This window comes from Lonchura striata, chromosome 2 (assembly GCF_050655825.1).
Source record: "Lonchura striata isolate lonStrDom1 chromosome 2, ASM5065582v1, whole genome shotgun sequence".
NCBI classification, from domain to species: Eukaryota; Metazoa; Chordata; class Aves; order Passeriformes; family Estrildidae; genus Lonchura; species Lonchura striata.
In genome coordinates, this window is record NC_140704.1 from 71,139,094 (window position 1) to 71,283,272 (window position 144,179).

The following is a 144,179-nucleotide window of genomic DNA, read 5'->3' on the forward strand; positions in this document are numbered from 1 at the left end:
CTCCCATTCCTTGTCTTCAATTGGTTTCAGAACAGAGGAGGCCCACAATTGTCTTATGTTCCTAAAAGCTATTTGTCAGTTTCTATATTCTTCATTATAAACCCAGCTAACTAAACATTGTGCTGACAAGCAATCAATTATTAGTTAACTACTAACTCTTTAACTTCATCAAAGCCTACTCCTTTATTTTAATTAACTCTAGTAAGGCTTATCTCTAACTAAAACCTTAGCTCCTCTAAAACCTCTAAATTCCTTAAAATGTACGTTTCGCTCCCAGCCCGCCCGCACGCCGCTGCGGCCCCGTCATCCCGCCCGGGCTCCTCCTCCCCGATCTCCTCCCGGGCTCCTCCTCCCCGGTCTCCTCCCGAGCTCCTCCTCCCCGGTCTCTTCCCGGGCTCCTCCTCCCCGGTCTCCGCCCGGGCTCCTCCTCCCCGATCTCTTCCAGGGCTCCTCCTCCCCGGTCTCCTCCCGAGCTCCTCCTCCCCGGTCTCCTCCCGGGCTCCTCCTCGGCTCCTCCTCCCCGGGCTCCGCCCGGGCTCCTCCTCCCCGGTCTCCTCCCGGGCTCCTCCTCCCCGGTCTCTTCCAGGGCTCCTCCTCCCCGGTCTCCTCCCGGGCTCCTCCTCCCCGATCTCCGCCCGGGCTCCTCCTCCCCGGTCTCCTCCCGAGCTCCTCCTCCCCGGTCTCTCTCCTCCCGGGCTCCTCCTCCCCGATCTCTTCCAGGGCTCCTCCTCCCCGGTCTCCTCCCGGGCTCCTCCTCCCCGCCGCCTCGGAGGGCCGGGCGCGGTGCGGGCCGGGGGCCGAGCGGGGCCGATGCTGCGGGGTGCCGCGCTGCTGCGCCGCGCCCTGGGCGGCGGCGGGTGCCGCCGCTGCAGCGCGGCCCGCGGCCGGGCGGGCGCGGCGGGCGGCGGCTCCGGCCCGCGGGCCGCCCCGGGGCTGCCGCCGGGCCGCGCCTGGCGCCGGCCCGCGGCCGTGGCGGTGCCGCCGGGAGCCCGCGGGCTGCGCTGGGCCGGTGAGCGCCGGGGACAGCCGGGGACAGCCGGGCGGGGGAAGCTGCGCTGGGAGCGGCCGGGCCGGGCCGGGCGGAGCGGGTCCGGGTCCGGGTTCGGGTTCGTCGGGGCCTTGTGAGCAGCGCTTCCTGTGCCGCAGCCCGAGAGCGGAGCGCCGCGCAGCTCCCAAGGGCGCTGTGCCGGGAGTAGAGCTGTGTGTTCTCCCCGCAGGGAGATTTTACCAGCATGCCCCCACTGAGACCTCCCAAGCCACCCTCGCCAGCGTGTCTCCTGTTTTTGCAGTGGTAAGTACCTGCAGGCATTTCCACCAGCGAGGGCAGCCGGTGCGAGATGATGGTTGCTTTCCCCCTCTTTGTTTGGTTCCCTTTTGGTTGTTTTTTAATCTTAAGGCGTCAGAAGAACAGATGAATTTGTGTCTGGGACAACATCCCTAAGTGCTAAATTGTTGCTTCGAGCTACTCTGATTTGAGGCCCGGTTAGAGTACATAGTGTTGATGAAAATGCTTTTCTAAGGCCCGGCATCTCTGGGAAGTTCTCTGGCTTCTCTTGGGAGAGTTCTTTCAACTCTTGGAAGTGCTGTAGTCAGACGTTTCTTTTTAAATTTTTCAAGGCTTGCTAATGCCTTTTAGAAATATTAGTCTTGTGTCTTGATAGCTGCAATTCTAAGCAAACATAGAATCTGGTGAAAAACAAGCTCACTCTATGCTGTCTTTTTAAAGGATGCTGAAGGTTGTTTGCAGGCTGCTTGGTTTACACATATGCTTAAAAAAAAAAAAATATATATATATATATATAGTGAAAAATCACATTATTAGTGCCAGTGAAGGAAGATGTGGTATCCTTGTTGATAATGAAAAGCAGTCATTCTGCTTTTCAACAAAGTGCCACATAAACTCCACTGCAGCTCTACTGGAATGGATGCTTAGGTAGGCTTAATTCACTGAAAGTCAGTTTAAAAGTAATTTTAAAAGTCAGTAACGCTGGGTTAAGCCACACTGTTTATGAGGAAAAACAATAAACTTCATTATTAATCCCGACATGGCAGTCATTCCAAGAAAGTTATTTTACTAGGAAATACAAGAGTTAAGTGAATAATATGAATAACAGATACTAAGGCAAGAAGTATTTAGTTGCAGGCTGCAAGCTAAATAGTGTGTCTTTGCAGTACTTGATGTGGGCACAAAGGCTAACCATACAATTGGTGGTACTCCTTGCTTTTAAAGTTTTATTTGTAAATTTTTCAGAGTGTTACAGAGCAAATAGCTGAATTTTCGATCCCAGATGTAAGATGCCTTGCTGGTCTCCTCTCCATGAGATCCAGTCATAGGATGCATGGGAATAGCTCTAAGCTGTGCCAGGGGAGGTTTAGACTGGACATTAGGAATCAATACTTTACCAAGAAAGTGGTCAGACTCTGGAACAGGCTTCCTGGAGAGGTGGACAATATCCCAAGCCTGTCAGAATTTGAGGCATTTCGACAGCATTCTTAATATGAGGCTTTAACTTCTGGTTAGCCCTGAACTGGACTCTGATCATTGTAGCTCTCTTCAAACAGAAATAATCTGTTCTGATTCTCTATAGATCACCTTAACAAGGCTTGTGCAGAAACATGGTCACGCAGATGACACTGGTCACAAACACAGCGAAATGTGGCCTTTTCATGTAATTATTTTGCTTAATTGTGAATAGAGAGTGTAAAAGTTGTTTTCTCTTCATAATGTGTTTTCCATTTGGCTTGTAGGGAAGTGCAAATAATTTTAGGAATTGATTTCTTGTTTTATAGTGGTTCTGAGAAAAAAATATTTTTTTTCCCATTCCTCCAGATGAAGTTTGACAAAGAGGGAAATACTACCTATTTTGGTAAGTTTTTACTGTAGTTTTGTTTGGGTTTGTTTGAGCTTTTTCCTTGTCCAGTACAGAAAAACCCAATTGAAATCTACTTGGTTAAAAAAATTATGTTTTGGACACTTCACTGTGTTTGAGGTGTTGTGGCAATGCTTCTCTTTTGCAACCTTCCATTGGGCCTTCATAGCATCTCTGCTGTTACAGCTTTTGTACACTAAGTAATATTTTGAAAATAATATATTGCCATTTCTCACAGGAAGGTAATTTTTGCTTTGCTTTTTTTTTTTCTGACCACCATGCTACTTTTGCTGCCTTGTCTTTCCGTGTAGGATTACATGTGCTTTCTCAAAGGAGTCACTTGTTTCTGATGTGAAATTAATTGTCGTCAACTTTTTCACTTATATCTAGAACTTTTCTATTCAAGATACAGTCTTAAATTTTTTGGAAAATAACTTAGATCGAGGAGTCAATAGGAGGAAAACCTTTACTAATAGCTGGGCTGTTTTGTTGTGGGACTTGGTAACACACTAGGATGTAATTTGGAACATACCTGCTTGTCCTCTAAATGTCTTAATCTAAAAATATTTTCATGATAGAAAAGAAGAAAACAGAATTGTACCAGGAGCTGGGTCTTCAAGCTCGAGATCTGAGATTCCAACATGTGATGAGCATTGCAACCAGGAACAACAGGATCATTATGAGAATGGAGGTGATGGTTTCCCTATAGCTGAGTAAACCCTGTTTCATCCTTGCCTTCTGATTTTCTTGCACAGCAAGAAAACAGCAGCTTTCTGTGATATGCAGTCCAGCAGTAAATGTTTATTTGGAGCTCTGCCTAGCAATCAGAGTGTGAGTTCACCAACTGTATGTATTAGTGACCTTTTTCCTTGTTGAGCAGGAATTTTTCCTTGAGAAATATTACTAACATCGTCAGAGAAGTAAAGGCTGGTGCGGAGCCTCTTCTCAATCCCTGTCTCAGTTGGCACAGTGTTGTATCTGAGCCGCTTTACAGTTAGCATGAAATGTTGTTATTATCTGCCTGAAATGACATTTGAAGATTGGTTTTATCAAAGCCCAAATCATCAAATGTGCTACAGTGTTACGAGAAATCTTCAGGAAGTTTTTTTCAGACTCCTTACATGTACTATCTTTTTCAGTTCTTGAAGGCTGTCATAACACCAGAGTTTCTTCTGATACTAGATTATCGTAATTTAAGTCTGGAACACTGGCTCCTCAATGAACTAGCATCTCAGCTGGCTGGGGAAGGTCAACTAGTCACATATTCCCTGCCCTTTGAATTCCGAGCCATAGAAGCAATTCTGCAGTACTGGGTGAGTTATATTTTTTTTTGTTTGTTTGTTTGTTTGTTTGATTGTTTGGGAAGTTCTTGCTACACAGAAAGGGCAGTATGATTTTAGTCTTGTGTTAACATTTACACGTACATAATTTTAAATGTATTCTGCACTTTTCTGTTTTTTTGTTTTGACCCCTTAGTTCTTACGGTTTTGTGTGTATGTGTGTTTTCATCCCCTTTCAACAAAGTGCTGTTTGGATATAATGGCTTCAGTACCATTTAGATAATTGGAAAACAAGTCAGAATTCCTTTTTAGAGACATGTTGTAGCTGGATTGAAGATCACACAAAAGTGCTGAGGTTTTGGCCTCTTGAGCAGGAGTCGGATGAGATTTCTAGCTATCATTAGAAATCTGTGCTTGCTAATTCTAATGTGACAATTACAGATAATAGTGGTTTACCTTTATCAGCCTTATTGGTGTGGTTGTCACTGGGTTTCACTTCACTTTTTATAAAATACAGTATTGTTCACTGGCTTTGTGTTTATGGGGTATCCATATAGCAAGTGTTTCCCAGGCATTGGAAAGCAGGTTGTATTAAATACCTAATACTGTGAATTCTGTGTTGAGAGACAGGAGTCAGTTGCCCAAATCATTCTAAATGAATTATTTTAATTCTTATGAAGGATCATCTTGTTATCTAGATCAGCAAACTGCAGGGAAGACTTAACACTTTGCAGCCTCAGATCCTTGAGACGCTGGAAGCGCTAGTGGACCCCAAGCTTTTATCTGTGGATAGGAGTAAACTACACATTCTTCTGCAAAATGGCAAGAGGTAACTAAGAATAAGCTGTGAAAACACAGGGAAGATGACATAGAAAATTGCATGCATTAAAGTGTTAGAAAAATGGTATCTGATATTAATTTCTTAATTACCTTAATGCTGGGTAGTGCATCTTATTTGGAAATGTAAAAGTCAGTATATGAATTACCGAGTGATAAGGGACAAAAAGGAAAGAAATTCTGAATGGCCAGAAATACTGTTCATGCTTCTTAAATAGCATATGACAAAACAAAATAATACCTAAGAGAATGAAACAGTGTGAAAATATTCCCTTTAATGTAAACCTGTGTAAATCTATGTACATCTGTGCTTTGAGGTTACCATACAGTGCTACCTTCATGTATTGGCCTCTCTCATATGACAGCGTGTGCTTGCTACGTGCTCAGAGAGTGCTTGTTTTTTTTTTTTTTTTTGCTTACAAATACATCCAGAAACACATGTGGATGCCTTTTAGTGTGTGTCTGTACCTCGCTGGTCCCCAGGCAGATCACTGCCATAGCTAAGTGTGTGGCTTGTAGAGCACGTTTTGAAGGAGCTCTTGCAACCCTGCAAGGAAGGCTTTCCTGGCCATTCTGTCTGGCGAGGGTGCTGGCTGGCAAACTCATGTAGAGGTTACCTTTGGGCACTGGTGCCACTTCACCTTTAGCCTGTTCTTCTTTCAGCTTGTCAGAACTGGAAACAGATGTTAAAGTTTTCAAAGAAACGATTCTGGAGATCTTGGATGAAGAAGAAGTAATAGAAGAACTCTGTCTGTCTAAATGGACTGATCCACAAGTATTGTATGTACAGTTTGAAACCACATACAATTTTTTAACATTTTGATTTAGTGTATTTTGTTTGAGGAGAACTTGAACACTAAACTGGATGTTTACTGCTAAAAACCAGAAAGAAAAATTGTTTCTAATTTTTTTTAATCCTAATGCTTACTACTTCAGAAACCATTGTAGTTGCCATTTTGGAGAGGAACTCCATTGTTACACAGTTACAAATAGTTCTTGACATTACAGGCCAGCTCATCTAGTATGTAATGGGATGGGAACAGGATGACAGAAAAAGCAAATGTTATTTTTCAATATAAATTAACATATTATGGGAGCATTTTCTTCAGTTTCACCAAAATATGGCAGGTTTTAAAGCTTGTTTTGAATAGGTCAGACTCTACACTTCCTTTCCTAGAAGTGTTCTGAATACCTTGGTGAGCTTTTTGCTCACCAGCAGAGCCTGAAGGTGAGACACCTTGGAGCAATCTTGGGCACCTGAAGAACAGCATTCCAGGAGATGTATGTGCAGAAACAATCCTATTGCACTTTGGAGTTCTGGTGAAGGACAGCACACAGCAACAGAAGCACTGGTCATTTTAATAAAAATAGAAAGATGATGTATACAATTTCCAAATATGTTTTGGGCTGAATTGTATTTAAATCTTAGGCATAGAGATGTGTTTTATATATAAGCAGATAACAGAAGTTATCTTCTAGGGTACTTTTTGAAGTTGATGAATGATACTTTTGCCTAACTGCATTGCATGTACATATTAATCCTGTTCACACAGTGTGGGGGTTTGAAGTCTTGCCCTGCAGAGATTAATCTAAATGTGCAGCAGAAATGCAGTGTTCCAGAAGTGGGACACGGTTTGCATTTCTAAGACATCTTCTGGAACAGTATTAGAGGTAACTCTAAATTCTAGCTGTTCCTGAGTCAGCAGGTGGTCTTTTTCCTGGTTTTGCTCACAACCTTCCTTTAGATTTAATACAGTCTGCTGGCAAAGCCTTTGCTCACAGTATACCATGTGTAGGGGATCTAGGAAAGATCCCAATGGCACCTTATGCCTGTGTCAAGAAAAACCCACAGGCATCCCTTCTTTCAGACACCATTGCCCAAAGGTAGGAGAGGTAGTAGGAGATTGTGTGAAGAGCTGCAGGACGCACACCAGGAAACACAAGCCATGACAACACATTTGGAGGCACATTGGCCATGTGTGAACAGCTCTTTTTTGATCCAGGATTGATACAAGTGCTAGGTGGTATTTGAGGAACTTGGGAAGCCTGAAAGGATATGGAGGAGCCCAGTTTGGCAGATAGGTGCTGTCAGAGATCTTTTGCAACAGAATGGCGAGCTTAGCTCAGAGAGATGAGGCAGACCTCTTAACTCTGTGTGAAGGAGCGTGAGGATGTGGAGGAGTCATGAGACAGATGGAGGCTAGTTAATGAAAGCACATCCAATGGCAGTTACTCTCATGTCTTTATGGTTGTCTTTATTTTGTATATCCCTAGAGGAGCTGATATAAATAAGATGTTCATCAAGTATGACCTTGAGCTGAATTTGTAATACTGCAGATAGTGCTCTAAGACTTTCAAGTCTGCAGCTTCTCTCATCTCCATGCAGTGAAAACCTAAAGGTCTAGAGGACTTTCATCAGTTTCTGCCAGAAACAGAGAAACTCATGTAAGGGAGCTTACATGAGTTGATTTGTAAGACATAGCACTTATTTTCATGGAAAACCATTACAGAGATGTTCCTTTAGCAGTCAATAATGCCAGGAGGAGATTAATTAAAAACTCAAGACTCTCTAGAGTAATGAGATCATATCACAAAACAAAAAAATATGAACAATCTTCCTGGCTTTGCTGATTAGTTTCTAAGCTCTTGTGGACCTCAGCTGCCTCAGTTTAATCTATGCAATGCCAGAAACTTGTATTGCAGAGGAAGGCTGCTGCTCTAGCAGTAGCACTGTGAAGTAAGATTAAAGTCTTTCAGACTTCACTTAAGAGAGGAGCATCTTTCATTAAGGTGGTCACTCTTCAGCTGCTTTGGGATTGAAGAATGTTTTTCAGCAATTGCTGTGTATTTCTCAAATGCCTTACTAGTAAACCATTTTAATATTACATAAACCATCTCCATCACTGTGTAATCGTTTGTGTATTGACTTTTGGTTGTTTTCTTGTTGGGAGTTTTTGAGTGCACTGTTACCAGCTCTCACCACTTGAGGGCACCAAAAAGTTAATCTCAAAATAGTTAGCATTCTATAATAATCTGATAATATATAATATTTTTATAACTTTTTAACTTCATAATAATATCTGAAATAATTAGAATTTGTGGTGGTGTGCATACTTTGACCACATCAAATGTTAACTTCTCTACTTAAAATAATTGACTGCCTCTGCTGAGCTGCTGATAAATATAAAAGTATTTATTTTATTTTATGCTGTTGGAACTGATGGACATTCCTTACCAGAAGGTTGGATTTTGTACTGTAGTGTCTAACAGCATTCTAGTTCCCCACAACTCTTATGTGCCTTAACACATTAGTAATACACTTCTATACAATATGTATATATATATACATATATGTATATATAACCAGGAAAATACAAATTTTTGCTCACAGTGAGGAGAGTACATCTGGAATTGACCATGCAGAGGAAATGGAGCTGCTGTTGGAGAATTATTACAGACAAGCAGAAGATCTTTTAAATGAAGCTCGTGAACTCAGAGTACTAATTGACGACTCAGAAAGCATCATCTTTATCAACCTGGACAGGTTAGCTACCATCTGTTAGATTACCAAAATCTGAAATTTAGGCTTTCTTGGCCTAGACTTTCTCAAATATTACTACAAGGAAAGTTGGAGAATTCTGACTTAGTGAGGGTTGAATGGACTTGTAGTCACAGCAGCTGTATTACACTTTTCTAGTCATGAACTGAATAAAGCAAAGCAAGAAGATAGCCTAATTAGTGTGTGTAATTCGCATGTACCACTGTAGCTAGGCACCAGTCTTCCCTAGCAGTGAAACCCAGGTTCTCCTAGACCCTTCAAGGGAGCTGTCCAATACAGGAAATGTCTGCAAATTGAGAGGCATATTAAAATTCTGTTCAGAAAAGATTACTAGCCAGAGTTTGGCGAGGCTACTCAGGTTTCCAGTACAAGTTAAATTATTACTCTGTAGAGTGATACAAAAGTTAATAACTTGAGAGCAAGTTTTCTCTTTCTCTCTGTATGCTACATTTTCTCTTTTAGTCAGATTTCTTACAAAAAGAGTTGTAGCTTGCATTTGCAAGAACATGGCACTCTGAGGTCAATGTTTAGTATTCTTTCTCCTCTAAACTGAGGAGTTATCTGTAGAAGCACTTTGTGGATGATATATCAGGAAACCACAAAATCTTTTTGTGGAAGACTTGAATATGGAATTCACCCAAAAGGACTGAAGTTTGTAGCCTGCAGCATTTAGCAATTCCATTTTTTTTTTTTTTTAATGTATTAATTTGCAAGGTAACAAAAATTTTTTGTCCGTTATGAATAAAGACCTAGAAATTGCAGCCAGTTGGTGGTGAGAGGTTACAAATTTCAGTAGAAACTTACTGTTACTCTGTATATGCACCTCTAGAAGTGAGCAATATTGGAAAGCCTGATGATGGTTAAGGAGAGAACCTGCTGCCTTTTAGAGGTGTCCAGATGTAGCAATGTCAAAACAAGAGTTTCTTTGTACTTTGTTTCATGATCTTTGCCACTGAGTTACATAATTTCAGCATGACTTCCTCTCTTTCACTATTTGTTTTTAGTGCATTTTACATGGAATTTAAGAATTTAGGCAGCAAATAAATTTTTGGGTTCCCCTTACAGATGTTTCTCCCCTCTTTAGCCACCGTAATGTGATGATGAGGCTGAACTTGCAGCTGACCATGGGGACTTTCTCTGTCTCTCTCTTTGGACTCATAGGAGTTGCATTTGGTATGAACTTGGAGTCATCCCTTGAAGAGGTAAGGAACACGTCCTGCATTTATGATAAAATGTGGCCCCTGCTCTTACAGTTTATTTCATATTTGGTACAACTTCTTTCTTTCCATGGAGAGTACTCCAGTGATTCTTGTGTTGATACAGTCACTTCTTTTGTAAGCAAATTACTGCATGTATTGTATTGTAGCCTTTTTTCTGTGCCATGTCCATGGAAAAGAAATGGGAAGGCAAGTTTTCAGTTGTATAAGTAGATGATTATAAAGTAGCATTAAATGATCATTCTGACAACAATAGCTTTATCTTCTAGATACAAGGGTCTCTGTCAAGCAGCCAAGACATTTCCAGCACATCAGAGGAAGTACTCTACTGTCAGTAATTGTTTATACCTAAACTGGGAAGGAAGGGATACAGGTTGGGGCAGTGCAACTTTAAAACTGCACATGCCACCTTTAAAACAAACAAACAAAGCAAAGACTACTTCTTTTCAAATCAGTTAAATATAAGGGTTGAATTTTCAAACTTCCCCGTGAAGGAAGGAAAACTACGTGTAACAGTAACAGATTGCAGTACAGTTATCCTAAATAAAATGTTTTGCTGTGAAACAGCCCTTTTCTCAAGGGAGGGCTTGGCTGTTGATAGTGAAGAGTTTGCTGCTTCTTCTCATAAAGGAAGAAAACACTGGTGGGGAGTGAGAGCTTATCTTTGGGTTGTCTCTTTCCTGGAGAGATAATTGGATGACTAATGGGAGTATTCTGTCAGTAGGACCCCAGGATATTTTGGTTGGTGACAGGGATTATGTTCCTGGGAAGTGGTCTGATCTGGCGGCGCTTACTTTCCTTCCTTGGGCGGCACCTGGATCCTCCGCTACCTCCTCACGTACGTATGGCTGGCTGAGACTCCTGCCTCACACTCTGCATGTACAGTCCATTCCTAAGGCAGAAAATAGAGGGGCAGGCCACAAAGCATGGCAAAATGCAGCTCAGAGTATGCTTCATGACAGAGAAGGTGCTCCCTAGCTGGACTGAAGGAGGTGGGGAGCCCCAGCACTGGGCAGAAGTGAAGCTGCTGGCAGGCTGTTCCATGGGAAGTGCTGTATTTACTTTCACCTGGAAGCCCAAGGAGAGCTTCGGCTAATGGTAGAAGTAGTCTTCATCCTCCTACCCACAACTTTGGATCCACAGTACCTGACTTGTAAAAGAGCAGAGCTAAAAGGATGATGAGTATGAGCACTAGCTATAACATCTCTCTGGAGAATGATGCCATGGTTGCAATGTCCTGACTCTCAGTCTGAAGTTTGTAATAGTTTCTCATATGCGTACCAGTTATCTTTGTCATTGATGGTACTGAACTGTAGGAAGATTTCCAGAGACCCTGTTCAGATTAGCATGTCATTTTCCCTATTGACTACACTTTCCAGGATTTGTGGAACTGTGTTGTCTACCTCATCTCTGCGCTGTAGTATTTCTAGCAGACGTATCAGTAAGTCAAAAGTTAAGTTGCTACAAGTGACAAGGGGAGGCTCAGATAAACTCCCGTTCCTCCCTCTCCTCTTTTGCTACTAAGAATCAGCTGGCAGTAGTGTGGATTGTTGACTATGGCTACAATTTACTAGAGTATCCTGAAGTTTAGTTCAGAAGGAAGTCCAGCACATACTGACTTGGAGAAAGATACTGGGAATTATTAGAGACGGAGAAGCCAAAGACACTGTTCTGAAAATAAGGGGAGCAAAATCAGCATTCATGCTTCTGTGGAGCCTTACTTCCTTCTGCCACATGTAGAGCAGCTTCTCATGTAATCAGGCTATTTTGTTTCTTGCCTAGGTTCCTGCCGTTTTGAAAAAATCCCAACCAGCAGCTGGAAGAGTTGAGATAAAGAGCAACCTTAAAGGAGAAACGTTTGGGCTGAGCAGAAGCACATTAACAAACCAATAGGAACAGCAGGAATTAAAGAGACTTTAGTTGTTACAGGGTGGACTTTGGACACTTTCCTTGTATTCTTCCTTACTGAAAACTGCAAGAATTTCTAAACTTGCTAATTTAATATATATTTTGTGCCAAAAACCTACAATGAAATTTTTAATGTTCACGCATATAAGGAGAGAAACATGAGGGCAAATAGCAAAATACTTTCTATAGTAGTTTCACCTCCACCCCATGTGTGTGCCTTTAGTTTTCTGTATCACATACATGTACTTACTTTTTGGGCATTCTCATTTTTAGTGATTCTGTCAAATACTGCTTTGCTTAATGGCCTTTCTAACAGAGAACAGAATTTTAGGATTAAAGAAGGAAACAGTCAGGATTGATCAATAATTCTGGTTCTGAACTGCAGATGTAGGAATCTGGCTTAAAAAAAAAAATCCAAGAATGACTTCTTGAATGGATATTTAAGGCCCTATTTAATTGCAGAGAAGAGGTTTTCCAAAGCAAAGAAGCGTACCTGCATCTCTCGTGAACCATGACTTCTATATTGGCAGCAATGAGAGAAAAGGAGCAATAAAAGGCTTTGAAATGTAGCTGCTGATCTTGTATAGTTCTTAACAATTAGTTTAGGGCCCAAACAGCAATTCTAGGAACAGGGCAAACGGGCCTATGGATAGTTCCCACTTGCATTTTCCATCTGACTCTTTCAAGACACATTCATAAAGCTGCAGTTTAACACCTCTTTGTATTGCCAAATTCAAATTCTGGTAAAAATCATCATGTGAGTTGTTAGTTTTTCTAAAGGTGGGCTCTGCTTTCTCCCTTCCCTCCAAGACAAAGCATGGACTAGCCTGCACCACAGTAACTAACTTGGTTAGTTAAAGGTGTGGAAGTGTCATGTCCTGTGCTAGGCTGAAGGAAGGAGTAAAAGCCTTATGGCAACTATTTCTGTTTGTTCTTAGGGTTTCTCTTTAGTTCTCCACTGGTTTCTCTCAGGTTGTAGAGGGAGCATGAAATGTATCTAAATCATGCCGCATTCTGTCCATTTCTTCTTTGGGATTTTTTTCATCTATCTGTAATAATACAGTGAGCAGCTCCTCGGGTGCTACCACATAAATCATTTTACTGGCAGGGGTTGAAAAGACAGTAGCTGTAGCTGTGAACATTCTTCTCAGGACTAATGAGTCAAAGATGGAAATAAAAAGTTCATAAATTAAAGGTGTCCAGGCCTGTGATTCTGGTTTGGTTAAAGTCTGTTGTATGTAGTTACTTTCCAACAGTTCTTCTGTATGTGACTTTAAGTACACATACTAATGGCATGAGAAGATGAGAAGGATAATGGGGCTTGTAATGCTTTTGAGTTTTTAGCTGATTTTTTTTTGCAGCCTTTAAGTTTAGCAGGTAAAGTAATAAAAAATCTCCCAACTGAGCAATCCAATGGAAAAAAAACAATGATTCACATACTTTGGCTGATAAACCTGAGGAATCTCAGTGTGTGAAGGGAGATAGATGCTGATTTTTCAAATGAGCTGTAGTTTCTTTAGGCCAGAACTGCTATGTGTTGGTGCAGCTGTTAGGGAAGCTTTCTCCTAGGTTTTTTTGCAGGGAGACTTCTGTGAACTCGTTTTGACTCTTCACCTGTACATAACTGACTCAAAGCACAATAAAAGCATGGAGTGAAAGATGTGTCTTTTACAACATTACTTTTTATCTCTACACATATGCAAATGTTTAAAGTTTTTCTTAAAATTCAAGTAATCAAAATGCAGTCAAGTGCAATAAAATTACCTGGAGGTCATACATAGAAAAAAGCCAGTGGAGAGTTGTTTGTTCAGAATGGAATTGCTACAGAACATACATTGTCAATTTTGATTTGAAGAGAAAATCTTTATACAGCCCTTAAAAGCACACTGCTTGTTTTGCCTCATATCATGGTTAACAGATTTGTAACGTAAGTAGTGTAGTCCTAGTTGTAGCCAGTTAGTTCTTTCATGAAGTTCAGATTTAACTTCTTTTTTAAAGTGTTCTGCTATTTGGGCAAGTCCTCAAAATAGATACCAGAATGCATTATACATCAAGCTAATGTTCACCTTGCCTTTTTTGATTTGTTTAGAACAACATCCTTGAGACAGAATTCGTAGAAAGGTAAGTTGAGGTGTTTAGTTTTGGAGTATGACCTTTAGAATTCTGTGCAATTGTATTTAAAATAAAAATAATGCCTTGCCTTTGTGAAGGAGGCAAGAGAGAGAAAACACACATATGTGTCTACAGAGTAGCATTGGTAATAATAGTATCAACACATTCTGCTGCTCAAGTTGTTTAATAGATAATTGATGCACACTGTTAAACCTGCATCATACAGAATTAGTGTTAATTAGTTAAAGACAATACTGTTAACAGTAAAAGCCATTAACAACTCTATGTTACCGTGGTCATGGAATTTTACAGAAAAGCAGAAAGGATGTCAAGATTAATCAGCCAAATTGCATTTCCTCAAACTTTAATAGTCTTGCTTGTTCTTTTTTCCCTGGGAGATCTCAGCTGCACTACACCCTCAATGCACACCTCAAGACTTGAGAGAAGAGAGAGACAGTCCTATTGATCAGCACCCACCTTTCTGTCAGTCTTAAAGCTGCCCCTGATCCATGCTTATTATTTTGACAGTAACTTTCCATAACTTAGAATCCTTATCACAATATGTAGGGAATTGTAAATGCTGTGCTGAAGTTTCCCAGTTTTGTCAAGATACTATAATCTGGCCAGTAAAGAAGGTGGCCACTGAACATTTCTTACACAGCCAAATACTACTACTAAAAATGTAGCTGTCCGCTCATTTCAACCTCTAAAAGCTTTCTTGTTCTAGATATGTGATGCTGTTGCACACTACAGACTTCAGCAAAAGCTTGCTGACACGGTATGTTGGTTTTTGTGGGTTCAGGAAAGTAGAACAAATATTACAGAGATACTTCACTAGAAGACCAGGTGTGCCCTGGTCTTTAAGGCTACTGTGAACTTCTAGAGCGAGTAGACAAAAAGCCTTCCACCAAGTCGAGCTTTTGCAGAACTTCTCTCTGCTGCCACTACAACTTCTTTCTGCAGGGACAAAGAGCAAAGGTGAGCAAAATGCAACTGCAGGTGTATGGCTGCTGTAAGCTTCCCTTGTGGATTTTGACCATCTCATTAGTGTCATCTAGAAATGTGATGGGAAATGAGAGAGCAGCCCACCTCATAACCCATCTCATTAGTGTCATCTAGAAATGCGATGGGAAATGAGAGAGCAGCCCACCTCATCAGAGTAGCAGTTAAGAAAATAGTTTGGCAAAACAGACTTTCATTTGGGGAACTGGAGCAAGCTGGAACCAAATGACATGAGTCTCTTGCCAACATAAACTGCTTCTCAGGGCTAAGATCAATAGGGATGAAGGGGGAGTGTGGACTAGATGGTGCAACAGAAAGCAAATGCTAGGAGAATGGCCTCACTTGCACTTAGCAGTGCCTGTGTTTCAGGTATTGTTGGATATGCTCCCTAATCTAGCTGAGAAGAATTTCCAGGTGTTTCTCCATTGCATGTTTTAACACAAGAACTCAAACGTAATTTGTTGAAGACCTCTTCAGCCTGGTAATGAGGCTTCTTCTGTACTCACATGGAGAACCCCACTCCTCATGGAGGTGATGTTAGAGTGAGCAGAACATTTGGAACTCAGCTGAACAAGCACTAAGTAACCTACCAGCTGAAAAAAAGGCTCCTTAGTGCATCATACAAAGGTAGCAATTGGTATTTGGTAAAAAAATGGGCATCTGAGGGAGGTAAAGAGAAACAGGTACACAAATGCATCCTAAATCAGTCAAGTAGGAATTGGACCTCTATGCTTAGAAACACGTGACATACGAGTGATGTTCACTGCAGGTGAGAGCTAGGACAGCAAGCCTGTAAAGACTAAATGAGAGGGATGGTTTTGGGTGCCTGGTTTGCTCCACAGCTAAGCATCCACTTTGCGTACAGGTTGGTGTGAAGCCTGGAGGCACCTATGTTGCATTTCCCATGAAACTTTTCAGCATACTCCTAAGCAGTTTAGAATTCAGGCTGCTTTAAAGTGATTCAAATTTTTTAATTTAGGTGCCAAAATTTTGGCAACTCTGTAGCTCATCAATCTATAAAATGGGTTTAATTATTGGTTCAAAGAGTAATTTAACTATGTAAAGAACTTAAGATTTGAAAATGTGTAAGATACATGTGAGGTGTTAGCTAGTATATGCAAGTGTGGTAGAAGGATGGTATGAATCAATCAACAGTAAATTTTCTCACCCTTCTTTCAGATTTCACAGTGGTAACAGAACTCCCAAATCTTGATAGTTTCTGTAAAATAACACTGCTGGTTATAATGCTGCTAGATTTTTTTTAAGTAGGACTTCTTAGTTTCTCTCAGTAGTTTGTTTTCTGGTTACTTACCTCAGGAGAAATTAGGACATACAGTGCCTAAAGAAGAAAAAAAAGAAAAAGAGGAAATAAAAAGTCAGTGAAAGAGAGTAGAAGACCAATGATTACCCTGGATTACCCTGGCTCCTATATAGCAAAGTAATTTAGGAACAAACAGGAGGAGCCTGAGAGTTTTGCAGAGATTCAGAAACCTGAGAAAACCTTTTATTTTCTGGAATGAAGGCAGAACACACTTGGTATTTGTAGAGGATGTAATTAATTAGTTGTCATTCTAAACTTATGTCCAGAATTCACTTTCATGTATTCTTACCCAGTCCTCAGGACAAGGAGATGTCCATGATGTGCAGTGGTCTGTCACATTCCCTGAAGATGCCTGTCTTCCACTGAAAATATAAACACGGCCAGCAGCCCCACCAGACAGGATTGAGGTGACACCATTAGTTCGCAGTGGGGATGCCACAATCATTTCATCTGCATATATTACAAAGAGGATGTAACACAGCAGAAGTGAATTAATGGTAGACCAAAACACAGGAGAGCTGGCATTTACATGCCTCTAGATGCCATAATTCCTATAAATGATGACAACTAAAATGTTTCAATTTCTGATTGAGTTGCTTGGGATTTTAGAGAGGCTTCCTTGTAAGGCACAATGGAATACTGGTACAATTCAATTGAGAAAGCAGACTGTGTTTAGCACTTGTATGAATATGTAGGAGGAAATTTCCTGTTGCCAGAAGTCAAACACTTCAGTTCTGGTCTAGATTCATCAAGCTTTACCTAGCCCATCACTATCCAGATCACTTAGGTGTATGTCTCCTCCAAAATGAGAAAACCTCCTGTCCCCACTGAATGCACTGAGCAGAGAAGGCTTGGTGCTGTTTGACAGGTCATATACCAGAGCTAGTCCAGCTTGATGCAGCACTGAGGACATAAATAAAATCCTAGATGGGCTGTCTGGAAAAAAAAAAACCCAAAAACAGATGTTGAGCATCAGACATAGGAACTCAGGTTAAATACTTACAATTATAGATAATACTGGCATTACATAAAATGGACAAAATTAATATAGTGTATCAAATAACTTCAACAATTATATGGGATTAACATTAATTAGCACAGGAAAAAGTAATATTTTAGTCATAGTACCAGGGGAGAAATGCATTCAAGTCTGACTTCTGTAGTTTGGCATCCTCAATTCCTTACTGTCTACTGCCACAGTGAGGACAAAATACTGTGTTGTTTCAATTCTGAGAAATGTGCAGTCTACTAGAACATCACTGTTACATAAATAATGCAAAGTGGTAATGCTGTGAAGCCCATGTTAAGGAAGGAAGACCCACTGAAGTCGAGGCACAGTAAAGAGGACTCTACATACAAGGCATATACAGGTAATTACAGTGATTTCTATTTTTTTTTTAAATTATGTGGAAATTTAAAGGTCCCTTTTCCCTTAAACATTGTATCCCTACTCAAGTCATGCAGAAACAAAATTGCAGAAATGGTCTGCAATTTTCAGGACATACCTGCAGTAGGTGCACCCACCACCAAAACTTTCTTTGTGTTCCCGGCCACAGACAGCACACCACTGGCCAGAGACAAACCCATTCTGCCCATCTCCTGTTAGATTTTTAAAACACCTATGTAATTTCTACGGAATGTCACTTCAAATTATTCACAAATTCCCATACTAAAGAAGCAGCCCTACCTTGTCTCCAGTTATCTCAAACCAGCACTCTGTACTTGGTGGGTTATATCCGTACACCTTCCCAACACTCTGTCTGACATCCAGCAAGAGGGGATTGCAGCTTGAATTACAATGCAAAACAAATTTGTATGTAACAACATATCATTGTACATGTTCCCTCCTTTACTTTGGAATAATAGTGCCTGACAAGTTCTAGAAATCTACTTTAGTAATTCCTATAATTGTTCTAACTAATTACACAATTGTAATGAGTGCAGACTTAGTCTGTCTACCCACTTTTTTATCATCCAATACATCTTCATGTTTAATTTGCTTTTAAAAATGCTATCTCAAAGTAAGAGCTATCCATATGGTTATTTAAGGCACACTTACCCATCAGGATTTTTGTGACCTCTCTCCTCCCTCCCCACAGAAATTCTTATGTGTCTTTAAATAACAAAGACCTGCCCTAGAGAGGGTCTAAAAGTCCTTGTCTTCATAAGGAGGGGTAAAGATATAAAAATATTAATTTAATAAAAATATTCTAAGCAGAACAAAAATGAAGCTTCCAAAAAAGCTAGAATTTTAATCTAGTGCAAATCTTAAACCTTGCAGAAGTAGAGCAGAGGGGAGAAGACAGCAAGCTATCACATGCAACACACCTAGAACAAGTCTTCCATGTAGGGCTACCAATCAGCAGTAATGTCACATTCTCCAGCTGGCAGCTGGCAAGTGAAAATCCAAACCAAGCATAGTTTTCCTCCCCCTGCACCATCCAGTTAGCATCCTGTACTGACAGAAGTCCTGAGAGACCAGAAAAAAGTATGAGTTAAATCTTGGTATGCCCTGGCATTGAAAAACCCATTTGCAATCCTCCACTGATTCATCCTATAACAACAAGTTTCTCTGTGCAAAGTTACACTGTCCATGACATGGCATCAGTAGTTGTTGACTTTGCTGGCCCACCTTGCAGCTCTACTGGCTGGTGAAAGCTTTCATTAGACACAGCCTGTTTCTCTTCCAATAGCTACATGAAGTACATGAAAGTTACCACTCGAGCCTGTCCTAAACTACTTACTGTTTATCAGAACTTGTAATTCTTTAAGGGTGCTGGGTGGGAGAGCTTCAGATCATTCTGGTTATAATTTAAATAACTCATTCTGTGCTTTGGTTTTACGAAAATGTCAGTTAGAAGTGTTTTGAAACTTATGTTCTTGTGTTTCTAATTTTATATGAATTAGAATAATCTGCAACAATTAAGCTTTATTGTAAATCTCAATTACATGATTCTCACAAAGCTGCCCAAGCTTTATTATTTAGTTCCATATATGACATTTATGACATTTCTTCCCTCATTTACTAGAAACCTTATCACCTGTACTCATTCAGTTGTAGCATTCCTCTGTAGTCACATGAAAGAACGTACAGAATCTGATAAAGTTTCATTTGTTGAGGTTCATTTGCAATTTTCCAAGAAAGAGCAGTGAGTCTACCCTGAACTCACAATAGATAGTTGAATCCATTGCTTTAGCAAGGTTTCCAACCCAGTTTCCTTGCATCCAAGCTGGGACATTGCAGTCTGAATGGACAGAAAACCAGTCAACTGGTAGAGATTTTCCCTCTGACAAGAGCAGAGAACCATGTGCTGTTCGCTGAATGTCTGCAACACATGGAGTGCTTTCAGGCATCAATTTTTTGACTCATCCTGTTGGACACTTTATTATAAATTATTTAGACAAGGCAAAAAGACGCCCTTTTGTGAAGCTGGCAGAAACGGGAGATTGCAGGTCTCATTCAGAGGCACCCAGGCAGGTTGGAGTAACAGGCTAACAGGAACCCCACAAAATGCAGTGAGGACAAATGCAAAGCCTGACCCTGGGAAAGGAGATGCCCCAGCACTGATACAACTGGAGACAGACTGGCTGAGGAGCTGCTGTGAGGAAAAGGCCTTGGACATCCTGGTGGGCAGAGAGTTGAGTGTGAGGCTCTGCCAGCAGACAGCCAACAGTGCCTCAGACTATGTAAGCAGGAGTATGGCAAAGAGACTGAGAGAAGTGATTGCTCCCTAGATCACACCTATAATATGGCATTCCATAATAGGAAAGATGTTGACAAACTAAAGCAAGTTTAGTAGGGATGGTCCATGCTTCCTGTGCCTATAAGGTCACTATGTATGGTGGGAGGACAATAGACAATGAACATAAACAGAAACAAGAAAGGTTCATACTGGCTGTAACAAGAGTCTTTTCCCTATGAGGACTGCCAAGAAGTAGAACAATTGCCCAGAACGTCTCTGCAATTTCTACCACTGGAGGTTTTAAATGCAGCTGGACAAAGCCCTGAGCAATTTGGTCTGGCTTTACAGCTTGAGTAGGAGGGACACCCTCTTGAGATTGCTTCAAACCTGAATTATGCCATGATTAATAAGGAACAAATAACCAGTCACATGAAGTATGGGAGGGTTAATTTATTCAGCAAATATTACCTTGGTGATTCCTGTTGAAATGAGAGTGAAATGCAACCACAAATCCTCTCTGCTTCCCACCACCAGGTGCATATGGAGAGCCCACAACCAGATCAGCACTTCCATTCCCATCAACATCAGCTGCCAGGAGGGACCAACCAAGATTACAGTAGGAATACTGCAATAAACAGTTAGTTTAAGCCCGAAATAGAACTGAAACCATCAATTCTGTAGCAAAATAGAGCAACTTAATTCTAAAGAGCTAAATTTGCTTTTGACCAAATTACCCTCCCACTCCCTGGCTTCAATTTTGTTTTCTTAGTGTTTTTGTTTGGCTTGGGTTGGGGTTTTTGGTGTTTTTTTTTTTTTTTTTGTTTTGAGGGCTATGCACCCTTCTAGTCACCTTGCTGCCTTCTTACACTGGGGTATAAATGTCTTTCCCAAATACAACCTATCTAACCAAGCACCTGCTTGCTCCATCCCCATCAGTCTAAATTTCCTTGCAATGGTAAGTTGAATTTTAACATTCTTTTTTAAGCCCATAAGCTCTTCCCCCCTTTACCTCACCTCCTGCCTGTGTAGCCCTGTGTTAGCCTGGCTAACAGGGTAGTATAAACAGGACATTACATTATCAATATACCTGACAAGTTATGGTAACATTTGGCTGAGGTGCCAAGCCTCTTCCCTTAGTTCCAAAGTAGACATACACAGCACCCTAAACAGCAAAAAAAGAAAATAAGGCATGAAAGCATGTCAGTATCAAGTATTAAATGCAAGGTCAATCACAAGGAGTGGAACAAATAGTTCTGAAAGGGCTAGTCATACAACTTCATTTTCCCTCTCAGAGCTTTCCTATAATACTTTCTTTCCCACCCCAAATCTAAGAATATCCATGGGTAATGGGTACTGCTGTAACCAAGCAACAAAGTAGAGAAGTACATTTTCATTTTACTGTGTGTAAGGAACAAGGGCAGTATAGTGTATATTTATACTCGTAATACACATCTTCAGATAGCTCAAATTTTGACAATTATTATTTAATGCAATGGCAAACAGTACCAGGCACAACAGATGCACACAATTTTCCAAGTAGTGTGTCTAAATAAAAGCAATTTCAATTCTTATTCAGACAGTTAAATTAGTATCTAAAATTCTGAAGAGTTTTAAGCTTAATGGATATAGTTTAAATTGAAACATTTTGTCTCTCAGTTTGCATGGCCTAAAAATACTCAGGGACCATTATACAGGCTCATCTGGTAAGCTGCAAGTCATTAAGCCTCTGTAATTTGTTTATTTTAGCAAGTCGGTCTGTGTTTATATCACATTTTAGATATCATTTGTTGGCCTTGTGACAGCATATGACAAAATTCACTGGCCCATGAGGTCCATTCCAGACTCTCTGTTCCTAAACAAAAAGGGTACATTTGTATTTCATGAACGGCCCCTTATATTTCCAGCATGCCAGTGCTGCATAGTTGCAGTCTGGTTTGGATTTCTAATGTGCAAAAAGGCCACTAAAAGAGAAATACAGGTAGCTGTCATTGCTCTAGTCAAAGTGCCCACAAAGGTTATAAACTTCTGTTTAAATTACGTCACCTTGAACAACAACAGAATTTCTCTTTTTCACTTAAATGTTTAAAAAAATATGTATCAATAAAAACATTCCATTTGGAGAGTTTAAAAATCAATAAAGCCATGTTTGTAGCTTACTTTGTAAGTAAGAAACTGAGATCCCACAGAAGGTGCTCCAATTGCCAGATCTGGCACTCCATCCTCATTGAAGTCCAGGACTGCCAAGGCAGAACCAAATCTTCCTGAAGGCTAAAAGAAAAGGGATTGCTCTCATGTTTTCCAGTCAAAACCATGAAAACCAAATGTACATTTGCAGAACTGGAAACAGATGACAGAAGTCTATCCCAATAATTCTTTATCTTCTAAGTAATAACCCCCATGGCAACACACTAATTCAAAGTCATCTGTGTTGAAATTAAGGACAAATTAATATAATATGGTGCTGCTTTGCTATTTCCTCTTCTGATTCCAGTGCACCATTGGTGTCAAGTTTATGGTCTTTCCTGTTGACAGCATTATGACTGGGAACTAATAAAACAAAGTGACCACTAAAGACAGAAGCTGTTACCCCACAGTTTATAACCACAGAAACAAATTAAAAGGAAATGTATCTTATTATTTTGTATCTTATTATTTTTATTGTCTTTATTATCTTCTTTATGAATAAAGGTATTTTCTACAGAGTATCAGATTTAACACCCAGAAGGGTCATTTGCTCTTACTTCAGCCACCATCATGTCTAATCAGAGTTTTCTCCTTTTTTTTCAATACTCTTACTACAGACAAAATTATCTGGGGCAAAGTTAACAATTAATGAAGAAATGTAGTGTCAAAGGAATTAAAACATATAAAATCAAAAATTTTAGATTAAAAATTATAGGAAACAGAATATTTTCTTAAATGCAGGGACCACAATTAACTATACTGTGACTTACAGAGACATAACCTGACATACTCACTTATCTGGCACAGTAATGGAAGTGAACCTGCAGATCACCATCACTTCAATTGGGACTTTAATTCACTTCAATTGGGACTTTAATAATGATTATTTTTCTTGAAAAGCATATGACATCATATGACATCAGGAGGAGTGTTTCAGGAACAATACTCATAAACATTAATGATAACATTGCTCATTCAGAATTCACCATTTTCCAGGGAAAAAAAAAAAAAAAAAAAAGGGCCAAATTTTTGCCTTGACCCCTTACCTGAAGACCCTGTAGTACTTGGTCAGCTTTTCCATCCAGATCCATGTCCTCTGATGGCAAACCTGACTGGTTGCCATAGACCACATATACCCTTCCTATCTGAACATGGCCCATGGTGCTGTACCCTGGTGCTCCAGCCACCAGATCATCATATCCATCCTGGTTTAGGTCAGCTGAGATCAGTGCCCTGTCAGCAAGGAAGTCAACAAAATCAGCATTAATTTCCAGACTACAAAACATTAGTGGAAAAAACCCCCATAATTCAGATAATCAGGACCTGTGTTTTCCCATATTGTTTTGTAAAGATTGATACAGCATTTTTTGTATTATATATTTATTTGTGTTTTCTTGAATTAAGCAAAACCAGAAGAATCATCTTCTATCAATGCACCTGAGATCTGTAGGAGCTGCTTTTTACTGACATTAACGACCTGAGAGCAATCAGAGCAAGGAGCAAGAAAAAAGGGCTGCTTACATATGACAAAGAATAGCAAAAAAAGAAGAGATTAAATATCTTTTAAACTGAACATCTGATTTAATAGATGGACTTAACAGGAGATAAGCAAAAGGATCTCAGGTCTCAGTAACATGCTGGAGTTTAGAGAAGGAACATGGAAAGAACTAACTACTGTTAATTTAGCCAGTGTGAAGTAAACTCAAACATGAAATCATAATTTTGAGACAGAATAAGGGAAGTTAGATAAGTAGCAACGCAAATTTGTTTTATTTCTCTTCCTTGTTGCAGGTCAAAGTAGAACCTCATTGGCAAGGAGAGAGAATATGCCTCATTCTGTCCTGAATCTATCTTTGATCTCCCTCTTAGTCTAGAGTATTTCCAAGAAGTCTTGCTAGACATCATCGGACAGATGATTAATTTTGCACAAACATAATTCAACAACCAAAAAAGGATAACAATGATTCTTTACTGTTCAGAACAAGAGACAATGTTAGTTCTAATATTGATTCCTTCCATTCTGTGCTTGATCAACATCTGAAAGAAAAATCTTATGCATTAACTTGCTGTTTTGGACATACAAAATAAGCCATTCCATCAGATTTGTACCACTAATTGAGTTTCACTGTCACCTTTGAAGAGTATCCAAAGGAACAACAATAATATTTTGGTAGATACTCAAAATTTTCAGAAATTAAGAGGAAAGTGGGAAGAAAAAAGTTACCAACCATCCAAGCCTTGCATAGGGTGAAGTCAGAAAATACGAAGCTGCTGGCTTGGACACGTGCTTAGAAGATTTCTGATGTGTAGCTCCTAATGCTCTCCAGACATTGGTTTTTAAAGCATGGTTTATCAAGTGGAGGGATTTCTGAAGTAAAAATAATAAATGGACACAACAGTGGTTTAAACACAGGTTGAAACTCTAGAAATATTGGGAGACCTCAATAATCAAGTCACCCATAGTGGAAATCACCACATGGCTTTAAGAGGAGTCTGACTCAGATCATAAGCACCATTTTAGAAAGATAAAATCTGTAAGCTCTAAAGGGAGCACTACTAATCGTTCACTGGTAAGCTTTGCTGGGAGTTCTTAACCCATCATGTGTCTGTAAAATGTAAATAATAAATATATAATTTGTCATTTTTGGCATTGCAGGATGTATTCTAACTTCACTATGCAGTGAGCAAAGTTGAAAAATTGAGTATTTATGATGTACATATATAGATTAACAATGGTACTGGAATGTCCATGAAGTCAGAGACCATCCAGAGACCATCTGAAATCATGCAGCATTTCAGATAGAAACAAAAACAATATAGAGATGAATTTTACCTGACACATCTGTTACTTCTCACTTACTGTTGCCCAAGGCTGTATGTCAAATTGAACTCCTCTCTCTGTATAGTTTATATTCTTCTCAAGTGTTTCTGTAAGCAACAAAGTTGTATTCTTGTGATGTTCATGTTTTGATTGTTTGTTTCTGCTGAAATAAAGAAGGCAGTGGTAAGAATTAATATAACTGAAATAATGACTTGAGATAAAAGCCACTCTTAAGTTCTGCACAGTGCCTTTATACAAAACTTAGTTATTCATGCTAAAAGAATCTCAAATTCATACACAAAAAGATTACCCAAAATAACTCTAATTTTCAGTGGCTGACTGTCCACATCAGCAGAAGACCCTCCTTTCATCACTGAAGCTTTAAATCATCAAAGCTATACTTACACAGGGTTGTCCTTGTGCACCTTTGTGCAGTTTATGAACAGAGGGTTCTCAGGCAAGTAGCAGTCACTAAAGAAAAATACAGAGAATGCGTTTTAAAGATTTTACCGCAATGGAAATAAAACTAAAAATACAACTTTTATCCTTACTGATTACTCTGCTGAAAGTCATCAGTTTCTCAAGAAAATCAAAATCAGAGCATCATCATAACCCTTAGAAACCCCTATGATGTTTATTTGATGACCTTGAGCCAATTCTGTATGAATATCATGTCTTTATATAGCTCTTGAAGGAAACATTGTAGCATGCATATATATGAATCTAAAGCACTTTTAATCAAAGTGTTACAAAGAACATAGCAGATTGTGCCATTTGGTATTTCAAGCAAAATTTCCCAAAATAGCAACAGTGGTATTTTCCATGTAAATGGATGGATTAATTACCACTGTTGGTCTTCTAAAGAATAAAGGTTGCATTTGTAAGAGAGCTATACAAGGTTAAACTTCTATAATGATAGAAGAAATTGTGAGCTTAAACACTAGAATATATATTCCTACTCTTTCTAATCCAATTTGCCTTCAGAGTGTGAAGGTAATACCTGACCTTTTCTCAAAAGGGACATCTTTGTTGAGTGATGGCAGCAGCCAAAATGTGCAGACTCAGATTGCCAGTCCAGGTAGAACCTCAGGGCATGCCTTTGCAACATGTAAGCAAACCCTTGAGTATGTCTTAAAGAATGCCCCAAATTTTCCCTGGTGTCACCTAGGCATGCCAGAGGCACACTAGGGCAAAGGAGCAAGAACACATAAAAAATACAAATGCAAGGCCTGCATAATCCTTTGCACCTAGGTAAAAGGCATGGAAAGACATGGAAATCCCCTTGTCCAAGTGAGGATCTAAAGCTCAGCACCTATTCTAGGAAATCTCATGCCTTAAGAAGAACACTTAAGTGGGTGTCAGCACTTGACTACTGCATTTCATAGTTCAGGACACACACTATACCTGGTTCCATTCTCTAGCATATGGCTCGTCAGCTCAAAAATGTTGTTGGTCCAGAATGCCATGTCATCCACTCCCCCAAGGAAATATTCGTGGAACTTCTCCACCAGAAATGGAGATTTACTAGCAAATGTTGGAAAAAGCTAAGGGACAGGCAACATATTCAGTAAGAAGGATCACATCATCTCCATGATCATTTTTATAAAGAAAGCAGAAAACCAACCTTGCCAACAAGAAGCCTTTCTCCATGCCTGAAAAAAAAAAAATCAGAAATAAAACTTGCTTAATTTAATATTTAATAGTTTAAATAGTTATTTTCAAAAGTCCTATATGGTAAATATTATGCAAGGCATTACATTTCCATGTTGATTATTAACATATTTTTAAAGTTGTAATGTAAAACAATATAAACTTTTTTGCCCTTAATTTTGAAGGATTCACAGTTTTTGTAAACGTTGCGTGACTATTGGTAATTAACTGAAATACAGGATACAGCTAAGTTGTTCAGGATATTCAAAAGCAGACACTGCCAGTTATCCAAAGTCTTCTATGAATTATTCTTGGACTTTAAGGGATCTACATAAAGTGTAGATAAGGCATGTATCTAGAGACTCCTTCAGTGTATGATAATTATACTACTAACTCACCACAGTGCAATAGTACTTGAAGACACAGCTGTTCTCAAATAAATAGGCATAAATATGTTAAATGTATAAATGCATTAAATAGCCAAGATTCACCATCCGTGATGCAATAATTTAGCAGTCATTATGTAGTCTAAATTTGAATCCTAGTAATTAAAAAATTCAGATGTTCTGTGATTTTGGAGTCTAGGAGGTAGTCTTCATTGCGTAAGGTGTTTCAAATATGATTATCATATTTCTCCTACATATGTTTCACTTACAAAAGCTTGGGCAGAGATATTCAACTTACAGTTCAAAAAACAACAGATGAGTACATTCAGCAATTGTGCTTTCAGTTATGATCTCTTTTCCATAAAATTCCTTATAGATAGCAGCTAGGTCTTTGACAGGTACATACCTAAAAACAAAAAGAATGTATTACGACAATAGATGGTTCACATCGCAGGATAAAATATTGCAGTTCTTGTAATAACAACAGCCTATAAAACATTCCAAATTTCAAAAGACTACATAAGGTCATGAAAATCTACAAATACCAGGATTGCACATGCAAATGTGAGGGAAAAAAAAAGTGGATATCTAAGTCTTCTGACCATTCTTATACTTTTAAAACTGAATTCAACATCCTCAACTTCCCAAACATTAAATATAGCTCACTGAGATTGCCACTTAACTGAGTTATTTAATTAGCTGCTAGGACATTCCAGCAAAAGGTTTTCACTAGTTATTTTACATAACTACTTATAACTTAAGACGTAAACAATTTAATATATTTTGCTGTGTTCCTATACATAAAACTCTTTTCTGTCCTTCCAGTTTTTATGTCAGGGAACAGTACGTATGCATATAAGGAATACCAAACTCATTAGATTTAAAAGAGTTACAAGGGGTTTCTTTGAAAGAAAAATAAAGGACAGCATTTTTAAAAAACAGATTAATACAGAATTACATGATATTATATGTAATTTTCTTAAATATGATTATACAAAAAAAACCCCTATTAAATATGAAAGAAAGCAACCTCATTATCTTACCAACTTGATGCCAGGTAACTGAAGTCCAGCTCAAACTGACTCACTACATCTCCTCCTGAGGATGAAAGAATGAAAAAAAAACCCATACAGCCCAAACAACAAAACCTGTTAAGTATATGTCATGGGTAACAGTGTGCATGAAGCTATGTATGGCTCTTCTATATGCATTTATATGGCAGATCTTCCAGCTATATATTTAGAATACACAAATGGTTCACCTGAAAGTATGCTGCACATTTTATACCTCTGGAGAATAATGTACAATTTAAAATCACAGTAATGACTCCATCGATATCTTAGCATCCATCCTTTGGTCTGCATTTTGGCTTTAATCCAAATGTCCATATGCCTTATGACATCTCCTGAAACCTGAGGACAGGTACAGCAGGGATTTGCAAGCCATGGAGGAGGGCAAGAATACAGTGTCCATATGCCATCCTTAACTCCTGCATTGTGCAGGACAAGAGCCGGAATTAACCACCATGGTTTTGAGGAGGACTTATTCTAATACAAGGATCTATGACTGGCAAACAGAAACATTACCAAAATCTCCAACACTGTGAGCTTCTGCATATGAACCATGAAAATCGATCTGGTGAAAGAGAAAAACAAGAGAACTGCCTGTTTCTTTTCATATGAGCAGAAACAAACTCTTCAAGCAACACTAATGTTTACAGGTTCCAAACCTGACCAACTTCACTCTTATGAAGTTTGTGACACTGTGTCTCTTCAAAAATCTTCCAGAAACAGGGCTCCAGCTTTTCTCTTTCCTCCCCACCACAGTCCAAAGCAAAACTATACATTCTAATAAATCCAGATGTATGAATAAATAAAATAATACAGGCTTACTTCTCCCATGGCCTTTAGAAATCCTTGGTCGATGCCCAGGCTATGCCAGCTAACATCTGCCACCATATGTGAAGCAATTCCAAACAGGAAAGCCACCAGCTTCTCTGTAGCCTACACAACAACAATCCACCTGTCTATCAATTTACTCCTGTCTTTAAGAAAATGTTAGCATGTTCTATATATGCATTAAAGAAGGATACAGTTGAGAAGCTCTTATAGTCCAAGAGTTTATCAAGACAAAGTGCTGACTGCTCATTACTTGATGCTGTGGTCAACTTTTGTAACTTGAGAAGCTTTAAGCAGTTTATACAGTCAAAGGCCATAGAATTGCATGGTTGATGTGAGGGTAATTTGCATACTTCAAGTTAAATGTGTACCAAACTGTTTTTCTGGACCAAGGATAAAGAGTTCCACTTCCAAGGACTGAACTCCCTCTGCCACCATGGTTGTTGTGTAGGCAGAAGAGGAGAGAAATACATTCCCCTGCATGCTCACTTTTGACAAATTGTTTTTCATTTCCTCCTACATAACTTACAGACGATTAACAAGAGCAAATCCAAACTTGTGAAATTCAAGATTTCACAAGTAAGAAATCTAAAAGGTGTCTGATTTTCAAATGGCAAACCCTGAACCAGATCTCACAGGAATGCAAGACCACCAATGATATTTAAAAGTTTGGACCTCTGAAATGTATCACAAGAACCAGACCACAGTGGAAACAACTGACAGACTTTATATGGAAACTCTTAAGTTTTTTGTATGGTAAAGATTAAAACAAGATTTCAAGTGTTACTATATAAGCAGAAACTTTAATATAAAAATGTTGGGCTTTTTCTACACTTCACAAATGATGAAATTACAGCTAGTGAAGGTGAAGAAAACAGTTGAAAACAAAGTCAACCAAACAAAAGTTAATCAATTTTCTTACTTCTTCCCAAGGCTGAGGATAATTCCTTCTAATGTAGTCAATACTTGCTTTGAGAAATGGTGACCAGTGAGTGTCTTCAGACACATCATGGAACATTCCTATTGCAATAAAATTATATCAATACTTGATTTATTCTTTGGGAAAAAATGAAATAGAAAAAAAAAAAAAGAAAAAGAAAGGGTTTTTTTCCATTAAAAAACCCACAGACTTTTGTTCAATTTTATGTCAGACAGATGATACATTTTGCACTCCAGCTCATGAAAAGAGCCAAAAGATACTTACCTTTATCTGATTTATACGAACAAAACAGATACTAGATTTACCTTCTATGATTTTAGTTTGAAGCATCTGAATATTTTGTGCTTGCTCCTTTTCTCTGTGACTGTGAGTAGGTACACTACAATGAAAAGCTACCTCCTAAGCAGAGAGTACAAAGAGAGCTGACAGAAAACTAGTTGACTAAATTAATGCATCCACTTCTATGGCAGAAAAGCTGCAGAGAATGGCAGCCAGCTCAAAATGTCATGGTTTTTGGCAGGTATAAGTTTCCACAGGGCAGAGGTGAGCTATGTCCTCATTATCACCCCAATCATTTTCAACAGAAAGGCAAAGTAGCCAAGATACAGTCAGTGTAGGAGGGGAAAAAGGGAGGGAAGCAGGAAAAAATAGGTTTCATTTAGAAGAATCAATTACTACTCTCACCTGAATTTAGGCAGAAAGATTGTGTAGGATCTAACAGTGACCTTGCCTAAAAATTTCTTTGTACCTACATAAAGCTAAGTGCAAAGGGATGTTGACATAAAGAGATCAAGCAGCACACAATGTCAAATTCTCTAAGGGGGAAGAAGGTAGGCGGGAGATTGTTCAAACCATCAGTACTCTTGGAGGAAGAATATGTGTATGTTGACACAACAATGTGAAACTGCACAATGTTAGGGGAGATTAAACATTGAGAGAGCAGACCTTGGGGGATAACTCAATTACCTTTTGGCCTCATGACATTTTACGGTGCATCTAAACTAGATAAAAGAAGGATGGTACTTGCTTAGCAAAATCACAGTAGCCTTCTACATACAAGTTTGTCTCCTGCCCAAAGAGGCAGCCTGAATGACTTTGTTCTTGATCTTGTCACACTCAGTTAAAATTGCTCAGGTCTGAAGAGGTACCTATTTCTTCCATATTGACTAAGGAAACTGCTGACAAGAGGTCCAACTCTACAAAGGCAAGATGTACTCCAACGCTAGGGAAGGAATGAGGATTGGATACTGCAGATAGAGAAGATCTGACCTGGTATAAGACAGGACAAAACAGTTAGAAGGGAAAAACAAGATAGATAGATATAACCAAGCTGAAGTAGAAACTGAAAAAAATCCCAGGGAAACATCAGTCATGAAAACTAGGAAAGCAAGACTGAGGTTTGGGACAAGAAGTTGGCAGAGCCAGGCAGAAAACCGGAACAACTGACCTGATAAGTGACAGAAGAAAAAAATCAGTATTAAATGCCAGAACAGAGAGGTGGTTTGGATGTGAGCTGAGCATATCAGGATATGAACCAAGCAGCCTGGAGTTGGCATAACCAACAGGCAGCATCAACAACCTCTGAGAAAAATAAGAACTTTGGCTGCAACTGTGTGATTTGGCTCTAAACCAAACAAAGATCCTAACTACCCCTCAAATTTCATGGAATTTGCATAAGCTGCTTCCAATATTTTAAACTTCCACTAATATCTCAACAATATTGAAGCCAATAAGGCCACATATCCTCACACAAAATACTTACCACTGCCGTGTCTCTGGTATCTGCCTAAACACCCTAATAGCTTGTAGCTGGAGGGTAGGAACTTTATCCCATTTGCTAACTGCTCACTATCCAGATTTACCCTTTCAGTAGCAAATATCCTACAGCAGGGCCTAGCTGGCTGTTTTATAGCTCTAATGTTGCTGAAAAAGCTGATTGTGATCAAGAGCTGACCTTTCAAAGCTGAAAAATCAGGGGACCACTTGCAAGTCAAGATATATTTTTTACAGCTATTGCAAGAGGGTGCTAATTTTGTACTGCAGTCTTTTGATCTACAAGCAGCAAAATTAAGACTAACATTAATTTACAACAAGAAGAGCAAAAGGCAAAAGACTGCACTCTGGGGAAAAAAAGGCTTTAAACTGGGATCTTATTAACACTTGCCCATTCATCCCCAGCAAGTCCTACACTATTTCATTGCTGTCTGATTTTTAGATTGTCCTATCCTATTTTTGATTGATCTGATAGAAACTAATAATATTTAACACAGAAATAGCTTTAGGGCTTCCCTAAGATTTATAAAAAAACCCACAATTTTGTCCTTTCTGTACTCAGTAATCTGACCTGATTTACTCAAACAGAATCCTTCTAGCAAATTGTCCTACCCATTAAATAGTTAAATTTACCCAAGAGTTATTTTCTAAAACATTTTCAAATGTGTTATTTAATTATAAAGTTCTACGAAAAGGCTCTAAAGAAATGGTGGATAGTTTTTGCAGGAAAATATTTTTGGCTACACTTAATTTCTTACAACGTAACCATTTTCAACCCACTAAATTCTGTAAGATTTCCACAGAAAAATGTAATTGTTATAACATTGGACTTATAAAGCTTCTCTTACCACGTTTGCAGATTGGAGGATAAAAGGCATCAGGATAAATGCTTCCAGCTTGAAAAGCATCTTGGTGATTTAATAATAACTGGGGAAAGGATTGGGGGAGAAAGGAGTCAGAATTCTATTGCACAGAACAAACTACATTTTACTGTCAACATCAAAGATACATTCTAAACAGCCAGCAATATACAATTAGTTTCTTGGTATACCACGTGGTGCGTAAAACCTTGGTGTCATTTTGCTGTTATTAGTTTTATTAAATCTGCTTTCCCAAAGTCCTCTACTGATTCTTCTAATACAACTGCTCACATAGAATATGACTAAAGAAAATAGGAAAACATGCAAGAAGCCACACAAAGAATATATATGCACACATTGGTATAATTGCTATATTTCTGTAATAATATTCCAAATGAGTCAAATTATTTTGAATTACAAAAACGGTAAAAATACATTCTAGGCCCAATATTGACACACACATTACTGAGAATAATAAAGAAAGGCAAGAAGACAAAAATAAAAACATTCAGAAGAAAGGTGTAAAAAATTAAGAAATAATATGCTTCCTACCTGTCTATAATTAATACTCCCTTCATGCTTAATGAAAAATTCCAGAGCTCTATGTGCTGAAAAACAATATATTGAAGTGTTGATTTATAGGAACTGTGTCCAGGCCCACATTTTGTTAGAATCACTACCAGAACCAGAAGACACCACATTTTCATACATAAGCTAAGCACCATGTGCATGAAACACCATTTCTCACAGAACTGTGTACCTGTTTTCTCACCTAGAGAGTTAATAAGGAAGTGCTCTTTCCGTGGCACATCTTCAGTCTCTCTCTAATCCCTAGCTCCCAAGTTGGCTAACCAAGCTGAAATCACAGGGAAATGAACTCCCCATGTCCAAAAATGAGCCACACCAGTGAACTGACAGGACCAGACCCACTACATATAAAGCATGGACCATAAAGTTTTAGCTGTACTGTACTCAAGCTTCATTGTTGCCCTTAATAATGAAAAAGGTATGTTGGGAATCAATGTGGGTGTTTAACAGTTTGATTAATTTTTAGCATATGTGAAAAGTAACAAAAATCTAAAGATAAATCAGCAAGGTAAATAACACTACTTATTAACTGAATTGGCAGATATTCTTACTGCCAAAATCTTTATTTAGCTGGCATAACAAGTGAATGAAATGAAATTACATCCTTTTCTTTAATGAGGTTTCCTAATTAATATTAGATCCCAGGAATAATCTATCAACATTATTCTAAAAATACTCAATATTTCCTCTAAAGCTATTTTCAAAGATTAATTTGTTCCTTACCAAATAAATGGCATCACAAAAAAGCCCCAAAAAACAAACAACAAAACAAACAAACAAAAAACTCCCCCCACCAAATCCAAAATAATCCATTACTAATTTGGAATAAGATCTAGACAAAACTGTGGGGATTTGAATGATCTTTCACTTTGAATTTTACCCAAAAATCTAAATCATCCTTATACAAGTAAGGTACCTTAAAGACCAGCCTTGCACCAGAAGAGAAACAGCAACAAAATAGTAAGTAATACTCTAAAATTTTAAGGCTCAGACATTTCTACACACATCTCTGATTCCAGTGTGGGAGATCCTCAGTTTGGCAGTTTGCTTTTTCTGCCTCACACCTCCCCTGCATTTCTCTCACTACTCAAGTGGGCCCAGGCTCTACAATTCCACCTTCATAAGGAATTTTATGCCAGATCTCCATGGTCCCTCAGAGCCTCACAAGTCTGACAGGAACCCCCAGGGTGAAGAGCTTCCCCACTTGGACCTGCCCCCAGGCACAGCCATGCAAGTAGGACACAGCACAGGACACTGCCTATTCAGAATGCTGATTGTGTTCAGTGTGCTTGGCAGAGCTTTTCACCATTTTAAAAGTACATTCAAAACTCTGTCCAGGATTTCTTTGGTACTGGCTTTGAGTGACAGGAATTCCTTTCCATGGTTTGTTGTCTGGGATTTTGTTCAGTTCTTTCTGTTTTGTTTTTTGTTTGGTTGGTTTTGTTTGCCTGGAGTACTCAGCATTTGAATTTTGGAAATATTTTCATCTTATCATCATAGACTTTTATGTGAACAACAATAATAGCACTTATTTTAGCAGCATCAGAGCTGATCACAGTTTAATGTAATTTTCCAACACATGAACGAAATTTCTTGTAAACTATAACTCAGTAGTTCAGTGTATGCACAACTCCTCATACAACCAAGATCTTTATATTACATAAACACAAGTTTTCTGCAACATCTTCTCTTGATTAGAAAATGAAAAAAACCGACTGCTTCGGGACAGATCTGCAAGCATCTCTTAGCAGATTTTTTTTTTCTAACACACTATTCTGGCAAATCTGTTATTTCAAGTTCTCAGAAGCTCATACTCGGTAATTAGAGTCCTGAGCTTGCAGAGTTGTGTGCACTTGCCTAACCTCAGGCAGTGTGACTTCTCCTACAGATTATTATGGGTTTCTCAACACATTGTTAGGAAAAGCAAATTGTTCCAGGCTGCTGACAGTGGGTACAGTCAGTAAGGGAATACACTCCAGTCTCCAACATCAGGAATAATCACTTTACACTGTTCAAAGTTGCATATATTGTATGCAGTACTTAAAGTCTGGGAAAATTACCTGGATAAAGGCAACATCCTACATTTTACCATCTGTTTGAGCAATAGATTTAGAAACAAAACCAGAAGAAAAAGCAACTTAAACTGTCAGTTATTATGAGTAACTCAGAACAACCTCACATTGCTCATGTTTGTGCTCAGAAAACAGCGGAAAAAACCAGATTTTAAAAATAGCACAGGCAAACAAGAAATTCAAAACAGAAATATTTCTCCATTTTGATGTTAACTCAGTTCTCTCCTTCATTCTCTACAAATCTAGGCTATTCTGGCTACAGAGAGCAACCTACCAGAAAGAGACACAGAACAAAATTTTTATTATGTTAGTTACAGACAGAAACACATTACAGATTTTACCTACTTGTGCAGGTATGGCATAATGAATACAGAATTATTTAGAAACAGAATTTCCACAAAGGACTTATGCTATTCTTTAATTTAATTATAGCAATCTCACAAATTGTCTAAAGTATTCCTTTTCTTTCTCCAAACCAAACTCTGTCTGCGTACGAATCACAGACAAAAACATTCCAGTTACATAATGCCTGTGCCTTAGGAAATGGAAAAATATACAACCCAAGTCAATTCAAGCATTTTACTTACAAAAACAGTAAAATTTCATACTCCAAAATCAAACTGCTCATCTATCCCGTTATTCATATTTTTAAAATTATGTTGACTGCTCATTACTTTAACATAATTTCTTCCCTTTGCTTTCCAGCTGAATCTGAATTTACTTCGCTTCACAAGAAATTCAAAACACAAGAAAATCTATTTTGAACTTGTCTTACCTATTTCAACATGTGTTGAAATTCCACACGAGATACATCTTTGACAGAAATGGTAGAGTATAATCACCAAGACAGACCAAATCTTCAGACCAACCATGATGCTGGCTCCAACTGTGGTTTTCAGAAGCTTGAAGCAGTAGCACTGTGACCTTTGAAATGTAGGTTACGGAGCATGCCTTTTCTTTCACACATATTGCTGACACAGCAAGCAAACAACTGCCAAATTTGAAAGGCTATTTTATACCAATGCTTTCTTTTACTGCAAATAAAGTGATGTATATTAAAAAAGAAATAAACTGTGGGTATTCTCCCCACATGAGTTCTGTAATATCTCTGGGATTTGAGCAGTGCAATCAATGCATCACTGCACAGCAGCAGTGAGACTTCTGTTAAATCCAACAACATGGCAAAGAGTATCCTCTCAGAGTGTGTCCAGCTCATGGTATTCTTTACTTACAGCAACTACATCCCATTTCACAAAATAAATTAACTCCAATTGCCAAAGAACTATCAATAGAAAAACATTACCTCCTGATTGCAGGTGATACAAATTCATAACTTTGGTGTGCTGATAGGATATTGTGCACTTAAGTCTGGGTCTTATGGTCAGTATTGAAAGCCCAGCTGATATGTGGGAGACTCATGGAAGTACTCCTGCCAAGCGTACTGCTACGAGGCTGCAGAGGCTGGGCACCCTGCGTTTCCCAGCCACCCTTCATGCGTGTGGCACAGCCACACCAGTCCCCAGCGAGATGGTGGCACTGGGCAGGGCTTTGCATGGCCCTGGTGCCAGAGACTCACCAGTAGCCCACGGTCTCCCGTGGGGCGGTGCTCCTGTAGTTAAGCACAAGTTAGCCTGGAGAAGACAAGACTGAGAGCCCTGAGACCTTATCACAGTCTGCAATTTCCTCAGGAAGGGAAGAGGCGGGGCAATCACTGATCTCTGTGGTGATCGGTGACAGTACCCGAGGGAACGGCATGAAGCTGTGTCACCAGTGGTTTGGGTTGGGTATTAGGTGTTCTTCACCCAGAGGGTACTTTGGCACTGGAACAGGCTCCCCAAGGAAGCGGTCAGACCACCAAGCCTGACAGACTTCAAGAAACATTTGGACAACGCCCTCGGGTACATGGTGTGACGCCTGGCGTGTGCTGTGCAGGGCCAGGAGTTGGACTTGGATGATCCCTGCGCGTTCCTTCCTACACAGGATACCCTGTGACTCTAGGCTCCCGTGACCCTGGGCCTCCCCTCTCCCCACGAAGCGGGGTTCTCCATGGGGCTCCGGGAAGCAGAAGCCCTTCCTGCCCCCAGCCCTCCCCGGGCAAACCGGGCTGCCCGTGTCGCCGTGCCGCGGCGAGACGCCGCTTCTGGCCCGGCCCCCCGGCAGCTCCTCCTCCGCGGCGGGCCGTGCCGTGCCGTGCCGGGCCGTGCCGGGCCGTGCCGGGCCGGGCCGTGCCGTGCCGTGCCGTGCCGGGCCGTGCCGTGCCGGGCCGTGCCGTGCCGTGCCGGGCCGCCTGTGTCGGGAGTGCGGCCATGGCCGCCCTGCTGCCGCGGGGCGCCGCCGCCGCCCGCCGCCGCCTGCTGCTGCGCGCCGCGCCGCTCGCCCCGGGGCCGGCGCGGGGCGCCGGGCGGGCCCTGTCCGCCGCCCTGGTGCGCCGGGGCGGCCTGGTGGGCGGCCGATGGGTGGAGACGGCCGCCGCTTTCCCCGTGCAGGACCCGGCCAGCGGCGAGGAGCTGGGCCGGGTGTCCGACTGCGGGGCGGCCGAGGCGCGGGCGGCCGTGCGGGCCGCGCACGAAGCCGGCGCCGCCTGGGGCCGCCTCCCCGCCAAGGTGAGCGGCCGCGAGCGGTGGCGGCGAGGGGGCTCCGGGGCGGTCCGGGGCGGTCCGGCCGGCTCTGCCGGCTCTGCCGGCTCTGCCGGGGCCGCGCTTCCCCGGGGCTGCGTGCGGCGGCCACGGCAGCCTTGTCTCTCCATCCTCCCAGGAGAGGAGCGCGCACCTCCGCCGATGGTACGAGCTGATGATGGAGAACAAGGAGGAGCTGGCGCGGATCATCACAGCCGAGAACGTGAGTGGGGCGGCGAGGGTGGGCGCGGGCACTGCCCCGTGCTGGCACTCGCGCCGGGAAACACAACACAGGCCAACAGGGACAACAAGAAAAAGTGACAGCTATCAAGCCTCCCCCTGCGTGCTTCACCAGTTAGCCATCATGTCCTTTTAAATAACTTTAGGCATACTGTGCACTCACATTTGTCTGCTAGGTCAGTTCGCGACGTTTCAAACATTCCTTCTCCGGACATAGATAAAATGCATTGGTTTGATAACGGTAGTGCCTAATCAGAAGAAACCAGACCCATGTTGTGCTTCATGGCTTGCAAAAGCGTACATCCACCTAAACCGTGGTCCCTGTGTTAGAAATGCAGAAATGTGACTGGGAAAAATCATGCAAGTCTCCAAGCTGGATTCACACAGTCTTTATCACTGAGTAGTCTGGGAGCTCACAAACTGGTGTTCTTTTGGACAAAACCTTGCTGGAAGATAGTTCAGCAGCTCCACTGTTTTGTCACAGCTGCTAATGGTCATTCAGTCCATGGGATCAGACCTGGGAGTAGTCCAAAGCAATACTCCCAAAACAAATAACCCTGGCATAAACTTGTAACTGTTTTGCTATGATGTCTGTCTTTCTTCAGAGTGGTAATAGCAGATAACTTAGAGTTTATAAAAAAATGCATACTACGTTTGCTATTTCTCTTCCTTGTCCTGGCCAGGTATGAATCCAGACACAGTATACACATTATTGACTATACAGTGATGATACATTGAATCCACACAACTATTGCTGCTACAATCATATAATCCTTGCTGGAGATCACAGTGTATGTCAGAGGGAGGGGATCATAAAGTACTCTGAAAAGAAGAGAAACTTCAAAATTACTTGAATTTGTTTGTATTGCTTCTGTTTGCTGCTTACAATGTATCTTCAATCTGATTTAATTAAAGGGGAAGCCTCTGAAAGAAGCACAGGGTGAAATTGCGTATTCAGCCTCGTTTCTGGAATGGTTTGCAGAGGAAGCTCGACGGATTTATGGTGATGTTATTCCAGCATCTGCAAAGGACAGAAGAGTCCTGGTGCTGAAGCAGCCAGTAGGAGTGGCAGCCATTATAACCCCAGTAAGCATAGCTGAGCTCTTTTGAGTCACATGAAGATTTTCAGTTCGAAATGTCACTAACTTCTGCAAAAACAGGAGGCAAAATTTTCCCAACTTTGATTTTACTATTTTCTTCTTCCTAGTGGAATTTTCCAAGCGCTATGATTACCCGTAAGGTTGGTGCAGCTCTGGCAGCTGGCTGTACAGTAGTGGTGAAACCTGCAGAGGACACACCTTTATCAGCATTAGCTCTTGGGGAGGTGAGCTTTCAGTGCTAAACTTTTCCTCAACAATGGACTGATACTGTAAAGAGGGAATCAGATGGACTTGGAAGTTAGCTCTGGCCAGTTTCATATGTGAAGAAAGGACAAACTGACTTGATGCAGTAGTGTATTGAGAATTTTTGCAAATAATGTCTATTATGGTCTAGACCCTCAAAGTGGATCAGGCCATTTTGATACTCAAAATATCTTTATATCTTTAATTTGGTTCTTTTGAACACAGCTTAAACCAGAGCAAAGCTGCTCTCTCAAGCACCTGTGGCACCTGTTCCTGGTTTTGCTGAGTCTTTTTGGTTTCTGTTGACTTACAGACTGTTTTCTTCAAAACAATGAACAATCATCACTCTGACAAAATGCACTAATAATGCAAATTCTGTTTTTTTTTTTTTTTGTTGCAGCTTGCAAACCAGGCTGGAATCCCAGCAGGAGTGTATAATGTTGTCCCTTGTTCCAGACAACAGACAGCAGCTGTAGGGGAAGTTATATGCACTGATCCATTGGTATCCAAAATATCTTTTACTGGCTCTACAGCAACAGGAAAGGTACATATGTGGACAGAATATCCTTGAAGATTATTACCGTGGTTATACTAGAAAGGTAGGGGGAAAGCGTGTGCCTTTATACAGAGCCTTCCTTTCTGGCTACTGTACACAGATTGTCCAATTAATTGTGTACCTCTTGAGATACTGCTTATATGTTTTAGTGTCAGTACTTCACAGAAGGATGCCTGTCTGCAATTCTTAAGAACTGCCCTTTATTAAATAAACTATGATGTGAACAGTCCCATACAAGATATTCTTGGTTTATCTCATAAGGTGAAAACACACTAGTAAGAACACTGAAACTGAGTGTTAAAGGTGCCATTCAAGAATGGCTTCAGCAGTTGAGACAAAGTATTAGAGTGAGGCCCTGGAATCTCTGCTATCAATGGTAGTCAGTGAGCAATCTTGTGATCATCTCTACTTGAATCCCTAAAACTGCAGAGTGTGGCTACAAAATGACAATTCTCTAGGATGACTGTATGCAGAATGAAGAAAAAGTCTGGTATCAAGGCAAATCATAATACCAAAGTCTGTCAGATCTTGGAAAACTTTTGTAAGAGTAGTCAAAATTTTATTATCAAAAAAGAATAGAACAAACAAAAAAAGTTGACAGTATATAAAAATTTGACCTGACCTGAAGTTGATAAAAATCTTTCTCTGCATTAGTCCTTGGCCAAATTTCATCTTTAAGGATTTTAATGGATGAAAGTTGCTTTTTTCATAGGAGATGGTCTAGCATTGTAGAGAAGATGCAGATTATTTCCTTGCCAGAGTTAATTTTTCACTGCCTTTCATCCATGATTCCACTGTTCACATCTGTTAGAGGTACAGATGCATGTCTTCTGTTGCCTACAGATCTTGCTGAAACACGCAGCTGGCACTGTGAAGAGAGTTTCCATGGAGCTTGGAGGACATGCTCCTTTTATTGTGTTTGACAGTGCCAATGTGGACCGGGCTGTCGCAGGAGCCCTTGCTTCTAAGTATAGAAACTCAGGACAGGTGAGAATTTTTGTCCATGTTTCTAGACAATGAAGAGCTGTACACATAAATAAGCTATTTTATGTAAAAGGAAAGCATAGAACACTTCATGGTGAAGAGAAAGGTGCTGCACTCACGAATGGCTCTGGGTACTAAAGCTAGTTACCAGCAAGTCTAAATAGCAACACTGAAATCCCATATATTTTTGTCAGAGCAAAGGGGTAGCACAAATAGATCATTGAAAGCACAATGAAACAACTTTCAGGAAGAAAGCAAACTCAAACTCGGATAATAAAGGAGTTATTAAAAAGACCCCTGACCACTAAGTGAGATTTGAGTTTTTGCTGCTCAGTCCGGTATTCTGTAGTCTAATTAGAAGGTATTTCATGCAGGTTCTGGACCTTGGTTGATCCATGTATCTGAGTCCACAAAACATTTCCCCAGTGTAAGCAATTTAGCAGTGTGACGTATTTCACACACCCCCTGGCAGCTTATTGAAGTTGTATTTCTAAAGTGAAATGGGTGGTAAAAGATATGGCATAGCTGGGTAACAGCTTAGCGTGAGGGAGGACAGGCAGGGGATATCAGTGTAGTAACCTGATTCTGTGGCGTGAAGGCCAGAATGAATTAATAGATGGATTAAATAAAATGGAAACTAATGGGGTTTTGTCCTATCTTGTTTGTTTTCAGACTTGTGTTTGCACAAACCGTTTCCTAGTGCAAAAGGGAATTCATGATGAATTTGTGGAAAAGTTTGCTAAATCTATAGTCAAAGAACTACATGTTGGAAATGGATTTGATGCAAAAACTACCCAAGGACCACTAATAAATGAAAAAGCAGTGGAAAAGGTATAAGTAAATACTTATTTTTTAATGTCCTAATTTTCTTTTTGTGATCCGTGTAATAACTTTACATTTATGTTTCACCTTTTTTCCCTTGTTTTATTAGAACATATTTGCAGTGTGGCTGGAAGTCTGTTCTGTTCCCCAAGTCCATATGTATAGACAAAACAGCTGTGGACAGCTCATGTATCATCCCCGTTTCCATTAAGGGAAAGAGTGCTTGATCCTGCAGTTCTCAATTGACAATTGACAATTGTCAATGTGATTGACAATTTCTGTTGAGGAAAAGCTAGGCACAATAATTTATTTGGGTTAAAAATACCGGAACTCTGGATGTTGTAATCACTTGAAACTTCATGTGCATGATTTGGGTCTTCTGTTTTGGGTGACCAGCAACTCCAGGAATATTTATTTTTTAGAAAGCCTAATAAGCCATATCTTCCATAATATTTCACTTTTCCTAAAGTTAAAGATTCTTGTGTCATGTGGCACATGCTTTGTAAGATATTGCAGCTCAGTTGCATGCAGCCTTGGTTTGAATCCATTAATGCTGCCAGATTCTCTTTATATAAGAATGAGAAAATATTCAGTTATTTGGGAAGCAAAGGATACAGTCCTTGAATTTCTTTCCTTCATGCCTTCCCTTCTTGTGTCACAAAAGTGTAGTATGTGTATCAGGTATAACTATATATACAAATAAACAAACACTGTATATAGTTGCTTCCTGTAATTTCAAAGGACAGTATTCTAGGTGGGGATTGCTACTTTACTTTCCTTATTGCTTTGTTGTCTTTAGATGAATTGTAAACACAGGGAATAGGTAGAATCATAGATGTAGGAAAATGTTCTTGCCAGTTCTGTCTTGAGAGTTGTTTCTCTTTCCATGGCAGTCGTACACTTCATTTCTATAGTGCTTTATCACTGATAAAAGATTCAGTTTTTAGTCCTGCAAAGACTTTTTCTCACATTAGGTGTAGAAGAAAAGTGGGCTGGGTACCATGTTCATAATTTATCCCTCTGAAATTATGTCAGACTGAGAAAAACAAGAACTAAAGAGAAATTACATAATATTGCAAACGATCCTCTTCAAAGTATAAACCTCTCTTCAAATTTTTCTCTTAAATATTGGGAGAGTATTATTTCTTCAGTGAGAAAAGTATTATTGCTCATTCTTAAATGCTGACTTTAAGATTTTTGTTACGCATACCTCAGGTAGAGAAACACATTAAGGATGCAGTTTCTCAAGGAGCATCTGTTGTGACTGGAGGGAAACGACACAGCTTGGGGAAGAATTTTTTTGAGCCAACATTACTTACTAATGTTACAACAAAAATGCTTTGTACCCAAGAGGAGACATTTGGCCCTTTAGCACCAGTTATCAGGTAAGATTATTAATTCCACAGATTAAAATGAACAATTAAAAAATCAATGAAAGATTATTTTGAATAAAAAAAATTTGAAAGACAAAAAAATACTTTTGTATGATCACACAAGTCTTGTAAAAAGGCTGGGGTACACATCTGAAAACATACTTTATTAGCAGCAAAACCTTCATCGGCTTCATGATCTGTGGTATGAAATAGAAGACTTTTGTCATGTGATTTGCTAGTCTTAAGCTTTTCTGACAGAGGATGAATTGGAGCTGTCTGTTCCTCTTAAAGCCTTCCCTGCCTTTGTGAAGAGCAATTGGTTGTGATGTAAGATCATACAGTTATCTCTGAGACTTGAGAGTGCTGTGTATTTGGGGAAATATGTAGGCTAACCCATATGAAGTAAATGTCTCGGTACCATCCAGCTACCTCAGGGGGATACAAGCAATCTTAACTACTTTAGCTGCAGTTTAAATTAAGAGAAGAGGTAGACACTTCAGTGTTTCAAAATGAAAGTTAAATTCTCTTTTTAATGTACACTTGGGATGACTAAATTGACATTTTAATTCCTAATAAGATGCTTCTTGTCAGTAAGTCAGCAAGATAGCAGGAGAACTGTGGGCCTCATTTTTTTTTTTCTGTTTCTATCGACAGATTTGAGACTGAAGCAGAAGCTGTTGCTATAGCAAATGCAGCTAATGTGGGTTTAGCAGGTATGTTTTTCTGTCAAATAAGTCTATTTCTGTGGTTTTGTGAGCTTTAGTGTTATGGGATAATGATTTTGAATGTCATTAAGTCTCTTTTTCACAATTTTCTGCAATTTTTCTTACTGATTTTCACTCCTGTATCTCTGTGTCTGCACGACAGGATATTTCTACTCCCAAGATCCAGCTCAGATCTGGAGAGTTGCAGAACAGCTGGAAGTTGGAATGGTTGGTGTTAATGAAGGCATAATCTCGTCAGCGGAGTGTCCTTTTGGTGGGGTAAAGGAGTCTGGCTTGGGACGAGAAGGTTCAAAATATGGCATTGATGAATACTTAGAAATAAAATATGTCTGCTTTGGAGGATTATAAAAGCCTTCAAACACCACAATCCCCGCAACTTGGGAAAGAGTGCTGTTGTTTTTATAAGCTTCTTGAGCCAGAAATATGTATGACTGCAACTTCTACCTTCATTAGAACTAATCAGCCGTCGTGTGTGTGTATACAGTATTCTGTGCTGCCAAATGTTTTTACATAGTCTTTGTTTATACATCCAGTTTTTCAGCAATGTGATCACAATGTCCATTATTTTTAGTAAAGAGTAGGGATGTGCATTTATTGTTCTTGGATTATCCCTGTGTAACTGGGAGAACTTTGAGACCTGTGCATAATGAAAACAGATTTTAACCTATAGCCAGGGAAACCAGACCACCATTTTTTACTACCTTTAGTACTTCAGTGTGGATAAGATCCTTTGGGATGGCAGTCTCCCTTTAGAATTTTGTGTAAATACTCACTTTCTAATGTGGCCTCCTATAGAAGCAAGTGTGTGAGGTCTTTCTCTTTTTTTTTTTTTTTCTTAAATTGTGGGAGAAATCTGCTGCTTACAGAAGGTAAAGAATAGTTTTGAGCTGTATCTAGACATCCACAGATAGCTTTTTCAGCACTGTTAATGCTGACTGCAGGGCTGCTACCTGTTCAGCTTTAGATTTTTGAGCAAAGAGTTGTACTTCAGGCCTAACAGCTTGCATATCTAGGATGAAATATAGCTCTTGTTTGATGCCTGTTAGCCCCAGCAGTCCTGGAAACAGGACAGTCCAGAACAAAGAATTGCTGGCTTAGTGAGAAGCAGGAGGAAAATAAGACACTCACAGGAACAACTTGCAGAATTTTAAGGGGAGAATAAAGTTAGGCTGTGTGAAGAAAGCACAAGTGGTGACATGATGATACAGATCATGTCACCTTCTCTTCCATGAAAAGACCATAACTTTCCTTGGGTAGAAGTACGGTCCCTGATGTAAATATTGCTCAGTGTCTAAAGGAACATAACTTACCCCCTTCGAAGAATAGAAGCAGATATCCATCCCTGTGGGCTTTGTCTTGAACTGGATTTGTGGTTACACAGGTGAAGGTCCATTAGGGAGGAAGGCTTAAAAACCTTTGAACATGGCTTAATAAAGATTTAAATAGTGGTGGTTAGAGCTGAGGCTTTGACCTTTGGCTTGACCTCACTACTCTTGTCATCTTCAAAAGATGATGTAAGGCTTCCTTATTATGAAATAAACAATGTTGTTAAAAATATTTTAATGGCAGTCACAAAGCACTTTAAAGATGCAATGTTAATTTGGCGAATAAATCAGCACGGCAGAAGTTAAGGGAAATAAATTTTGTTTATTGTGTTCATTATTAAAAATAAAGAAGGCAATGGAATCCTTCTACCTATAAAGTAATGAATGTACCTATGAAATGAAATATTTTAAAATATTTTATCCCATCAGACAAAGAGGTACCAGGTAATACAAGACTTGGAGAGGGAAGGAAAGCAAGCTGGAACAGAGTTTCACAGGGTTTTTGTTTAAAGCGCACATAAAGTAGCATTGACTGCTACTCCTTATTTTTAAATATTTTTTACGGTTGTATTTGTGTAGCAGTTGAGACCTGGTGGGTCTGGAGCACATTATCTGTCAGTACTGTGTGCATCATGCCAACTGAAGGGCAGTTAAATGGCATTTACTGCCCTTCCAGTAATTCCCAATGCACCAAACCTGCGTAGTTGTGTAGTGAGGACTTCAGTACTGTTATCTGTGCTTGTCAAAAACTCAAAAAGGATGGCCTCTTTCTACACTAGTTGCAAGAAACTTTCCCATACCCAACTTCTAAGATAACACTATGGAGCACACAGGCTGCCTGAGTTTTGGGAATACAGTGTGTGGGAGAAAGCTGTTTGCCAGCTTTGGCTACTGATGTGTTTAGTGTTAATTGGAAAAAACAACTGGGTAAAAGAAGGTCATGCCTAGGAACATGACCCATGCTTAACATAAATGTATTATGTATACTACATATATGTAGTAATTTCAGCTCAGAAATTATTCTAGTTACAATACAATAGCATTCCCAGCTTCCACAACAAAGTGATGCAGGCATAGTTACAGGTATTGTACATAGGTAGAATATCTGCCACTGAAATTCAATTGTATCTGCCTGTGAACTGTATAAGGTCAAAAATAAAATCATATTACATCTGTATGACAGCGTACTATCTAATGTGAGTGTCCTTCTTGGGACAGTGCAGTTGGAGGATAAATTATTTAACCCTTGCTCTCTTCACTACAAGTTACTGATGATGCATGGGTACATTTAAAATCTTAATGTCTTTTTAATGTGCTTTTCTTATAATAGCACTTCTAATGAGTATTTGCTTTTTTTTTTAGCAAATAATACCTTTTACAATGCCTGATAACAAGCACAAACAATAATTAAAGATAATGTTTGTAAGAAACTTAAATACTTTTGTCTAGACAGGATTGTGGTTGGATTCCAGCATAATATCCTCATATCAGTAAAGTCTACATCATTCAAGCACAGAATAATCACAGTTGTCTTCATAGCAAAAGCTGAGATTCTTCAACAAAACACTTGAATTCTCACACCTCAGTTGTGTTGATTGCACTTGTGATAGTTTAGCAATTCCTGGATATTAAAACTGTAATTTAAAAAATGTTTTCCGTTAATAAATGACTTCTGTGAAAGCATCAGATTTTGTGGTTTATTACATTATTCAGTGCTGAATTGACAAATTGACAGCAGCTACATTAAGTTCAATCTCTCAGATTTGCATAGAAGATTTTCTTCTGACAGCTCTATCACTGGAAAAGACACTTCTTTGCATCCACATGTTCATATAGTGTAAGATTTTGGTACCCCCAATTACAATCCCTTGAATCTAAATCAGATAGATGAGACTACTTAGGCATAGTAATAGGCCATCAGTCATTTTGTATGCCAGTCTTTTATGCTGAGTCAAATATCTTATCACAAAACAGATCAGAGTGTCTTCCCTGGTTTTGTTATGTGATTACTTGCATAATTCTTTATTTCATTCATTAAGATTTAAAATAGAGTTTGGGGAGCTCTTTTACTTCTATTTATTTAATACAGTTTTGAAGCCTGAAAAACTGTCCTTATTTCCAACTTGACACAGTCATGGCCAAGTGCCATTTTATTTTCTTAAGTTGCTCCTTAAAGAGCTGTTTCACAAACATACACACACACCCACTGCCTATCTTCTCTGTGTAATAAGCTTTCAAGAAATTATGTTTATCTTTTCTACTAGGTATTAACAAGTTAGCTATCTTAAAGATTTAAGTGTGGTTTTCAGAAGCTCTAAGTTACATTTTAGCGCTTTAAAGGGTTTCCATGTCAAAACTTCCTGTTTAGGTCCTTCCAAGAAGAGAACCATGAAAAGTTGGTGGCTTAGTCACGTAATTGAGTGCCAAAGCTGCTAAGCACAACTGGCTGAAGTTGTTTTGGAATCATGCCAGTTGTCTTCTGTTGCACCACTTAATCACGGGGATGGGGGAAGGCTACTGCTATTACCAAATGTTCAGTACCATAACAAAGGGGCAGATTCCATTCTTCAACAAAGGACACATGTATCTCATCAGCTCATTCAGCTGCCAGTATTCCCTTGCAGTCCAGTGGCAGTGTTTTGAGGTACCACCTAGACTGTGGTACTACTGTATATCTAAACAGACTTAAAAAGTTGCTTTTCATGGTGATTTTTTTTCCTTGCAGAAGCACTTGTATCTCATAGCACCTTTTATTATCACTATTCAGCACAAACTTAATACACAATTGTCGTGGTTTGACACGGAAAGAGAATTTTTTCCGGAAGGAAGAGGTCAATTTGGATATTGACCAATTGAAAGTAGACACGCCTCTGAGAACACAGAGGGGTTGAAAGCAGAATTCCCAGGGGAACTCGCTCTCTTTGGTTCCGGTCAGTGTGCAGTGTAAACCTCCCCTGCCCAGCAACGAGCTGGGTGGGGCAGGGGAAGCCCCATGGCCTGATGGAGGTAACTCCGAAGGGTGGAGGGACTGGAACCGGGCTGGTCCCTGCAGATGGAAGGGTGGAGAAATTTGGGATGTCTCCGTTCCCCCCCCCAGAGTTTCTCTCCCGAGAGGGAGAGAGAAAGAGACAGTGGCAGTTTTGTCAGCAATTCTACCGCGAGGAAGGAGGAGCGGGGGGAGCTGCAAGGTGCCCAGTGCGTGGGAGTTGCTGGATGTCCAGGCATCGAGCCATCCTGGGAGTTCGGACTTTTAGCCCTTCCTTGAGAAATGAAAGCTTTGTGAATTTTCCTTTTCCCTCCTGTGTTTGGGAGGATGCCAGTGAGTCAAGAGACCTGCTTCAGCTGGGAAAAAGACAAAAGTGGAGTGAACAGATGTGGGAACCCCAGCCTTGTTTTGGGGCCACATGTGGTGGTGAAATTCCTCCTCCAACCCGTGCTTCCAAAGAAAAACTCCGCAGGCTTAGCTGTTCGGTCTCAAGGCAGTTTATTGCTAGTTATCTAACAGATTATGTTCTTGGACTGCAGCTATTTGATCAGTGGCCTGGGTAGAGGCACACACACACCCTGACATCCTCTCTATCTGCTGTCTTCTTCGTCTCTCTCTCCGCCCAGGGTTGCTGCTATCTTTTATAAGATATATTACGTATAACATGTTTACAATTATTCCCCAATACCTACTACCTACGTTGCCAAGTGTTTTTCTACTCTAAACCAATCTGTGAGTGCCAACATCACCAAGAACATGGAGGTAAGGAAGAAGAAGGAAGAAGGATGGGATCAGCCCACTTTCCTCCATCTTAGAACTTCTGACCCTCATGTACAAAGTGAAAACCCCCCTGTACATGTGCTAAAACCCCCCTGTACAATACTAAAAAAATTTCCCCTCTACTTTGTGACTACTTATACTATACTATCTAACCTTTTGTGATTGCTTGTTCCACCTCCAAAGTTGGTAATTCATTCCATGGCTCAAACTCAAAATCACAGTTGTTTTTCAGCTGTCTGCCAGGGTCTAGAATGCTTCTGACCAAGGCCTGGAATCTCTAAAAATGTCTGAGAGACATTTTGAGTTCCCACAAACAGAGAAAAGGGGTTTGTGGTGGCACCCCCTGCCGTGGAAAGGAAAGAGAAGAGAAGATCTCTGTTCTTGAGCCCTCGGCCTCAGGGGAAAATGGGGGGGACTGTGGTCCCAAACAATGAAAAACTGAACTGTTGTTTTCTCCCCTCTTGGCAGGGCATCCTTGAAAGGAAAAATCCTAAAAGCAGTCTGTCCATCCATGCATTGGTGGTGAGAGCACTGTGCATGGAAAGGAGAAGGGTCACCATGGCAAACTTTTTCTCCGGGCGGTGCCATGTGTGACATGGAAACACAGGATGTGGAGCTGTGTTTCTTGGGGGGTCTGTGGCACAGGAAAGACTCTGTTCCCTCGATGGACTGAGTATCGATTGTCTGGAGGGTGGAAACCTGATTGGGGTCCAGATTGTGTCTCACTGTGGTTTGTTGGAGTTGGGTGGTGGGGGGAGGAATGCTTTTGCAAGGTTTCCATTTGATCTTTGTGTGGTTTTTTTTTTCCCTTCTTTAGTTTTCTCTTTTCTTTTGTTGTAGTAGTAGTTTAATAAAGTTTTTTTCTGTTATTAAGCTTGGGCCTGCTTTGCTCTGTTCTAGATTCCACTTCACAGCATTCAAGGGAGGGATCACATTTTCATGGGGGCACTGGCATTGTGCCAGTGTCAAACCATGACAACAATGATGGAAGGATTTTTCTTTTCTAGTTCAGAAACAAGCAGCATAACCTACCCCTCTCTAACAGCATATTTTGGGTTATATTGCACACCTGTATCTCTGATTACTGCTAAGCAGCTGACTCAAGTATGGAATCTGTAACAGAGTAAGTCACAACACCTGTGAAACCACCACATTTGGCATGACAGCTGATCACTTACACACAGCAAATTAAACCAAGTAAGGACAAGCACCACATGAAAATTTATTGTGAAGTGCAGTAATTTTTTTTTTCCTGCTCTCTGATGTACTGAATTATGTCACCTCTCTAGCAAAAGATGCTTCTGCCAGTAGGGAGGGAAGGAATCAAGTACTACATTGCTTTTCTGTTTGAGTACAGACAAGCTATGGAAGACAACAAATGTCTATTAGCCTGGCCTGACTATTGGATCCAATAGTACAGAATACCATACTTAAAAGAGTACCTGACAAGTTTGTAAAATGAAAGACAAAACTTTATTAATAGTTACATAAATGTAGTAATTTCAGCTCAGAAATTATTCTAGTTACAATACAATAGCATTTGCAATAAATAACATCTTCTAGAAATAGATTCCTAATATAAATTTTGCTCACCCATCCACCCACAGGGAGAAGTGCTTTCATACAGAGACAAAATACAGATGTGCAGCTCATCTGCATCTGATCCATAGCCTGTACAAAAATCATTTGCCTTTGTTGCCTCCTTCTTAAAATTTTATTTCTAAATTTTATATTTCCCTCCTTTGTCTCGGGGAGTTGAGGATATAAAAGGTACATTAAATGGTTTTTTCTTTGCTGCAGAAGTATGGGATTAGTATTAAAGTTAGGGATCCCTGATAAGCAGTAACTGACATTAAGAAATGAATTCACCAGTATCCCATTTCCCTTCTCCTGGAGGAACATTTTCCTCTCTCAAATCTCACTTAAATGTCAGAAGACTACACTTACTGTTTTTTTATTACTACCACCCTGAAGCTCCATCTGACTACTGCCCATTACCAGTATACTGGGGGGCAAAATTAGTTTCACTTGAGGTGAGCAGGAATAGAACAGGAATAAAATCAGGAATAAAACATTTGCCTAGGAACTCTATTATTTCAAGAACATCAGAGTATCTGAGGAAAGTTTGCACCAGCACAGAGAACACATGCACGCACTTACTACCTCACTGTTACGTTCTTTGCATGTGTGTGAACTTCTGATTGCCCAAAGGAAAAAAAAGGAAAGGAAAACTGACATATAAACAAACAGCTGACAGCAAAAAACAGATGCTGGAACAGTACTTTTATCTGACAGAGGGAGAGTAAGACTGTCTACTAAAAGGACAGAGTTGATAATCTATTTTTGCACACAAAACAAGAATAAAAACCTTTTTTCATCTATGTAAATAAACAATTGTCTGTAATCAGACATATTACATTTTGCTTTGTTTTTTCTAATTAATATGACAGGTTGAACCACAGGACAGAGAATTTGGATGTGGATCTCAACAGGTTTGCCGAGGTAAATTTTCTTCCATACTGCAGTATGATTCTAGTTGGGAAAATAAAATCCACAAGACAATTACCTGTTTGCAGCCATGGCAGTTTCATGCTGTGTATGTACTACATTGAATACTACAATTGGATACTGAACCTGTTTAATACTTAGGAAGTTTTTTTCCAAAATACACTCCTTCCTTAAAATGCAAATAAAGGCACTCCTTTCACATAGCTGGACAATCCCTTGTGCATGTAAAATCGAGATGCAAATGAAAATCCAGTGCTTACACTTCAAGGCAATGAGGCACTGCAAATATCACCACACTGCCTGCCTTCAACAAGAGACAGTATCTTAGCAGTGCCAAACTGAATTATTCTTTGCTTTCAGGAGACTGAGCCATATAGGACAAGCTCTATCTGGTCTCCTCTGCTTCTCAGTGCAGATGAGTCTCTTGGGCATTTTACAAATCAGCTGCCAGTACTCTTTCTGTATGTGAAGGAAAACAGTGTGCAGAAGTAAATGTGAGGACTGAGAACCTGCTTGGAACCTAAAATAAACTGAACCAAAGGCTAAGAATCCAAATTCTGCCATTTCATTTACACCATTACAGCCTGTTTTCTGAACCTTTCATTCAAGGTATGAATTGACATTCTGTAAGAAAGCAGTAGTTCTAGAAGTAAAAATTATACTGAATCAAGATACAAGGCTTGCTATTGTCCCTCCTAAATTTCTGACACAAATATGCTTGGCCAAGTGACACAAACATGATACCACAAATTCACAGAGCCAGAAATTATTGCTTTCAGCTTCTGTACAAGTGCCATATATTAAAAGCAATCAGAATCAGAAGCAGCTGAAAAATTTAAACTACATTCAACTTTGAAAATACATCTAAAATACTGTTAGCAAGAAAGGTGTTAAACTATCATCAGAGAACTAAATTTACCAAGCAACGTCCACTTGCTAGGGCCTTATACAATGAGAAATTGGTCTAATATTTCTTATTTGTTAGAGTGAGAAACACTTGGCCCACGAACTTACCAGAGAGACAAAGATCTGGGCCCACCAGTGTGCGTCTGTTGGCAGAGGAATAGTCCTGAAAATTCTGCAGCACTAAGGAATGCAGGTTTATGATTCCTGGAGTTGTTTTACTAGAGAAACAATTCTTCATTCTGGTGCTGTTTGCATGTTTGTTTGTTTTAAAAATGTTTTTCAATACCTTCAAAGAACAACATCCTAGGTTTCAGCACTGGCTTTAAAAAGATAAAATAAACCCAAAAGACATAAGTCACTAATTTCACAAAACTGACAGATGCTGCAGACTGCACTGACATGCTCTAGAAGGTAAGCTTATAGATAAAGGCACACTGGAGACAGTATTTAGCAGAAGCATCAATGGCAGCACAGCACCTACAAAATTGAAATTATTTAAGCAACTTATTTGCTTGTTTAAAAATGCATGTTTTCAAGAGACTAATTCCTGCTAGAACATTGTGTAGTATTTCATAATGGATTAAGCCCAACATTTGGATTTCAGAAATAAATTAATTACTGGTTTGAGTGGGCTTTAAGTTTTTTCAGGAATGCTCTAAAAACAGGAATGCCTGTTTTTTTCAGGAATGCTTTTATTATGTTAGCACATCTGTAGCGGGAACTGAAAGACATCAGAAACTGACCTTGCTTTTGTTGACCAAGTTATTTAAAAATACATATATACATATATATACATAGACACACACTCTCTCAAGAAGAGGGAGAGTGTGATAAAGTAGATTTGTTTCAAGAAATAGCCTAAACCCCCCATTTACAGAGTTGAAGCTTTCATACCATTCATACTGCACTGCTTATGGGAAAAACACAGACAACACTTGTATTAGCCCTTTTAGTTCTGCACAGCATCTCCCACCACAATGATTCCTGCAGTCACATAAAGATCTCCAGAGAGATGCAGGGCTGGACACAGGGTAAATACTCCTCAGTGCTGAATTAGTCCCTAGTAGCCTTAGGGACTGTTACTGACTGCACTTGAGAATCAGAAGTATGAAACAAGTTATGAGCATGCTATATTGCTGCAAATTTTGACCACTGATTTCTTCCAGCCTAGACAGTTTTGACTGCTGCCCAAGTCCACTAACAAGAGAAGCCCAGAAGCCACAGTGTTCAACCCAGCTACTCTGTTGTATTAGACTTCTAAGAAAGGATGGAGAAAGCCCCAGAATTCTCTACTACATTATTCCTCATGATGGAAATGGGATATGTCCCCTCCCCGACCCTTCTAAACTGCTCCCTTTGGTCTCTACGCTGCTTCATCCTCTGATAATGGGTTCTCTACCACTGAATTAAAAAAAAAAAAAAAACAAAAAAAAACCCCAACAAAATAAAATCCCAAAACATTAAAAAATACACCCTCTTCAAAACTCTTTTCTCCATTAAAACACACCATTCCTCCATCTCAGCCCTAGACTTCAGTACATCAGTAGAGTACCCCCAGGAAAAGCTGACATCATGGCTAAACAGTACCACTGACACAGATGCTCCCACAAGTGAGGCCTGTGTATAAAAGTATGGTCTTCAGTTAGGGATTTCAAAAGCAATATTGGAGACATAATTTCAAACAAGCAGACTATGAAGAAGTTACCCAGACTGTGAACAAGAATGTCAGAACTGCAATTAACACCTACCCTTGCCAAAGACCTAAAAGGCTCTATTTAGGCCAATACATCCAGTCACTCAATAGCTAGAGAGGAAAAAGTCAAAAAATCTCATGTTTAATCTAAAACATTGCTCAATACCGACTACCACGACAATGAAAGTACAATGAACCTCCTGCTCCACACAGGGTATTTGCCACAAACATTTCACTGCACAAGTGCCCAGCACATCCTTTAAGTGAGCACTTGATGCTGACAGATGAAAACTCACCTCAGCTGAGCATTCAGTCTTAAAAGGTCCACAGCTCCTCAAAGTGATCTAGAAAGGTTGTTTTGGATGCTCAAAATGCTTCTCAAGGTTCATTAGACCAAGTCCTTCCTGCTACAGTTTCCTGAATGGACATGGCAGAGCCAAAGCAATTTGATCATTACAGAAGCAACCTAGGGCTGGATTTCCCTGCAGACACTACACCTCCTGTGTGAATGCAGGGAATGTTGCATCCTACAGGACATAGATATACCATGTTACATTACAGCCGAACCAGTGCAACTGCTCTAGTTCTTAACTTTCTCTGAAAACACAATATTTTCACCCAATGAACACTACCCTAGAAAAGGAAGTCCCAAAGTACAGTTGGATAAAGACAATGCACTAAAAATGCTCTTTGTGTTTCCATCCTAAATTAAAAATTAAGATGGAGCCTGTAAGGAACTTCATCTGTATTGGCTTTTGCTGTTGTAAGTCACACCACTTCCCAAAGAGAGCATTAGAAGCACATATGAATCTGTATGTCATTTCTAGTTACCATAGTTTTGTAGCAGCCCTGGCTAGGTTTGTAGCAGTGATATAGAAAAAAGGCCTTCTGAAGTTCAAACATTCAGCACAGAACATGCAAGAAATAAGATGTGCTTTTTCTTGTTTTCTAGTTCCTATAATGGTGACAAGAGCTGACATCTAATAATTTCTCCCTCCTTCTGCCTTTACCTGTACTAAAAATTTACCCTTTAATCTGAAATTAGTTGATATTTTAGGAAGATTTTGGTTCTGGAAAAACAGAGGTGGGCCAACATGTTTCAGATGTGTTGCACCAGTGTGTTCTGTGCTTTTACCCTCATTTAGTTATCTGTCTTTGGAGCTGTAGTTGAAGGAAATTCCATTTCTGATGGACCCATTTATAAGTGTTCTAGAATTCTCTCTTTCAATCTTTTCTCTGCTGAAGATAGTGTCCTGATCACTGTCAAACTCTGACTCAGAGACCATCAGACTGGAGTTGTGTTCTGTACTTCTGTGTTTTATACCTAATAAAAAAGCAAAACAAACTCATTAGAAAGGCTTGGGTTTTCAGTAACATATTACCATCTTCTCCTCTGCTATGATATCAAAGGTAAGTGAAAACATTCTCTGCAGTGCAATGTAACAGCATACACCAATACAAAAACTGGCTTAAGAAGCATCATATCCATTTCAGATAGTCTTACGACTTCATTGCTGCCCATCAGTTTAAGAGTCTGAAATGTCAATATATTATTTAAATTTAAATGTAGTTAAACAACTAGATTATCTTAGTACATACACAATGTATTTTTAATATTTTGAATATGGAACCAGTCTTATCCACTCAATAACCTTATTAACATGAGTGGCAATGAAAGGTCATGCTTTCTACAGAAACATTATCTCTGTCTTTCTAGGACAGCAATTTTTCAGAATTATTTTGTTTCCTTGGATTCCAAGATTTCCCCTGCTAAAAATTGAAAGTCAGATAAATTAAAAGATGTAAAAACAGTAGCTGAAATCTACTAATGTCTAACAAGGCACTGATATGCAGCCACAAAACCAGCTCCAAAGTAAAGCATGTGCAGAAGAGGAAGGCTTACATAGAGAAAATCTGTGGGGCAATTGACTGTTCTAAATTAAGATAAACTCAGAAGCTCAGAGCAGAGGTTGAGCCCAAGGCTTTATTAAAGAAGTTGACTGATTATCCCCCAGGCACTTCACTATTTGTCTCTGCCATTTCCAAACTTGTAGGCCTGCTTCTGGGCCTGCTTCAGTCACATTGGCTGCACACTTGGTGGGTGAGCTCCCAGGCTGCCATACAACACATACCATATTTGGGCCGTAGCTCCATTCTCTCCTGTTCATCTATGTTATCTAGGATGGTATATTTTGTTTTCTTTCTTATCTTTGTCCTCTTCCTGCTAAAAAGATAGCAACCAAAAAGACATTTAATTCTCATGTGCACACATAAATCTGCCGCTCCCCTTCCTTTTTATATACAGACCTCAATATACAGAATGCCATTGTACTTTCTCACCTCCACTTAAAAATATTGCTAGTTTATACCTGAATAAGACAGTTATACAATATGGACAGGACAGTATAGTTAATTTTCACTGATATAGAAAGCAAGGCAGATTGATTTGCTCTCCTAAACCACAGTTTGTTGAATTTCAGCATAGTAACTACAAACACAGTAGATGAATATTCATGTGCCCCCACAGTTCACAGTGGAGAAGCTCCCTTACTGCTCAGCCAGCATTACAGCAACAGCCAGCCTTGGCTTCCCCTCCATGTCCCCTCTTGACATTCTATCCCGTGCTGTAATTCCCTCCTCTTTTTCACATGGATCTGTATCAACCAGCCCTCACTCTCAGGCACAAGCCATACAAGGTCAAATGACAGAAGCAGCTGAACTTATAAAAAAATCCCTCAAATAATCATCCAATACACACAAGCCTGTGAGGCTCCACCCCACACTGTGGGAGTGGAATGGGACACACTATACTATTTAAAGTTTTATATTAATAGCACGGTTCCTTTAACCATAAAAAGAAAATTGGTATTGACTCCTACACATCCTTTACATACTGCAAAGACACCCTAGAAAAAGATTAAAATTCAGAAAGATTTTGATGGCATTTTATTTTTGCTAACACCTGAACAAGCTATCTTTTTGCTGAGCTATTTGAGCTGCAGCAAAAACACTTGCTCTAGTGACAGAACTTGCAGAGGCTTGTCACTTGAAAGAGAATTTCTTATCAGCTCAGGGAAAGACTGGAGGGAGGGAAACAACATTCGGTAATACTACTGAATGCTCCTTTTTAAAGAAAGAGAAAGCAAGAAGTCTGTATGACTGGTATCACTAGAGTACTCCTTGCCTGTAAGCCACATGTAGTCTGGCCACCCACTCTTCTCCAAAGGATAAACCAGAATGGGAGCAGATCCTTTCCCATGGCCTAGAACATTCCTACATTAGTGACCTATAGGACATGCCTTTTGTTTTTATAGCATGGAGTACCTGCAGAACTCAGTAGGAGACTGAAGATCTGCGTATACTCTCAGCATTTTAACATTATCACTTAATATGAAGGATACTGCAATATTAACTATTTGGTTTTCATAATGCAGAAGAGCACAGACACACAAATGGATACTCCTTTTTTTCAAAAGAAGTGTGTGTCTTCAGAAATAGCTACAGAAAGCTCCTCGCATGTCCAAAATCAGCTCAGTGGTTTAGTGCTATGGACTGGACTAAAAAGTGGCAGTGGTGTGCTATTTTTGTGTATACCCCATGAAAAAGAAACACAAATAATGTACCTTTTACAGCAGCAGATGCAGAACCAGGCAAGCCCTACCACGACCACGATCAAAATAAAAACAGATACAGTCACATAGAGTATACTCCACTCTGAAAAAAGAAACACAACAGTGTTTTGTAAGGTCATATGAATAACTTTTAATACAACTCTATTAAAATAACCAATCCCGAGGAATGGGGAGTGGCAACAAGAATGTAGGAAAACTCAGCACCATCATCTTCTTTGATGAATTCTTAAAATCTTTAAGCTTTTAGATTAGAAGTGCACATTACAAAATTTTCTTCCTCTCAAATACCTTTTGCCATCCCAAGATATTTGAAGTCTATGTGGGAACTGACAGTCCTGCAAAGGGTCATGGTTATTATCTCAGTTATCATTCCCTAATTGAAATAAACAGAGGTACTCTGGGTCTGGCACTTTAGTAGTGCTTCAAAAGAGGAGCTGATTACAGGTATATCCTTCTACCCAGACATTTATATTTATAAATCTAGGTAAACTGGAAAGGTTACAGAGAGTTATGCAATCATTTGAACTCTGATGTGTACACTCAGAGTTGTCAGTGTTATCAGGTTCTAAAAGTCAGAGTATTGGTCAGTCCAGAACACCGATGTTTTCTTTGCTTAGATCAGATCATACTTCTGGCACAGAAACATCAACCAACCACTCAGAGAAATTGAAATTGCTGCCTCTTTTCCAGCTTTGCAACAGTCCTACTCAAAAGCTTTGCAATGCCCATGTTATTCAACAAACCCTCCAACTGGCCCCAAATCATTGCAAAATCTCCCTCCCATGACCAAATTTTCACGTTTTTTTCATCAAATAGTGATTCTCTTTAAAATTTAGGTTACTACTGTCAAGACATCATTTCAAGAAATTATTCAAATATCTTTCTATAGAAAGGAATTGTTGGGCTGGAAAACACAGACTGTTTTAATCTCCCCCCAGCATCTACCTCTTAAATATCACCTATTCTGAGAACAAATAATCAACAGTCTCACATGACAACAAGTTACTCTTGAAAGACATCCCACAACACCCAAACTCACCACAATTACTCTCTCCATCATTTAGATAACGGTGAATCAAGTTTTCCATCCACAGCTGGTAGCAAATGCAGCGCTTTGTTATGGGGTCACAGTGCCCATGTCCAGAGCATTTCAAAAGACAGGCTAAGAACAGAACCAAACACAGGGGCCATTGTGTAAATGGACAACTTGTCATACATCCTCTTATTGTTAGACTAGTTTGGTGGCACGGCACCTGGCTCATAATACTGTGATATGTTTCGAAACTCCCTTTCCTTTGGGGTTATGTGTCAAATAGATCTACAGTTTAGCAGACTGCTGGCTGTGTGGAGAAAGAATGTAATCAGAGTGTATTTATAATAGAACAACAACCTTTTCAACCAGTAAATAAAGACAGAATTTACTACACAATCAGTGACTATTTTATCACCAGAGCTTGGTTACTATGTATGCACTTGAATTGTTGTCTCCTGGTTTTAAATTACAGAAAAGTCATGTCTGTAATACCTAAAGATCATAAAGAGTTGACATTACTACTGAAGCTTAAAATAAACTTAGAAGTTCAAGCATAATTTTGGGCAAAATAAATAGTTCGTTATAGGAAACTCCAGTGGCCCGTGTATATTGCAAAGATTAGAAAACTAGGTGGTAACACAGCTATCATCCATTTTGCCTGATACAGGCAGACAAGAAAAAGTTAGATTACAAGCCTATTTACTGAACACTAAAAGCCCTGAAGGAAGCAGACATGAAACATATCTATTTTATGGCTATATTAAGTCTTGCACATCTTCTAAGAAAAGGTAGTATGTAAGCTATCCTTATCCTCATTCCACAGGCCTTCCTGATGCAGATCAGATTAATGTGCTTTTTTGCCTGCTAAGAAAGATGATGTCTTTTAAGAGTGACTATCTACCTGCCACAAATCATGAAGCATTTTAAGTATTGTCCTCAACATCATCTATTGTAAAGCTACACCCACCAAGCCCAGACACCAGATGGCAGACAGAAAGACTTCATGCAGTGTTTACAGGTGCTGTGTTGGCCAAATGTCTGCAAAGTTCTCAGATGGGCAAGCACAATCCAAAACATACCAGCTGTGTCAACTCGCAGGACTTTAAAAAGCAAGAAGTCAGCCTTCTGTTTCAAAAGCTGCACATGCAGAGTCCGTGAGACATCTGATGCCTTGATCACCGTGGAAGGATGCCCGTTCTGCACATAGAACACAACTGCGGTGCTGCAGAAAGAACAGCTAAGATCAGGACTGCTGTCACAGACCACTTCCGTGGACCACTTCAGCAATCAAGTATAAAGTCACATAGAGTTTAGTCTTTTTTTGCTTCTGGAAAGCCAGCGTCACCACTGGTAAAGATTAGGGAGCTCTGTCTGTGGAGCAGTCAACTGATCTTCATTTTGAGCTGGGAGCATCAGCAGTTCTCAGGATTCTCAGTTTCACAGAAGACAGAAGAGGATAACAGCAAATATAATTCCATCCTTGGTCTTCGTGAATTTTGCTTTAAGAAGTGTGTATAGATTTGCTTTCTCTATTGTCATATAGAGCCTGTCACAAAACATTCTGAAGCAATTTCAGTAAATTTATGGAATTGAATTTAATAGGAGAAAAAGCTCAGAAGCAAGGGATCCAGAGAACTTAATGTGGAAGCCCTCCTGCCCTGTCATCCACAACTTTTAAATTGGGTGGTGTTGATCTCACCCTGTATCAGACACTTCACAGAACATTGTAATTTGAAAAGCTGTGATTAAAAATATCATAGCTATAAATGGTAGACTTTCTGGTAGACACTGTGTTTTTAAATATTAAGAAGTTCGCCAAAAGCTAAACAAACATCAAAATGGGTTTTAAATTACAAAGTGGTTGACAAAAAGTAATTTAAAGCTAACTCATGTAAACAGTTTCTACCAATCATGCTGAGAAGTTTCTCAGGGTACACACAGCCATCTCTAGCATTCTACACCAAGCAGAGGGAGTATTTCTTCTTCACAGTAAAATATCACATTTAAGAGAATCCACTGTGGTGTCTTCTGTGCAAAAAATTTTCATCACCAGTTACCTGGGAAAAATTTTACAAAATATTAAGAATATCAAAACCATGGAGAAAAAGTACAAAAAAAGGGAAATAAAAATGGTCTGATTAAATAGAGCTGGAACCTTATTTTGAAATACAATACATGCTTCACTGTGAGCAAGTATGTTTATCTTTCTCCATCCAACATTTGGAAAAAATAGCAGCACTCTATGGAACAAAGACACTGAAATATATATGCATGCACTTTCTTTAAAGGAAAAATAAAAAATCTGTACAGAACAAATGGGACTTTTTAAAAACAAAACATGTCACTTCTGAGCCTCTAAAGAGTTTACTTCATCAAGTTTCTACCACAGAAGAAATTCACCTTTTAAAGTATATTCTGATGAGAAGTATAGCATTTCTTGTCACCTTAAGAAATATTAATTTGCAACTAATTATGAGCTGTGAGAGAGGCAAAGTAAATCACAAGTCATTCTGGCACAACAGGATACCTTTGTACCTTATATCTGAGTAGGCTTGTATCTTCTGAACTTTGATATCTGAATCCAAAACATTCAGCAGTACAGCCAACTGTCTCACCAGAGTGTCCTTCTGCTGCTCACTTAGCTGTCCCACTCCAACCTGCAGGATCAGCTCCACCAGACCACTCCTTCTGGGATCTGACAGAAGAAGAACATGCTGTTCCCTCAGAGCCTGGGAAGCATTTCAGTACCAACATGCAGTACTTGAACGTATTTATTAATACTAATTATTATTATTTTCTGCATAAGACCCAAATTATTAATTTTCTGCATAAGACCCAAATCACTGATAAGCCAACTCTTTTGTGTTCTTAGAGAAGTACTCAGTTTATTTTGTCACATTCTCTACAAAAAAAACTGGTGGGTCCTAAGATAGTAACCCATCTTATTAATAGAAATAAAGTACTTCAGGGTGCACTTTCAGCATTTGCACATTTCCATGCAGAAGAGCAACTTCTGCTCTCCTAAATGCTACCATCTTAAAGTCAGAGGTAAGCACTAGATGAGTCCAATTACCAAATTCCCTACAGACTACCACCCAGGACAAAGGAGCCAAAGATGGACTAGTATTGTAGCATCCAAGACAGTGAACAAGTCTAAATGAGGATGGTAAATCTGAGAAATATCAGGTACGTTAACCCTGCCTACCCTTACAAACTGAGGTTTCTTTTATATGATGCTTGAACTTCTCTAGGTGCCTCTCAAACAAAACAAACTTCACAGATATTCAATGAGAATCATAATCCAATTACTATGACTACATTCAACAGTAAACTGAGGAACAAAAACAAAATCATTGCCCAAGAGCCAGATAAACAGACAGATCCAAGATTTCAGATATTTTCCTGAGATTTCAATTTCCATAATTTGGTTATTTCACCCGCATTTACAATCCCCTGAAATTCTTTGAGAATTTTTTTTGTCTTTTAGGACAAAAGAACTAAAATAAACAAAGCCACACTTTCAACCATCAAACAGCAGCATTTGTACTTAAATTTAATGGTCAGTTCCCATTTCTTCCTATTGGCCAAACTAATTAACAACCAAAAAAAGAAACAGAAACCCTACAGTGAATGAGAAGCAACAAAAGCCCAATGAAAATATTAATTAGTAAGTATAAGTTTTATTTATTTATGGTCCCAACTATGGCAACTGTAGTAGTTAAGAATCCTGACGTCACCTTTTAACACACTTGGGCCTAGTCACAAAACAGTAAGAAGGTAGAAACCTGTTTACTCTGTGTTTTAACTTGAGAGATTCTCATCAACATCCGAATAAATAAGTGAAGAAGAGAACAAAGATGTGGTATTCACAACATGTCAATGACCTTTTAATTGTCATACCAGGCCGTACTTCCACAGTTGCTGAATCAACATCTGAGTCTCCCTTAGCATCCGTCACTTTCAAGTGGAAAATATAGGTTCCTTCCACAAGATTAGTTAGCTGCAGTACTGCCTCGTGGTCTGAGCCATGGATCACGTCCTGAAAAAACATGGTCCAGAACAGTTACACCCTCAGAGAAAGATATTATTTGCAGGTTTCATTATCAAGTCAGCTATCTGGTATGATGCTCTGTGCTCTTGCTTTGACTTTTGACTTACCCACAGTTTATAGCAGAGTAATAAAATTTGGAAGCGACAGTTAATAAAGATGTCTACACACTATGGATATTTTCATTAAAAATACCCAAAGAGAGAACAGCTGACAATCTGAAGAACTCATCTTCTTGAAAATCCACAACAGTTACATTATTATTTCTCAATTTTATTCTGGTATCCTTAGTTCCACTTTCTTAACTCCTAATTTCTTCTCCTTGGAGTTCATGCATTTTCAACTATCAACTCTGCCAGATATATTTAAGCTAAACCTCTTCAATTCTTACACCCTCATGCAAATTGCTTCTAGAAGTTTTTTATGATTTTGCTTTTTCTCCTTTCCTAGTACTTTCCGATTTACAACTATCTTCCTGAGACCAAAAGAGCTGTCTACAACACTTTCTGCAAACAGGAAAAAAAATTATCCCAGTTTTATAAGCTGATACATATCAGGTATTTCTGCTGTTCACCCCACTCAGAGAGCAGAATCCCTTGCCTTCATGCCCTCAGCTAATCATCTGCCAGGAGAAGGTGCCTACACATATAATGCCAAACACCCTTTTTAACTTAAAATTTACCTCATATGCTACCAGGCAGGATTCCTTAATATTTATTGGTACTTGCTCTCAGACCTTCCTCCTTTGGAAAATCTGGATTTCAGATTTTTTTTTCTCTCAAACACATTAGCTTCATACTATCATCAATTACTCTGCATTGCTGCAGTCCTTAGTTACTATATTCTCTAGCTGTACTGAAAATATTAGCAGCCTCTTGAACCACATCATTACTGAGAGCAGGGGAGACAAACCAGAAACAGGCACCACACCTGACAGCATCTTATGGGTCATACCTGCTCTCCCTGCTGCAGTTACATGCAAAACAAATTACATTACACCTTCAAGAAACTTACCCCAGCTGCTGGGCTTTGACCATCCCGAATCCACAAATATGACACAATCCCCTGGTCATCAGCAGACCCTGAGCCATCCAAGGTAACAGAGTTGTTTGGAAGCACTAGAACATGCTTCCCACCAGCATGTGCCCGGGGTGGACTGTTGTTTTCTAGCCATAAAGATAGTGGAGAAGGATTTCTTTCAAAACATGTCACATGCCATTGCCAATACACCCACACTGCAATTCTTTACTTGATGATTACAGACAATAACAACAGAACCTCATGTCAAAGCTACAGGGAAAGGATGAATTGGTATACAAAATCTGTCTCTGAGCATATTGCAGTTGAGGAGAAAGATCTTTTTCAAAAAGCATTGTTGGATATTCCATTTATAGTCTCACAATAACTTAAACATCAGATCTTCTCAGTTAAGTAAAAAGATTTTCTGCCTACTTAGGAACACAGCCCCGCATGAGATCACCATGCTGGGACCTCTTCATTTTGAAAATCAGTTATTAGCCAACAGAAACTTGTGCAAGATTTTTTATCTTCAAATGCCTGCATTTTGGCAAAATGCAAACAAAAAACTTAAGAGTAAATCTAATTCCCAAATGTTTTTCGATCACCACTAGCAGTGAAACTAAGGCATGCATTAGTCATATGGTGAAAAAAAAGACAAAGAAAGATGAACATGTTCTCTTTACAGAAACCAGACATCACTGATTTTTTTTCAGAGCACAGCTAGTAAGCCAGGGCTCACAGAGGCTATGGGGCTGAGTGAAATACCTCACTGTACACAAATAGTTGGACATAAATAATTCAATCCTGGGCAGATATCAAGGGTGTTGGCTGTTAACAGCATAGGTTTGTGTCTCTTCCATGTAAAACCAATTGACTAAACATGGTTATAGGAAAATTGTGTATTTTTAATATCAAACCTGTGACTGTAGACAGAACTTAATGTGGCTATACTTCACAGCACAAACAAGACTATGGATACATTTGGGAAGAGCTGTTGCCACATACTTCTAACTGAACACTAACTGAAACTCTGAAACAGTTCAAGCAATGATGCACATGAGTAAAACAAAGCCTAACTTCTCCTCCAAGATGCACATGGCTCACGGCAATCCCAATCCCAAATACAAATTGAGCAGAGACTGGATTAAGAGTAGTCAGCATAATGCCTCTAAGCCTTGAAGAGAAGGACTTGGGGTATTAACTGAGCTCAGCATGACCCAGCAACGTGCACTTGCAGTCCAGAAAGCCAACTGCATTCCTGGGCTTGCTGAAGTCAACACATCCCAGGAAGTGTCCAAGGTCAGACTGGATGGGGCTTTGAGATACCTGGTCAAGTGGAAGGTATCCCAGGCTACAGCAGGAGGTTTGGAACAAGATGGTTTTCATGGTCCCTCCAAACCCAAACTACTATGATTGTCCTACAGCCTCTTCTACAGCATGCATGTGGGGAAAAAAAACCCAAAAAACGTAAAATACCCCACACTACAGCAACTGTTTCTCTGTATAATTAAAAAACACCAAACCAAATGAAAACCTACCACAACAACACACCACAAAAAAAAAAAAAACCCCAAACCAAACAACTCAGATCTTTTAATAATAAATTTTTAAGTGGAACTTAAAAACTTAAAAACTGAGACATCTTGTCTTGGATGTTACTTTAAAATCCACAGGAAAACTGCTTTTCTGCCCAAAGCTTAATTTCAAAGATAAAATAAAAACATATCTTCCTAATGATGTAGACATACAATTGTCAAAAAAATTATTTTGAAGCACGTTTATTACAAGTAATTTTGCATATACCGAACATTGAAACAGCTTGCATCAAAGGAAATTAATTCTGCCAGTCACTCACAATACTACTTTAATACAAAAGAGCAGTTTTCTTAAACACATTTGAAATATAACATCAAATATGTTACACCTCTCTGTTCTGCTTTCTTTCACATTCCATCAGCAACTGAATGAAGTGTCCAGCTGCCCACTATGGCCTAAGAAGCAGCAGCCAGGCTTACCTTCCTTCACAGTAATGGAGAGCACAGATGCACTGCTCAAGCCTTGCTGGTCTTTCACAGTCAGCCTGAAGTGATAGGTACCAACCTGGAGACCAGTCACAGTTGCTATTGCCTTGTCAGTGTTTTCCATCTGTACAGAGCTTGGCCCACTGAAACAAGACATCTCACAAAAATAATTGTGCCCAGGCAGCCAAACTGTGAGTTCAACAGCATTGCTCAGGCCTTTTGATTTTATGTGTTATAGTTCTACTACTGCTGTAATGACTGATGGCTAAAGAACTACATAAGTTTAGTTCAGAGAATTCATTAATGCCTTTTTTGAAGACGTTCAAAGCACCCAAGCACACATCCCGACCTATCAGAAGAATAGAAAAACCCCCCAGAAGTTCAACCTCACCACGGTTCTATTTCATGAGACCATGAAAATAGAACTATAATTAATAGCTATTTAATGCAAATTATATTGCTCTAAGAGCCACTCACAACCTGTACAGGCTGCCAGCAGACCTCTTCCTGTACCAGGTACGACAGCTGCATGAGCTAAAATACCTTGCCTTTTTATTAAAGATCAGTTAGATTTGCACATAAACATAGAATTATAAGCTTTTGTAAAATATTTTCCATCATCATTCATGACTGATTTAGTCACCCATTACTGGAAGTTCAGGACAAAGTGACTGATACTTTATTATTCAATAAACAAGTGACTGAGAAACCCTAGTTCTAAGCACAAATGGAAAAACTTTGTATATTACAGGATACAATCCAAGCCTGCTACTTGCTTTTTAACAGGCGACACAAAAGTCCCTGTCATTTTTTCTTAATTTTATAAAAGTAGGCCTCAAAATTAAACATTGCAAAAGATAGGCAGAGATTGCCTGAGCTTTTTAAGTTCAACTTAAAATGGCTATTTTTATGCTATTACTACCCACGTGGGATTGTCCTGAAAGCAATTTTCGAACATAATTCACAATTCATCAGTCAAAATGATTGGATAAGAGGCTCTAGACTCAATCACTTTCACTTTGTTCTCTATTTTACTGAGGATTAGTGAAATCTTTGGATACCTGATATTTTCCCAATGATAGAAGACAATGCCTTGGTCATCTTGGCTTTTGCTTCCATCCAGTGTAGTACTTTCTACTGGGAAGGTCAATTCCTTGTCAGGGCCAGCCACCGCTACTGGAGGACTGTTATTTTCTGCAAAATTAGTATTTAGTGTATGACATTTTCTAGGTAGTCACTGGCAAGTCTTGCCAATCAGATTTTACACAGGGTATTTTAGTAAAATTTTGATATATTGGCTCAAAAGGTACAAACCACAAGCATAACATGTACAAGCCATCAGGTGGGAGATGTCAGCTCTGCAGCAAGCCAAATGCCATAGCAAGTGGGATCCCAAATCCAACTGCAAGTACTTCCCTTTTTCATTGTCCTATCTAAAGGCACAGTCATATTCCCAAAAATCTTGCTGCATGCTCAATGCATTACATGAAATGTCAAGAAACATGAGTGGTGGGGTATTCTCCTGGTTCCACCAGTCCATCCTCTTTAAAACATCCCACACAAATATGATTCTTTGCCCTCAGAAAAGGTCCTAACTCATTCTGTCTGCTGCTCAAGGCCACTAAGCTAATATCAATATACAGCCTTTGAGAATTTAGTGCAGAAACATAACCTGTTACTCTGTTTTCAGTCTCTGCTTTTGTGACATCGTAAAACTGGCAACACTACCATTTTCCTGGTTATCTATTTACCCTTGAGCCTGACTTCAGCAATAGCATCTTTCTAACTCCACATTATAACAGGTCATAAAAGGCACCACCACACACCACACTTTCAATTCATGTTCTTGTTTCTGCAGAGAATGACTACTGTAAAGTTGCTCCAGAAGGGATCATCTACAAAAGATGCATATTAAGCGGCAACAGAAGATAAAACATTTCCCCATGGTGGAATGTGAGACATGCACAGGGGCAGAAAAGGCTACTGTGGATGCAAAAGGCAAACATACTGTGAAAAAAAAAGCATTAAAAAAAAAAAAACAAACACATGAGGTCCAGATCATTTGAGCTTATTCATCATTTGGCTCCCAAACCTAAATAAACATTTGAAAGACGCAGCTTTTAAAAAGTCCTTGGTCGACACTTTTTCCTAGGAAGCACAATGCAATTTGTTTAAGTGAATTCAAATCACACAAGGACTCTTGCAGGATAATTGCGAAACAATTAGGAAATTGAACAAAGTGCTCATTGATACTCTGAGCAGCTTTCAAAACAGACTCTGTAGGACATTAAACTCAAGAGCAACAATTTGGGTTTTAGAAGCATATTCAAACAGATCTCTGTTGCCTTACATAACCAAGCTGGTGTGACCCTCAGGCTCACCACCTGGATTTTGTTTGATTCAGCATTTGATTCTACACTTAACTGCCTGCTTTGACAGCAAATGGAGGTGGACAAGTTCCTGACCCAGGGGTACCAGGCATTGCGGCTGCCATATCAGTGGTACAATGTGGGGAGAGGAGGTGTTGGAGAGCGGCACCAAGGCACCAGGCTGGGCCAGCCCTGAGGGACCCAGATGTGCCTGCACTGACTTACCAGGCTGCACGATCAATGTCACCTCGGCTGTGGAGCGCTGCCGCGCAGAGTCTGTCACAGTCAGCTGGAACGTGTAATCTCCTTCCTGCATTGCGGAGAGCTGCAGGTACGGCGTCCGCACTCCCTTCGCAGCATCAGCAAGGACAGAGCACCAGATAAAACATAAAGGGTTGTGGGTAATGGAAGGTCTTACAGAGAAAATGTAAGGAAAAATAAATGCTTAAAAGTGTTTGAGTAAGGAGTTTATGCATTTTGCAGATAAAGAGGAGGCTTAAAATTTGGCAGACAGAGGTAATGTGTTCACTATTGCAACTGTCCCTACCAACCCAGGGAAATATCTGTAGGCAATAAATCCTATTTTCTTTTGTTGGTATAACCACTGCATACGCCACATCTCCACAACAATAACTGTGAAACACATGGAAGACTACCATTCTTAATTAGGAAATTAAACACTGATGAAAATTCCTACTGCTTATTCCATTTCATTAGGGATATTTTAAAAACAAACTTCATGACATCCTTTAGTACTTATAAAAACTGTTAAATGCAAAACCAAGCTTGACTTGAACAAATAGGGTTATGGAAAAAAACTCCATATTAAACAAGACAACTCTGTCCTGAATTTACTCTTCCAGCAGCATTTGCTGATACCTCTAGAAGTCGTAAAATGACTGAGCCCAACCATAGGTCCTTTTGCTAATAAAATGAATATCTGTGGCATCTCTCATATGAGGAATACCAAATCATAATGCAAATAGGTTTGGCTTTCTTTTTTATTTTGGATAAAGATGACAATAAAAGACTTTGATAAACTATTAACTAACCAGCACAGGTACTTGTTACATTCACTCTAACAGTGGATATCATATAATACACCACAGACCAGCATCCACTGGAGTGGTTGAAAGAAGGGCCATGAAGATGGGTCAGAGGGCTGGAGCACCTCCCCCAAAAAAGGCTGAGAAAGTTGGGGTTGTTCAGCCTGAAGAAAAAAGAAGGCTCTGGAGAGACCTCATTGCAGTCTTCCCGTACCGTAAGGGCACTTATAAAAGGAGAGAGAGGGACATTTATATGGGCGATAGTGACAGGACAAGAGGGGATAATTTCCAAGTGAAAGAGTGCAGGCTTACATTAGATATTAGAAGAAATTATTTACTTAGAAGGTGGTGAAGCACCAGCACAGGTTTCCCAGAGAAACTGTGGATCCTCCATCACTGGAACTGTTTAAGGTCAAATTGGATGGGGCCCTGAACAATCTGGTCTAGTGAGTGACATCCCTGCCCATGACAAAGTGTTGGAAGAAAGTGATCTTCAATGTCCCTTCCAACCCAAATCATTCTATGGTTCTATGATACTCAGCTTCAGGCACATGAAAAAAATTACCAGTCTGTTGAAAAGAAACTGTAACATACTTGCATTTCCACATTGAATACCCAGCGAATCCATTGGATAGCTCGAGCAGTCATTCCCTTCCTTCAGAAAGGTTGCTTTAAGATTGAACAGCTCTCAGAAACTACAAGTTCAGTTTGCTTCTGGAAAGCTTTTGTCTTGGTGAATGATCAGAAGAAGTCACTATGCTGTAAGTCCTTCCATACTTTTTAATTTCCTCTACAGTGTAGTCTTGCATTAATAATATTATTTCTTCCCTACATATATGTACAGAGATCTCTTTTCAGTTCTGAAGGTCTAAAGCATTTTCCAACATGGCAGAAATCAAGTCTTATAAAAAATGGCTCCTGAGTTTCAGCTGGATACATTACATTCATTATCTCAACTGCCTATAGAGCTGTAAGAATCTCCAACGTAGTGAATGCAAGTCCAATGAAAATATTTATTAACTTCTCAGATATAAAAAACCCCAAAACAACAACAACAACAAAAACAGTAATGAAAATAAGAGAATAAATTCTGTAAGCCCTCTTTGGAAACCCATATTTTAGTTAGCATAAAAATCCACCACAGCATGGCTGCATAAACACTGCCAAAAGGTCTTGTCATCTTTCACTCAGAAAATTAAGTTTCTATTTGAGTTCTACTCTCTCCAGGAGAAAGTGTTTCAAGAAAACTCTGACTACCCCCACATTCTCCTATAACCAGTTTTCAGCCTGCCCAGAGCCTCAAAAGATGAGAGTCTGTGAAACAGCTTCTAGGATTCAAGGACAGACAACGTGATCTTGAAGTCTTTCCAGACCACCAGGGAACAAGCAAGTTTGTTTGGCCCCAAAGAATTAAAAAAAAAAAAAAAAAAACAAACCAAAAAAACCCTAAAAGCAATTAAAAGTCGTATCTAAAATAAGAGCTGAATACATGTGAGAGAAAAACAAAAAACATCACTCTAGGCATTTCAGTGCTTTTGAGCAGTTAGGTATGTTTTTGCTCATGTTAGAGGCAAAGATAAGAGAGCTTTTCAATCCTATGAAAGGAGAAATACACATACCTGCATTGCTACAACCTTGCCTTTGCTTTTGGGACTAAGCGACCACTCATAGCTGACAATTTCATGGTCATCACTGCTCTGGTTTCCATTCAGTGTGATGAAGTTCTGGGGCAAAGTGACTGCCTGATTTGGTCCTGCATTAGCAATAGGTGGATAATCCACTGGCTTGTTGACAGTCAGAGATGCAATGGTGGAGTTGGCTGCTCCATCTGAATCAATCACTGTGAGTCTACAACAGGAAAAACAATATCTGTTAAGATGAACTTCTGCCAACTTCAAAATTGAAATAATAATCTTTTTCTGGCACCTTTTCAAATACCACCCAAACAAAAGCCACTGATTATATGATATAAACTTCTGCTTCAGACACACATATTCCTCAGCTAAGGCAGGAAAGAAATTAGGAAAACTTTACAAAGACAACTTTCAACTATTAACAGAAAAACCCCTAGATATTCTGAATCCCTTTACCTGCTGTCAATGGCAACTTCACCATTCACTACAAACTCTTTTAGAAATGTACTCAGTAAAAAACAAGGATTTTATTCATCACTCATAGTGAAACAGTACAGAGAAACATCTAAAACTACTATGGATGTTCAGAAGCTCTGCTTACAGAACAGCAGACCCTCATTTCTTATTTCTTTGTGGCACATCATTACTAATTTTAATGGAGATTAATATTAATGTCAAGTTACAAAACTAAAAATGTACAGGGTTTTAGGCCTCTCAGAAGCACAAAATAATCTTAAAATGAGATTAACGCAGGCACTTCAAATTAATTCACCAATTAATCTGTAATCCACCTCTATTATGAAAACTGCACACAGCTGACCACATGGAAGGGAACATGAGCAGGAACAAAACTAGTGCTCATTACCTCAGACATTAGGGAACATGTACATTTTGCAATGGGTGCACATCCATGTGTATCAAAGGTACTGGATTTTTTTGACCAGCTAATTTCTTGTAATCTTCAACACACGCCTGTTCAGGTAAGTCAGCCTCCCTCAAAAGTGCAGAGATGCAACAACTGACTTCTTAATTCCCTAGGGTTTGGGACACACTTAGATGCATTGCTTGTAAGTCAGACTCTGCCCTTTTCAACATGGAAAAAAATTAACACTAATTTCTGCTACTGTCCGACAATGGAACAATTTCAGTAAAAAATACAGAATTAAGAAGTAGAAGCTGTAAAACTTTTAGTGACTTATGCAAAGCACCACAGTTAATGTATAAATATGCTGGCCTCAACAATCTGTGATGATACATAAATAGATTTACTGACAGGCAACCCACTGACAGCCAAAGAACCCAAGCTGGGTCAGTGGGAAGTCTGCCTCTGTATAGACTGGACTTTAAGTCAAACAATTCAGAAAAAGGACTGATTTTTACTAAAGCACCTTAAACCACAAACATTGCTTCCACTATCTAGGCAGCCCCCAGTTTCAGCAATGCATAAATGGAGGAAACCAGTAGCAAGGCAAAAACGTTTATAAAGAACAGAATGACTCTTAGTAAAATTAGTGCATAACAATGTCTTGTGAGGACAAGTTTGCCAATATTATCCTGTCTGCCACCGCCCTTCAGAGGATGACTTTCACAGCCTGATTCATAGTTTAATTCAGGGCACTATCCAGCTTCTAGGCTAGGAAAAAAATAGTCTGTCACAGTTGTTATTGCTGGAAATGGGGACATAATTAATTTATGATACCTTCTTTTCTGTAATTAGGAATTATAAAGGATCACTGCAACCATTTTTTGATAAAACCACTCCATGTGTTTATCCACTGTGCAAAAAAAAGAGTAACAGTATATGCAGAAGAAAATGAAATTCTTTTGAGGAGATACGTGTGAGCACAGAAAAAAATGAACATTTAGCTGATATCACAGATAAGCCCCCAAGAAAATCATCATGCAGGTACCTGAAGGTGTAGTTTCCAGGAACAAGGTTAGACAAGTGCAAGACAGGTGTGTCAGCAGATGCCTTCTGCTCTCGCAGGGGACCTTTAATTTCCTCCCAGTGATAACTCACTATCTTCACATCATCTATGCTTTCTACATTCATTAAAGAATATCACATCAGTTTCTTGTAGCAATTACTGGAATGAATATTTAAGTAATTCATACACTCATCCCTAACTGGTTTTCTACAATTGTTTCTACAAGTATAATTGAACAAGCTTCATTAACCACAAAGTCATACCAAGTTACCTTTGGTACAATTTATCTAAACAATTCTTCACACACATGAATGAAAAAAAATATTATCAGTCTCAGACTCTACACATTCTGACTTGTCTACACCCAGAAATTATGAATGTAGGTAGAACACCTCATCATACCCTATCTGACAGCTTTCTACTATGGCCCCAGTTGTACTGGCACAGAGGCTCTCTGGGCAGCACAGGAAGAAGCTGTAAGAATAGCTGCTGTGAGGATGCAGCAGTCTGACACACTGCATCTCAATCTCCACATGCAAGGTTATGTTTTATAATTTTTTAATTTATTAAAATAATTTGTAACTGGACACACAGTCCCCCAAAAATCATCAATCAAGGAACTTCTGAGAGGAGTGAGAATAAGAAATTTCACTTGTAATTGACAACCAATTATGTTGTAACTGTATATTAAAATATAGGATATAAGCACAGGATGGTCTAGTACATACGACTGCCATCAATGAAGGTAGAAGTTGTAGGCAAGGAAACTTCTTGCACTTTGGGTGAAGCAACAGCAACAGGTGGCTGGTTAATTCTGACTGCTGTGAGAAAGATAGAGGAGGAAGAAAAAAAGGGGAAGAAAAAAAATATTAGTGAAAACCCAGGCAAAACTAATGTTAAGTCTACAGATCAATAGTCCCCAGTGATTAAATCTAGGACACACAGCTTTGCAGCATCTGCTGTCCTTTTTGGACAAGGCAAAGAAGAGGTTACTGATGACCATTGCGCTGACACAGCAGTGTTCCCCTGCAGTGCTCCTACCTGGTGTTATTCAAATCAGAGCCCTGCACTGTAACCTGTAGATAGAGCTGGATCAGCACGTGATTGCTGTCCCTAGCTGGAGAAAAGCAAAGGCGGCATGATGGTATCTCAGGCTTTGCCTGAGGAGGGGGAAAGACTAGAGAGTACTTAAACACAGTGAGCAGGACCCTTAGTTCTTTCTTTAAAGCCCTTAAGAGACACCAAGATATGAAACACATCAGCAAGACTGGACTGGCAGATGTCCTTGACAAACAGTAACTGAGTGACTGTTGGATAAGTAAGCTCTACTTGTGTCAAAATATTAATTATATCGGTCAACTGATTTACCTGGTTTGACTGTGACATTTACAAAACCTTCACCAAAAGCATTTTCACTGGAAACTGTCACTTTGAAGGCATAAAGTCCCACTGATAACTGAGACAAACACAGAACAAATAAGGTTACATATTGAATTATACAAAAGAAATATGCTTAAATCTGACAATCATATCACAAAAGAATAAATTTGGATGTCTGAATCCTCAAATTACTTTTATAAACACATACATAAAAAGCCAAAAGTCACTGCCTGGAAGTGGGGAAAATGAAGCAAGCACTGAGGAATTTTTACTTTATCTTAGGAAATTATTAGAGCACTCTAAGATACTGGCATAACTTTGGTGACACAAACAAGTGAAGAGATGCAGGATGACTTGAAGCCATTTGAACGCCTTGGATCAAGGTGCTCTTCCCCATAGGTTACAATTCTGTAAAAGGACCACATAAACACAATTAGACTGAGCTTACAGCTCACTTACATGAGAGAGCTTCAAAGTCTGGCTGTGCCTGCGCTCCATTTCCCCACTGTAGTCATCAGGGTGACTGATTAAGCTCCACTCATAGATGTAGGATGTTTCTAAGAACAATAAATAAACAATCAGTTTTGTGTTCAAGATAAGCCCAGAGAACAAAGAAATCAAGTTCACCACTCATCAGATAAAATGCTACAGTATGAAATAATGACTGCTACTGTTTAAGCCTGTAAAATGAAGCAGTACGACCATATGTTAAACTCCCAGTGTGTTGCAACTTTGTAAAGCAGCAAGGATGTAATGGACTTCACAAATAATCAGCTTCTTCACAAAAACCAGCTTCATGTGAAGCCAACGTATTTTACATAGCTGCTTATGAAACATCTTTTACTTGCTCCTGCAGTTCATAAGCTGGCAGTTTTAAGGCAAATGTTGCATTCAAAACCTACTTTCCTGCCTTCCCTGAGCTTTACAGTAAGATGCTAAAAACTAGGCCACATCGTCTTTTGGTAGAAATTACAGGCTTTCTATTGTACCATCTGGCTAATAAGTTCAGGTTCTGAAAGTAAAAGCCACTTAAAACAAATTTGTCTTTAAAATCTAACAGAAGAAATCCTCTCTGTAGTTAGAGTCACAAAAGAGGCAATATTAAAATGAGAAAAATTGTTTTATTCTAAGTGGTGGATGTTTACATAACTCAAAACTTGTCTGCATTTACAAGTTGGTAGTGTATGAATCTTCTTGTATACCAAGGCATTCAACTCACCTGTAGATGGTGGTGGGACAGCAAAGGCATTCAGTTCGACCTCATTTTTTGGTAACATCACTTGTATGTTATCTCCAGCAGATACAGTAAGTTCTTTAACTACATGTAAGATAGGATGAGTACACTGTGTTATAACAGATGGAACTGATATAAATTTAGTATCTTCAAATATTATTTGCAATGGATTAAGTAAAACTTGACAAGTATTCTATAGAGAACAGGCAGCAATAATTAAAAAAAAATCCTTAATGCATTATAAAATAATGATCTTTTTAATCATGACTGTGATTCCCTCACCTTTTACCAAACCAAAGTTTTTTTTCTTCTCCAGCTATGAAGTGTCATTTCCCTACTTCTGTTTCAGAGAAAAGCATTCTCATTATTCCTTCATATCAGAGGTAACAATGCTCTGCATAAAGAGTTATGTATTGTTCTCAGTAATTCGAAGTGCAGGAATTAAAAAATACAGTTACAGAAGACAAAAAAAAGCATAGTAGAACTTTAATATCACACTTTCTTTCACAAAAGAGTACTACTTCTATGTTTGTGTGGCACTTGCAAGGCAGGTTCCAATGTCCATCTTGTGTTCCTTTTAAGAAATCCACTTGCATAGCAGGGCAAATGGTTATTTCTTATCCGAACTACCCATTCAACCCACCTGCTATCCAGTCATTGTCTGTGAAAACTTTTATGTTTCAAAAAATGCCAAAGTACACAAAAACAGCCACCAGAAGAAACATATCAAAGCACAGCTAAGGGAAAGTTTACTTAGTCCTGTATTTCAAATGTTTCAAATATCTTGCTTTTAGTATTGGGAAACCACAGAACAAAAGTTCTTAGAAGGCAGCATTCACTAGTGTGTAAATGTCCGGCTTACAAACTCAGAAGAGATGCCAAAGAAGCTACTGCTTCTGCTACTGCCCAGCAGTGGCAGCTGATGGGTCTAAAAATGATGCAGTGAAGACACTGAAAATACACTTTCAGTCACTGCTATTTAAATTCACCCAAGGCTTCACAACTGATCATGGAAGTTGCCCTACACACCTGTGGAGCAAAGGTTTGCACTTGAACTTTCACATGCAATGACAATAAAACGGCTAGAAGAGGGTAATGCCAAAAGAGAGAAGGAGGGACTGTCATTGAGACTTTCTAGACAGTCTGGCTGAGAATACACAAACTTTAGGCAAAAGCAATACAAAGCGGTATAAAGCATCCTTGTACAAAGCAGTACCTACAGTGAGATTCATCACAACCTTCCCTTCAGCTTCTTCTTCCAAACTTCTTTTTGAGCCCTCTTCAACCTCCTCCTTCACAAGAGGAGGAGGAAGAGCTGCCTAGCCAACAGGCAATGGTAATGATGATCCACTGTATTGGAGAGGAATCTCTCGTAGCTTATCTCTTCCTCTTACCTTCTATTGCTATCCTTGCTGGCAGGTTGCATTTTGGTAGAGGGTGCCAAGAATGTCTGAAACCAGACTTTCTCTGCCAGGAAGCAGAGGACTTAGGTCTCCACATCCCTCTGTACATTAGGAGTGCAGAAAAACACACATATGTGCTTTTCTGCTTCTTGTGGCCCTTCTAACCCTTTGTCAGTGTGCACAGGGAGGCAGAAAACAGCAGGAGAAAGGAGATATGTGAACATACACACAGAATTTAACACAACTACAGAGGACGTGGTAGTTAAAAGTCTATTCAAAATAAAACCATTTGTATTGCAGCTGTAAGTATGATAAGCTTCCCCACAGTTTTGAAATTAGAGTAAAATTTTGATTTCTGAGGATTTGGAGGCCATGTTCTCCACTGTTAAGGGCTGAGCTTCCTCAGGTCCCACCTATGGTGCTTCATGGTATCTAGCAACTACTGCAGAGTTTCTGAGAGAGAGCAGTGTTCTGAAGAGTCACACCAAAAACAACAATATGGATAGAAGAGACTATTCTGAAACCCCAGAAAGCTTCAGATATTGCTTACAAAGCAAAAAAAAAAAAAAAAAACAAAACAAAAAAAAAAAAAACCCTGAAAACATTTAAAACCAGTCTTAATCTCTGCTTTTTACTTTGCTGTATTTCCTTGAGTTGTCATTTCCCACTAATGGTGGACTTGGTCAAGGTTTTGCCTCAGAATTAAGTGAGTATAGGGTCTGGGGTTTGCAGTGTTACTGTAGGTCTACACGTTTAAAGCGGGATTATATAACATTTGGATAAAGAATAAGGTCTTACTAACAACAGGTTGGAAACCTGACAGTAGAAAAGTCATCCCCACCCTCTGTCCAATCTGCAGATTCCCCCCCGTCCAACCCCTCAGATCACCAGCTCTGTTGAAACATTACCTGCTTTAGCAGCAGTAGCAGGTGGTGTGAACAGCTGCATGGGCTCAGATGGTGCAGTATTAGTGGGAAGTAGCATGATTCCACCTTCAGTGGCATTCTCTGGGGCCACGGTGGGAGTCAGGGTTTTCTCTGACAAACCCGGGGAGAAATCTGGTTCATCTGAAGAAAAAGAAAGTGTAGCAGCCTGAAAAAAAGGAATTATAGGGAAAGAGTTATTGCAGGAAAGAGTTATTCACATTTCTAGATTTAGAGGTATGCTGTTTTTTAAATAGCACATAGGATGACCCTAATGATTTATGTTACTAGGAGATTTTATTCATGTACAGAATATCCATTGAACAAGGACCGGAGTTTTTTCTGATCAGGCTTTGTAACAATTGCTAATAATTTTCCAAGTTTCAGATGTAGAACAGTCATGTGGTAACCTGGAATACAACTAATGCTACCAGTTACCAAAATATAAAAAAAATCAGTACAACAGGTCTAAATACAGTCATAAATCTTTAAAAGCCAATGTCAGAAAGTCTATGTGGTATTATTGTTTTGTGCCATACACAAACATAACAGAGTCCTTGCTTCTTACTACATCTTCTCAGTACACAAGTTGTTTGTGCCTTTTTATCTCCTCAACAGTAATAAAACACCCTACAAGTCTCTACTTCAGGCATCAAGCAGCACTGCCTCACCTTGTTACTAAATCAGAACTGCAGCAAAGTACATGGCAAGTGTGGCACAAATACCTCAGCACTAGATTAATCTTGCCTTTCAATAACACATTATCCTCAATGGGCCAGCAGGTTTTTCTTAATATTCTTAAGATTTATTTCTGATCTAATGATATGGGAAAAGCATTTTTCCAATTATGGCTACTTTGTTTGGCATGTGAAGGTACAGCAACATACTATTATTTGTACATTGTTTATTAATTGAAGAATAGGATTATGAAGGTTGGTGAAATGTACACTTACATCACAAATGGGTGAGGTGGAAAGGGACCCCTGGAGATAGCCCAGTTCAGCCCCATCCCCCAAAGCAGGGTCAGCTACAGAAGACTGCTTAGGACCAAATTCAGTGAGGTTATGAGTATCTCCAAGGACAGAGAATCCACCTCTCTGGAAAACTTCATGTTTAGCCATCCTCAGAGAAAAAAAATATGGGGTTTAGTGTTTAAATAAAATGCCCTGTTTTTCATTTTGTGTCCATTGTATCTTGTCCCACCTCTGAATAGCACTGAGAAGAGCCTGGCTCCATCTTCTTCACACCCATCAGAGTTATTTACACACATCTTTAAAATCCTCTGAACTCTCTGTGCTCAAAGCTGAACAGTCCCTACTCTCTTTGCATTTCAGGTGCTCTACTTTCCCTTTGCAGTTTGCCTCCCTAGGAAATAAGAGCAGCCCTGCCTTCTGGACAGGATCAAAAGCTCCAGCTCCTTGTGCAGCTGGGAACGTGAAAGCAAAGCCAGGAACTGTTCCTTGCCAGCCTACAAAAAAAACAGAGCACGGAAGTTATCTGCAACTCCATCTCAACTTTCAACAATGGACACAGAGAAAAAAATCCCTGTGCAGTGTCAGAGATTGTGGCTGCCCACCCATGAGGATGCAGAAAATAATGCCAAGAGCTGCACTTTTGGGCAAGTCCATAATACAGACAAAACAAGCATCTTTGTGGTCAGACCTCCAGCTCTGCTCCATAAGCAGACAGTACTCTCTGAGCAGCTGGACACTGATAGCAGGATCAGGGACCGCAGCTCACCTAAAATAGTGCCTTCAGGAATCTCACACTTGATAGCATCATGTACAGGGAAAACCTGAAACCCATCCTGCTTTGTATCTTGACAAAAGGTCTTTCCTCCAGATAGGCCTCCTTTACATACTCACTCCAGTCTTCATAAAAGGATTTTCTTCCCACAATTGGGCAAACCACAGAACTTTTTTGCCTCCTGAATTTGAGGGAAGTCTACTTTCCTGAGCTTCCTCTGGCCTCTCCTCTCTTCATCCTTTGCCAGTCCAGCAAATGAAAAGCAGCCATCATGGCTTTGTAGGACAGATGGAGACAAAGTCACCTCACACATACCTTTCCAGGGTGCCTCTTCTGCAGTGGCACCAAACATCACTTCAGTCAGCAAGCCTAGGCAAGACACTGCAGTCAAAAAAGGTGCCCTGTGGCACTGTCACGTCTGAAGTGGTGTCACAGCCAAAAAAACAAACTAAAAATGTTAGCAGACAGCAGACAACTGGGGCAGGGACAATATCAGCAATTAAGCTCTCAGACAGAAACAGTTACCAAGAGATTTGCTGGAAAAGATATAGAGTGCAAGATTAACCTAAATTCCAGCTTGGGAAGTGAAAGTTAAAGGAAAGAAAAGAATTCTTTCTGGCAGTGAGTCCAATAGGCAGTTCTGCTCGTAGGGACTTTGTGGGTTGTTTACTTTTACCCTTTTTACAGCCACTATTGCTCGATACAAACACACCAATAGTGAGGGCCCACATCCCTCCAGAGGGCCCCAGATCCTCTGGATTTGACTTGAGTGCAAATCTCTTGAGAATTCCAACAGAAAATAACAACCATATAACATGAAGTACAGACTTCAAAATAGAAAGAAAGGTAAATCTAAATATCAAAACATCTTTCAGGAGTTTTAGACCTCTTTTATGGATCAAGCCAATGTATTTTTAACCAAACAGAACTGTTCAGCTTCTGCAGGTATCAAAACTGAAACAAAGCCAAAATAGGAGATGAATGTCTATGTTATTCAACTGCATTCTAAGTCTTAAATATGAATTCTGAAGGCAAGTCAATCAGACACTAAAAGGCTCACCACCACAGAGTCTGTCAGCCATCTTAAATTTTCTTAGATAGAGATTTATATATTTTGACTGCACCATTATCCCTGCAAATACAATAAGCACAAGAATTACATCAGGCCTTAGCTGTTGAATAAATGTTTGGAACATTGCAGCATCAACACAGCCACAGCTAGACTCTGGCTAAGACCTTAAAAACCTTACTTGGCTTAGCAGATCAGCAGTTCACTGAAAATTTTAAAAAGAAAATTAATTCCTTGCAGATATCTCACTTCAATGATGGGCAACACTGCAGCTTTCAGATCTGGGCAGGTGGACAGCACATACTCTGTATAGATTTCTGAATGTACTTAGGTTATTGAGCTGCCAGAGACTGACAGTCCATAAGATCCCTCTGAACTCTGATGTAAACCCAACAGTCAGGTGACTCACTTAAGTGACAAACCTCATATTATCTCTCCCAAATCACATACAAAAACTCCCTGCATCTGACTGCATTTATGACAAGGATGCTCCAAGGGCACAGACTCCAGAGGTCTGTGTTTTGTTGGTTTCCCAGTTTAAAATCTCTGTGCAGGTCCTTGCTCAAAGAGCAGAGCACCTGACCCCACATCCTGCTGACTACTGTGAAGAGAGGTAATCAGGGAATTGCATTTTTGCCACCTTGCTCTGTCTGGCTTGTCACAACAGCTTTGTCTGGAAGCTGCAGAAGGGAGTGCGTCAGCACAGACCCAGGGACAGACACATAGAATTGCCATGGCAGAACTAAGAGGATAATAAGAAAACATTGTATAATGTGCAATAAACAGGGCAATTCATTAAATTTAGTAGCAAGCATGATTTTAAGACCTTCATATTTTCATAACCTATACAAAGCCACCAGTTTGAGAGGTTGTTTGGATCATATACCAATGAAAAAACTATTTGGAGACCTCTTGGCATTTTTAATCTAGGGTAAAAATTTAAGATTTCCTTTGTAACAAAATTTGGTTTTCAAAAACCAACCTTTTTCAGAAGGAAACACAAATATATGCTAAACAATCCATATGAGATTTGATGGAAATTTCTTCTTGCTGGAGAAAGAGCCATAAGAAGGAAATTCTATCACCACAATCTACCACAGACAGTTTCTACAATTACAGTTCCTAAAACAGAAAATCTTGGAGCCAAGCTGAAAATTTGTATTAGGCATACCTGGCAGGGCTTAGGTGGCAGAGGTGTTGCTGCATGGGCCACCCTAGTGGTTCCAGTCAGTATGGCAGTGGACGGAATCAAGCCACCATGCACCAACACTGCAACCTCTCAAATCTAGTCAAAAAAGGGCAATAGCCACTGTGGGCAGGGGACACAGGAGGATGTGGGGGGGGGATGCACAACAGGAGGCATAAGAGGAAACATCAGGAAGCAAACATTATTGTGCACAGGGCTGGAGACACTGTTGTGGAAACATGAGGCCCACAGAGAAGCCTACATCAGTGCAGATGAAACAAAAAGGAAGGAACAGTGACAGAAAATAGAAATGACAAATGGCAGAAAGGAGACTGCCATGCACTGACTCCAACTTCCTGTGCCAATTTTCCATCACCAAAGTGACCAAGCATAATCTGCAGTGAAAGAAGGGGAGTGGAGACTAGGAAGGGGAGATGTGTCTGGACTGAAGCTAATTCTAGGGAAGGTCAGGGAAAAGTATTTGCTAAAACCGCTCATCATCTCCATTTCTCCATCCATGTCTAAATTCAAATGAATTCCCATCTGGGAAACAAAGGTCACTTAGACTTTGGCAGTTTCTGAAAGCCTTCTGCTTCCCCAGATTCTTTCTTTACATTAATAGAGAGCCTTTAGAGCCACTTTTTCAATACACGCCATGAATGGCTTTTGATATTATCCCATTAACACGCTTTCTACAGCTGTGCTCACAGAGCACATCCCAGCCACCTTCTAACTACACCTGTCTTACCAGTTCTTCAGCATCATTACCAGCTGTGGCTAAAGACTGACCCAGGTTTGGCATTTCATCCCTCCTGCACTGAAAACAGCAATCTCATTCCTCAGCCTTTCTATTGGAATTTCAAGAGGCTGTGTAAATCCAGGCAAACCCAATGGGAAGAAACTATGATGTCTGACTCAGTTCAGAAGGCTGAATGATTTCTTTATTATAACTATGCTGCAATACATTAATATACTATATAAAGGAAGATACTAAAACTACATACTACTTTCTCTAACTACCAAATCTAACTCCCAACTTGTGACCCTGTTATCGAGAGTCCAGATACAGGTGGATCTGATTTACCATCAGGTTCAAACAATCTCACCAGAATCCAATCAAGCAATCACCCCAGGTAAACAATTCTCCAAGCACATTCCACATGAGAAAAACAAGGAGCAGAAATATAAATTGTTTTCTCTTTCTTTCTCTTTGTGCTCCTCTATTAAAAATCCTGAGAGAGAGAAATGTCCCTGTGACAGCTGTGCTAGCATAATGTTAGCATGATATGAAGATCACACAAAAATGATTGTGACCTGGTAAGAAGTAGGTTTCTCTCCATTTCACTTTACAATAAACTCACATCTACAGTCAGTGTAAAAAGATAAAGTAAAATCTTTATATTCTAGCTGGAGTGGGAAAACCAAAGGAGATTTATCATTGCTGCAGGATGTGAAAGCTCAGCTTTCATAAAATATATTCACATGATCCCTTAGTGACAGGAAACAAATTTGCTCAGCTCTGACACATAGTTTAGGTGAACCTGAAGCTTTATGACTCCTCTAAGGCACAAGGCACAAGCAGTTCAGTCAGCAGGGATCCTGACAATTGGCTAAAGATCAGCACAATGCTAATGGGTCTTCCATTAGACAGCAAAGTGCAATGGAAACAAGTTTCAAGTCTTTCTGCACACCTAAAGTGCACAAATATGGTGGAGCACAGAGCTACTGCAGGTTCTTGGTGTGGCTTGATTTCCATTGCACTACACAGGCAGAAACTAAAAGATGCTTGCAAGTTTCCCCTTGCAGATGGAAGGAAATATGAGTTTAGTATTGCAGTGGTTGGGTGTCCTTAATTTTAGCTCAGCTATTGCCCTGTGTTAGAACTAACTGCACCACTAGAGCATGACAGAATGTCACTCTAAATTTTATGAGCAGTGACAGTCTACTTTGGTATTGTACTCTTCATATGCACATATATACATAATTTTTGCATACTAAGAAAAGAACCATCAATATCTACTCCTCTCACCTAAATCCCCATGTTAATTATGCTAATTTCAAAGTGTGCATGGTAGGAACTTTACAAAACAGGTCTCCAGTCATTAACTCTGCTTGCAGAAGCAGTACCTAATTTTTAGTTTGCCGCAGCACTCGTTCTGTTGGTCAAGTATTCTTCCATACACATGAAGACAAATTCTAATCTCTTCTCACTTGTGCCAATACACTCCAGACCAACTTCGTCATAAAAGTCACAGGCTACCTTGACTCAACAGGAGGTGGTCCTCAAAAAGCAGCCTGCTGTCATGACCCCCACTAACTCCAGGGCAATCTCCCTTGCAATTCTTCCAAATACAGGCCAAAGAATGCTCTACTGTAGCCTATGGTTGTGACCCTGCTTCCTCACTTATTCCTGCCCCTCTTAGAAGCATCTACCTCATGCCTACAATCCCTAACTAATCCTGTGCTTCCTGCAAGGGTGAAGTCCAGGAGAGTCTTGCCTTCTCAACTTGTGGAAGCAACTCAAAACAATACCTTCTTAAAGTTATCAACAACCTTCAGAAACTTTCTGCACAGCTTCTGCCCTGCTCTCTTGCCCTCCCAGTAGGCATTCAGGTGTCTTAAATCCACCATGAGGACTGGGGCTGTTAGTAGGAGGTTCCTTCTGGTTACCTGAAGTCTTTATTTGTTTCTTATGACTTGCTGTTCTCCACACATCCCCTCCCAGAACTGCAGCCATCACAGATTTCACGCAACTTTCTTATTTGCTTGCATTTTTCTTCCCTACAGTAACAGCAATAAATTACCTTTTTCACAGCAAGAGATACTTGCTAGTTACAAAATCAAGTGGAATTTAGAGCAAGTCATCTAACATTGATCAACTTCCTCTTTCCTCTGGCAAGGGGAGTGAAACCCAGGGAATGCTGAATTTACAGCCTGTCTAAACTTTCCAACAGAACCCAGTCTGTTTTTAAGAAACCAAAGCCCCTTAGTCTTAACTGACCAAACTAGTTGGCATAAACAGAGAACAGGTGCACTTTACATAAATAGAGAACAGGTGCATATTACTTATACTGACATTTGCATTGGATTTTAAGTAATTAACTTATTTTTCTAATTATCAGACTCAAGAAGTCTGAGAACAGAAACACCTTATCTACTTTATCCTGCTGCACATCCAAAACCACTCATCATACCTCCTTAAGCTCCATGCCCTCTTATGTTTTAAAAGCATTATAAAAATTAACTCACCACTTACACCTGTAACACCACTGTGCATTAGTAGCATGGAACTCATGAAGCAGGCCTAATTTTATTGATGGAGGAGCTTATGTTCCCTGATCCTGGCCTTTGGATACCAGAGAGTCTACTAGTACTGCTCTGCTAACTTCTTCCAGTGAGTCACCAGGGGTCAGAAGTGAAGACCACTGTAACACTATTACACCAGGTCCAAGTTCACTCATTTGTACACTTAAAAGGAAACCTCACAGTGCCCTAAAAGGAACTTTACTCCTTATCATCTGATGAAAAAAAAAAAAAAGTCCTTTAGGGATTCATCTGCCTCTTAAGGCAATCCAATCCCCTTCAGCCTCTTCTACATGGTAACATGACTGTCATTTGAGAGTTGTAATATTACAAAGCAATAACCTCAGATTTTCAACTATTTGAAAACAAAAATTAATGCCAAGTATCCTGACCATACTCTGCCTGCTTCCTTACCTCTTTTTGCAAAGCATCCTCAGGTTGTGCAAGGAGTGGAACAGCTGCTTCCCTTTCAAATGTCTTCCCAGGGAGTGGTGTAATCTCCAGAACAGACGACCTCTCTGTGGAGTGTTCATTGACGGAAGTCAGTTCAGAGCTGTTTTTATTTAGAAAGCTTTCCACCTTCCCAGGCCCCCCTTTCTTTTCAACAAAATCTTCTTGGTTATCTCCATCATCCCCTGTGGAAGTGTTGAAACCATTTTCACCTGCCACTATCAGGCCCCAGTCAGCATAATCCATACTGTCCTTCTGCTCATGTTTGATGCCCATCTGAAAGGGGTCCTGCTCCAACTCTTTATAATCATCAATGTATTCAGGTATCTCCTCAAGGCTGGGATCTTTTCCAAGCAGAGACAGCTTCTTCAGGCTACTCACTTCCTCTGACGGCTCATTCTGGAGTCCCACAGAGTGCACCATGCTTGGGATCACTTGCCCAAACCCTAGCAGTGAGGCTGGCCTCTGAGAAGGCTTCAGCACAAAGGTAAGGTAGGACTTGACAGTTTCAATTTTTTTAGGTTCACAGTTGTCCTTGTGCTGGCAGTTCACGATGTAACAGTGCCGTTCAAACATCCAGGACAAGTCACAACCAGAGAGGTCACAACACGCTGCAATGCAGTCGGACACTGACAAAGCATGAGGAACTCGCATGATTTTAGTGGTTTCTAAGTTGGGAGATATTACTGCACCTGAGTATGTGGCGCCTTCTCTGCACTGCTCACAACTGGAACCTGCAAGAACAACACCAACATAAGGCACAGCACTACAACCAAGTCATAATATAGTTTACTGTGACCATGAATAGCTTTCAAGATAGAGACACATGGTATTCTGTTTAAAAAAGCACATTTTCTTTCACTAAAATCACCACTACCTTTTTTAAGCATGTCCCCTTTGCTGTAATAGTTGTACTTTGGAGGATTTTCCAGTGTAGGACTTTACATACCTTTTACTCCTGTACTACAAATTCAAATACATAGAGATGAAAGCAAGTTGCCAATGCTTAAAAACAAGAAAAGAGCAGAGAATACAAAAATCATGGGATACCTCTATTGCTTCCACAGCATGTTCCTACTGGGATCTTTAAAAATATGTTTTAAAACAAAGCTCAAATAAGATGCTGTAGCATGTCATTGTTTCACTTGAGGGAGAAGGGAGCAAAACTCTAGGAGAAAGATTTGTCATCTCATCTGAATGCCATGAAGAGTTCTCACTCCAATATACTTACTGGTCTTAATATAAAAACTGGATCAATTTCTCAAACTTTTGCTGCTCCACCCACAAGTTCATGTAAAAATCCAAGAGCTTGCTCCAGTGTGGAGCTCCTGCCTTCATTTCCAGTAAAGCTGAAATCTTTTAACATAACATCAGAATTATTTTCATAGCACATTATAGACTGAGTGTGGAATGGTCAAAAAAAGCATGAATCAACATATTATATATATGTTATATATATTATATATAACATGTAATATATAGAAATATATATTTTTATATATATATTTGATATATATATCTGTTGGAGAGGATAAATATAATTATTCATAAATAATACAGCCAGGATGAGAACAGTCCTCTCTGCTAGCCGGACAATGCCCTTGCCTACGGATAGGTCCAGGGGTCAAGTGGACTGTCCCATCTCACCCCCTAAAACGTATGGCTCACCCTGCACCTGTAACCCTCCCATAAAACATCAAGTGTCTGTAACCCCATTGACCCGAGCCTTGTTCCAGCCCACCTTGAAGCCCCCTGATAAGAGGGCTCCGAGGGGCCAGACGGTCTCTTGGAACTTCCCCTCCTCTTGGAACTCCCCCTCTCCTAGAGCATCCTTTTGTCTCTCCCCTCCCACACCCTCTCAAGCCTTGCCACGTGCTGCATCTGGCAGCTCGAAGCAGGACCTCTCTACATCCCCAATAAACCTTATTCCCCAAGAGCAAACTTCAGAGATCTCTCGTCTCCATTCATCTATATTGTCCTGGAGCAGTGTCATGGTTTGACACTGGCACAATGCCAGTGCCCGGATTGGTATCATCGATATACTGTAGATGTTCTGGAGCTTCATCGTGTGGGAGAAACACAAGCTTTCCTAGGTGCCATAGGTTTCTGCCCCCCCCCCCCCCCGCCCCAGTTTCTCCAGAAACCTATGGCACCCTAGAAAAGGGCGGCCCCAGGGGGGCAGGACCCAATCGACTGGTAGAGCCTCAGGTGTTAACTAACCAGGTGGCTTTTGCCAGATTCTTCCGTGTCAAACCACGACACTTTCCACTGGGGCCCTGAACAGCAGCAAGCCTTCAACAAGATCACAGCGATGTCTCCACCAACAAACAAGAAGAAAAAAAAAAAATGGAGGGGGAAATGGAGACATCCCAGATTTCTTCCACCCTTCCATCTGCAGGGGCCAGCCCGGTTCCAGTCCCTCCACCCTTGGGGCCTACCTTTCAGGCCATGGGGGCTTCCCCTCCCCGACCCAGCTTGTGGCTGGGCAGGGGAGGTTTGCACTGCACGCTGACCGGAACCAAAGAGAGCGAGTTCCCCTGGGAATTCTGCTTTCAACCCCTCTGTGTTCTCAGAGGCGTGTCTACTTTCAATTGGTCAATATCTAAATTGACCTCTTCCTTCCAGAAAAAATTCTCTTTCCGTGTCAAACCACGACAAGCAGACAGCGTCACTACATATATCAACCTATTATATATTATATATATTATATATAAGATATCTTAATATCTTTTCTAGGTGTTTTTTCCCTGGTTATAACTGCTCTTCAGAATTCTTCTCCCTAAAATCTGATTATGTTTCAAGAAAGTTGAGTAAAACCAGAAAATTATTCTCTTTGGTTTTCAACTGGACTTGTTATCTCAATGAATGAAAACAAACATGGTTTTTTTAGTCAAAGACCATCATGCACTGTGGAGCTAACAGGAATGGAAGACAAAACTGACTTTGCCTGCTTTGTGCCTCATTATTCACAACAGTATAGGTCAGGAAAAATGAAATCAAGGAGTAGGAACAGGCTGGCAATAGGGGTTAGGTCTGAATGAGATGCAGAGATTCTCCAACACATGCAATGTGTCCAGTACCACATCACAGTCCGCACTATCTCATCTGGGCTGAACTGTACACACACCTTCACAGTACATGGTCTGAATACAGCTATCAAAATATATGTGGGGAATCAAACTGCCTGGGAAGAATGTCAAGCTTGCAAAGTAGGTTAGTTCAATGCAAAAAAACCAAAACAAAACAACAAAAAAAAACGCACCAAAAAACAAATGAAGCAAACAAAAAAATATTTCACCATATATTGAGGGATAGAGTGGTATGATGGTTTTGCAGAGCTGGCTGTGTGGGGTAAGGAAAAACATAAAATGAAGCAAATTTTAAAGAAGATTGATGACATGCAAATAGGTATGGCTGAATAGGAAGCTGACAAAAAGGATAAAGAGCTTCAAGTACCATTTTTCTGACTACAGCTACTCCTTCACACAGAGCTAGGATGCCGTTGACTGTTCCACTTTACACTTTCAGTGAAAAAAATCTATCCAGGGAAATATGTACTTAAAACAACCTATCCTGTTCTTACATAGCCCAGACATAAAGTATCCGTATCTGTACCCAGAAGATGCTCAAGACTTCTGCATTTTTTTCTGTTATGCTGCATATAAACATTTTCTCTACATTCCCTTTTACCTCCAATAACATAAGACCCTGGCAGAGACTCGGAATTGTCATCACAAGTCTTTTCTTTAAGTTGTCTGCACAACTTAGAACAGGGGAGCCAGAAAAAGTCTGGGTTAAAATGAAGTATAGGAGTCAGGCATCCCATTCAACCACTGTCTTTTTGCAATTCATATGCCTTTATTTAATCCCATAAATCAGTAGAGAAGTGAGTAACAGGCCTTTAAAAAGGGAAAGAAGAAACATGACTGCTTGCAAATGTATAATATCAGGTCAGTAACAAATCATTACAATGAATATTTTAGGAACAGCACTATCAGTGTAGGCCAAAAAGCTCCTTTGATGGTTGTTTTCATCACCCCCCTTCTTTAACTTATTCCTGAAACAGAAAGTGAAGAGGGTGTTAAAAAAAAAATAAAACGGAAGGTTTCACTATTTATTTGTTCAGAACAGAATGACCAATAGGTCATGCTTTAGAGACAGGCGTACACAACTGGGACACTCCATAGCTCTAACCTGAGGCCAGACTTCAAGTCCTCAATCAACTTCAAATCTCACTCCACTACTTGCAGTTTGACACATCAGTTATCACACTGCAGAGTCAACATACCTCAAAATTCATGGTGCTTCTTTAGCCATAGAGAGAAACAAGTCCACCACATTCCTAAGATGATACATGACTTTGAATCAAGATCTCCCAAGTATGCAACCTAGCCACAAACCTTGGCTATCTGCTTTTGCAAATGTCAGATGGCCTTGGTTTCATCCCAACAAGGAACAGAAAAAAATCTTAAAGTAATGGAAGTTTAATCTCTTGCTTTATCTAGCACTTGAGTTGAATTGTAGCAGTAAGTGTGCAAGAAAGGATGAATTTATCAAGCTATTTTGGCCTCACACTGGGTGTGTTCACATGAAAAACATAAGATCTACTGAGAGTGAACTTGATCTGATCTCTAATTTCATATTCTCTTATATCTCATCTCCAGTCTGCAGTGGACTAAAACAGAGATAGCGAGGTCTCTTATTTACAGAAAATTTACTGAAGGTGTGCAATATGAAAGGTCACTTAGTCTGCTATATTACTACCTACTGTGTGAGGTCATAGCACAGCTATTTCAATTTAGTTAACTGATCTCAGGAATTAAACCTCTTCCATTCTGACCAGGAATGGCAAAAACCAGCATCATGCAATTCTCTGTTTAGAAGAACTCATTCAAGTTACCAACAGGAAGACTGATTCCCTTTATTAAAAGCCCTGAAAACCCTCTAGAACATGAGTCAATAGCCTAAAACTTCTGCAAGCAAAGTGTTTCCCTTCCTCTTAGCTGAACCCTGTTACATCTACAGTAGGACTACACTGACATATCCAGAGACCTAGTCAGACAAGCTGATTGCCATAAAAAAATTCCCAACCCACATCCCCTAACAAAATCTTAACAGAGTCACAGTGTGGAATACAGTTTCATTTTAAAGATATTCCCTCCTTTAATGAGGAAACATCCACACCTTTCTTTGAGCTTCACACTTCTGCTCTTTCACATCTTGGAGCCTAAGTCCATTGATGTGAAGAGCCCACTGGGAACATAGCTGTTTCCCTGTTGCAGTTGGCTGGAGACCTTTCCTCAAGTGGACATGGAAACCTAAGAGTTTCTCTCCCCCATGCTCACACAGCCATAAGCACTTGCAAGATTTGGCAGCAAGTATTCTTTAGTCAGTCAGTAGAAAATTGTGACAGTGTACTAACACTGAGGTCATCACAGCTCATCACCCTAGCAGGAAGCCCTGCAAGGGAAGAACTATGCACTCTGCTTTCCCTAGCAGCAAACACTGTAAGAAGCAGCACAAAGAAGTGTTAAGAGGAAATGTTCAACAATAGAGAAAAGCTCAGATTCAGACTTGCACCAAGAAATGTCATAGCCCATTACCTTTCTGCTGGCAGCACAACATTGAGAGCCCGTATAGCACTTATTCTCACAGCCTAAAAGCCTCTGAACTACCCGAGCATGGAGGATCCTATAGCAGTTTGCTAAAGTAAGAGTAGGATCATCCCTGTTTTCTCGCCATATGCTCCATCTACTTCTTATAGTAGCAAACTAGCTCTATTCTGTTTTTAGGCATAGTGATCTTTATAAAAATCTATTCAAGTAACTTCTACTTCATTTGGTAAATTTTGAGATGAAATACATCATATCAGTAAAAAATAAGTTTTGTTTTTTCCTACTACCATTATAATACACTGAAACAATTTTGATAAGTTTCTGGAAGAAAAATTAAAATAAGTTTTTACTTTTAGTTACAGTCATCTAAGAGAAGAAAGTAAAAAAATTCCAATTTTCAAGCTAGAGATAATTTCCATAGCAGAGCTATAAACGTCTGCAAAGCACACTTCATATCATAAATGATGAAAAAGGCTTATATTCCATCAGCTTTGGTAATGCCTTACAGAAGGTACTGTCCTTGAAACCAGAAAAGCAGTATCACTGACATCTGAACATTTCAACATCTGAAATGTCACTGCACTGGTTCCTCCAGCAGCAGTTAACATCTCTGCATACCATTAAAGTCTTTTCACTCTTTTACTGCAGGCTGCCCTGAGGTTGTCTCTCAGGTCTTTAAACAAAGATACATATGCGATAACAAAAGCTATCAAGAGTAAATATCTACAAATAATGATCTGCAAAGCCTTTATGGCCATTACAGCAGTCTTCACACTTCTTTTGTCCAGAATCTGTCAAGGCATCATAATTAGTTCAGTGGGTCTGATGATCCTTTTCAAGTATTGTTTTCATTTCATGAATTATCATCCCTGTTTGTTGCTGATAAACCAGCTAAGTGCTATTTAAAAAGAAGAGGGGAAAAAAAAGAATAAGAAAAAAGAAGGGTAGGTGCATGGCTGCAACTGCTGCATCCCTCCACAAGGAGATACCGGATTACTTCCAATGGGGGTATGGACAATGTGAACTAACCTGGTATATGGCGTAACTCACTGTAATCCCAGAGATCGTAATCAAGCACTACACCATTTTGTAGTAGTTATAGCACAACTTCTACAAGACCAGTAGTAGTGAAATGCGTTGAAAATTGAGGGCTTGTAATATATTTAGGAACACCTGCTAGAGTAAAGAAGAGAACATTGGTGAAGGCTATCAAGGATTCTGGGAGATCATATAATCTACATCTGGCTACATGGACTTGAAAACAGGAGACTAGATGACACAACACCTGTGACTGCAATTACCTGGCAATCACTGCTTATATTTTTGTTGGAGTGGCTAATCTCAAAACAAAGCACACAACACAAACACAACACAATACGACAAAACCAAGAGTCAGTCATGAGAACACTATTCATAATATTTGCAGAAATGCATTTTAACAGCAGAATTTGCAAGGTCTGCTTCAAATGACAAATTAGAATATTCCTGCTCAAGATGAGAGCTAGACTTAATTGTTTCCGAGATATTGAACTCCCAGTTGCAAAGTAAGCTCACTTGCCTGTGCTGGAAAACAGTGTCTCTTCTCTCTCATAGAGAAATAAGAAATTGATACATTAGCAAAAAAACATTAATTAACAGCCAAAATAATTGAAATGTATTTCAAGATATGCTGCTTTCATCAATGAATAGATTCAAAAAAGTGAAATGAATAAGCACTCTAAGGAAGGTGTATATGGATAAATTAGGAGCTGCATCCAGAGATTTTGGAAATCAATCACTTAAAATGCATGAGATATTGAGTGATAAAGGCATGGTACACACTCATACCTATTACTACACTCAGCTCAAGTGTCCTGAGAAGCATGAACTTTAGTCAATGGTGGATATGTGTATCAATTAGGTTTGTGAGGAACATCTTGGTAGTTGGGGACAGGGGTAAATGGACTGCCAGAATGCCTCTGTGAGAAGACACCAGAAAATGCCCCATGTCAGGACAGAACTTGTTAAAAGACTGACTCACAACTGGCCAAGGTTGAGCCAAACAGGAACGGTGGCAGCTCCTCTGTGATAAGGTTTTAGAAAGAGGCAAAAAGTCTGGCACAACTGCAGCAGGCAGGAGAGAGGAGTAAAGAAAATGTGAGAAAAGCCATCCTGTATACAGCAAAGTCAGTGAAGAAGGGGTAGGAGGTACTCCAGCACCAGTGCAGGGATTCCCTGGCAGCTGTGGTGAAAGCCATGGTGAAGCACTACTTCATTGTTCTGCTGGAGTCCATGGAGTTCCACAATGAAGCAGATACCTATCCCTGAAGCCCATAGAGGACCCCACCTTAAACCAGGTGGGTAAGCCCTGAAGAAAATTGTGAACCTTTGAAAAACCCAGGCTGGAGCAGGCTCCTGGCCTGAACCGCAAGCCCATGAAGAGGAGTCCACAGAGAAACACATTTTCCAGCAGGGCCTGTGACCCCACAGGGAATCCACACTGGAACAGCCTGCTCCTGAAGGACCTTCATGTGAACAGGACCCATGGTGGTGTAGTTCTTTAAGAATCTGAGCCCATGGGAAAGACTCCATGCTGGAGTAGGGAAAGGGTGTGAGGAGAAAGGAACAACAGAGAGGAAGCATTATGAACTAATTGCAACCTTCATTCCCTGACTCTCTGAGCTGCTCATGGAAAGAAGAAAGAATAATTTGGAGTAAAGTTGAATATAGAAAGATGAGAAAAATGAGGGCAAGGTGTTTTATAGTAGTTCTTATTTCTCATTATCCTGATCTGCTTAATTGACAATAAATTAAATAAACTTCACTAAGTCAAGTTTTGTCAGCTTTTGGCTGTAACTGGTACGTGAACGAGATATGACCTGTCTTAAACTCAATCCATGGAATTTTTAATCTTATTTTTCTCTCCTATCTTGCTGAGAAATGGAAGTGACAGAGTGACTTGCTGTGAGCCTGGCAGCCAGCAAAGGTCAACCCACACATTCATTAAAAGCAGTAAAACACTATTAGTCAAAAACTGTCATGCATGAAATAAAACTAAATAAACATCACCTAAAAAGGACAGAGTAGCCCATCTCAATTTCTTTTAATGAACCAGAACATATTTTTCAATATCCTTCCAACATTGTTCATCAGTGATGTTGTTTCTGTCTTCTCTCAGTGATGGAGAATCAAGTCTTTCTTTCCTATATCAAATGAATTTTCTCATTATCTTAAATTAAAACAAGTGCTGGGATAACTTGTTTTTTTTTTAAGAAAAAGTAGCCTTTAAAAGCACAAGCTCATGTGAATAAAAAACCTGCAGAATGAACATCTAGCAAATTCCTGAGTCTCAGTCAATTCACCTTAAAGCCTGCACTGAAAAGAAGTCCTTTTGACTTAGAAGAGATATTTACTGATACATTGTAGCAAATGCATCCTGGAAATTAGCAGGAACCTCCCAGTTTAATAAAATTCTTATTATTTTAAATTAAATTGTTATTATTTTAATTAAATTATTATTAATTGTGTTAAAATAATGCATATTACTGAGATGGAAATAAACACCAACATTTTTAGAAAATAATTTAAACTATTAGATTATATTATTCTCTAAACACTGTGAACTGGTAGTTGAGATACAGGTAGAGGCTTGACATACAGCCAGGATTTTGAGAGCAATGGTCTTGTTCCCAGAAAAACTAAGAGAGCATAGCAAATTTGCAACTAAAACCAGATAACTTCCTATATGCATGTGGAAGATGTTCTAATCTGCTAACAATTAACAGTACTATCAAAAGCATGAAACGGTGCCATTCTCTACAGGCAAATTTCACTATTTACTCCACATTACTGTCTTTTGCTGAAGCTGCTGTGGATTTGTTTTTTTTTTTAAGATGATAGCATAGACCCTACTGCAAGTACTCAGTATCTCATAGAAGAGGATTTTATTTACAAAAGTCACACTGCTTCACTACAGCAACAAAACACTCAGCTCCATGTTCTCTTCAAAAAGCTTGGCACTATGAGATCCTCACGGTGATCTTGATGACTAGCTTGAACATCACCTACAAGCTCACACATAGTTAATGACTATCTCCCTCACCTGTAGGCTAATATGCATTCCCTTTCATTCAAGTTTTCCAGATTCAGCAGTCAATTTAAGCTTCAGCGCATTAAGCAAGTCTCTCCTTCATGAAACAGCCCATTCTGTTTATACTACAAGAAGTGAGAGTCAGACAGTGGTGCATTATTTTCTCAATTTCTGCTAATAAAGATACTACTACTACCAGCAGAGATAGAACTCAAAAAATATTTTTTAAAGGAAATAAACCTCACTTCTTAGTATATTTTTATCCAGTTACCATATAAAAACTATCTGCACCAGATTAAGTCTCTCTCTGAGAGAGGTAGTATTAATTATCACTCTTCATCTTTCTGGTTAGGGAAATAAATTACCTATTTCTGTGGCTGAAGCAGAAACTTGCAAGACTTTTCCTGCGTTTTTTTAAGGATAGATGTGTTTGTAGAGAGCATGACAAGGTGAGAGATGTGAACCAGTGCACTCACACTACACATATATAAACCACCTTATGATAATTCAGAACAAAAATGTAGCAATGCAATGCAAGCAACACATTATTCTTCAATTGTTCTCTTGCAAGTGAAAAGGAGGGAAAACTTTGAACTCTCCCACCAGCCACTGTTGACTCATGCATCTACCCCAAAACAGCGTGCTGAAATTGGCTTCAAACATCTACTCACAACTGCCTTCCTCCACTGCAGCTTATGAAGCTGTAACTTACCAAAGCTTTTTACACTAAGTCGTCACAGGATTTCCCAGCTTTCACCTTATTCATATTTATTTCACAGCTGTATACATACTCAAGGAGCTTTAATTCACTTGTTCTGTCTGGATGAGTCAGACACAGGAGTACTCCTACCTGTTATTGTCCATAGGAACAGGCAAAGAACACCAGGTCCAAATGCCATGCTGAACCAGGAAGGCAGCGACGACTGGTTTTCCAGCCAGTCGTGTGGAAATTATAGGTCTTAATGCTGAGGCTTTTTTCTGATATTGTTTAGTGCCCTGCTGTGGCCATCAAGCACTGAAACAGACAGCACAGGAAAAAATAGGTCAGATGTGAGCATTAATTAGAACATCACAGTTAAAGACAATAGACAGGTGACATGCAGGTTTTTTCATTACTTCCTGACTTCTGCATGGATGACATAGTAGATCAGGCACACTGACAATACAGAACAAATTACCCACCTGGAAATCTCTTTCTCTAGAAATACAGAAACATCCCAGAAACAGTTGCACTCTTGACCTCCAGTATCTCAAACCCCACAAATATGCAGAGTCTGCAGTTATCCAGACCCTGGTTTAGCTATGACTTTAAACTAGCAAGTACTTTTAACTGAGGAATCACAGACAGCATTCTCTCAGATTTAGCATTAATGCTAAAATCATGCAGTGCTAAATCAGCTTTTGATGCAGTGCTCAAGCTATTCTTTCCAGCTATCAAGGCAATGCAAGCAGACACTACTCCAGAATTTTGAGGGAGACATTCCTTGTCAGGACACTAAATTCTCCAAGTAAGCTATCCTAAGCAACAAATAGATGTAAGGAATAAATAGTTCAAAGCAACATTACTCATGCAAGACTCATGCAAGGAAAAAACTAGCTTAGCCAGACTCCCCCCACATAAAGGATCCTAAATGCATGCTTGACCAAGCAACACTTCTGTAAATTAAAACACAGATAGTGTTTCTTTCAGTGAACAGCCCTTCTCAAGGCAGAGTATCACACATTCATTATGTGACTTCCATATTTCAGCTGCCTGTATCTACATATGATAGAAATGCTGCTAACTGGCTGCTCTTGGCAGGTTCCTTGCCACATAAAATTTTATATGATGAAAAATGGTCTAGGCTTTTTCCCTTGCAAAAGGAAAAGTTACTTAGACTAGCCAGGGCTGACTGAGCTTAAGTAGAAACCCTAGCAGCTCAGCAGTTGGACTTTTGCTCCCCAAAAAGGGATCCTTTATAGATGGCATGTTTCTAAATCACACACAGAACTGGACCCTGATCTGCAACTTGCACTTCTGTGACTGACCACAGCTTTTCCAAAGCAAGACATGTATTTATCTCAACATGAAACGGGCTAGATATTTATTTTAGATGTTAGGAGTTCTATCAACAGCTGAGTGGATCAACTGGTGGAGTAAATATTTCCCCCAGTTAGTTCATTAAAGAGTGCGGCTGCCTCCCTTAGGAAGCCAGACCAGCACAAGTGAAGTAAAGATGTGGCTTAACTCAATACAGAGTATAAAAACTAAACAACTAACAAAAACATTTAGAAGACAGCAATGGGCCTGAGCTAGCTTCAACCCATATATTCCATTCTAGTGGCAGAGGATGCTAAATGTTGTGATGCTGGGATTATAGAAACCAGCGATGGGAATCATATTGATATTATTGAGATAGAACTGTATATTGCCACTGCTACATTTTGCCAAGTATAATGGATATTTTATTGTTATTTCAGCATACTTAATATTGCTTCACTAAATCAGAAATCCCATGTCACAGTAAGTATCTCCAAATAATTAAAACAGATATTAGACATTGCATGCTCTACACATGGAATATCTAAATGACCCTGGTCAAAGAATACTGGACTCTGACAATTTCTAGTCAAGTCTATAGTACAAGCACTAACTTTGCTCAAAATACAAACAAAATTACTATAGAACATGACTAGAGCAAGGACTGTTACAAGTACAAAACGATAAAGGCTTTGGGAAAGCTCCTGTAAAACTAGGAGAGACTATTACTAACTTTCCAAAAGCCTGATACTTGACTTCTGTGACCTTTGTTCTATCCAACATAAATGGAAATCTCCTTCCTAAGGCAGCTGCCTTAGTGAAGAGTAAGCTGGTCTCCCAATCTGCTCCTATGGTGCACAATTAGAAAAATTATCTCCAAACATAAAAAAACCAAAACACCCCAACAAAAAACCACACACACATCATTATATTACTTCTAAGGTGATGCTATTTTAATATATGTAGGTAGATGTTCTCTCAGGAAGCAATTCCTGTCAGAGGAGCTGTGCTCCTCTGCTGCAAATTTAGTAAGGCTTGACCTGAGAAAGAGCAAAAGGTCATCTGGATGCTTCCAGGTACTACTTCTATGATACAAAATTTTCAGCAACAGGGCCATTTTTTGCTTTCTTGCATTACGTAATTGCTCTTCTGTCCTTCCATCAACTATAATCTTATTCAGTTTTGTAGCAGACAAAAAACCAAAAGTTCTTATTTTCTTTAAGCCAAGTAATTCTAAATGCCCCACTTATGCAGCCACTGAAATAGCCACTGAGAAGTGTCAGGGTACAGAATCATTGGCAACTAAAAAGAAATAAGCACTTTTGCACAAGAGGGAAAGTATCAGTCCTGAAGGTCCCACAACATGGAGCCCTGTCTTTTGATTTCAGGGTAAAGGTGAAGCAAATGGAATTGTTTACTTTCACACTGAAATGGACTAGGGAGATTAACACAACCCATCCACAGAATGGTTGAGGTTGGAAGGGAGTTCTCTAAGTCACCTTGTCTACCCCTCAGCTCAAATGGAGCAGCCTGGAGCTGGCTCCCAAGGACCATGTCCAGACATATTCAGTATCTCCAAGGATGGAGACTCCGCAACCTTCCTGGACAATCTGACAGTATATAGTCACCCTCACCATGAGAAAGTCCATTTATCCAGATCTCAGTTATGCAGACAGGGATCTCCAGCTGAAAAAAGATGGCTTTTTAAGCCTTTCCTTAAGCTGAATCCAGAAGCATACACTTGCCCATGCACATTTATTCTAATATGTTACTCAAAGTGATAATTTTTATTTGGTGCTTTATTTCAGACATTCAAACTAAACCAGAGAGATGTACAGAGCATACAATTTTTACAGGCTTCATCTTTCAATGGTTTTTGAAATGTTCCTGTGGGTTTTGAGAAAAAACCAGAGTAGCAGAAGTATACTATGTTCCTACTAAATATTCCCATATTATTAGCACAAATACTTAATCCAAATACTTAATCCCAAATACTTAATCCTTGAGGGATAGAAGAGATTATTATGGTAAAATCACAATTCTTCATACACCCTTCTTGTTTCTATGGAAATCCTCCTAGACTTGGAAAAGTTTTAGCCACAAAAAACCCCACGATTTGCAGAAGAACTTACTATTGCAGATCAAGGTTTCTGAGATATTGTGCATTTGCTGTAACCTTCATCCACTCCCAGAAACAGACCAGATGCCTAAGAGAGACTTTTAGTTGTTTAGCCTAAGGAAAAATGCATCAGGGTTGGTATCAGAATATCACGAGGTAAAAATTAACCACAACCAGAGATGGAAAAATATTTTAATTATTTTATGGGCCTTTTTCTCTGCAAGGCCAACTTTACAATCTCACTGTCACTAAAAAAAGACAAGCAGCAGCTTCTTTTTACTACAGAACAGTTTCCTGAGGAGTCCACATGATAACTTTTAGCAACACTAAGGAAAACACTGAGAGATGGTGCAAATGATCCAGACTTTTTCAATGTTACTTGTTCCGGGTTCAGAAGCAAAAGTTCCTTGAAGCAGATGGTTGTGGATTTGGTTGTTTGTTTTGTTGTGGGGGTTGTTTGTTTGTTTGGGTTTTTGTTTGGTTTGGTTTATGTTGTTGTTGTTTGTGATTTTTTTTTAGTTATGTTTTTTTGGTTTTGGGGTGGTTTTTTTTTTTAATTTATATTAAGTAAACACGATTTAACAAAGCTGCAAAATGCTAGACTTTGGACCACATGTAGAATCTACATTGAATCCTGATGGGACACATCATGTGGGGATACAGTGAATGCACAAAAGCAGCACTGTGTCCTCCAATGCTCCTTTGTGGCTCCACATCTATTGATGTTTAATTTCCACATAATAAAAGAACTTGCATTCATTGCAACACTAGCTTGTGCTTCATGATATTAGGATCAAGCTCAGACACAAAGCACACCCAGTCACAATTCAGCGCACAGCTTATGACCCACAGATGAGAACAAAGCTGACACTGCGCGCCTTCTTAAACTGTTAAAACAGCAAACAGTGCTGCAGTGTGTGCATGTCATGCTCCTCTTATCTTCCCCATGGTATTTTTCTGTTCCACACAAGTGCAAGTTTCATCACACAAACACAAAACACATTAAAATTTAAGGTGGCCAGTTCTGAGATCCCAGCAGTTAATAATAACTAAGGCCACAAAATTAATTTGCTAGCTGAATCTCTCTCCTTCACATATAACACAACGCCTTTTATTTTTGTAACACAAGCAGACAGCATTGCTGGTAATTACTTTGGCATTCCTTGGCTCTTAAAAGTTCAAGTCTGACTTGCACTCTTAACTAGAAGAGGGATGGCAACCTTGAGCAGCAGGTATGATCGAAACAGGTATGTATTATACATATATTGCCTTACTCTGAAAAGTATTTTTCTGTTCCAGCTAGCAGCTTTTGGCAGTGATCTAGGCAACAGCATAAGGGAGAAGTCTGAACTGAACCCTCTACACAAACAATTTGACTTCATGACCTTTTAAACATATGAAGTTGCTGTTGAGGACCACATAACACATGAACTACAACAGATATCCAATGAAAGGAATTACCTCCATATTCCTCTTCTCCTCCACACCAAATCTCACTCTGCATTTTGGTTCACCTTAGCTTTAATGCAGACTCAAGTAATTTTCTCCCATAGAGAGAGAAAGGGGTCAGCCAAGCAGAACTATATTGCCACTTCCTACACCAGGACATTAGCAGTAAGAACGTGTACAGACTGAATTACCTGCATCTGGGAATACATTCAAATCCTGCAGCTGCAGAACTGCAAATAGAGCATAAGGTAGTATGCTGGTGCTCCACAGAAGGTATAGCAGAATCCCTGCATGACAACAAAATCAGAGACACAGACAAATGGTGTAATGAAGGCAGTCAGAGAACACTGCCTGGCAGCAGGAACCTCCAAGAGAATGAGGGCCCTGAACACTGGGCCCAGCCACACTGACATCAGTGAAAAGGTAGGCAGGAGGTCCTTGCCTCCTTGCCCTTCTGGTCATTAGCACAGCTAGGGAACACAGCAAAAGAAATACTGAAACAGCATCTAAACCTCAACCCACACTAAAGCAAAACTCCGATTTTGAATTGACAGCATTTCCTTTATAAAGTGGGCTTTGTCAGCATTTCTATTAAATGTAATACTAGACAATCCTTCAGGAAACCCACCTCTCATGAAGAATTCAAATTAGTTATTTTATCAGTTATGATATCTACATTAGTACCTGAGATAGTTACTTAATAGCTGAGCATTAACATTGCATAACTACTGCAGAAAGAAAGAAAATTAAACTTCATGCCAGTAGCATTTGTCCCTAGTAACAGAGAGAAAAGCTCAGGACACGTGCAGACACTAGGACTTCTAAGAACAACACATGCTGTATGAACACACATCATCAAAGCCACCACAAGTTACGCATCTAAATAAAGGAGATTATTTTCAAGCCCTTCAGCAGATGTGGAAGATATTAAAGAGTCATCAGCACTTATGACCTGTGCAATGTCACCTTCCTCTCACACAATTTGCTAACAATAGGTACCTATACTTGAAAACAAAACCATGACTTCTGATGGAATGTTATTGCAGCTGCAGGATATAGCTATAATTGCAAATGTCTCTCTGCTCTATTAAGAGGGTCTCCTGCAGGTCTTAGTGAAGGCTGACATTAGATTGGTATTACATCCCAACTCTGTATCAATTTCCTTAGTCAGGTCCAGGGCACAAACAGCAAGTTAATGGTGATAAAACAACAAACTGAATAGCTGAACATATTCTGCCATGTTAAACTGGGGATTGGATACATGCTCCACTAGCTCCACTGGTAACCACAGGTGTCAACTGCTAAGTGACACCAAACAGACAGAGAAAGAGAAAAGTGCAGTGCTGCACAGAAAGAGCAATTTTATTCTACAAGATTTCAGCAGCCTTCATTACAACTGTGGTGGAGAGCGCAAACAATAATGGAAATCCTAAAGCTGAGAGAGTTAGCAGGGGTATATGGGGTCCAGAACTATTGACAAGAAGGAAAGATTTTGAAGCCACCAATGAATGGTGGAATTACTCTGCCAAAGTATAAAACCACAATAATTAGTGTCAGGATTGACATGTTTCACAATTGTTACTACTTAATTTTCAATACAAACATTTGCATAGCCCTGAGGTCAGACAGCCCAGGAAGAAGGGAAGGCTAATCAAAAACTAACCCTTAGGAAAATTAGTAGCACAGAGTGAGATCACTAGACACCTGAGAGCCTTTCTCTCCCCACAACAGGCCAGAAACATCAAAATACCTCTCTTCAGAAGGCAGTCAAACTGTTGGACAGCTCCTCTAAGCCATTACACTGTTTCCATTTGTTTTCCGCTTTCACAAGGACATAGAGGAGAGAGAGAACTAATAAGTGAGGCAATCTTCAAATACGTACTTCACAATGAAAATGATGTGAGATCTTGAAAGAACAAGATGGTATCTTGTGCCTTCCACAGCAGAAGCAAGACAAAGCAACCTTGCATAATCCTCTGAATTTTCATCTAGCCTTAGTCTGCCACAAAGGGTAGTTCAGAATCAACCTGTCTGTCTATCTATCTTCTAGTATTTAACCACTTTTTTCCAACAAGAAAACAGGTGACAGAAGAAAACTATCCAATGGGTGTACATAACACCAGTTTTGAGCTTTGTATGGAAAAAAGCTAACTGCCTCCAAAAAAGATATGTATAACTGCAGAGAAGTTGGTAGAAATCTTCTTCAGTTTGCAGAACCCAAATTTGCTACTCCTGACTGAAGGCCTGTGTGACAAAGTTGTGTGGTCTGTCAACTGCTTGGTTCCTTCAAGTGCCATTCTAGCACAAGCAATTACACACCTGCATGGCACAGCAGGTTCCGGCTAGGTACTGAGGCATCCCTGTGCAGCACAAGAATAATATGCAAGTGCAGATTGATGCTTCTGGAGACACTTGAGGAAATTAAAAGGAGAGGTGGAAGAAAGATTCTCACATAGATAGTCTAATCTGGATCACATAACTGCAAAGAACACAAGAATGTATTTATTTTGCACTTGCTCAAGGTTAAAAATTACTGTACTAAAACTACGAAAAGCTTTGCTATAGCACTGAGCTGCAACTAAAAGCAATTTTTTCCACTTATATTCTACATCCTCAAACTAAAAGGAAAAATTAATTGATTCAAAACACCACTGCTGAATTGCAGTTCTTAGGATTTTGAAAAATTTTCTTAAAGTGCCATTTTCTGAACTACAGTAATTATTGAAAAAATTTCAATCTTCAGTAGGAAAAAAAAAAAAAAATCTCTCTCTAACAAAGAGAAAATTCCACAATTTAAACCTACAAGATTCATAGTTTACACACATTGGTCAAGACTTTAAATACTGCCCTTTTTTTTTAAAAGAAAATCTTCATGGGACAAAGTCATGACCACATTTAAGTCAGTGCTAGGATTTAGAGATCTCTTTTATGATAACTTGAACTGTTGCAATTGTTACTACTGCTATTTAGTATCTAATACTTTAAAAAAGGGGGAAAAAAAAAGACTTTTCATGTAACGTGATCTCTACTTAAGTATCAAAGCTAGTATTTGCAGACTGGAGACCAAATTTTCAAACGTACTATGCAGGAACCCCAGACACTGATCTCAGAAGTGCTGAATATAGAGATGATCATACTTCAAAGGAAATTGCAGGCACATTCTATCTTTGAAATGTAGAGGACAGCTGTCACATAAAACATGAGGTTGTCTCAAAAAAAAACCCCAAGTTTGTAACCTCAACCAAAGCAACACAAGCTACAGAAAGAGTTGCAAAAACATTATTGTCCAGCACAATTTGCTGCACTTAATGACACTAACAGCCCTCACAATGCAAACACTATGGAGAAAGACAGTGCAAAACTACTACATTAAAATTTAAGTTTTACTGTAGAAGTTCTCTGAACTCACTTCCCTTACAGGAGATGCAAGCTTTCTGACTTAATGAACAAAGCACCACATACTAGAAGAAATAAGTCTGACTTGAAGTCAAATGGATGCACTAAGATATTAGGTAATGTTTTTTGTATCATGCAATCGTGTGATAAAATAAGACTTAGAGGTGCATCTAATTTATGAAAGCATTCAAAGCTCTTCACAGATTAATTGGCAGAGACTGGATCAAGACATAGAAGTATTAATTTCAACTAAGTTAATTGACCATTTCTGAGATTAGAGTATTGAACACCCAGTGACTGCCTGAGATACAACAACACACACTGCAGGAAAAAAAAGCTTGCGTAAGGGGCATGTACAACAGCAGATAGCCAGAAAAGCCTAAATCTTCCAGATGAAGCAACATTCTCTCCATTTGTCTTGCTATTTTATCACCTTCAAGAAGAAATCTTTAGAGCAGTTGGATGTGGCAAATCCATTTCTAGACATGGGGAAGTCTTTTGACCCACATGACAGTGGCAAGTTTTCATGCTCATTGTTAGTCTGTTTTCCTGTAGAGAAAAATCTTGCCTGAAAGATTTTTTCACTTATGTACCCTTTAAGCCATTCATTGATTTAAACCAGAGAAAAACTGATTGCCAGAAGGTTCTCGTGACTTTTGTAAAATAAGCTAGGCCAGAGAAGGCAAAACTGAAATTTGAACATCTTTAGGCTCAAACCTTCCAAAATGTGCCGTCCAGATTCTATAATGAAGATGGTAGCTCATGTGTTGTGAAATCAGTCCAGTCTGTAGAAAGAGCATGGCAAAAAAATGCAGAGGTACAGGGAAAAGACATTGAAAAAAACAGGTTTTGACCTCAAGACACAACTTTACAGAAATTTTAATTAACTTTGCTGTTCAGGAAATTATTTGCCTGTAATAAATGGCTAAAGCACATGCGCAAACACAGACTCCCCTAAGATGCAAACTTCTGGAGCACAATCTCAGATAAGTGAGTACATTTTACTTCTCTAAAATCCATCTGTATTTTACTAGGGAACCTTCTTGCAACACGCAAAACAATCAACAAACGGTAGAGAGGACAGATTTATCAAAGAAAATGCATCAGGACAGAAAACTACCTTTGAACTGCCTCTTCATCAAAATTAACTAGCTGAAAACTGGCACTAGCCTAACCACATTCATATTATCTCCAACTGGACTGACTCAATTCCAATCTGCTCAGTACAAAGTCACATCATCCTGAAAAATACTCAGTGGTCATACCCTGGCATCACTCAGGAAGAGATTAGATGCTTAACTGGAAAAGCAACTATATCTGCTGTTAAATTAGATTATAAATTTGTACAGAAAGATACCTTGTGACAGAAATTGAAAGCTAACTGCCTGACAGTAGAAAGGATTTCTCCCTATGGGTACAATATCCATTACAATGGTTTTTGCCTTCTCCACTGTCCGGAAATTGGAGACTGCTAGATATGCAGGACTTGTTCACAGCTCTACCTTTAACCACTGGTTTTCCATTAAGGATATACATTTAGTACCTAGCATACTAATGTATCAAAACTACCATACATAAGCCTTTCCCACACACTTCCTTACATTAAAGATCTGTACGCAAATCTGTACCACCGGTATGTGTGGAAGCCCACAGAAAGCCTTCTCCAGCATTACAGAAGGTACAGCTGGAAAGAGTCAGAAAGACTCCACCTGAAATAGATATTGTGCCTTTACACATGGGTAGGAGAGAAAATAAACTGTTTTTAAAGCATTTCTGATGGAAATTTCACTAGCAGGTTCAGAAACTTGTCCATGGTAACGCCTCCATTTCCGTGCTGAAATTAGCAGCCTGCTCAGACAGCATCCAAAACCAAAGAGGTGAGAGGTCAGCTCTATGCAAAGCTAAAACCAAACTATAGCATCTCCAGGTCACCAAAACTTTGTCACTTCATGCAGTTTGTTAAAATCGACAGAATTACAGCTCACTGATACACAGCTAGTGAAGATGAAGCAGATTAATAGTTACATATGTTCTCTGTGGAACCTGAAGTTTTCAGAAGTGTTACAGAAGCACTCGTCCAGCCCTCTACCACAGCATTCCCCAAAGGAAATGGTGGGGAAAAGACTAAACTGGGCAAGCAACCCCTGCACACAGCATCCTCCACAGACCACCATGACCATGATTCCACTTTTCTTAAATAATGTAAAATACAGACTATACTGCATTCTCCACTGCCTTGTGCTTAGGAAAAAGCATCAGCCCAAGAAGCTTGTACACACCACTCTCATTTTACCTGCACCACTCAGACCCACAACATGCTGAGCAGCTGACCTCCCATCATCTAAGCTACCAAAATGAGTATAGACCTATTAACTCTGTATTATACTAGGTTTTTAGAGATTCAGATTTGGCTCAGTGCAATGTCTGTGAAACGTAAACTGCAACAGTCAAATCTTGTCAAACACAAGGATACTTACATGACACTTAAATGATACATGAAACAAACATCTCTCAAAATTGTGTGGCTGAGGATCAGTCTCCAACTACAAGACATTGCAAAGGCAAAAACAAATAAAGAACCCAAAGAGTTTAATATATCAACTCCACTATCTTGTCATGCAATCAGTGTGAGGAACATGAAGGTGTTCCTACAGTATAAACAGAAAAAGGAGGAAGAGAGGGCAAACCAGTTTGCATTTCATTTTGTTCCCTCAGCTATCTGGCTGTTCTGCAATAGGCACCTGAAGGGGGTCAGGAGAAGGATGGAAATGTTTCTGTATAGCAACCATAATGGAGATAACACCCAAAATTGCATTGATACAAAAATCACATATAGTGCTTTCTCCTGTGTAAGCTCTGTTCTACTGCTCAGAATGCAATCTAACATACTACACATTAGCACCATTCTCAGCAGGCACATAAATACATTGCAGGGCTGTAACAAAAACACACTTCGACAGAAGACTGGAGGGCAGCTTGGCGAGAGTAATATTCTTACAATCCTTGGATACATAAATATCAATAAATACATACACAGAGAGAACAACATAAAGCTACGATTTCTCATCTCGAATCAGACACAGCACAGGAACACCTAAGAAATACCCTATCAAAACTGATCCTTCATACATAAATACTTATTTTTCTACACGTACATAAATAAATACATCTATCTGCCCCCCCCCACACGTTTCCCCAGAGCAGCCCGCTGCTGTATCTCCCCACGCTCCCGGCCTAACAGGTCGCACAGGATACACACTTGGCTTCAAGCAGACGCGGGAGTCAAGGAGTGAAGGAGAACTGCCTGGAAGACCGGGTGGCTCATCGCTGTCCCGCAGCCTTCCAGCCCGGCGTTCCCAGCCGTGCCACAGCTCCTTCCCCAGCCTCGCCCAGGCCGCGGCGGCGCTCCCACCTCCTGGCGACCCTACCTAGCGGAGGGCAGGAGCCGGCGCGGCCCCGCCGCCCTCCTCGCTGCCTCCCGCGGGCGCTGTGTGCCGGGGGCCGGGCCGGGCCGGGCCGGGCAGGGCCGGGCAGGGCGGGAGGTGCGGCCACCGCCTCCTGGCCGCTGCTGACTCAGGAGCAGGCGCCGTCCCTCCACGCCGCTGCCGAGGGGCGGCCGCCGCCTTCCGCGCAGGATCGCTGCCCACGGCCCCGCCGGGAGCGCCGCCCGCGCTGCGGGAGCGGGCCGCGCCCGCGGGCAGCCCCGGGCACGGCACGGCACGGCACGGCACGGCAGGGCGGGGAGGCGGGGAGGTGCCGTCGGTCCAGCTCCATCCCAAGAGGGAGGGCGAGCGGGGGGTTCCTGCCGGTTGCAAGGGGAGGAGGTGCCCGTCTCCGTCTTGAGGAAGGGGCGAGCGGGAGGACTCGCTCCCGCTGCTGTCCTCCCCGCCCGGCGGGACCGTGTGGAACCGTGGCACCTTCTACGGTCTTGCACCGACAGGGCTTCTACTGTTCCATGGATGCGACCTGGAGCTAGAGCCGCGAGAGGTCTCCCAGGTGCGAAGACCTAAAGCAAAGGTGTTGAACCAACAAGCTGTAGGGGAAGGCAGCCGCGCCCCTGGCTCACGGCGCTGTGGGTGCCGGGGGTCCGAAAGGCGACCACAGTACTGCTGTTGGTCTGCTAAGGTGGGAGCCCGCACACAATCCCTGCCTGCAGGGCTCCCTACTTTTGCCACCCGCGGCGCTTTTCGCTGCTCTGTTTCCACGTGCAGTGTTTTGGTAGGATTTGCTGGTAGGGATTTCTCACGGTGACTGCAGCAGGAGGACAGCACCTGTCAGGCATGAGCTGCACTGGGGCGTGCTCCCCAGCTCACACATCCCCGTTCTACCTTCCTTCTGATCCTCACCTTTCAGTTTTCTGATAAACATTGGCTGGGGAGCCAGTGCTGCTCATGTGGCAAAGTCCCACATCCTAATGGCAAATATCTCTGTTGGAAGCCTCTACAAGCTTATTCAGAACAGCTTTTCAACAAGATATTCAGCTTTTCTCTGTCTTTGATTTTGCTTTATTCTTGCCACACTGCCATTTTCTGTTTGCAGTCAGAGCATGCAGAAATGGTTTGATTGCTTCTTTGATTTTTACAGCTCCACTCCAAAATAATAGACCCATTTGATTTGGAAAGAGGCATTTTTCTACTTAACACCAAAGTCCATGTGACATAGAGAAGTGATTTAAGTGTATCCACCTCAGCAACATTTTAGAACAAGTAATTTCATTTTTAAGTGAAATAAAAAAAAAAAAAAAAAAAAAGACAGTGAATTTCAGACTTGCAAAGGTTTCATGCTGTTTTGCACCAGCTTAGCAAGGTCCCAGATCCTCTGTTCCACCTCTTAGTGATGCTACTGAATTGCCAAGTTCTGCTCTGTCTTTAATTAATTACCAGTGCTTTACTTGGGGTAAACAGTGTTTTGCAGATACTACAGGATGATAAAAAAAAAAAAAAAAAGCATTTTAAAGATGTAAAAATGTAGTCTCTTGAGAGAACATCAGCTTTTACCTCCTTGTCTTATTCCCACCTTACCAACTGTATTAAACAATGGTCTGTTATGATATTTCCTGAAGCTACTTATGTCTTCCTTATCTATGGGAAGGTCGTGACTCACGTGCTTGCTCTCTAAAGTAAGGAATGATATCTTGGAATTGTAATAGTGGATTGCTTTTGAATATATATGAAAGAGCCTAAAGGAGCTGTCTGTTGACATTTAAAAAAAATTTCTGTGTTCTTGTGCCAATTTTGATTCCACAGTTTTTGTGATTTCTGTGTGTTGGCTGTTTTGGCCAGCTTAGAGAGACCAAGTTTGCTCACTTAAAGTAAAAAGTGTCATGTGAATTTCTAAAACATGTTCTAATAACAACACAAAAGGAAGAGAAGACTTATTATTTCCATTGTTGACCAAGTCTACTTGACTTGGAAGAGGATGTGTGTGCAGAGAGAGGAAGCCTGGATATCTTTCCTTTGTGGCAGCCCCGTTTCTCATGCCTTGAAGCCTTCCTGCCAGCACTGGGACTCGATTTACTCACGCAGTGGCAGAAGAAAATTGACCTCCAATGCTTCATATGGTTGTGTGATCCTAATTTTACTGACTACCACCAGATACAGTGGCACTTTTTTTTTTTTTATTTATTGTTTTCTCTGCTGGAAGGATTATTCACTCAATGTTAGCACTTTTTGAGGGATCTGTGCAGGTATACAAAAAGCTTCTTAGCACAGCACAAGCTTAGGGACACAAATCTGCATGTCCTGTCAGGAGGTTCTTCCCACTGTGTTAATTAAAACAGGGTGAAAAGGATGAAAGCAGTAACCGTCCCTGTTTGCCTTCCCTGTGTGGGGGTAGCTGATCCAGTGCCCTTGACTTTCCAGATTGTCTTCTCCACTGAGTGATCAAGATGCAGCTACTCTTATGCAAACGCAAAGAATCAGAGCAAGCAGCTCCTGTTAGAGAAATCCAGCAGCAGCACCTGGTGCCTGTTCTGCTGTCAGTCTGCAATCTCCAGAAATACTATGAAATGGCTAAACAGATCATGAAGGCAGGTTTACTGCAGATGGGTGAGGCTAAGAAGGTGTTTTCTTGCTGAGCCTTTCTTGCCTTTCATATAGGCAAGATAAATTAATAGGCTTAACCCTCCCAAAATAATACTCTTAGCATGCTATAATGCTATCTCAAAATCATGAAAACTTCAAAATATAGTCTTCTAGGTAAATGTTGATCTGGCTACCTCTAGCTCCCTTCCCACAATAAGTGCTTTCATTTGATCAGACAAAAGTCTTGTGAAGCTGTCATCACCCAGGACAATTAACTCAGTGCCAGATATTCGGGTTCATTTTGGAGTCTGCCTCTGACATGCAGCTCCCATTACTGCCAAATGGACCTTATCAGCAGTTTCTTCTTGTGTCAGGGAAGCCCTGACCTGAGACATAACACAAAATTATGGTGCTATACAGGAGGTCCCTCCCACCACAGGGGGCTGGCACAGCCCTTCCAGTCACCCTGCACCCTACTCTCCCTCCCCTTTTCAACTGTTTTGCTAAACCAGCTGCTAGGAAGTTTTCCCTGTGACATCTGTTTCAAAAGGAAGAGGTTTGGAACATAGGCCACTTAGGTCACATTAATTAACCCTTATTTAATTGTGTTGCACTTTTCTGAAAATAACCTTTTCCCACCTCCCATTTGAATAGGTAAAATAACTTCATCTGTTTCAGGTCAAGGAAGTGTCTATCAACACTGGAAAAGAGGGTAATATTCACCTTCAAGGTACCTGAGACTGATTTTATTTTTTTTTAATTCATCAATAATTGTAAAAGTTTTTGAAAGCTGGAATGAGGTGAGTTCCCCTGGGCCACATTTGTCACCTGTGTCAGTTGTTCTTACATGTCATTTCTGCTGCCAGCCCAGGTAAAGCTTCTGCCTTAACCAATTGTGTCTGAGTAGGTTTTTATTGGCTTCCCCTTCCCACCAGTGACAGTATCAGGAAATCTAATAAAAGTGCAAAAGGTGAGAGTGACATCCTTTCTTTCTGTTGTTGAAGTATGCTATGTTTCATTGAGGCAGTCTATACTTTTTCTGTGTTCCTTAATCAAAACTGTAGTTTTACAACATTTCTGTATGTTTTTAAGTCCATTTATTGTCAAGTATGCATGAATCTGTAAGTAATGACAGAGTAATGATCTTACCATGGGTTGTTGCAGATGCAGTAATACTTTCATTTCAATTGTAATGTAACAACATTTCTGCCTACTGTATCTTCCGTTTAAGCCTCCCGTTTTCTCAGCCTTACTGAAATGACAGCCTCTTTGTAAACAAATTTTTGTTACTTACATTTGACATTATTTTCTACTCTTAAGATCAGATTATATTGAATAGCTAAGAGTACAAATGTTCTTTAGATGTATACTTTTAATAATGATAAAATGATTTCTTGTTATTACTGTGGTTTTGATTCTCCCCCTTTTTTTTTTTAATCCATCTAATTATTATTTACATCACAGTTGTTTAACATTTCCTTACTTTGTTATATCTCTTCTGTTTTAGTAATTTTAGGCTATTTTAATGTGGAAATGTTTAAAGATTTTACTGGATTCTCAGAAGATTCTCTGCCTGGATTGCTTTTCTTGATATGTAAATCAAAGTATTAATAAAATAATGATTCTGACCATATGGAATTTTATCAAGGTTCTTTGTAGTTTCTGATTATCAATAGGATATAACCACTTCATTTTCTTATATTCCATGTTTATGTAAATCCTTTGTGATGGACTGTTTCCATAATATCGGATCACCGATTCATGAAAAGAATTCAAATTCTAAGTTGTAGCCTAATAAATATTTTTTTAGGTTTTACATTTTTTGTTTTTATAACATTAAATATTTATGGTGTTTTCTTACCAGTTTGGGTTGCCATATTCAACAGTTATTTTTCCTTTTACATCAGTGTAACAGGTAAATTGAGGTAAGGGCTCTGTCACTTGACTGTCAGTGATTTTGGTATGTATTAAGTGATTTAAAATGTATTTAATTAAAGATGTAGTGCTTGCTTAATATTCAATAGGCAATAAAACATTTAGCATTTATGCCCTTTTTTAAAAATATGATTGCTTTATTGTAGTTCAAAAAGATTTTTAAAAGCTGGCAAGATTTTCTCACTCTAGAAGAATGATGAAGCACTTAATTGCACCAAATATAATTTTCTTTTTGCCTTTCTTTGCAATTAGAAAAATGAATTGTCTCTTACAAAGTATTATGACTTTGCTTGTACCTAATAAAAATATTACATCCCCACCCACTCACTCTTTCAAAGGTGAAGAAACACTACTGATCTAAAGATGGAGCAGTTAGCTCTAGAGATGGATCTGCAGCTTAGGCATGATGCAAAGTCACTGAAAGTTCTGAAACCTCTTTTTTCTTTTCTTTCTTCTCCATATTAAATACCTGTCCTACAATATCAGCCATTAATATCATATTTTCCTTTCTTTCAAAATAGTCCAGAAGTTGTTGGCATTGTTGTTGGCATTGTCACTCACAACCAGATGTAGGAGAACAGGGAACACTTGCTTTGTCAAAGTTACAGATGTAGACGGATGACTGGTGCAGAAGCAATTCCTTAAAAATTCCAGTAAATATGAACTGAGATTGTGAGTTTTAGCTAGACTGTCTTTTTCTGCATCATATGACCATAATAATTAAACTTCCAAATTTCATACCACTGTTATCACTTAAATTACAGTCCCAGTTCTTAGCACTCAAATGCTCCCAGTCACTTAAGATGGAAGGAGTAATTCCATTTAACATTGGATTCATTAATTACAAAAAAACCCTACATAGTTAAACGTGTATAAAAGGCAAATATAGAATACACAGTTTGGCAAAGTGGGAAACCACCAACAAGGTTGTACCACACTTTTCTCTATCATCATCATCATCATTTCCTTCAAAGTCTAAGCAAACAAAAAGTTTTTCAAAATTAAAAAAAAAAAAGGAACACAAATACTCTCTATTGCTGGTATGTTTGAGAGCTGTTCCATAAAAATTAGTATGTACCTGAGGATTTTATGAGCTTTTAGTTATTTGGCAGCATAGGTGAATAAATCAAATACTGAGTTTTCTGTCTTAGCTATCATGAGACTTTACAATGATGTTTCTAAGATGAGTTACTCCTGAGAAGCTTTCTGGGTATTTTAAGAATACATGCTTTAAAATTTTATTTCAGTTGTCATATCATGGTGAGATGGGAGCTCTTACTCTCTGATCCCTACAGCTGTCTTCCCCTCATGTTTTGAAAAATTATTACTGTTTTCTGCAGTAGCATTAACCAGTCTTTAAGAACAAGTCAGCTGTAGAAAATAGAGGAATTAAACACACTGGCATAGGTTGCACACATCAAACCAGAAAAAAATAACTGTCCCTGCTGCCTTTTTGGCCCATAGTGACAAAGGTACTCAACCAGAAATTGTACTGTTATACCAGCCTTCCTAAAAGAAATAGCTGACTGAAACAGGGAAAAAAAGCAGATAGACGCTTTTGAAAAAAAAAAAAAAAAATGGTGTCATTGTGGTTCATTTTTGTAACCATTACTGTTTATAGTTACAGGGAGATGTGTAGGGCTCAGAACAGAAAATCCAGGCTATTTCCAATTATTCAGCTTCAAGTGTTTTTGTATCTCACAGTGTAGTTTTATCTTAAACAGAATCTTTCATGTAACACTCATACTTACTGTCTTTTATGCTGGAGAGCTGATTGTTAAAATTACACGTCAAGTGTTTCTTACATAAGCACAGTCAACCCAAATGTTCATTCAGTGCAGTACCCTGTCCTCTTTTGTTACCAAAATCAGGCAGTTAGGGAAAAATATACATGGCATCTTACACTTTTGCCCAGCATCCAGCTGGTTTTGTCTTTGTGAGCTGATTGTGGTATTCCTGTGTATTTCTACTCCATGAGCATCCAAGTTCCCTTTGACCCCATTTTAGGTCTTTGTTTCCATACAATCTGTTGGCAAGAAGTTACAGAGCTCTAAGGCTTCAAACACCTACAGCTTGGTATCTTCAAACAAAGCATAGGGAAGTTTAATTATCAAATAAGTGACTCAGAACAGGCAGCATAAAAGTCTGGATAACCTGAACCTATCCTAGACAGACACTGTTCATCATATTCTTGCTTTACACAATTTTTTTTCAGTATTGCTGAAATTCTGCAGTATATTTTTTATATAATAAAATAATATTTTCATGCAGCTATTTTCCAACACACAGAAGCATGTTCCATGGATAAGACTCCTCTGGAGAGGTGATTTTGGCCAGTTCTTGGAAATTACATGAAAATCTTGGACTCAAAACCTTGCTAATATTTGAGCTAAACATCCCAATTTCATTTTTGTGTTAAAGTCAAGCCTAAAGATTTAGCTCCATACTTTGTGTCAACACTTTTAACAGTGTTACTAGAATGTTTTCTGCTTGATTAGCAGTGTTTTGAGGACCAGCTCTCATGTAAAGTTTGCAGCATCCTAGGGAATTCTGCATTTAATTTTAATGTCTCTGGTTTGTAACACTGGTAACTTAAGAAGTCATTCCTCAACTACAGTTAATATTATTTAATTTGGTCCTAAATTAAGTATGATAATTTGGAATTTGCAAATCTCTTAATGATGTTACCTAGCTGACAACTAGTATTCTTAATCATCTAGCAAACTCAAAACTCAAACTTTGATGTAAAGTGAAAAAATCTGTTTAAAAGAGAGGAAAGGAGGCAATTTGAAAGAAGAAAAATAATTGAAAATTATATTTAAAAACCCAGACAGGCTTTCTTCTTCTACAACTAATCAGACTTCTGCCACAGATTCTGTAATATCTTAGTATAAGAATGGTCAACCATCTAAAATTGCAATGTAATATTTTAAACAGTAGACTATGGGTCTCTAGAATTTATTCTTATGTTCCTAAGCAGATTATAAGATTGTCCATTTACTTTATCCAACTTTAGAAGGATAGTGTATATTTCAGAAATGAAAGCCATTTCTATTTTTTGCCCACATTTTGTACATTAAAAAAGTTACTGTCAATAATATACAGTTAACACTAGAAAGAAAGTACTATGAGTTTCCTGTATGCATTTAAAAATTATTTAGAAATTAAACATAGTGTCTTAGACAAGGAAATAGAGAGATATCTATTTACAAGGAAAGATCCTCAAAAATATCAAGACAAAAGAACAATTCAAGCTTTTATTTAGACACTTAATTCTTAGGATTTCTAGAAGTTGCAGCAGAGAGTGAACATCCATTAAAAAATTAAAGCTTTCTCTTTCATGGGGAGAAAGGTGTTTTTTATTCAGCCACATTCTACTTTAGAAATGTGATCTGTTGTTTCAGATAGCAATAATATTCAGAAAGGTTTCTAAAATATACTTTAAACTGTCTTTCAAATAATAAATATTATTGCAACTAGGATGATATATTGTGCTATAGCACCCTGTAACAATTTTTGAGCTTTTACAAGATCAGAAGTTATTAATTTTCAGCAAGTTGTTTGTTATATCTGAAATGTATAGGTATTCTTAATTTTTGCCATTTGAAAGAACTTAAAATCTTAGATCTTAGTGAACTATGTTCTAATAAAAATACAGATTTTATTTTTTAATATATGTGCACTGCAAATTTACAAAGAGCATCTATTTTTTACTGGCTGTCTGAGGGAGATTATTAAAGGCTCAGTTTCTGAATATAGGCTAATTGTGTCTACTGTGTATTTCCATGTAGTTTAGACACTTAGACGTACCAATGCCCACATAAAACTCTTATTGCAATTTTTGAGCAGAAAAACATAAACCTAGTTTGGTGCACTTCCTATTCTATCTCTTTTTACATTTATAGGCTGTTTGGTCTCATTTTGCCAGTCTACACATTGCAGCAGACATTTGCAAATACTGTGGATTCTTTTTAACAAGTACCTATTTTACAGTGAAGGAGATTTCCCATTGATCAGATAATATTGATCTTAGCTGTAGACAGCACTCTGCTCTGATTCAGTTTCTGTTGGTCTGAGTTGGAATTTCATAACACAGTTAGGGTCAGGATATTCCTATCTTTTGCCAGAAGGTACTCAAGTGCTTTATTTCAGGCAACATAGCCATGTCATATCCATTTTATGTTTGGTGAGCATCCTCTTCTTTTATAACAAATTTATTAACTTGGTTAACTCAAAAAACTCCACTGATTATGCCCTCAGATTTAAATTCTGTTTCAAACAAGATATACTGCATATATGTGCAGCATGCAGGGCTATACCACTGCAATCTTGACTTGTAGCTGCAGTATTTTTTATGACTTGTATCCGTGGCAACCAATGGTGTGGAAGAAAGGCGCCAGAAGCACCTGAGTAACCATGGAAACCAAAACTATGTTGAAGGGTAATTACCTAATCTAACCTACCTACCTACACAAAATAGGAAATAATTGATGTTTAATACCTGGTGACACTGGCCTGAAATTAATCATTTGGAATGAGTTATGTCTTCTCATTATAATAATTTTAATCATTATAATTTTTATTGTTATATGTTTCATCATTTTAATCATTATCATTGGGGGTTGGAAGTAGTTCTTTAAGGTCTCTCCAATCCAAGCTATTCTATGATTCTATGTTTCCAGCACATGAAGCAAAAAGCTACGTGCAAAACAAATTATAAAGAAAATTAGATAATCTCTCTGTAGTCTTTTCCTTTCTGATCACACCTAGGTCAAGTAAAATACCTTTTCACTATGAGGGTATTGTTTAGTCAGTATTTGTTATAGATGTCATACAAGGAATTACTGAATTCTGATCTAGCCTTGATTTGTCTTTGATTTAAAATATTTATTCTTCCATGTCATTCAAGAAACAAGTCTCAAATCTTGTGAAGTACTTATGAAAAACTATCTATGTTGCTGTTTGAGTAAGATGTTCAGATCAAGACTGAGAAATGCGGAAAGACAGTTTGAAAGAAGGACTGTGAAAATACTCTGATCTGTCTGGTCTTGACTGCTTTCTAGAGCTGCAATAGAAAACTGTAACTGGCTTCAGCTGTACTTGGGGAACTGCTGTGGGAAGCAAGTCAGTGTAAGATCGCTTAAAAAAAGTTTTTACAGCCTACTTTTATGTAGGAACAACACGGAGTGTCCTTTGAGAAGAAGCTGACATGGAGGAGAGGAGATCTAAGACTCGATGCAGGAGGCTTGATCCTTTCTTTCTTCCCCTTAAAATCTCATGCTGCATCTTTTGTGTGGATCTGGAGTCCTTATTGCTGAGCCTAGTGGGAGAACATTGCAGGGTCAAACTAGAGGGCAGTGATGGTACTTCAGTGAGATTATTACACTTGCAGCTGAAGTTTTATATCTATGAAACCGCCTTTGCCTCACAGTGGCCAGCTACTCCATCCAAAAGGGAAGTATAAGAGCAACAGAAGATGTATTCATGCTAACTTACTGCTCTAGGCTCATCTCAAGCTGTTAGGAAACAGTCCAGAGAGTGTATGTAACAAATTTATTAAATCGCAGAAAAGGAAAGAATGCCAATAGAAGATACTCAGTAAGAGAACCTTGGAATGTAATTGCAGGGAAAGGAAAAGATGTTGCAAGAAACTACAATTATACATGATGTCATTGAGCTTATTGCAGGAAAAGTCATCAGCACTGATTTAGGGTATGAAAGCTCCTTTAATCAAAGGACAGAAAGGTAATTACAGTCAGGGACTTTTACAACAAGAAATCAGATACTGAGATATCTAAAGCAAAATTAACTGCTAAAAAAGACTTTCAATTAAATAGGTGACAATGAGAAAGCAACAATGAAGGTTAGTTCTTTCCAAGTTGAAAGAAATGTCTGAAAAGTGAAAGGTAAGAGAGAGCATTGTGAATGAATGGTGTAGGTCGCTTAGAGAAACACTGACCAAGATGTCAACAAAAGCAGGTTTAACATAAGTTTGCAAAAGCACAAGGTTTGGTGATAAGGTTCACAAAGTAAAATCAGGTCCGAATTGGTCTAGAATGGTATACATGAAGACCAGGGATGCTCTTTGGTTCGGAAACAGGACCTCATCAGACAACAAAAATTCCTGGGGGAAGACAGTGTTTCCAATTATCTCAAGGGGAGCTTAACTGGATAAGAGGCATTAATCAAGGCTTGGGCCTAACAAGCATTCCTGAAATTGAAAAGCAACCTGAGTGGTTGGGGGAAAAGCACCTCAAATGATAAAGGGATAAAGGTGGTGGGGGGATATGCACCTCAGCAGAGAAATACGATTACTTTGCATAACAACAGAGAAGTAACAAGTTTATCATTCCTGTGGTGAAGGTGAAGGGATTTTTTTGGATACCCTTTCTTACTAGGAACTTACAATGATATTGGAAAACTCCCAAAGCACAGCTATACAAAAAGATAGCTCCTGAAAATGACAGTCTGGAGAAACTGGCTGGAGAAACAATTCATGTTAGCAGAAGGAACAAAAAAAAAAAAAAAAAAAAAAAAAAAAAAAAGTGCTAGGCTTGGTATGTAAAAGAATTACTACATCAAAGATTGAAAAGCTTCTAAGCCATTTAGGAGATATTTACTGAAGATAATGTGAGTAAGACTGTAGCAGATACTGAGACTACTCTTGGAAAAATGTGATTACAAATGACTGCTCTGGAATAATGGTTGTATGTGACCTTGTAATTGTAAAAAATATAAACTACTTCATCTGTCCTTGGAGCCTTCATTAATTTAGGCATGATAATAAATTGCATCAATGATTGTTTTGTGAAGCATCTAACATTACTATTTCATTAGAGGTAGTTTGAGAGATTTTCTAATTTAGTACTTCATGGCACTAAGAACCTCAAAGTATATAGATATACTAGAATATCTAAATATTATCTTCCAGAAAAGCAAAAATCTCTAACAACAACTAGATTTTAATTTTACTTGTCCTTTCAAAAATTCTAAAAGGACTCCTTTCAGCAAATAATTGAAAGAAATAATTTTTACAGTACATAGAATGCAATAACTAGTCCAAATTATTAGAGCACTATGTGCAACCTAGTAATTCATTTGAAAATCAGAATCAATACACTATTTATTAACTAACTGAGCATTGAATATTAAAGACCTCATTCTAAATGACTTCTCTAATTTTTGTTTGATTTACTCAAACTTTGCTTCATCTTTTTCAATTTTATGGTCAAAAATTATGATGCTAACAAATTTAATACTTGCCCAAGGCTACCTAATGTAATACTGAGGGAATTTCAATTTAATACTTAGGGACTTTCTCATGCTTTCAGCACAATACAAGCCTGTAACAAAGTGGGATTCCCTACTCAGATGATCTTATCCACCAGTTGTCATTGTCAGCTGGGACAAACTGCTGTGCTTCCCTTTTCAACCAAGATTGACTCCTCTATTGCTGCATAGGGAAGTTTCCTGTATTTATAAAAATTGAGATGACTCTGTCAAAAGCATTTTGTATGTGCAAAATAGAGATTTCTACACTTGTGAATTAATGTTTAATGTAATGAGAAGTTTACCTCCTTTCCAGAGTGCAAATGAATTCCTGTAAATGCTCTAGTTTGAAAGTGAAATGGCAAGTTTATTTTAGCTGTGGTGGTGTTAGTGAAATGAAATTCCCTGTTTTCTTTTTCTTCTAGTTCACATGGATGTACTGGGGGAAAAAAAGGCAACAGAAGTCCATGCTAGCTAAACCTCCTTTTTATTGACAGCAATAAAGGTGCCTCTGGAATGAGAAGGACCCTTTGTTACAACTCTGTATTCCTTAAATGCAGCTTGAACACTACTTGCCTGTTTATTTGTACACTTTACAGACCATATTTGCTTTGGTATCTTAGAATGCATGATATCTTAGAATCATGGAATCATTAAGGGAAAAACCTCCAAGATCGTCAAGTCCAGCCTTTGGTCTGTCTTTGGTCACCGTTCACTTGTGATTGCACATGCAAACTTCTGCACCCAATTATTAGCTGAGTTTATAGGAGTTTGTTGCAGCTTTATTTTAATATTCTTTTCAAAAGTGTTTTCTTCTTCAAAGAGTATGGAAACATCTTTTTACTTTCAGGTAGAATGGAGAAAAAAGCCCTTCTTTATATATAATTACTAAAGGCTGAAATGTCATTCACAGAGTGCTTGGTAAACCAGAAGGAGTGAAAGACAGTTCTAGGTGATTGATTCGGGAAGCCTGGAAAAGAATCAGAGTCAGAGGTTTCATAAGTCTACTCTATGGTGTGACTTTCATATGTTTTTTACTAAGCAACAACTTTAATTTTTATTTAAAAAAGTTTAAATATCTGATGAATGATATTTCCATAGATAGATGCCAAAATTAAGCAAATACATTTGTTACGATAATTATTCCTATAATTTAAAGACTGTTTAAAAACTAGCAAAGCTCTATGAAATCAAATATATAAATTTACCTACTAATGTAGGAAACTACAAAATTCTGATGGCCAAAGTTGTAGAGGACAGGCTAAGGCAGATAAACTAAAAACCATGAGTTCCAAGGAAAAATGGGTAAGCAGCTGAGAACACTGGCAGAGAACAGATTCTTTATCCCCACTTCTTCCACCTATTCTTCTTCATTCTGTTTTGTTTTAAGGAAGTAATTTTACATTGTGAAACATACTCAGGGATGTAGTGGGGGCAAAAGTTTTAATGAGTTCAAGAGAGGGTCAGTTGAATTTTAAGACATGTCAACATTACTACTACAGAAAACTATTTTGATAACTACACAGATTATTCAATACTTTTGCCTTGTAGCCTGTTGTATGGCTATTACTATTGAAAAGAGTGTCTGCCATGCAAGCAATAGAACAGAACTTTGTGTTTACAGCTCATGGGCAGTATTCATTAGATGATTATTTTCACTCATCTGAAATGAAATGGCAAACATTTCATTAATAATCAAAAAATGTGGCTTTTTTGAAAACCTCTTTCCTGCTAGTCATATTCATTAGGTAACATTATACCCTGTAATGGAAAAAGGTATTGGAATTTTATATGAGAGTTTAATATTGCTTATCCTGAAGTAAGTCTAAAGTACAGTCCTGGAAAGAAGGACTTGGCTTCCTAGAAGCTTAGAGCCTTCTGTGAATGAGAAAAGACATGCCTGGGTGACCTAAACAACACCAGCATCCTAGCTCCTCTAGCACATCTCTGAAACCCTCCTAGTGTCATCTGGCATCATAAGAATGTGTCTGTCTCAAGACTGACTCCATGAACATCTTGATCAACAGGCAGCAAGAATGCTGCAGAGATGCTATTGCTTTGCAGAGTTTTACTGCCACTGCTAATTCATAATAGGGAAGTTATTGATGACTCAAATTGTGTTGTACCTGAACAATTCAATAAGATTATAGAGAAACTATCAGAAACCTGTGTCAATCCAGATTTGGGGTGCCCCAATTTGGGTGGGATACTTCATGTGCATAAATGAATACATGCACTAGCAAGTCTAGACTTTGTACCCGGCTCAGCTCCTCAGTCATCACTGACCACTTGCCATTTTTCTCAAGAGCCCCCTTGGAGGAGGGTTTTGCTTGCCTGAAACACATCCTGCAAGCAGATTCACTGTGTTGCCATAAAAGGTACTGCTGCCAGTAAGGAAGAATTACTTTTCTTCTTAGCCTTTTAGTACTTTCTTTAGTGCTTTAACTTAAAAAATTTGGGGGGGGGGGGGGGGGGGGAAGGGGGAAGTCGGGGGGGGTGGTGGGGTGGGAATTAAGAAATTATTTAAAAGTTCAGTAAAGATTAAATCAACACTAAAACCATCAATGTAAATAAGCAATTAATTCCAGGGGTAGAAACAGTGAGACTAGTAACAACTGGTACAGGGTACCACAGTTCAGAGAAACACTGTCCTGGGGTCAGATTTTCAGCACTAATTTCTGCAAATATGTACAGTTTTCAGAACAAAATTAATTAAAATTCAATGCACAGAAGCCAGGACAGTTCAGCCCTGAGCCCTGTGTATTTGTTGTATGCACATACATTAAGTATGATGTACTTGGTGTGAGCAGAGCAGACATTCAGCTGCTTTTCCACACTGGCACAGCCATGATATATCCTTGGTTCATCTCCAGGCATTTGTGTGGCACAAATCTTCATGGCAAATTGGAGTGCAGACTAAGTAACAGTTCCTTTTGCCTCAAAATTCACCAATAAGTAAAAAAGCCCCACATTTAAGAAGTACTACGGACAATGCAAAAAAAAATGTTTAAGGATAAAGAAGAGTGTGACGTACCAGTAGCATTGACTCATTTTTAGGTAGGTATTGTGTTTACAGGAAGAATGTAAAAGTTTGGATTTTCCATTAGTTTATGTTTATGTTCTGCAGTTAGGAAAAAGCAAACAGAAGATGTATTTCTGTTGAGGAATGACAAGTAAGCATGTTGTAACTAAGTTGCTGATCAGAATAGGGAGATGAATAAAGGCAGAGGGTTTAAGCCAGCAGTCCAGAAGAGCTTTATCCAGCAGCTGGCCAAGAAGCTCCCTGAGCTGCCAGGAAGCTAGGACTGCACTGGAGTCAGTAAGAGTGATATTCACTCTTATACAAATACAAAAATAATACAAAAAGTGATTAATCCATCATCTGTGATATTGATCCTGGGCAAAGTGATAGAATGGCTGCTTGTGGAGCCACTTCTTGATGAGGCTGCAAGTTTAGTTGATAAAGGTAATATTTTTGACATAGCAGACTTTTTCTTGTGAGGTATTTAACTTAGTACTGCGTGGCATCTTGATTGATTATCCAGTAGGATAATCAACTTGGCACTAATGAATTTAGGGCTGATTAAGTGACAATTCCCAATAGTAATTATAAATAAAAAATTACTGAGTGAGAGTGTTTCTCATGACAGCCTGCAGAGATCAGTTTTCTGACTTCTGCTGCTTAATGACTTTATCAGTGTTTGGGAAAAAAGTCTAACATAAGTGATGAACTTTGCAGTTATGCTGAAATATGAACTGTTTCATTTTGGAATACTTAGGTTATGAGGACACCATGTATTCAGAACAGTTCTCTATTTCTGCGTGTGCCACGGAATGCAGCCTATCAACAACTAAAATAAGGTGGGACAGTGGGTTGTTCTCTGCCAATCAATTCAGGATGGTTAAAAATTTTGTATTTACTTGTGGGAGTAAAGGCTGGAATAGATGCATGCAGTACTAACTTCCACTTGAAAGCAAAGCCAGGATCACGTATTCAGTCTGGAGTGTGAGCGGAATAGGACACTATGGAGGTATTCACCAACCCAGTTTTTCATGGGATGCTAGCAAGGTATAGAGGTGTCTTCAGGATCTAGAAATCTTCTTAGAGAATCATCATGACTGCTCCCCTATTTACAGCTGTGCAGCTGTTCTAGGTGGCATCAGTGGGAGGCAGAACCTGTCCTGTTGAGCCACAGGGCCAGAATATGCTTGCACATCTCTCCGAGGACCAGGTTTTGCCTGTGTACAGTTATTATTACATGGTTTTTAAATACCTCCATTTTCACACCAGTTCAACTATGTTGGCTTCATTGGAGCTATTCTCTGAGAAAACAGATGATAAAAGCTGGTTTTGTTTCTCACTGCTAAGGTAATATGACCTATTAGATAGAGCCACATGGCATGCTTTTCTTTGCAGCATAGCCATATTTTAGAGTCACCTAATTTTCCTGTGCTACCTACTTGTTTGCTGTCTCTTGCTCTCCCTCACTTGCACCAGTCTTCCTGTTTTTTAATATAAAAGACCAATTAAATTTACCAGCTTAAAATAATACTTTTGCTTGTGAGGGCTGACTATTTTAATGGAGATCTTTGCAAAGATGAAGTGGTCCATAAAAGTTGTACCAGCACATCTGGTAGATAGTGTTTATGAAGGAGTCAGAAGAGACAGGGTTGAGAGGACTGAGGAGAAGGATATGCATATGCTGGCTTTGCTGCCAAGGATAACATTATAAAAATACAGTTCTATGTGCTTTTGCAATTTTGAATATGTTCTGCCCATTAGTCTCATAATATCTGTGATTGTTTATAGTATAATGACCTCCACGTATTAAAAATAACATTTTAACTATTAAAATTTATCTTCATCTCTATCATGTCCCTACAATTCAAAGTAGAAGCATTACCCTATAATCTTGTAGACAAATCACTTGGTGCTTCACTATAGAATTAATTTTAGACTAATTAGGACAGAATAAGTTATTTTGTGTGAATTTTATTTGGATAATACATGGTTATTTTAGCTCATAGAGATATTTCATATTAAGCCTCCTGATTATGATATTTCAATCATACCAAATAGTAAAGTAAAACTTTAATGTAACAGGATGTCAACATTTCTAAGGGATGAGGAAGATTGCTATGGTCTGACTCCCAAATATTTCTCTGTGTTGAGAATAATATTGCTACAATGCTAGGTGATTTCACAGAGAGGTTCATAAGATTTTCTGTTTGATTGAAGAGTATTGAAATATTTATATACTGTGCATGAAACAACTTGAAATTAGCGGTCATGTATTTTCTGAAGAAACATTGAGATATACCCATTAAGACATACCCATCTCAGCAATTAATAGGAGATGATCTTTTCTTCTTCTCACTCATCTTTTGTGTTTGCCTTAGTAACTCAGCAGTGATTAGGGGTGGTAGGAAAATTCTTAAAATAATAAATATGAAATGCATTTAAAAAAATTTAAAAGTAAGATTTTAGGAACCAGGATTCCAGAAGGCATGCTAGAAAGTGTTATGGGAAGTTATGAAATGAAGGGAGAAACTGGAAGTTATCTAACTTTTTAATAGTTGGTAGTAAGGACTGAGTTTTCAGTCATTTGTAAGTTTCTTCACTTTTTTTCTTTTTCTTCACTTTTTCAGATTTATTCAGTTCTTAGAGGTAATTTTCAGAGTAGGCTAGGAGTCTTTCTCAGTCTAGTATTTGTGCCTTGAAAATTCTAAGATGTTCTGAGGATTCCTTATAAAAGATTCTCAAAGAAAATTCTCAAAGAGATCCTAGGATATAGGCCTAAAATTGATGAAAAGAATATAAAGATAGCAATTGCAGTTCTAGCCTCTTACACTAAATCCATTTGTAGTCCTGGGCTTCATCAGCTTCTGTTGCCAGTCTGGCCTGTTAGCAAAATATTGCAGGACTCAAGATTGTCTTGAGATCTCACTTTCCTTCTGTAGCATTGAGTGTGTGTGTCATTTAGCACTGATGAAACTCAGTGTCATAGTTTCAGGTTATATATGGTATGAACATCTTTTTTTCTTATTTTCGTGGAATGAAAAGTGTTAATTGAATTAATGAAAAGTGTTTCAGTATTGTCTAGATTAGTCCTGTTTAAAAAAATAATCAACTAGCTTTGTTGAATGAACCTTCACTGCAAATCTGAGAAAAGATCTTGTGGGTTTGTTTGTTTTTTTTTTTTTTTTTAATTAGCTGTTCAAAATTCTTTCAGGCTTCTGTTAAACCTCTATGGAAGAGATGGAGAAATAGACAGTAATTTTGAAGATAAGCACAGAATTTTTACTATTTTTTAGTATCTCCTTATTGTCAGTAAACACTAAATAAACAGTGTTGCATGTTGTTATGAATCATAGTGAGAGATATATCTGCCTGCATTAAGGTTCAGACAAGACCATGTGTCCAAGCCAATAATGCAGATTTTATTTAAAAGTAAGTGTGAGGTAGAGAGATAGAAAGAAATAGAGAAGACAGGAATGGGAGAGAGAGAGAGAGAGAGAGAGAGAGAGATCGAGAGATCGAGAGAGAGAGAGAGAGAGAGATCAAGCAGAAGGCAGTCATCACCCATGGATACAACTGCATCCCATAAGTCCTTCCTCACCTTGCCCCTCAGTGGTGCGGGGTGTCCCCAGGTTGTTAAAAGCTTTTCACTATTTATACATTTTAGCAAACAAAGGATTTAATGCTCATTGACTACACAGTTCTCTTATTGTATTAGTTAAATGAGTCCCTCACTTCTAATGATGATCAGGCCCATGCTAAGTCTTTCTTTTCTTTTGGGTTGGTGACTTTTTTGAGTTGGTGGGTTGTGAGTCAGTGTTTGCAATCTCTCTCTGCCAGAATCACATTTTACCCAGTGTGAGCTGATTTCAACATAGTTTCTGTGTTGCCTTTTCTTGTGGCCCATACATTCTGTATTCTCTGCATCCATTTTCAGTGATACATTCTGCATCCCCAGCTGTGTTAATCTCCCCCGGTTTTGTTAACCCACAGTAGGTCTGAGATGACATCTGGACCACCTTTATCTTCACTCAAAGATTTCTTATCCTATCATGGTGGCTTAACTTACAGACCAAGTTCCAGGTATCCATGAAGGCAAATTTGGGGAGGGGCTTCAGGGCTCACAGATGCTATCTATCCCACTGGTCTTTTTTTGGCTGGTGATATCCGTATGAGCTTGCCTTTACACACTTATCTCCAGGGGGAATTTCTGCCTGGATTCATTAGCCAGACCTCACCTCCCCCAGGGCTGGGGTTAGTGCCCTACAGTCACTTATCTCCTGGCAAAGTCTTTCAGTGGTCTTAACAGTGTTTGAGGCAGGTAATGTGCTTTTTAAGCTTTTACAAAGACATGTGTAAGAGCTTGTTAATAAGGTGTTTTAATACAAGTGAGTTTAGTTTCATTTTAGTCTCCTTTAAAAGAATTTTTAACCCCCTACCATAAATAGGTGGTAAATTGCAAGGTACAAACTCCACATTAATAGCAAAATGATGATTAGGAATATTTACTTCTTTAGTGGTTAAATAGAGAAAACTGCAAGAAAATCTTGAGAGTAACTATAAGCTCTAAATAAATTAAATACTGTGGGACTGCTGCCATCTTCTGGGATGTGAAACAAAGGCATGTCACATCTACACAATTTGACTTGCAAGACCAGAAGAGACTTAGCTTTTTAGATAGAGAATGATCAGAAATTATTTCAGGCTGGCTCAGTGGCACATGCCTTTCTATCGATACCATAATCCAATTCCTCCCCATTCTCATAATTGACTTCTAAACAGTGGGTTAACATCATTCTGTAAGTACAGCAAAATTGTACTCCTGAAATTTAAATTGTGGGGAAGCTGCTTGTAAGCACTTGTTGCACTCTACATCTGAGATGTTTCTCAGAGTAATTGCCTTGGAGAAGAGTAATATTTTTGTCATTTATATCACTCTGATTGAAATGGCTTCTCATTGTTCATGGCTAGGGCTTACTGAAGTACTGTGGTAATACAAACATATCATTCAGTAGATGTATGTGTGTGATGCATGTTGTAATAGCTTTATTGCACACTTCAGCTTTTTCCTGCTTTGTGAAGAGCTCCAAATAGAATGACAGGATAATTCATTTGCTCATTTTCTTTTATACTTGCTGTGTATTCTGTGTGCTTGTTTATCCTGTAAACCAGTTGCAAAGAGGATGTATGATTTTGATAACCAGCAAGAAAGTATGACTGATTGTTGTGAACGACAACAAAGAATTGTTTTCTGTCTCCTCAGGTGAGCATGATTCATTATCAGGAGGCAAGTATAAAGAAGTTGCCTAGCACCAGGGTTATTAGGGACAGAACCTCGAAAAATAAACACAGTAAGAAACCTTAGTTTTCCTTGAAAAGTATAAAACTTACTTTTAAAAGCAAACTACAGATCCTGCCCAACCTAAAGGTCCTGCAAAGCCACCTACTAGAATAAGCTGTTTAATGCATATACCTGATCTTGAAGGGCATCAACACTTAGGCCTGCTCTCTTAAATATTAGCCTGAAGCATCGATAAACATGGAATGTTTTCATCAGCTTTGCCAGTTTCTTAGCTTTTTTTATCTATACTTCAGGTCGGATGTTTCACAACCAAAAGTTTTGATTGCCTTCTGGGTGGTTTTTTTTTTTTTTGGATAACACATGAAAACAAGCATAAAATATTGCCTGGTCAAAGCTCTACTCACTGCATGTGTGTAGTAAGAGAAAAACTGCATCTGACTAGCCACAGCACAGCAGGATATATGGTAACTGGGATGGCCTTTGGGACAGGGCTACCAAATGCAAATTGTGTAATGCTTGGCACTTTGCCTTGGGTCTATCTTTACTATGAATACTTGCCATCAGTCTTGTTTCTCCAGCACGTGACTGTTCCTATAAGAAACTAGCTCTGCCTTCTCACTGTCTCTAACTCATAAAAAATGGAATTGTACTCTTGGTGCAGCCAGGAGAATCTACCTGTTGGGTCAGTGGAAATAACCCTGGTCTTGAAGAAGTCCCCTATGCTGAGGTGGGACAGCTGAGGAAAGCTGTCACTTTCTCCCATCCCCCATCAAAATCCCTATACCTATAGGATATTGACAAGGTCAATCACTGTACAACTTTATAAAATAACACACAAGAATAAGCTAAAGGCCATATATCAGGATAGTAATAAAATCAACACCTATATAATTCTATCAATAGCTATACAACTTTAATCACATCACTATACAACTTCATAAAGTAACATGCAAGCATAAGATATGTTCCCATCACCCATATGTTTCTGCTGTCTCCCTTGCTCTGCTAATTCTACCCACTCTAATGCATCAAGAATTCCTGGGGATAAGCTCCTGGAGGATAACAAGGAGAGATCAACTTTAGTACATCAAAAAGTGGTGCCAACAGCACATTCAGTAATTCCAATAGTAGCCTGATCCAAATAATTGTATTTAGCAATTTTTGCAAGTCAGTCAATGCCTGTAAAAGATGCAGAATAGTCACCATCTGCAGTTCAACAGCTTAGTCTAAGATTTCCATTCCCAAAGACTTCCAGGGACCATGTTGCTGTACACCATTGAGTCAAACAATCACATCTCCTCAAATCTAATGGTACTGAGATTACGTAAGGACAGATTGTAGCTACCTGCCCATCAGGATTAATAAAACTCAGAGTACTGTGTGGAAGGGGCTGACAACTGGTCTGTGGGCTAGGAAGTGTTGGTTGAAGAAGAGGCTGATAAGAGTGGTGTTTACCACTGAAAGGAATTCTACCAAGGTCATCGACATGGAAACTGAGAAGAAGAAAAGATGAACAAGGGGGCCCTGCAGTTGGATGTTAGCTGAAAACAGTGGTGGAGACCACTCTGTGCCAATGAGCACTGTGTTGATTTGTTGTGACCAATGAATAAGTATAAACTTTCTGGAAAGGTATAAAAGACAGCATGCTGTTAAAATAAACAGAGAGAAGCCCTCTGAAATACATGGTATTCTTCTGTGTGTCATGACTGTCTCAACAGTGACATCTGGTGACCCCAATGTAAATGGGGGGGGGGGGGTCCACAGCTGGAGACGGGGCCCAGCATGGCTTTGACAGCAACAGCAGGGATGCTGCCAGTCCAGACCAGACTGATTTTGACCCCTGGGATACAGGTGAACTGCTGGGGACATTATGGGGAATAACCTATTCTCCATATTCTTCACATATCCATTGAAGAACAGACTGTTTTGTCTACTTGGAAGGCTTTGTTGAAAAGATATTGAGACTACTGATTATGCTCTTCATTGTATGCTCCTGTGGACCAGGTCACAAGATTTTGAAACTGATATAAGTACGGCTTTTAGTGTGAGAGAGTGAAAAGAAGTTGGGGAGAGACTATGGGATGTGGTGTCGAAGGGGGACAATACAGCTGCTGAGCTGGCTGTCACCTGGAGACTGCTCCATGAGACTTTGAGAGAGTGGAGGATGGAACAGGACAGGAGAGCAAGGGAGTGGGAGAAGAGTTGAAGCAAAAAACAAAATCTATGTGTACCCCTCCTCTGTGCAGCAGTTAGCTGAATTAAGTGCTAAGTCGAAATATGCTACTTCTGCACAGTTAGCTGGAATAACTTTAAAAGAGCAGCAAACTGAACCATTTGCCCCTCCACCTCTCCCCCAACCTGCACAAACAAATGATACCATCAGCACCATATCCTCCCTTATCTGATAGTGAGGCTGATGGAAATGCCAGTGACAAGGAAACTTGAACTGGTGCATGAATCTCTCTGTTGCAAACCCCATAAGAGATCTAAGCCTGCTGCTCCATGGAGTTTACCTCCCTGTTAAGTGACTGTAACTGCCTGACATCCTTTACAATTTTGGAATCATATTAAAAAGAAGGCAGCTGAAGTGGGGGATTGGGATTTATTAGAAAAAATAGGTCCACCAAAAATGTCAGAAATCCAGAGTGTTGATGTGGATGTTGCTTGTAGTAAGCCTATGGCTTTTCCTGTTTTCAAAGTGGTTCCTAATTCAGGAAAAAGTGATAGTCATCAAGTTTTTGCATGGAAGGTCATGCAAGACCTCAAGCAAAGGTGGCTAAATATAGTATTAATTCTCCAGAAGTAATGCAATTAATTTGTGTTATTAATGCTGATGTGCTTGCTCCATATGATATCATGAATCTTGCCATAATTTTGTTTCAGTCAGTATAATATAATGTATTTAAAAATACCTGGAGACAATTAGCCAAACAAACAGCTTTGAATTGCATGCAATTAATTCAGTAGGACCCTTGTCATGCTGTAGAAGTTGACGCTGTTAGGCAATGGACTGTTTTCTACCCTAGATTTTCAGACAAGGTGGGACCCTCTAATTTTGGCACAGGCTCCACAATTAGGTATAGGTGCCTTAATTAAAACAATAGAAGTGTCAGCCCCTTCCACAGTACTGGACCTTGGCAACTGTCAGTTGTTCCCCCAACTCCTGCCACTGCTGCAGATATTACTGTGGGCCAAGTAAAAGGGCACCATGTCTTTGAAATAATAGTGACATCAGCTCCAGTGTCAAGTCTATGCAACAGTCACTTGCAGGGGAGAGGGGAGGGTAGGGGGGAGAACCTCATATGAGTTTTAAACACTTCCTATTAGATCTAGAGTCAGGAACCATTTAGGGCTAAAGACCTTGGGGGTGTCTGTAGATCTGAACCCTCCAGCTTCTCTTGCAAGAGATTCTGTACTAGGTACCTGTGTTGCAAAAGGTATCTGAAAGAGGGACTTCATATTGAGACATCACAGCTTTCCTTCATACTTTTCCCCATTTTCCTATTGCCTCCAATGACCTATTTCTGTCAATTTTTAAGGGACCAGCTAGTCTAACTGTATCTCTTGCCAACATCAGATATTTACAAATGCATTATAGCGACTCAAATTCCTGATTCCTCTCACTTTTAACTGAGATCTAGGGTTCATTCGAGATGCTTCAGAACAGTTCATGAGTGTAAACCATCTTTTGTAATTAAACATTTTAGAAAAACAATTTAATGAAAAAGAAAATAGCAATACCCTGTGATTCATTTATTTCCTTGTATTATTCTCCTACCAAATTATGTATCTATACAGACATACATATATACACCAATTGAACCATACAAGTGTTCACACCATGGCACAAATCTGCCTAAGATAGTCCACATCAATAACCAGTAATGTACTTAACCTGTATCCCAAAGGTCCAAAAGCACCCAACAGTATTTCATGTACCTTGCTGTTGCCTATAGTGACTGAGGCAGGTCAGTCACCTGGCACCCACTCTGGGACTTCCATTGGTTCTGGCAATGAGTGTGCCACGTAAGCCTGGAATGGGTAGCTGGACCTATTCTCAAGCTCTTGGCAGCCTCTGGGAGGAAGTGCTCATCTCTTGCTATCAGACTGTTTGGCATAGAGTCCTGGTCTGCCACAGTGTACACACAGCCCAACAGGGCATGTCCTGTTGTTCCCTGGCACCAAAAAACCACCAGGCTGATTAGGGCAATTTCTCTTGAAATGCCTTCTTTGATCACATTGAAAACAACTTCTGGAGATTTGCACAGCTGCAGTAACCTGTTTTGTAATCTGCTCCATTTGATATTGTGTTGTCCTGACTTTGCTACAAGACTCAATCATATCTACCAGAGTAGGATTCTACAGCAGCAATAAGGCTTGCCTACACTCTGCATTAGCATTACCCTTAGCCAGATGTAAAAGCAAAGTCTCTTGGGCTGCTATGTTATCAATTTGTTTCTGAATCGTCTCTCTAAGGCAATCTATAAAAGTGATATACGGCTCATTAGACTTCTGATTAATCATCATCTATGACTGACGTGGAGCACCCATATCCAGCACACTACATAGCAAGAAACACGAGCTCTTTTCCTTGCTGTAGCACTAAGGGGTGCAGCCTGGCTTGGAGCTGCAGAGTGTTATTTGGAGGGTCTCCCATAAGCTGGGGCAGACCTGCTCCAAGGCGAGGGTGTTCTAGATTACTTAAGGTAGCCTTATTCACTAACCATCTCCACTGTGACTCAAAAACCAACATCTGAGTAGGGGAGAAGCAAATCTGTGCTATCTGCCAACAATCAAAGGGGGTTAACTCATTAGTAAAGATACTTTGAAGCATAGACTGAATGAAATGAGTAGTAAACCCATGCTGCATCACTTTGTGTCTTGTCTTTGATTACACTCATGAAAAGGTTCCCACTCATCTGGGCTGTTGCCATTATTTTGGATCACAGGACATGCTAGAGTCTGATTCGCCAAGTCTAGCACTCCTGCCTCCTATGCTTGTTCATACAATGTTTCTCAAAATCTTTTTGGATCTGCCCCTTTTACCAGAACTGTCAGTGGTTCTGGTGTAAGTATTTCCCGCAGTGGAGGGGCGATTGGCAGGTGTCTTGCTTCCTTTAACTCTGCTGACCCATGAGTCAATCAAAACATGCTCTGGCTGTGAACAGGATGCGCCATTGGCTTTTGCCAGCAGAGAGTGTGCTTGCCCGTCTGCAGCCTCAGTGCAGCCTTCACCGCAGCAGCTCACTGCCTGCAGAGCACGAACAGGAGCTGTTCAATGGGGCTGGTACAGACCCTCTAACTCTCCTCAGGGCTCAGCAGTCCCTGCTCCATCTGTGGCAGCAGCGCACAGGAGCGGCTCCAGGTCATCTCCACACCACCCGTGTGGCAGCAGAGGGGGCTGCTTGCCAAGGGGAGCCTGCACAGGCTCCTGGCTGCCACCCCATTCATGCGGGCAGTGGGGTCACAGTGGCTCCACCATAGCCAGGCTGGACCAGTGCCGCTTCCCGAGACCTTGGAATTTTGTCACCAGCGTCTGGGGGAAGAGGGCAATTCCCAGGCAATATCATCAGGATAGGACCCTTTACAGAAGAAGGAGTCATGGAGAGAGGAGGAGACAACTGGGACATGACTGCCAGCAGGGGAGTCAGCTGCTGGAGTAGCAACTGTGACCAGGGCTGGGGGAGCAACAGCAGCGACTGTCATTTCTCTGTTGGCCTATATTTGCAGAGTTATCCCAAACTGCACACCAGATGTAAGCAACCCTGTAGCTATGTAATCCCCCAACATAGCTGCGTCCCTCAGTGCATGCTCTGCTTCTGCCCATGTTTCAACAAAGATGGCAGTCTGCTGTGCAGTGCCCATTCCTTACACTTTTTTCCTTCCTGCTGTAGAATTCGCAGCAGGACATCCAAGACAGATTCTTCCTCAGCCAATATCTGAGCTCTCATCTCTAAGCTCCCAGCTGCTCACCTGGGGTGGTGCACTTTTTTGAAAGTTACCTGCTCAGTTTCTCAGGCTTGGTTCTGTTGGGCCCCACCATCTTACTGCTCTAAGGTTCACAGTCATCTACTAAAATCACCTCAGGATTGTGGGAGTCCAGGGCATCCCTCTGGCTGCCCTGGAAGGTCTGGGACCCTGGCAGAGGGTCAGGAACCCCCCTGTATAGAGCCCCAAGAGACACTGTCTCTGATCTCTGTCCAAGGAAAAGAGTTTTCAATCTTACAGGATGAATTACAAGCTCTGAGTGTTTGATATGAGTAATAATTAAGTGTGGCATGGGTGCAAAAGTAGAATTTTAGGATTCTAGATAAGGGGTTCAAAGGGGACAAGATGGAGGAAATGTTTCACTGTAGTGTTGGCATTTTTCTATTGGTTTAGGCTGGGAACACACTGTTCAACGTAGGTGACAGATATTGGCACATTATTGTAAATATAGCATAGGTAGTTTCTGGTAGATAATGTTTGCAACATCCCACTGAGGGGCAGAGCCCCACACGCTGCCCTGCAGGACAGACCTGCAGCAGGGCAGCGGAACATGTTAGAGATAAGCAAGAATAAACAACCTTGAAAACAGCACAGATGAATGATGGCTTCTTCTTCGGCTGTGGAGCTCAGAGACTTTCTACAATCTTGGAATCACCAATACCACAGATTCCGACACAGGATGACATCAGGGTCACCAGATGACAGAGCTGGAGGTACAACTGACACCAGAGAAAGTGTCAAGCAGCAGCACTTTACTGTTCTTCAGTACAACCTTTTGTACCCTTCATCTTACATGCCTTACACTGTGTGCCCTCTGTACCCCTTTGTGACTGGTCAGTGCACCTCGGCACTCCGTGTCTCATCACCTTCCATACTGCTCACCTGTCCTGCACAGCTGTAGCCCATTAGGGATGAGGCTCAGGTGCAGGGCCTCACCCGCTTCCATTTACCACAAACTGTGTGCCTACACATCTCCTTATCATAACAGCTATCATACAGTCTGGTGTTTCTGAGGTAGTTTATTGGCTATGCATTGCAGTTTATATTGTATAGAACTCTTATTTGTGATGCCCCCAGCTTATGTTATGCTTTGACAAAAATAGCTTATTTTTTCTTTCATTGCCATGGAAATCCACAGAAAACAGGATCAGTCTTCTGTACTTTCCTTTTAGCATTCTACTTGATAAAAAATTTATTTCATATTTATAATTCTGCATTTATACTACTTGCTTCATTTTTAGCTGTGTTTGACTGGGATTATTAAACCTGAGAAATTTGACCAAAAAAAAGTGACCATCAGCTTTTATCTCAAGTGCTACTTTTTTTGTAGTAAACAGTATTTTATAGAAGGTTGATTTCATAATTCTATGGAGACAACCTGTCACCTGTCAGTCAGTAGATGTTATGAAGTTATGTTCATGCCCCTAGAAAACATAAAATACACTTTAAATAAGTACAGCAGTGTAATTTATTTATTTATTATCTTTGAATCTTATGCAAAACTACTGTATACTAATGTTTTTACCAGTTGTAACTTTGCTGGCACCATTGCTTTTAGGTAGAGCAAGGGAATTTATCACCTCAGGCTGTCCCAACATGTTCTCTTCTCTTTACAGTAAAGTGATGTTATTTCTCACGGTACTTTGGCTGCCAAGTGGAAGATGTAGAGTGTATGAGATCATTTAGAGATGACCTTTGAGCTGTTCATGGGAGTGTACAGCATAACAATTTACAAGTAATTATAGACATAATCAAATTTTAAATGTATTTCCCTTTAGGTTATGTGATAAAACTACCTTGTGCTTACCCACAAAGGAGCAGAAAGAGGTAGGTGGAGGGGACTCCAAAAATTACCCTGACAGGTTGCTCCCAGGTCCTCACAGGAGCCATCAAAGACCAGTCTCCACAAGCCCAGAGGAGCACATGGATACTCAAAGGCAGACAGGAATCCAAACTGTGGATTCAGAGTAGGGGGCAGCCCCAGGAAAGCCTCAGCCCCACTGTGCACTCACATTGCCATGAGTCAGTCCTGGAGCAACTTTTGAGCTCTTACCTAGGAAAACAGGGCACATTATGGGAAATAATGCAGTGCATTTTGGGGCTGCACAGGACTTTTATAGAATGCTTAGGCGAGAAACCTAAGGTGAGGAAAGGGAGAGATTTAGATGATTTGGGGAGGAATGAGAGTGGGGAAAGCAGGAGGGAATAAGAGGTCTGGTTTCATGTGCACTTCTCTGGCCATGACCTGCCCCTCATCAGTCTGTCTTCTTACTAAAAGCCTTTCTAACTCTTTTCCTGGACAAGAGATTCTCCGTTTTCTATGAGGGAGTGGGGTTTGGTAGGGTCTGTATGGCAATGACTGTAGTCACATCATGGGTCAGGATTGCCCCTGTGTCTTTGTGCCAGCCACTGGAGGTGCCAGAGTGACTGAGAACCAGTGCCAGCCCCTGGAATAGGACCATGGGCCACAGGGGTGTATGCCCCTGGTGCCAGTGGCTGGACTGAACACCCGGTGTGCAAATAAATGTTTGTGCATTACCACAGGTCAAGCGTGACCAAGAAGGGAGTAGCTGAAATAGCTTGGGATCTGTGGGTGCCTCTGAAGGTGAGACCACAATGGGATGGGCTGTCAGGAGACTCCCAGTTGGGAAGATTCACCTCTGCATCACAAAGTGATCTCCATCCTGCTGAGTGCAAGCTCTCAGCTTCTGCTCATCGCCTGGTGCTTCTTTTTCACTCATCTTTGAATTTGTTATTCCAAAAAGCAGAGCCTGGATGGATTAGCAGGATAGTTAGAAAAATGAAGTGGGATTCTGTGTCTGGGAAGAAATAGAAACCTTGCTGCTCTTTCCCTCTAGAGGTCTCTGCAGATAACGCCGAGAAACCTGAAAATCTCTATGCCACTGACAGGGCTGCTGATGCTGCTGTTTATCTGCAAACTGCTTGCAAGACAGATGCTGTACAGACACCTTATAATCATAATATAGGTAAATCAAGTTCCCCCAATATTGATAGGTGGTAATGTTTGACTGATTGTCTTCTGTGACATTGCACCAGGTGAGGCTCTAAGCTGGTGTCTTCAGTTAAAAGGACTAACTCCAGTTTCCTAAGTACAAGAAAACCAGAAGGACCAAGTAATAGAGAGTCTTAAAAATTAATAGTTAGCCATCTTTGGTTTCATAAGGATATTCATCCTAAGAAAAAACCCTTGACTCCTAATAAATCCCAAAATCACTACTTTCTAATTCTGTTAATTTTTAGCAGAGTTACTAGTGACATGAACTGGATTTTGTGGTGCTTCCCTTTCTCAGATCTCTGTAATTGCATTTGTTTGTGTGATGTCTCCAATACGGCTATCCATCTGTGAAAAATAACTGACATTAAGCACACTACCAAAATTCATAATTACTTAGATAGCCTGCTTTGTTTAAAAGAACATTGTAAGGTTGAGTATGGGCACAGGTAGCAACAGACTGCTGCATACTTTGGGAAGATGGAATAATCTTTCTCTTCAGAACTGCAATTTAGACTTCCTGTTTATTACTGCATGCAAATATCCTGTTTCTGTTTTAATTTCCAGAAATGAAAACTTTACCACATTTTCTAAACTGTCTCAAATTCAGGATTGTTAAGTAAGCAGCAGAAATGAGCATGCCCTGCATAAATGGGACAGAGTAAATACTCTAAGCACATAACAGAGGGAGAAGTACTAGAGCAAAATTTCTCAGGGATAAGTAATTTGCAAAGACCCTTTGGCTATGTTTAAATGGTAAGGCTGCTGCGCTGACTTTGCACACAACTAACAGCTGGGTGCATTTGAACAGCTCCCTGCCGTGCCTGTTCTGCCTTGGTTTCCACTGGAAGGAAGGTTGGTTGTGTAGGCTGAGGACAGATGGACCTCAGGAGCCCTGAGGGAGGCCATGGAGCACATCCAGTGATCAGGTTTGATGTAGATTTGACACTTCTGAGGCAACTGCAGAGAAGGCAAGAAGAAAAATCCTTTCTAATACAGCATCAATCTAATTAATGTTGTGGAGGATTTGGGTAGTGAGTAAAGAGGTTAGATACAGGGACACAACCTCCTGTGGAGTCTGTGATTGCAGAACAGCTTGGAAAGAAGCAAGTCCTCACTTTCAGATACTTTCAGCAAGCCTCAAGAGCTGGTGCTCTGTGAGCAGGGTCTATCGGAGTAGAGGACGTGACCAGAATACGGTGACACAAGACCTGGGACTGCAGGGTTTTTAAACACACATTGCAAATAATCTATGTTGGTCTACTCCAGCAAAGAGAAAACTCTTTTACAGATGGTCAGACTTCTCTGCTGCCTCTGGTTCAGAGCTTGCGGTTTCAGGTTTCCTATCAGTGGGATATTTTGAATTACTGTGCAGTATTTTTTTTTCTGCTATGACATTAGATACGTTCAAGTTACTCAGTGACTTTCAGCATTTTTTTTTTTTTCTTTTTTTGGTACAGTTTTGCATAGAGGAAATCTGCTGTGTTTAAATATCAACAAGGATCATAGAAGTGTATGATACATTTAATTTCTGTAGTTGTAGAAATCTTGCTACTACTAATTGCCAAAATGCTACTTCTAAATTCTGGAAAATTTAGATCTAATTAGTTTTCAAAAGAGTAGAGAAATATAAGTTTGGATCTGTGCTAGAAAGGGTTGTGGGTCACAGGGTAACTCATCCTGCCTATAAAATAAGTGATCTCATTTTGTCCTTGAGGGTATCCGCTGGGTTCATTGAGCTGTATGCAGATGTAGGGACCTCGCATGATTCCAGTCATCCACTTCATTCCCAGAGCAGTCTAACTGCCAAAGGCCAGGCTTAAGGCTGGGGGTAAATGGAAATTTACTGTAACTCCTGGTTAAATGATAAGTATTTTACAGTGATTATCAAGCAAAATCTGACTATTTCCTATTGACAGTACATTCATTCATATATTGCATAGGAGAATAAAAGGCAGCTACTACTTGTTTTAAGGGACAGTACTACTGTCCTCAAAATCAAATGCCACAATGAATTTTATGTAGTGGAAAAGACAAAAATGCAAGTAATTTTATTAAATTATGTTGTATTTTATACCCCCATTTAGTAAAATATTTAAACCAAAATATAAAAGAAGGTGCCTTGTTCCATTGGATACTCACAGCTTTAAAGGTAAATGTGATTTAAGTATTGTCTTGAAATGCAGCCACTGAGCTGTGTCTATACAAACATGTAGGCATTTCTTTTGCAAATAATAGCAAAGATTGCTCTGAAGACATTGAAGTGGCATTATATTGCGATATTGGCTAATTTTGAAATATCTTATTTATAAAGATTTATGCAATATCCGATGCAGAGTTAGAATCCTCCTGTAGCAATATGCAGCATTTCTCCATTATAAATATCTATATTCATATTACTTTTTATATACGTATGTGCCACATTTTTCTTCTCATTAATGAAGTTTGACAATTTGTGACAAGGCAGAAAGGGAATTCATTATATTTAGTAATAGAAAACCCATTTCTCATTTTTCGAGAACCAAGCAGCTGCAATGAAATTGCCTAAACCACTATATCACAATTCCCCACCTTTGTGGTTTTTAAGGTCACCCTCAAGGGTCTTCAATTTCCTTATGTTCACAGCTTGGCACCTGGTAATTTTCAGAATCAGAAAATATAAGGAAGTTATATTTTTATTCTAAGATGGATTTTTTTTTTATTTGAGAAGAAATAAAACTGTCAGGTTGAAAATATTAAAAAATCAGAAGCTTGACTGTAATAATCACAGCAATGTCAATGCCAATTTTGTTTAGAAAACTTTGGAATGAAAATTTTATGCATGACAGAGAAACTTTCCCTCTTCCTGAAAGGAGTTGTCAATGTGTAAGGGAAACGGGGTGTTATTTAAATAATCAATGGAGTATAAGAGTAATTTATGGTAATAAGACTGCAAGGCAACTAGAATTACTTTTCCTTAAAAAGTTGCTCAGTATTCTGGATGCTTCCAACTCCAGTGGACTATAGCAGCTGAAATGAAAGAATTTTAGTTGTTCAGATTAAATTTAGAGGAATTTTCTCTCTCTATAAAATCATAATATACTTTGTATTCCAATGTTAATTTGTTGAGGAAATGCAACAATAGGCAATATTAGAGAATTAAATCTATTTCCTAAAGAATGTCTTCAGACAGTCTCCAGGTTTATAAATTCCAGTAGCATAAATTGAGAAAAATACATTATTTGGGCTATGCATTGTGATAAAAGAAGGTGGTGCTTATTTTTTTTTTTTCCTGGCCTCATTTCTACTGAAGATAAATTTTTTTATTCTTTCAGTGTATGACTTGAAATAAAATACAGACACTGAATATGAAGACAGTAATTAAAAACAGCAAAAATTTGATAAATAACAAGTTGAAAAGTAAACAGCTTTGTATTTATTCACTCTATTGCAATAAAAGCTGATTGAGAAATTCAGTCATGAACACTACCATATTGTCATAATCAATGACAAATCTGACAATGCTGTCAGCATTAGGTTTGTGCACTTCTATGTCCTGCCCTGCTCAATCCAACCAGCTCAGCCCTGCTCAGACTTGCCTTCCCTCAAATCCTCTGTTCTCAGTTCTGGGTCAGCACCTTCAGATCCTTAAAGAAAGATGTCTGAAATGTGTAAATAATTGAAAGAGAGGAAGCAAGACAAATAAGTGAAATGAATAAAGTTTCTTTGTGTGTTTGTTTCTTTTTCCCATAGTTTAATAAATAAAAGAGCTTTCTGCAGCTCCATCAGGCAATATAGAATTATTTGCAAAAAAATCAACAAAAAACACAGTCATTTTGGTACTGGGATTAATACAGAGTTTTTCTAAGAGGTTGTGGAAAACACCTGAGGAATATTCCACTAGCTTATGGTTCTTATGAAGAAGACTGAAGCAGTGCTCCCTGTATGTCTTGCTTCTCAGGAGGGTTAAGTTGGTTACTGAAATACTGAGAATTATCTTTCATGGATGTCTGTAGCTATAGTAATAATCAGCTAACTATCAAAGGAAATAGCAGGTAAATTCTTGTCTTGATGCCACTTTTTATTACTTCTGATAAATTACATCAATATCTTGTTTTGTTTGTATAGTGTTTGTGCTGCAAAGGTCTTGCCAATATAAGCTATTCCTACAAAAAACCCAATTTCAAATACTAGTACAAACTGTTGGATTACAGTCCAAAGGGATATAATTAATGAATATGATTTGCACAAATGTTTTAATCCTTCTGGATGTACCCTGTGACATAATTTATTTCTGGAATGCTCATAATATGAATTATGGAGGAATTTTTCCATGTATATATGTACACAAACTGAAATCTGAAGCCATCTCATCTGTGGGTGTTTTCTTTGTTGTATATTTCACTGAAGGGAGCAATCTCCATGAACAATTCTGTTTTCCTTCCAAATGCAAGCTCATTTTTGGCAATACCTTTCAAAGATAATCTTTCTGTATCCTTCTGTATGAAGTTGTATTTTATGGGACATGCTAGTCATACCATTACGGTACAATAGGAAAATGAGCCTGCTCAATATTCATCTATAAATTTACTAGTGGAACTAGTTTTAGGTCTGAAAAAACAAGACAACAGCAAACAACAACAAAAAGTGAACGTTTGTCCTTGTTAAATTTTTCTATGGCTTTAACAAGATATTGGCCCTTATATAACTAACATATTTGATAACATATTTTTCCTTTAAAATCATTAAATGTGTCTTTTATTTAATTTTTTATTATTTTACCATAGTGACTGTTTTATTCTGAAAAATGTGAAAAGGGATATTTTAGTATTGTGTTTGGAAATTCCATAAATGCAGATGTAAATGGTGTTACATGAGTTTCATACTGATACTTGTTTTATATTGGTGATATACAGCATTTTTCCCTAACTAATATTAAATTTAAAAGCAGGTACTAATGATGACTATTATGATTGTTATTGTATTTGTCTGTCTATAGTTTTGAGTTTCTTGTGCTATGCAGATAAACTTAGTTGAAGCAAGTTACAACGCAGAGTAACAGCTTTGATTTTTATCAGTCTGAGATGTTATAAATATTGCTTTTGGGAGAATTTTCAAAAGTGTTTAAGAAAAGAATTTAAAAAGAGAAAACCATCTTTATATTTCAGAGTTGCTGCTGAGCATCTTTGAAGTGCAATGGGAAGCCTTTGTTGCTAAGATTATAATTATTTTAGCAGCCATTCTGCATGAGTATGTTGTGATTACTGCCAGTATAAATCCAGATTTGGAGATGAGATCATTAATGGTGAGAAATATGGCAATATCACTAAGTCTTTGCAACATTTAATTTCATAATGGTTGATTTCACAATTATGTGGTTGAATTTCTGTCGCTATTGTTTTGGATGTTTTGTTGTTTTGGATGCTGTCCTGTCAAATCCCCAGGACTACTATTTTCTAGCGCTGTCAGCTGCACACTTGCATACTTAAAACTTACAATCCTCTGTAACTCATGGTCCTCCACTCAGCTGTGCATTGAAACAGCAAAGCATGTAAATATATATCACATCACTAGATGTCCTCCTCTCACAAAATTTCTTCTCCTCAGTTAACAGACTGATGATACTGTGTTTAAAGAAAAGACCAAGAATCATGTACAGCAATAGCAGATGGCCAGTGCCAACTCATGTAGTCACAAATGACCGGTTCCTGAAAACCAACCTCGGGGTAGGTTAGAAAAGCTCTGCAGTTATGAAACATGTTCTGTTGCCCATGTATTGGACCATTAAGGACTGCAGAGGAGCTTCCTATCACTGCAAGTGCTGCAGAAGCAGGACAAGCCCCTTGCTGGTAACATAAAATCGCAGACTACCTGAACATCTAAGTCTGATTATTTCACAAGTAACATTTTGGTTGCCCCATGCACCTGTTGTATGGTGCTTTCTGAGAACAGATGCATAAACCCTCAAGAACATTTCTTGCTTGAGTGTTGTGTGGCCAGTGGCCCACTTGTTCTTTGCTGCTGAGGAAATGCAGGCAGCCTTTGCTTGTGTTTAATGCTCTGTAAATCAGGGTTTTGGTTTATTTTTCCCAGAGAATGTAGTATGGATACAGACATCCCCACCACTAGAAGAGGATCAAGATCCATAGTCAGCAGGGAAGAGTGATCTGCAGGGCCTGCTGTTGCTGCAGTTGCCCGGATAGTTTTCCTGGTGAGATCCAGCCAGTCTGCTTTGTGCCTGGTGTGGGTGGGACAGGGAGGGAAGGAATGTGTGTGTGATGGAGGGCAGTGGAGAGGAATATCCATATTACTTTTCCCAGCACTTACAGTGGTTCCTGACTCCTTTGCCACAAATCATTGAAATAACATACACATCTTAAAAACTGCTGCATTGCTCAAAAATACTTTTAAATGCTGACATAAAAGAATACCAAAGTAATAGCTGCAGGATATGCTGGTTGTTGAGACATATAGCTTGAGAAGTTGAAGTTTTCAGGTTCCTGAACCTGGAGGAAGAGTGATATTTTGAAAGGTTTTTGCCATTTCTGTAACACTGGTACTGAGAGGTGGGTTGTTGTTCTGGGGCACTGGACAAAGAGGGTCTTTGGATTTTGTCTGAGACTTAAATGTGACATGTGAGAGACTGCATTTCATAGCATGTTTAAAGACATTAAAATACATGAGGTAGGTGACAAAGTGAGCAAAGTTTCTGAAGAACCATTTAGAGAGCGCTTCCTCATCTTCAAGAGTCACTTCCTTATTCTTTCCATGGTATCTCAGAAAGAGCTCTTTCAACGAAAGACAGACATGCAAAGCCCAGTCTGAAATATGGGGGCATGAGTTCATAGATGAGGTTATATTCTAGTTGTTCCTGCTTTCTGAGGATTTACTGGTATTTTCAAAGGATTTTCAATCTTTTTTCAATAAGCCTGGTACAGAGGTTTTATTATGGTAGTGAAGAGCCATAATTATCTATATTTAGGGGCTCCTTTAAGATTTTAGTGAGCAGTGAATTCTGGGAGATTACAATAAAAATGAAGATTTTACAGGTATTTGCTGAGATGTGATATTCAGACCACTATGTGTAGCTTCATTAGTTTTCTCAAAATACATCTTCATAGATCAGAGCTATCTGCAACAGGTACAATATTTTGCTTTCTTTTAGGTCTAGACATATTCTGAAGAGATGAAAATAGCCACTGGTTATTTTATAAAACTGTAACAGAATTGCTCAACCTGAAGGAGTTGTTTATTCAAGGACCACTCTAGTAACCCAAAAATAGAGGGGATAGAGTTTCTCATTAGCATCCAGGCAAATGTTCTGGTAAGGAACGGGAAAGAATGAGAAGAAGTCTGTATAATTCTGGGGAGGAGAGATAAAATTAATTCAAATAATCATAAATATTTTAGTAAAAGAAATTAGTATTTTTATGATAAGACTTGTACCTTTGGGGGTATTAAGACTTGGTCTGCAAAGTCTGGCCTTACATAAACTCTGTCAAAAAGAGTCTTCTTACTCCAAACAGTAGTAGTTCCTGAACTGTTACTTAGCAATATCCTGTGAAAAGCAAACATAGAGCCTGCAGCATATATGAAAAGGCCCCCAGTCATTTTGATTAACCTCCTCTAAACTTGAGATCCGCCATGAGAAAGCCTTACAAGTTAGCAGTTCAAAAGCACAGTGTAATAAATCTGTGTAGTATCACAGGTTTTGCTTTTGATTCAATTTCTAAAGTTTTAA

At 39.5% G+C, this 144,179-nt stretch overlaps 4 protein-coding genes across 13 annotated transcripts; 2 read left to right on the forward strand and 2 right to left on the reverse strand.

Annotated features, from left to right (window-relative positions):
- Positions 1-795: 795 nt before the first annotated feature.
- On the forward strand, positions 796-13,329 carry MRS2 (magnesium transporter MRS2). The gene is made up of 11 exons (XM_077781215.2): positions 796-1,009; positions 1,218-1,291; positions 2,831-2,867; positions 3,449-3,561; positions 4,010-4,183; positions 4,849-4,979; positions 5,651-5,767; positions 8,379-8,531; positions 9,631-9,748; positions 10,488-10,601; positions 11,546-13,329. Exons 1-11 carry the CDS (start codon positions 811-813, stop codon positions 11,654-11,656), a joined length of 1,341 nt encoding a protein of 446 aa, XP_077637341.2. The 5' UTR covers positions 796-810; the 3' UTR covers positions 11,657-13,329.
- Positions 13,330-13,948: 619 nt separating this feature from the next.
- On the reverse strand, positions 13,949-37,097 carry GPLD1 (glycosylphosphatidylinositol specific phospholipase D1). 6 transcript variants are annotated; one of them, XM_085571530.1, is made up of 26 exons: positions 36,538-37,096; positions 35,737-35,885; positions 32,854-32,909; positions 32,290-32,368; positions 29,651-29,748; positions 28,723-28,833; positions 28,417-28,465; positions 27,874-27,928; positions 27,129-27,236; positions 26,419-26,446; positions 26,199-26,338; positions 25,200-25,265; positions 24,834-24,957; positions 24,202-24,341; positions 23,020-23,206; positions 21,947-22,057; positions 20,877-20,951; positions 20,258-20,414; positions 18,435-18,576; positions 17,794-17,893; positions 17,612-17,705; positions 16,866-17,042; positions 16,396-16,556; positions 16,098-16,124; positions 15,954-16,004; positions 13,949-14,740 (listed from the first exon to the last, which is right to left on the reverse strand). In XM_085571530.1, the coding sequence occupies exons 2-26, from the start codon at positions 35,831-35,833 to the stop codon at positions 14,663-14,665; spliced, it is 2,511 nt and encodes an 836-aa protein (XP_085427656.1). In that variant the 5' UTR covers positions 35,834-35,885; positions 36,538-37,096; the 3' UTR covers positions 13,949-14,662. The 6 variants fall into 6 exon arrangements, 5 of the variants coding, with proteins under 5 accessions (XP_085427656.1, XP_021409084.1, XP_085427655.1 ...); XM_021553409.4 differs by having other exon boundaries at positions 35,737-35,952; XR_014952751.1 differs by having other exon boundaries at positions 13,949-14,872; positions 14,934-16,004; positions 35,737-37,097.
- A 155-nt stretch (positions 37,098-37,252) lies between these two features.
- Positions 37,253-46,627, forward strand: ALDH5A1 (aldehyde dehydrogenase 5 family member A1). Its single transcript, XM_021553403.4, has 10 exons — positions 37,253-37,564; positions 37,716-37,799; positions 38,732-38,902; positions 39,024-39,140; positions 39,560-39,703; positions 40,559-40,702; positions 41,372-41,530; positions 42,737-42,906; positions 43,549-43,607; positions 43,762-46,627. The coding sequence occupies exons 1-10, from the start codon at positions 37,268-37,270 to the stop codon at positions 43,965-43,967; spliced, it is 1,551 nt and encodes a 516-aa protein (XP_021409078.3). The 5' UTR covers positions 37,253-37,267; the 3' UTR covers positions 43,968-46,627.
- Positions 46,628-48,411: 1,784 nt separating this feature from the next.
- Positions 48,412-107,545, reverse strand: KIAA0319 (KIAA0319 ortholog). Of its 5 annotated transcripts, XM_021553366.4 has the most exons (23): positions 107,170-107,332; positions 100,706-100,801; positions 99,079-99,179; positions 95,777-95,941; positions 85,207-85,976; positions 77,474-77,657; positions 75,148-75,246; positions 74,388-74,485; positions 73,917-74,004; positions 73,277-73,369; positions 72,531-72,663; positions 70,606-70,834; positions 68,166-68,289; positions 66,633-66,765; positions 65,566-65,714; positions 63,545-63,696; positions 62,383-62,521; positions 61,018-61,177; positions 59,562-59,704; positions 58,489-58,611; positions 57,441-57,531; positions 55,950-56,041; positions 48,412-55,141 (listed from the first exon to the last, which is right to left on the reverse strand). In XM_021553366.4, exons 4-23 carry the CDS (start codon positions 95,823-95,825, stop codon positions 54,963-54,965), a joined length of 3,228 nt encoding a protein of 1,075 aa, XP_021409041.1. In that variant the 5' UTR covers positions 95,826-95,941; positions 99,079-99,179; positions 100,706-100,801; positions 107,170-107,332; the 3' UTR covers positions 48,412-54,962. The 5 variants fall into 5 exon arrangements, with proteins under 5 accessions (XP_021409041.1, XP_085427652.1, XP_085427653.1 ...); XM_085571526.1 differs by lacking the exons at positions 99,079-99,179; positions 100,706-100,801; positions 107,170-107,332 and adding an exon at positions 107,339-107,541; XM_085571527.1 differs by lacking the exons at positions 99,079-99,179; positions 100,706-100,801 and having other exon boundaries at positions 55,950-56,038; positions 107,170-107,363.
- Between the last annotated feature and the right edge of the window lie 36,634 nt (positions 107,546-144,179).

Coding starts and splice junctions, on each gene's coding strand:
- MRS2 (XM_077781215.2), top strand. CDS start 811: ATGCTGCGGGGTGCCGCGCTGCTGCGCCGCGCCCTGGGCGGCGGCGGG. Junction 2,868..3,448: donor GGGAAATACTACCTATTTTG/GTAAGTTTTTAC, acceptor TTTTCATGATAG/AAAAGAAGAAAACAGAATTG. Junction 9,749..10,487: donor TGGAGTCATCCCTTGAAGAG/GTAAGGAACACG, acceptor TTCTGTCAGTAG/GACCCCAGGATATTTTGGTT.
- GPLD1 (XM_085571530.1), bottom strand. CDS start 35,833: ATGGTTGGTCTGAAGATTTGGTCTGTCTTGGTGATTATACTCTACCAT. Junction 32,369..32,853: donor GGAGTATTAATTATAGACAG/GTAGGAAGCATA, acceptor TCCTTTCCCCAG/TTATTATTAAATCACCAAGA. Junction 27,237..27,873: donor AGTTACCTGGCATCAAGTTG/GTAAGATAATGA, acceptor TTTTGTTTTTAG/GTATGTACCTGTCAAAGACC.
- ALDH5A1 (XM_021553403.4), top strand. CDS start 37,268: ATGGCCGCCCTGCTGCCGCGGGGCGCCGCCGCCGCCCGCCGCCGCCTG. Junction 37,800..38,731: donor GGATCATCACAGCCGAGAAC/GTGAGTGGGGCG, acceptor ATTTAATTAAAG/GGGAAGCCTCTGAAAGAAGC. Junction 42,907..43,548: donor CCTTTAGCACCAGTTATCAG/GTAAGATTATTA, acceptor TTCTATCGACAG/ATTTGAGACTGAAGCAGAAG.
- KIAA0319 (XM_085571526.1), bottom strand. CDS start 95,825: ATGGCATTTGGACCTGGTGTTCTTTGCCTGTTCCTATGGACAATAACA. Junction 65,715..66,632: donor TATCATTGGGAAAATATCAG/GTATCCAAAGAT, acceptor GTCTTGTTTCAG/TGGGCCAAGCTCTGTACAGA. Junction 62,522..63,544: donor GTCAAAGCCCAGCAGCTGGG/GTAAGTTTCTTG, acceptor ATGTTTTTTCAG/GACGTGATCCATGGCTCAGA.